Source organism: Rattus norvegicus, chromosome 14 (genome assembly GCF_021556685.1).
Source record: "Rattus norvegicus strain SHRSP/BbbUtx chromosome 14, alternate assembly SHRSP_T2T, whole genome shotgun sequence".
Taxonomy (NCBI): Eukaryota; Metazoa; Chordata; class Mammalia; order Rodentia; family Muridae; genus Rattus; species Rattus norvegicus.
The window spans coordinates 83,256,581-83,362,500 of NC_141547.1; the positions used below are offsets into that span (position 1 = coordinate 83,256,581).

Sequence of the window (105,920 nt, forward strand, 5' to 3'; positions counted from 1 at the left end):
TATGTAACCTATGAGGAGACCATAGTCCACAAACCCATCATAAACCAGAGAGAGCATCATCCCACAGCTCTGAGTCACAAACCAGGCTGGAAAGGAGCTGTAAGTGACGTAGCCCTAAGTCCCAACTTCTAGTTTTTGATTGACCTTGACTGTCTTCAGGTTAGTGGGTGGAGTTTTTTGGACAAATATAGGTTTGTTTTAGATTTCTATTTTGAGACAGTTTTGCTGTTGTTTATGTTTTGTTTGGGGTAGTTGCTTTTGTTTTTTGTTGTTTTGGGTTTTTCAGGCAGGGGTCTTTCTGTGTAGCCCTGGATGTCCTGGAATCTCTTTTGTAAATCAAGTTGGACTTAAACTCACAGATCTCCCTGCCTCTGCCTCCCAAGCACTGGGATTAAAGTCGAATGCCACCACCACCACCCCCACTTAAGACAAAGGTAGATAATCCAGGTTGGCCTCAGAATTTCTTTTCAGAAAAGGGTAACCCCAAACTTCTGATGTTTCTGTCTCTATCTCCCAAGCACTGGGATTTCAGGGGTGTGCCACCAAGCCTGACTTTATGTGGTGCTAACCTCAGGGCTTTGTGCACGCTAGGCAGGCACTGTGAGTGACAATGCAGCTACATCCCTAACCCATCGAATGGTGTCTAGTTTCTGTTTCCTGCAGTTCTGGGGACAGAACCGAAGGCTTTGCGAATGCCCGGTATGTGTTCTGCTCCTCAGTCCCCAGCCAATATCTCTTCCTCCATCAAGACCAGAAACCATATCTGTGTCATGCCTCCTGCCTGACATCCCCTCCTACAGTGTCACTGCCCAGCTTGAGACCTTGGGGGAGTCCCTGGTTTCCCCATCTTTACAGTGAGAGATGAAAAATGCTCACAACCCACAGGCCGCTTCACACAATATTTAGAAAGATTCGTCAACTCTGTTTATGCCGGTTCACCATGCGATACACTAAAGAGAGCAATCAAAGTCCTGCCGGAGGTCTCTTCTGTCTCTGCTCCCCCTCCTCCCAGGCAGTAAACATGAGGCACCAGGACACTGCAGCCACATAAGGTAAATCAAGGCTTTAATTGTGTTGGAAGACCCTGTTGAGGGCCAAAGGCTGCTTCACGACCAGCTTTGGGACCACCATCCTGAGAGAGAGCAGGGGTAGGGTGTGTGGGTCAGAACCACAGCACTTGGGCCATGGAGGTCCTTCTTGTAGGACCCCAGTCCCAGAGCAATGGTACTCACAACACCCATGGCCAACAGACTCCTTTATGTAGAGGGAGTTGAGGGCATCCTGTTCCTCAGACTTATGGGGCAATCTTCATGAAAGACCTGTGGAGTCAGGCAGGGCCACACTCAAGCTAGCAGCCTCCCTAAGGGAGGAGGTGTTTTCCTTCCTGCTCTAAGGTGGACAGTGGCTTAGGTCCTCTTTGGGAAGTTAGCTGAGGTGATCTGGGGGACATTGTTCCAAGCGCACTTGAGGTGGCAGCAGGGTCCGAAGACATCAGGAGGGAGCCTAGGGCTACCATCTAACTAGCCGCAATTCGATGGTTTCCCCGTTCTTGGGTTTGTAGTCAGCAATGCCTGCAGAAAACAATGAAGCAAAGGGGGTTAGCAAGGAGTGTCCCGCTCTGGCCACATCATGTAACTACCGCCCCAAAGCTACATCTGTAAGACCCACTCGGGGTTTGGTGGTGGGAAGCTGGGAGCTGTCCAGAGCCAGCCAGAGACTCAGAACCAGCCTTGGTAGGATCCCTCTGGCCACGGGCTCACCCAGCACAGAGGGCATCCCCAGTGGGTAGCCATGGGACTAACAGCGGGAGAACAGCGACGGAAACCAGGGCAGTATCTATCTGCCCAGCAGGGTCAACATCGTTAAAATGGAGTTGTCAGGGAAAGGGACTGGCTCCGTGTGGTCCACAGGGTGTCACGAATGAGTGTGCCAGAAGCAGTCCAGGAAAGTACCTGGCTTCAAGTCCCACACTCTAATTGGAGAAAGGGGGATGATACTAAAACCAGCATCCAAGTTGGGCATCGTCAGTGGAAGATCCACTGCCTGGCAGGCCTAGGACCCTAGTTCATTCTAAGCCCCACAGAATTAACAGTTTGGAAGTAATAAACAGCAACAATTTGGAGGGATTAGAGAGGTCCCTTAAGAAGCCAGGTGTCCAGGGACAGTTCCATTTGGTGGGCTAAGACAGGGTCTGGCTACGTAGACCAGGCCAGCAACAAACCCACAGCGATCCTCCTCCCGCAGTCTCCTGAAGTATGTACCACCAAGGTAGGCCCCCCTTAAACACGCATGCTCTGGTATGAATGTCTGTGTCCCCCAAACCCATGTGCTCAAATCTAACCCAACAGTGACAGCTACAAGGTGACTGGGAGGTGATTAAGTTAGGAAGTGGAGCCTTCAAAACCAGGATGGTGGGGACACACCGGAAATCCCAGGAGGCTGAGACATGGGGATCATGAGTTCAAGGCCAACCTAGGCTACATGCCCCAAAAAATTAACTTAATTAAAAAAAAGCAAAGAAATAAAGGCATTTAAATATGCCATTAGAGATTCTACATTGGGATTTTACATCCTGGAATGATACAGTTTGAGATACAGTGGGCTAAATAAGATATATCAAAGAATGTTAGTTTCACCAACGAGGAAACATTTACATATCTACCTGACGTTTTATATGTGTTGGATAGTGTTGACAGAATACTATTCTGTTTTTAAATGAAAACAAGCATTGTACATATTTCCTGTAGTTATAAGAAAATGTATCAAAAGTGAAAAAGACTTGAGCTGGAGAGACGGCTCTGTGGTTAAGAGCACTGGCTGCTCTTCCAGAGGACCTGGGTTTAGTTTAGAACACACATGGCAGCTCACAGCCATGAGGATCCAACCTTCTTCTGGCTTCCTCGAGTACTTCATTCATGTGTGCGCATACACACACACACACACACACACACACACACACACACACACACTCACTCACTCACTTACACAGGCACACATATACACATAGTTAAAAACAATGTTTTAGAAAAAAAATCTCTTCTAAAATTTCGAACATAATTTCTGGGCAGTGAAATGTAAGCTTCCGTTCTTTCCTGTGTCGTGGACTCTCCACAACTTCCATAAAAACTCTGAGAATTCAGTTAAATGTTTTGGATCCAACCTTGAGCATGAGTGGCTTCCTGAGGCTGTGGTCCAGGAAGGCTCAAGGGAAAGGCTGGGCTGGCTTAACGCAGCCTTGCTGCTGGGCCAGGCCTCCGGTAGCAGGCAGCAGACATATCTAGGCAGCAGGCTGCAGACTCACCTTGTAGCAGAGGGGTATCAGGGACTCGGAGAAGCTGCCAGTATTCTCGATCCCCAGCTTCTTTCCCTAGTACGGATGTCAGGTAGGGACCTGACAAGGAGGCCTGGGTCCCATACCTAGAAAATAGAAAAGTGACTGCTGATCCTGCCTCTCTCTCAGGGCCAGCGCTCTCCTAGTAGCGCTTCTGTGCTGGTTAGTTTGGAACAACTTGAAACAAACTGTTGACATCTGGGAAGAGAGACTGTTGCCATCAGATTGGTCAGTGGGCATGCTCTTGGGGCAGCGTCTTGATTGATGATTGATTGTGGGCAGCAACCACCCCCTCTGCCAGCCTCTCCCACTGGAGCTTACTCAGTCCTTGGTTTGATCCACCATATAAACTGACTATGGTAGCACGCACCCCTAATCTCAGGACTAGATGGCTGAGATAACCCTGGCTAACAGCACAGTAAAAAAGAGGGGGGTCGGGGGTGGCTTAGTGGCAGACAGTTGCCGCCATGTGTATTCAACCTCCAGAACCAAGGGACACAAATATCAGGAAGCTACTTTGGTGATTTAGACAAAGAGAAAGTACAAACATCTCTCCATGTCTTCAGAAGATTGGTTCAAGACCCCAGACAAACACTAAAGTCCAGGAATGTTCAAGTCTGTCATATAAACTGGTGGGGTATTCACACAAGCTCCTGTGAGCCTCTTCCCGCATGCTTTATGTCGCCACTAAAGTCATTTATAATATCGAATACAATGAAACACTATGGCAATGGTGACAAGCAAAAGTCTGTGTGTTCAGCACAGATTAATACAATTTAGTTAAATTTATGAACTGTAAAAGGTGCAGATTTGGTAGAAATGGATGATTTAGGGGATGTCACAGAACAGCCATTTTTGTTTTTTAACATTTGTGTGTGTATGCATGCACGAGTGCGTGTGCGTGTGTGTGTGTGTGTGTGTGTGTATACGTGTGTGTGTATATGTGTGTGTGTGTGTGTGTGTGTGTGTGTGTGTGTGTGTGTGTGTGTAGGTCAGAAGAGGGCCTTGAATCCCCAGGATCTGGAGTTACAGGCGGTTCTGAGCTCTGCTATGTGGATGCTGGGAACTGGACTTGGGTTCTGTAAGAACAGCACAGCTCTTAACTGCCCAGCAGTCCTACCTCATGAGCAGTCCTTTTCTTCTTTTTTCGTTTAGATTTTTGAGGCAGGGTTTGTCTGTGTAGCCCTGGCTTTCCTGAAACTTTCTCTGTAGATCAGGCTGGGCTTGAACTCAGAGATCTGCCTGTCTCTCCCTCCTGAGTATTGGGATTAAAGGCGTCTTGTGTCACCACTGCACTGCCATGAACAACCCTTTCCAATGCTCATCCCTTAACACTGAGGTCCTCCATGGCTGTTCTGGGCCATGTCTCTCCACATCTGTCTGTCTGCTGTGAAACCCAGGGCCTCCCATGTAGTCTCCCTGTCTGGCCCTGAGCTCATCTCAGACAGCCCTCCACTCGAACAGAGGAGCTTCTCAGATTGACATCCATAGTGGCCTCTCAGAGGACCTCAAAGACCTGACTAGAAAGCCTGAAATTCTATCTTTTCTGCATTCTGATTCAGTATACAAACACAAATACTGGGAAGGGGAGGGAGAGGGGAGGGAGAAGAGGACATTATAGAAGTGACTACTGTAGGACTGGGAGTTCAAGGCCAGCCCGAGAACAGAGAGAAACACGTGACGATCAATCTTCATTATCGGCTTACTGGGATTTAGAGTCACCATGGAAACAGATTTCTGGGTTAGTCTGGGGAGGGGGATTACTAGATTAGCTTAACTGAAGGAAGACCCACTCCAAATCCGGGTGATCCTACCACACACACTGGGTGACTCACTGAGAGGGAAGGGGAACAGACTGTGAACAGTTCATCACTCTCACTGTGCACATGACACTGTCCCACCTCAATGACCTGTCTCACCCAGAACTGCAAGCCCAGACCAGCTTCTCTCCACACTTTGCCTCTGCAAGGTCTTTTGTCACAGCAGTGAGGCAGGTGACTAATGCAGATAGCTCAATAGCAGAAATCTCATTTAGCCTATGAAAGGCTCTAGATTCAATCCTCTGTGGAGTGGTGGTGGTGGTGAGGTCACTTCCAGGTCACTTAACCTGGGAAGCCGGGCATTTTTGTTCCTTAAAGACAATGACCTTTGATCCCAGCACTCAGGAGGCAGATGTGGGCGGATCTCTGTGAGGTTGAGGCCAGCCTGGTCTACAGAGTGAGTTCCAGGACAGCCAGGACTACACAGAAAAACCATGTCTTGAAAAACAAACAAAAAAAAGGCAGTCATGTTTGCACACCTGTGTTCTAAGAGTTCCCAGCCTAAATGACCAACAGTACCCCAGTGGCTCTCCCTGGAACTCTTGTTGGGAACAGAAAGCAGGGATTTCTCAAGATGAGGCAAGAATCTAGGGGAGAGAGCAGGCTGGTAGGAAGGACTCTGCTGCTCTGGGCCAGAGCTAAGCCTGGGGAGGAACGTCCATCTCCATGCATGGCCAGGACCCAGCAAGGAGCTGCAACTAAGCTGTGCTCACTCTCAGGCTTGTCAAGTCTCAAGGGACAAGTGTCAACCTTCTCAGGGTTATTAATGGCAAGATTTTATCAAGGTTATTTGATGCAATTAGTCCTCCTGGAGCTCTCACCGCAGACCAAGCATTAAACCTACACAAAACATGCCCACCGATGTACCCTCATAGGCTCCTCTCACAGTGGCTCTATGAAGAGGAGGAATATCTCATGCCCTCACTTAATAACTGCCTAGCCTGTAGCTGTCGGGGAGTGGATGGGGAACAAGGAACTGGGCCAAACACCACAGGTCCAAAACACAGGCCAGAAAGGAGTGGAGAAAGTACACACAGAAATTAAACCAGAACTTCTCCCAAGAAACTCCTCTGTTCCTCATCCTTCCCATGATACCATTTCAAACATGGAGGCCTGAGGGGAGTGAGGGCTAGGATGAGGGATGGGGAGTCTCACGTGAATTCTCCAAGGTCTCGCGCCCTCTTCAGGACATCTTCCAAGGAGGCCCCAGCAAAGACGGAAACTGTTCGTTCATATGGTGGCAAGACACTGGAGACCTTCAGCGTGACGCTGACTTCTGACAAGTGGACAGGGTCCTCAGTGGCGGGCACCAACATGACTATGCCAGGGAGAAAGGAAGAAGCAGCCATCATGAGGATTGGGAGCAAGAATAGGGGTCCTCCTTTCTTCCTATGGACACCTTGCCCACATGACCCATGGCCTCCCCCAAAATAGCTCAGTCAATGGCATGAACACCTTCTGGGCTGAAACCTGGTTCTTATCCCAGCCTCCTTAGCCCTCAGTTTCCATATCCTGTGGCAGTCCAAGCCTGAGCACCTCAAAGGACCCTTTCTGCATTTGTTCAAGTCACGTCCTGGTCACCTCTAGCAGACACATCTTTCTCTGCATTTATCCTCTACTCCTGTCATTCTCCCAGACCCACTCTTTCCCATGATGCCTTGCGTTATTGGGCTTGGTGCCTCTGCTTTGGCCTTCTCTGCTCCTTTCGCCCTCTCCTCCCACTTCCTGGCAAGTGTTTGGGTATCAACATTAAGCAAATGTGTCTCTCCATCCATTGAGTTATTCACTCATCTCTGACGACCTTACTTTTTCAACCTGGCTGGATCAACTAAAATGCAAGTCTCTGGGTATTCATGAGATGGATTTTCTTGGTCGGATTCTTCAACACGGGGAAGACCCTCTGTAGGCAGCGCCTTCCAGTGGCAGATCACACAAAAGGATGTGGAAGAAGGATCCTGCTGTTTGACTGCTTGGCCTCATTCTCACTACATCTGCCCTGTTTACAGCACTCCTTTGCTGATATTAAAACTAACTTCTCCACACTTCCAATGTAGACAGAAGGCTAGCAGCTCTCCAGAATCCTTCAGGCCTCCTGCATCACACTGGGACTGGGGAGACATCCAGGGAGAGAGCCACTGTTGGACTATCTGTACCATATAGTGTATGCCAATCCAATAAATCGCCCATCAGTGCTGCTCCTTTAGAGGACCGACCGTGGCTAATACACCCCTCCATCCATTCGCACAAACATTTCCACAGTGGGTATCACAGAGTGGGTAACACCCAGAGCGCTTATTTGGTCTCTGTGTCCACATCGTGAGCATCAGAAGGCTGCGGCCTCGTTTTAGCTGCTGTGTCCTATGCACACCCACACACTCATGTTGGCTCAGTCAAGCCTAACTGTCTGATCACCCATCACTGGAACCCACAGAAAGTAGCTTATCACTCAGGAGACAGAAAGGGCTCAGCTACCCCTGGGTGCCTGGCAGTCTGGGGAGATAAGATTCAAGTAGGTCTTGTGGTTCAGGACGGGTAGCAGCTGGGAAATCATCATAGGATTCTGGAAGGCTCCATCCTGTAGGCTGAGCAGCAGGGATTTCCTTGCCTTGAGGCAAGCTGGGCCCAGCCCTACCCCAGGAGAGGTCATTAGCATCTGTGGGGAAGAGAAGGTCGTGGGTCAGCCACTGGGAAAGAACCAGCCTCTAACCAGCCCACCCTCTGCTGACTGGCTGAGCGGCCATGGTTCCAGAGTCTCTTTCCAACCTGTAGTGCCAGCGGAGTGCTATAGATATTTCCAAAGTAGCCCTCAGGGGCCTGGGCCTTCAGGATCTTCTCTCGCACTGTCTCGATGGCCGTGGTGATCCGTGGTCTCAGGTCAGAGTTGAAATTGAATCGTTCCAAACAGGTGAAGGCCAAGCCGGCCATGGCTTCTGTGTCTAGGGGGATAGGGCCTAGTATGAACTGGATAGCTTAGGGTTAGGGGAAGCTCAGGATCATGTACAGTGCCAGTCTAGATGGTTTGCCCAGGACTTCCCTGTCCTAACACTGTACACTCTAAGCCCCAGATAACCTCTCAGACAAACTGTTGGTCACTGAGTGGCTTGAGAGCAACAGGTCAGATGGACAGACTGAAGAACAGGGAGGGACCCAAGAGGATGGATTCTACAGTCCCTGCTCCTAAACCAGGACACACATTGAGACCACAGAGGGAGGTTTAATTTATTGATTAATTAGTTCATGTTGTTTTCGAAGTGTTGAGTATTGAATTTAGGACCTCAGGCATGCTAGTTACTTACCATTGGGCTACATCTCCAGCCTCCTTGGAGAGTTTGACACCAACAGCTAGCTTCCTGATCTACCCTCTGGCAGTCTGATTTAATTGATAAAGGGAGATGTCAGGGCCTGGGGATTTTTAAGATCTCCTCTTCCGGATAGGAAACATTAATGTGTCCTTTGTGTTTCTCTACAAGTCTCTGAGGCAAGTCTTTCATTGACAGAGGTCCTAGTGCTTTTTTTCTCTATGGACAATCTTCTACCAATAAACCCCCTTTCCTGCTTTATCCTGCCCACCCTCCATGAGGCCTTATTCACTCACAGAAGTCCAGGCCTAGCAGAGACCTTGAATCATGATGATTAAAAATCGGTATGGTGGCCCATATCAATTTGAGACTCAGATCAAAGTCTAGGTATCAGAATTCCAGGTTCTATGGTGCCAAGAGCACCCAGTGTGTGCTAAGACCTCTGTTTGTAAAGCACCTTTTATTGAGGTGCTGCTGGGAGGTCACTTTAAAGGAAAAGCCTGACTGATGGGGGAAGGGGCGTGATGACCTACAGTGCAATGTGATGGAGCTGGGGTCAGGATGCAAGTCCAATTTCAAAGCTGACTCACAGTCCCCGCCATTTCATTTCTAAGGGATCTGAAGAGGAGAAGTTCCAAGGAAAGGTGAGCATAGGGACAGGTCACGCAGCCCTTCCCCTGGGGCTGGGGAGGCTAGCTTTGTCCACTCACCCACAGAGAGGTGGCCCTGGTAGGTAAAGTAGTCATGTTCAACAGCATACAGGAGCTTGCCCACCACACTGTCATGGACCCGCTTCCGGTGGACGCACAGGGCCAGGATACTGAGGCCATACTGGTAATAGCTGGTGTGGGGGTGGCCTTCATGATGGTGCCCTGAGATTAGGAAGGCAAGGAGTAGAGAGACTTGAGTGTCAGGCTTGAGGGCTTCTCTTTCAGTCTCTTCCTAACAAGAAGCCCATAGCTCACAGAACCACAGGCTGCCCGGCTGAGGTCCCAGTGTATGCCAGGTTCTGTGTTTGCAGGTCAGGATAGAAGATGATAGCTCAATACACACTCATGGGACAGCCCAACTGTAACAGAAATATGGCCCGAGGTCCCCAGAGTCAACAACAGAAGTCTTTAAATAGCTGGGAAACAGAGACAGAATTCCTCATGGAAGTCACTCTGTGGGGCAAATACAAATATCTAGACTTGTTTGCAGAGGTCACTGTGCCTGGAGTACATAGAGAAGCAAGCAATGCCTAGAAAGCCTAAGAGACCAGTCAGGCTGGGCCTGGGGGTTATGAATGGAAGAGTGAAGGGGCCCTGAAAGGTATAGGCTGCAGGAAGAACAGGTTTGTATTGAAAAGCCCTGCTTCAGCTGTTGGGCATTGGGTCCAAGTCAGGCTGGAAAGTTGACAGAGGCTAAGGAGAGGGGGAGAGGAGGCAGTACCAGTGTCCCAGAGGTGGAAAACCACTCAGTCTTGGTGTCTGGGCATCCCAACAGCTCGTGCATAGGGTATAGAAGGTTGGGTAAAGTGTGGCAACTGAGTCAGCCTGAGCCTCTAGGTAGACCCAATGTGGACATTATTAGAAGAGGTCTGAAAAGAAACCCCAAAGTTCTGATTCCCACAGAGAACCTCATCTAACAAGAACAATTATGAGTCCGAAGACTGCCTCAAAACTACAAACAATGAGACCATTTGATGAGTCCTCCTAGATGTTCCTACCTACTCAGATGTTGTTCTTCTTACCAATGGCCTTCTTCTCATCCTCCAAGAACCACTTGAGCTGTGAGACCATCCTGTCACCCTTTCGGCTCCCCAGGAGCTCACAGTTGGCCCTGAGAGCAAGCAGGTAGAGGGCCAAGCTGCCCCCAGAAATCTTAGTCTGGCAACCACTGTTATCATCACTCGAGGTGGACCTAGGACAAGACAAGACAAGAGCACCTTTATGAGAAGGTGCTCCCTTGACAAGCTGGGCTTAGCCCTTACTAAGATCACAAAGTGGAATTAGCAGTCAGCTGTACTGGTATGAGGTACATGCCACAGATTCTTAAAAAGGTGAGATAAATCAAGGATAAAACATAAGGGTACCTACATCCAAATCACAGGGTTTTACCTCCAGTTTGGCCATGAACTCTCTCCTTTATTTTCTCTCCCTTCCCTGCAATCTTGAGAAGGAATGGAATTGGGAAGGTACTTTATGCCTTTGTGTGTGTGTGTGTGTGTGTGTGTGTGTGTGTGTGTGTGTGTGTGTGTGTGTGTGTGTGTTTTGGTTTTCGAGACAGGATTTATCCCTAGATGTCCTGGAACTCGATCTGCAGACCAGGTTGGTCTTGAACTCACAGAGAACTGCCTGTCTCTGCCTTCCAAGAGCAGGCATTAAAGGTGTGCATCACTATACCTAGTGATTGATGGCTTTTTCTTATTCTTCGCCTCTCACTCAAACCCCAGAGCAGGCCTCTCTTTAATGGCCACTTTTTGGAGAAGGAGCACTGAAATACGTTGCTTCTCCACTCTGCATGAAAGAACATAGTCGTGAACTAGCAGGGTCTGTCTGTAGTACAAGAGTAAGCTACAGAAAGTTAGATACTGCTTCTTCGTATCAGTATACAATCAGATGTTTGGTTATGGATTAGTGATGTCTGCCTGAGGTACGGGTTGGGGAACACAGAACGAGTTAGGTGCTGCTTTGGGGCTCATGGATTACTGATTTTTGCCTCAGACGCAAATGGGGCAACACAGGAAGACTCAGGTGCTGCTTCAGGCATCGGGGATGCCATTTGTCATGCTGACAAAGGGCATGAGTCAGCATCTCTGATCTAGTACCACTTATCCCTGCACTCTGCAGGTGGAGCAAGGCTCAGAGAAATAGCAAAATGTGCCTAGAGTTTGTCAAAAAGCCACAGAATACCCCAATTAAAATCCAGTCTCCTATCTCTTGTGCCATGGATCAACTCATGGGGAAAGACAAGAGAACAGTAATACCGCAGGAGGCACTGCTGGTAATGGAGTTTGAGGTTGTGAAGGTAGAGGTTCTCCTTGGTCCCAGCCTGCATGCTGGAAAGCCGCAGGCCGACGTAGATGCTGGGGTTCAACTGCTCTGAGGAAAGCCGATCCATCCAAGGTAAGAGACGCTGGCCCAGCTTCTCTACCAGCTGGCCGTCCATCTTTGGTATTACTGAGAAAAGAAAATGGTGTGAGAGAGGCCACACAGAGCTATGCCATTAGCAAGCAACTCTTCTGACCTCCTTACCGGACAAAACCTTCTCTAGGGAATAAGGGTGTCTATTCCCATCACCACAGCCCACAGAGAAGCAGAGATACCCGCTGTGGTGAAAGGCAGCGGTTAGAAAGGAAAGCGCGCATCTCCTAAGAGGAATTAGAGTGGGCCAAGGAGAGGGGATGCATCGGCTGGGATCAAAGGATGTGGTTGCCAGGCAACCACCCCACCTAGCAGGAGTGACGGTAGACCAAGCCCAGCAGTGGGTCAGGCACCCATCTCTTTTGACCCTCTCATCAGCCCTGTGGTGTCAATAGGTATTCTCGTTGTTTTGCACAGAAAAGGAAATAGAGGTTCAAAGTCAGGCTGGGTCTTATATGATGCGGTGGAGCCAAGACTGTGCCAAACTGCCACCCCTCCCCTTGCTCCTGGCACTCTCGTGCAAATGTACTCTACTCATTGTTGGAAGCTCCAGCCTTTACTCAGTGAATGTCCCACATCGAAGTTCACGTGCTATAGGCTGCCGACTGATTCTCCCAGCTGCCCAAGGAGATTCCAGTTTTTCTGCCATCCTTATTTAAGTTAGAAGGGTCTGGCCCTGGGAGACCAGCCACTAACATCCTGTCAGGACTTGGGAACGCCTGCGATATGTGAGCAACACACTGAGATGCCCCAGAAGCAGAAATCTCAGGGATATTCATCACATCCGGTGGATGGCTGACTTCCTTCCTTAGGAAGGGACCATGCTCAGAATGGCGGGGAGTATATTGTCTGGTAGGCACTGTGGACTTTCTGCCCCATTTACTGACTCCCAGTCACCACCCACTCTAGATGTCCGATGGTCCTATATCCCAGCATGCCAGAAAGTCCCTTCCTCCAGAGGAATAAGAAAACGGCCTGCCACAGGGCTCTTTGCCTACCTTGTTGGGCTTTCTAGCCTTAGACCCAGGGTCCCTTGATCATAGCCTCATCTCTCTAAACGTTTTCACAGAAGTTATAGGTATCTATGAATGTAAGGGGGGCATTCCCAAGTATGAACTCGAAATGACTGTTGGCCAGGCCAGGGCACCTTCTCATGACATGTCCATTCTGACAGTCAGACACAAGCGGACAGAGTGCCTGCAATCTCGGCACTTGAAGGGCTAAGGCCTGGAATACATCATAGTGAGACCCTGGTAGGAACAGGGAAGACTTAGTTTTGGGATACCTGTCTCTATTTTTCCAGAGTTCTGTCAGCATCTTCGACATCCTCTGTTGCGGCTCTCTAGCTTTCTGACTGCCCCTGGAGGGCACTTTATCACTGAACCGGGGTCTCATGCATTTCAGTGGCCTCAAACACAGTATGTCCTTGAGGATGACCTTAGAACTCCTGATCTTCCTGCCTCCGCTGCCCCTATGTTGGGCTTTCAGGTGTCTGCCACCACGCCCAGGTTACACAATGCTGGAGACTCAACCCAGGGCTTCTCCCAACTGAGCTCTGTCTCAGCTCAAGACCTCTGATCTTCTGCTCTTCCTTGAAATTAGTAAGGGAGCTGGGAGACCCCACCCCAGGCTCTGACCTCCATCCTGAGTCAGCTATTGAGATAAGTGATAAGATTAGGCACAGTCTATAACAGGAGGCTGATAAACCACCACTTACTGTCTCTAGAAGGAAGGAGCCGGGAGATTCACTCAAGCCAGTCAAAGTGGCTTTGGGCAAGGTTGCTACGATGGCTAATCCTGGTTGCCAACCAACTGACCCCTAAGCTGATGGGCACTTCTATGAGGATTTTTTTCTTAATGAGATTACAGTTCGAAAGAAGTCAGAAGACACACTCTAAATCTGGCCCAAACTTTTGGATGGCAGCCCAGGTAAGGGGAAGGAGGAAACTTTGCCTGCTTGCTCCTACTCTCACTGGCAAGTTCATCTACCCTATTGCTGTGGCTGGTATCGAGTCTGCCTTCTTCATGGTTCCAACATACACTGAAGACCATCAACTCCCCAGGAATCCTCCAGGCCCCTAGCAACCGGATCAAGGCTGCAGAGATAACCAGCCCCACAGACTGAACGACTGTGGGATTCTCAGCCTTTTTCCATCAAGAGACAGCCATTGCTGGACTGCCGGGACCACATCCTGTAAGCCAGTGCTTCAAAATAACACACACATCAATTCTGCGGTTCTCTACCTGCGGATCCTGCGGATCGTGACCCACTTCGGCAAACCTCTATCTCCAAAAAGTATTTACGTTACGATTCATAACAGCAGTAAAACCACACACTTGAGAAACGGAAGCAGAAATAATTTGGTTAGGAAGTCACCACAATGTGAGGAAATGTGGTAAAGGGTTGCAGCATTAGAAAGGTTGTGGACCACCGCACTACAGTGCCCTGACTAACACAGCCCCATCACACACACACACACACACACACACACACACACACACACACACACACACTTCTGCACTACATCATCCTGTTCACAGGGTTTCCAGCCCTCTTTCCCAAGGACGGATTGACTGGCATTCAGAAGCCCGGAGCCCTCTCTGTGTACTTTAGAAATCAGGCCTATCCACTTCATTGTATACGGAACCTTAGTCAATGATGCAAGTGTGGTGTCCTCACACCACGCCAAGGAGGAAGGAAGGAGGAACAAACAGCCTCAGTTCACTTCACCAAAGTCACAGAAATGGAGAAGGGACTGCACCCCAACCCCCCAAAGTTTTCATGATGGTGAAGGAAGGAGCTCTCATGTGGTCAGGAATGGGGGCTAACAGCTCAAGACTGAGGTGGGTTCCATGAAGGAATCCCTGAGGACTGTCTAGACAGCAACCAGGGGCCTGAGATGAGGAACTTTAATAGGACGTGGCCAGAGAGTCTAGGTGTCTAGGAATGATGCCGGCCTCGGGTCCCAAGAATTGAATCCAGAAGGTTCTGTTAAAGCTGGGGCACCTTGAGCAGCCCATTTGGTTTCTCTGATCTGTGGCTTCTTTATCTGTCACCTGTTTCTTAAGGTTTGGCCCACTTCACCTGAGACCCCGTATACAGGGTGCATAAGAGAAAGGGGAGTCCTGCCTGATCTCCCTGTGACTGTGCCTGAGCCTATAACCTAAAGGTCACACTCATGTTCTGAGAGGTCTGTAGAAACTATGAGGTCTCCTGGGGACTACAGCCCTGGGATGAAAATCTGGAGCAGTCAGGGGGAGCCTTCAAGCACCTGCTTCATTTCACCCGGAATGTTGCCCCCTGTCCCTTCCCTCTGGGACTTCCTCCCAAAGCCTTCTAGTCTTCAGACGTCCTTTCCCCATCCCTTTCCTTGATTGGATGGGCCCCTGTGTCTTTCTATTGTTGTCCCAGGGTGACTTGTTTTGCATCACTCATGGTAACCCAATTTGGCACCCTCTGCCTTTGCCAGCCCTGTTTCTTAGAGCATAAACTCTAGCAGAGCTGAGGCCAGACCTGTGTACTCTGACTCTTTCTCCCAACTAAACACAGGGCCTATCTCGGAGAGGCCTCACATGCACATGTACGCGCACCGAGTAAATGAACAGATTGCTGGATGAATTGGGGAGATCCTGTCTGGGGGGAAGGAGAGCAGGTGTCCACACAGCATGCCCAAGCACTAAGGTCCAGTTAAAAGCTGCTGTGGGACACCCGAGACACAGGTAAGTTTCTCCATCCCCTACTCCCAGTTTCCAATTCTCCAAGGGGATTGGACAAAGCAGTCATCCCTCTGTGAGACCCCAGAGGCAACGGGTCCAGACACTGGCTGGTTACTTACCACAGAATTCAGCAAGAGCCCCGAGGACTCCAGACAGGAGTAGCAGCGCCTTCAGGAGCTCCATGGCAGGCACAGGTGGGAGGTGAGAGACTCCTGGAACCCGCCTTGAGGGCTTGTCTGACAGCAACTTGTCACTTGCTTAGAAAGAGGCAACCTCACAGATTAATTGTCCCTTCAACACCCGGAAGCACGCTGCTAAATCAGCAGAGAGAAAGGGGGAAAGGTCTGTTATGGGGCAGGAGGCCAAAGAACAGAGGAAGGAAGGAAGGAAGGGCAGAGCGGCTTGTCCTCCAGATGGGAACAAAAGGGGACTCCGTGAGGCAACTTGAAGCCAACCTTATCTGTCCCCAAAGCTTTAAAGACCTCGGAAGCATCACAGAAAACCAGATGCCTATTCTGTCCCAAGTCTCTCTGTCAGTGCTGCCAGTCTGCCCTGCCGTTGTCTGCACACCCAAACCCCCATCCGCATATCCCAACCCCCTACCCACACCTTACCCCCAACCCTGCCTGTACAACCCCCCATTGTTGCCGCTCTGGCTGCAGACATTCAGAATTAGGGTACCTACCTGGTGCACTTCACGGGAGTCCCTGGAAAGTACTTACTCTGACTCTCGGGGACAAGAAACTGAGCAGGGAACAGTGGTGGTCACGTGACGGAGCTCTGTCGTCAGCTGTTCTTTGTGGGCCAGCCTGCCAAGGAGGCGGGGCAGCTGCTGGACCTGGCCCAGACAAACAAGTCTCCTCAATACATCAGACACCGCCGCGGGTTTCCTGGAGGCGACAGAACAAGTTGAAGAATGACAGAACAAGTTGAAGAATGAGGCTGAATTCAGCAACCTCCAAAACCTTTGGGAACAGGGCTGCAGGGCTACCTGCCCTGAACTGGCAGACAGAACGAAAGATTCCTTATCTGCCCAGCCCGGCTGGAGACTCAAAGTATCAATCTAGCAGTGCTGGGTGGCTACAGTGTTTAACCTCTCTGAGTTTCAAGTTATTCTCTCTATATAAAATGAGAGCGTTGTACAAGATTATCCTAACAGCAATTTGCCAGTTCCACTTGTAGGGATGGAACGCCTATAAAATGCCTCTAATCATCTTCAATGGAGATGTTTGTTGTGATTATTTTTACAGCAAACAGCCAAAGATCACACTTTCTTTCCTTTTTTTTTTAAGATTTATTTATTATACATGAGTACACTGTTGCTGTCTTCAGACACACCAGAAGAGGGCATCAGATCTCGTTACAGATGGTTGTGAGCCACCATGTGGTTGCTGGGATTTGAACTCAGGACCTCTGGAAGAGCAGCCAGCGCTCTTAACCGCTGAGCCATCTCTCCAGCTCAAGGTCACACTTTCAAGAGAACCTATTTTTGTGCCAGGGTAATTATCACAGGCTAAGACCCGACACGGATAAATAAGGATCTGTGTAGCAGTAATTAATTAGCAGTACTCATTAACGTAATGCATGTGTTGTTGCCGGCCTAGATCATGTCAGAGAAACTGAAAAAGACAGAGGACTTTATCATAATGCGGGAGTCACATGTGGGGTGCACACCTCTAGCCCCAGCCACTCAGGAGACTGAAGTAGGACAGATGGGCAGCCAGCTCCAGCAACCATGAAGACCCTATCTCTTTAGAAGGAGGAAGAGAAGCTGGAAGAGAAGGGGGTGGGGAGCCAAGTATGGGTCTGGGTGCACACCTATATCTAGAATATGGGAGTCTGAGGCAGGAGAATCATTCCAAGTTTCAAGCCAGACTGGGCTACTGAGTGAGACCTCATCTCAAAACTCAGGGAGATATGAGATGGGGAGAAAGAAGGAAGGAAGGAAGGAAGGAAGAAAGAAAGGAAAGAAGGAAGGAACAGCAATTAGCTTGGAGTTAGAAGGGAAGTCTGCATCCACATGCCTTTTGCTGGGAAGAGGCTACCATGTTGTGGAGTATTCACCAGAGAAGACTGTGCTATTGTGGGTTTGAATCATTAAAGTCTTTATTAGTCGGCGGTGACTACACTGGGTGTTTGGAATCCCAGTGTAGCCCCGAGTCTTTCTCAGGGGAGCTTTTAAGCACAAAAAGTATGTCCTGGGTTGACATACTTCAGTTAACGAGAACAGTTAGCCAGAGTGGAACTACAGAAGCCAAGAAGCAGTGTTAGTACACTGAGAGACTTTCCCAGAACTGTGGACTTTGACGGATTAGGTCTTTGATCTGGTTTTGGCAGGTGATGATGTCTGCTTGCTGAGTTTTACAACCTGAATGGCAATTCCATCATGGAGTCAGTTGTGCTAAGGTCTGGAGCCCTTATTAACAGGTTATAAAGTGTCACCAGGAAACTATTTCTGCCATGCATTCAAGTGTAAAGTGTCCCAATAACCAATAATCTTTGAGGGTCTACTGCTCTTTTAACGGGGAATTCTTTTCTTCCCCTAACATCATAGGCTCTCAAACTTTTGCTATTCAAAAACATATCCATAAGAACAAAACTCCCGGGCTGGAGAGATGGCTCAGTGGTTAAGAACACTGACTGCTCTTCCAGAGGTCCCGAGTTCAATTCCCAGCAACCACATGGTGGGTCACAACCATCTGTAATGGGATCCTGTGCCTTCTTCTGGTGTGTCTGAGGACAACTACAGTGTTTCATATACCTAAAATAAATAAATATTAAAAAAAAGAAACTATATTTAAGAACAAAACTCCCCATTCTAGTCTGGGCTGCTATATAACTTTGACCAAGACCAGGAGCTTCAAGGAAGGAATTTCTGTACTTCACATTCCACACCCACCTTAACTTTCCAATTTCTAAGAAAACAGACTCTCTGGAGTCACTGAGCTGTCCAGACCTGAAGCTGACCCTTGTGGTTTTGAATGTCCATCAAAATCTCCGTGGATGATCTTTGACTCAACTCCACCTTCCCTCTGGCCTTCAGTGACCTTTGCCTCTGAAGAAGAGTCCACAGGTCCTTTGTGGGGACCCTCCCCTACAAGCAATGTCAGCACCCCTGCTGATCTCGGGTGGATGGGCTAGAACGTAGCTCACTGTTAGAAATGTTATCCCAAGGAGAAAAAGCCAGACTGCATGAGACGGATGGGCGGAACAAATGTGGACCCCTGCAGGTACTCAGAGAACATTCATTGTGTAATAATAATAAAAAATACACGATGTTGCAATCTTATTCTCAGGGGCAGATGAAAAATGAGTGCATGACCGCTCCCAGGTATGGTGGAGGAGAAGGTTTTTAGTGTAGCTATGAGGGAGTGCACAGCCAAGGGCATCTGGAAGGTTTCAGACTGCATGAGGCCATGAGAAGAGATGAGGGGAGAGTAAAAGAAAGCGGGGCGGAGAGAGAAGCCAAGGACCAAGAGAGTGTGTAGCCAAAATGGCTGAGTTAAATAGGAGAAAAAAGAGGAGAAGAAGACAGGTGGAAGGGAAGGAAGGCACAGGGGCTGGAGAGGTTTAGGGTAGGGGGCGGGGTGTGCCAGCCAGGACCACTCTGTAGCAGGTATTTGCTAGTGGGGACTGAGAGAGCCTAGAGTTATGGAGGTATGCTGATAAGCACCACAGGAATAGGGCACTGGAGGAGCCACATGTGCCTTTCACCGCAGATCAGGAGAATGACTCCTTTTAGCAAGTAGGAACCATCATAAGTCTTGGAGGGAATGCTGCTGGCTTGTCTGAATGCCGGAGTTGGCAAAAAAGGAATTTCCTGGAACCTGATCTAGAAAGATCTGGAGGGGGCAAAGAATGATAAAATAAGGAAGGGGTTCTATGGGGTGGGACCCAGGAAGGAGTGGGGATAAGAGAATGATGGGAGAGGGGACAGAGGAGGACAGAGGACTGGCACACCATGTGCAAATGCCACACTCGTTACTCTGTATGGAAGCTTTATGTTAATAGGGGCTGGGGCTGGGGCTCAGTACATCAGGGGGTTGCCTAGCTTATGTAGTTTATGCCTCAGCACTGGGCATGGTAGCACATGAGTATTGTCCAGGCTCTCCAGAGGCTGAGGCAGAAGCATTGCTCAGAGTTTGAAGCCATCCTGTGCTAGGTAATGAGTTCTAGGTTAGCCTAGGCTATAGTTGTGAGATCTTACCAAAAAAAAAAAAAGTGTGTGTGTGTGTGTGTGTGTGTGTGTTGTGGTGGTGTGTGTGTGTGTTGTGTGTGTGTGTGTGTGTTCTTGTTGGTTTTTGTTTTGTTTGGCCATGGTTTGGGTTTTGAGGCAGGATCTCACTATGTAAGCTAGACTAGCCTCAAACTGTTCATCCTCCTGCCTTTACCTTGCAAGTACCAGGTCACATGCTGTGATGGTGTGTATATGTTTGGCTCAGGAAGTGGCACTATTAGGAGGTGTGTCTCTGTGGGCGTGGTCTTAAGACCCTCACCTCAGATGCTTAGAAGTCAGTCCTCCACTAGCAGCCTTCAGATGAAGATGTAGCTTTCAGTTCACCATGCCTGTCTGGATGCTGCCCTCCTCTTGCCTTGACAATAAAGGACTGAACCTCTGAACCTGTAAGGCAGCCCCAATGAAATGTCCTTTATAAGACTTGCCATGGTCATGGGGTTTGTTCATAGCAGTAAAACTCTTAGACACATGCACAATCAGAGCTAGCTTAGGAATCCCAGATAAAGTAACAACAAGAACAATTGATAACTAAAAGCAAACTAAGACTCCATGAAGGACTCAGACTCCAGATGTGTGCCATACCCACACAGACTAGCTGCAACCTCCCTAAGCCTGCTTCTTTGTTAACTGGGAGCGTAGCACTTTTCTGTGGATGTCTATGTGGTTTCCAGCTTTATTTAGATCTACTTGACAAAAACCTGTGCACATCTGAAAGGTATCCAACGGGAAGGTTTGTATTCGTGTACACTGTGAAGAACTTCTCGTTATAAAAACATTAACATGTTTTGAACCACTGTCCTCGGACTACAGCAGTCACCCCAGTCTGTATCAGAAGCAGTTCTCCTCAGATGGGGTCGGCTGACACTCTCTCACAGAAGGAAGGGGCGGGGAGGGCCAGTAGACCCTCACCAGAGACTGCAGCCTCTTCTACACCTCCCACCCAGCTATGTGTAATTCTGCCCTAATTGCAGGTTGCTTCTGGTCTCAGAGTGCCAGCAAGGGTATAAAGTAAAGTAAAGTGGGAACTCCATCTAGGCAGCTGTTAGGAAGTCATCATTCATGCTGAGTGAGACTTTTCTGGGCCACTCATGCTCGGTGAGTAAATCGAACAAACCCACGGGTTTTTACCGCAGTCTGTCACTGGGGCCCCATCTTTGCTCTCACCTCCCCAGGAAAAGTTCAAACAATATCTATCACCTTATTAGTCACAGCGTGTGTGTGTGTGTGTGTGTGTGCGTGTGCGTGTGTGTGTATGTGTGCGTGTCTGTGTGTGCATGCATATGTGTATGCGTGGGGGCTGGAGAGATGGCTCAGTGGTTAAGAGCACCGACTGCTCTTCCTGAGGTCCTGAGTTCAAATCCCAGCAACCACATGGTGGCTCACAACCATCTGTAATGAGATCTGATGCCCTCTTCTGGTGTGTCTGAAGGCAGCTACAGTGTACTCCTATACAATAAAATAAAATCTTAAAAAAAAATAAATTTATATGTGTATGCGTGTTTGTGTGTGTGGGTTTGTGTAAGTTCAGAATACATTTCTGTTTACTTAATAGATGACAGACAGAGCCAGTGACCGAAATGCAAACGAGACTTTGTGACTCAGTTCCAGCTGTAATGAGACTTCATGGCGAAGTTCCAGCTTTCAGCAGAGAGATGCCTGGCTCCTGGCTGTTTTTGGATAACATTATCTATACAACTGTTTCTGGTGTTCCTTCCCTAATTGCTTTTTGCCTTTGAAAGCACTGGTGTTGTGTCCTGGGATGGTCTGGAGGAGACAAATGGAACAGGAAGGAATTGCCTTAATGAAAAATAAGCTTAATAAAATCACCAAGCAGAATTCTTTACTTTGCCCCCTGAGGCTGGGACAGAGGCCAAGACTATGGACAAGCAGAAAACCCACAAAAAAAGTTGGGAACATTTCCTGCTAATTCTGTAGCCATAATATCAGTCTGGGTAAGTTTATAAAAAGAAATGAGATGCAAAAGAGTTTAGGAATTTAGGAATCAGAGAACCTAGGTTATTCCTTAGAAGCCCTGCTGCATTTTACTGGAGACTATTAAAACAATAAAGATGGTGTCTTAGTCAGGGTTTCTATTCCTGCACAAACATCATGACCAAGATACAAGATGGGGAGGAAAGGGTTTATTCAGCTTACACTTCTACATTGCTGTTTATCACCAAAGGAAAGTCAGGACTGAAACTCAGGCAGGTCAGGAAGCAGGAGCTGATGTAGAGGCCATGGAGGGATGTTACTTACTGGCTTGGTTCCCCTGGCTTGCTCAGCTTGTTCTCTTATAGAACCCAAGACCACCAGCCCAGGGACGGCACCACCCACAATGGGCAGGGTTCTCCTCCCTGGATCACTAACTGAGAAAATGCCTTACAGCTGGGTCTCATGACGGCATTTCCACAACTGAGGCTCCTTTCCCAGCTTGTGTCAAGTTGACACACAAAACCAGCCAGTACAGATGGTAACTTTGTAGAGACGAGAATTTGACGTTCCCCTCACACACAATGGTGAAATCAGTATGAAAAGCATATTGGGGAGGCATATATAAGAAATAGAAAAGGAAATAAGCAATGGAAAGGCCTGAAATGGGTTATAATTCAGCTTGCTAAGGTTTTGCTGGGCTTCTTAGATCGCATTTAAAAGACGAACTTTTTCAGACTTCAAACTATCAAGCACCAGTATCTGAAAGAAAGGCTTTGATAGGGAGACCAAGGCCTCTCCTCCCTGCCCTGCTTAGCTTAACTTTATCTAAGGTGGTGACTGACCCTTAGCACAGGGTCTGATACCTGCATGGTTCATTTGGTGTCAGCTCTTCCCAACAGCTAGGACAGTTCAGGAAAGAGTGTGAACCAACAGTTAGTGTCCACCTAGCAAGTCTCCAGGTCTGCGGCTGGATTGAGAAAGAGAAAACTTCAGTGCATGTGGCCCGAGACTCAGAACACTGTAAGGTGGTGGTGGAAGCAGCAGATGTGAGTGTGCTGGCTGCGACTGTGAATTGCCAGGTGACAGGCTTCATCACACCCCTGCACCACCTCTCCTCAGGTGGCTTTGCTGGCCAGAACTCCTTGAGGACTGAACCTCTGAACACACCAGGTTCCTGCTGACAAGTCCCAGGAGGACTTTCTGTACCTGGCCTTCACACTGGTTTGTGTCTCCCATGGATGCACTGTCAAGGTGTACACTAAACCTATTTTGCTTGCTTTGACCATGTCTCTGGGCCAAGAAGTGCTCCAGGCAGAGGGAAAGGTGCACCGGAAAGTCAGAGATGGCCAAGAAAAGGGAACTGGTAAAGACGCGTGAGACACGATGCCTCTGGCTCCTCCAGGGCTCTGGACTCTCGAACTTGGACAAGCTGCTTACTGCCGAGTAGACTTAAGTCTGTCACTTTTTCTCCCTGCTGTGGCTTCCTTTATCTCTAGGGGAAGCAGACCAGTACCCAGGGCTGTGATTTCAGCTCTAGATCGCCCCTCCTAGCTGTCATCTTGATTGTCATGGGACACCGGCTAATCTGGAACTTGCCAAGTCACTAAGATTATAGACGTGCTCCTGCACCTTGCCCTGTGAATATTTTTTAAAATTTGTTTTGCTGTTTATTTTGTGCACGCATGTCTATGTGTGTGTCCCTGCCACTTGCCTGCCTAACACGCAGGCTGTGGTTGGAGGTAGCATTGTGAATGCACGTGAAACCACTGTAGAGGGCTACACATAACACTTTTCAATGTTGCGATGGTTTGTTTTAATTGTCAGCTTGGTAAATCTAGAATCGTCTGGGAAGGGCATCCCAGTGAAGGAAGGATTGCCTAGGTTAGGTAGGCAGATCTAAGGGTAATTATCTTGATTATATAGAGCTGGAAGATCTACAGAAACTGAGACATGAAGATATGTGTGTATCTCCTCATTTTGTCTGTTGGGAGGATCTAAAAGGAAGGACTTGTCTGTGGTGGCTAGAACACTGGGTTCTCAGGTCTATGTTTATAATTTCATCCTCCAATAAGAAAGCAGGGGAGCCTGGAGAGATGGCCCAGTGGTTACGAGCACTGGGTGTGCTTCACAAGGACTTGATTTCAGTTCCCGTCACCCACATGACAGTACACAATTGTCTAAGCCTCCAGTTGCAGGGAGTCGCATGCCCTCTTCTGGCCTCCCAGGGCACCTGGCATGCAAGGGGTGCATAATAGACATACATGTAGACAAAACATTCATACACGTAATAAAATGAAATTTAAATCTAAATTTTTTTTAAAAAGAGAGAAATGTGGCCTACACATACGCACACATGCACATATGCACACATATACATGCACAGGCATATATGCACATGTGTATATACATGCATGTGTGTGCACATGTATCTACACACACACACACACACACACACACAAACACTCAAGCACCCACAAACAGAAGCCCCAGCCTCCTGGAGAAAGTGTGACTATGATAATAGTGAATGTTTGTTCTCACTTTCCCTGGAGCCATTTTATTTTTTCACATACCCTGGGGCTATCTATTGCCATTTTCCAGTTAATTGGTCTTAGGTAAAAGGTTAGCAAAGCTTATCTCCTTAAGAGGACTCAAGGGCTATTGCCCAGATGGACTCCAGGGCAAGCTCCCATGCTCACAGGCAGACTGAATGCTGTTCAGGCCTGTTAATCTGCTAAATAACGGAAGCTCTGACTTTGGAAGCATTTGTATTAACACAACAGCCAAGGTACTGGATGATGACTCCATAGTTGTGGTTTCCTCATGTTGTTTGCAGGGCATAGGCCACTCTGCCTGCTACCTGCTCAGATTCCCTTGGCGAGCCGCGCTCCCAGTGACCTGCCCAGAGAATCTACTTAGATCGGCAGATCAAAAATACAGACACACACACACACTAGTTAATCTTAAATTGCTAAGGGTCAACTGCTGGGCACTACAAATCTCCCGCAGATAGTATGCTGTCTCCAATACTCTTAGCTCAGCACCCCAAATTCTTCATTAACTTTAGTTGTTAAGTTACCTTTAGTCTCAGCTCAACAACCCATCCTCCCACCTAGAGAAGCAGCCTATGGCTGCCTCTCCCGAGGTCTCACTTGGCTGGTCACCTTTACTCCTGCAGAAGCATTACCCAAAATCTCTCTCTCCTCCTCTGCATCTGCTCTCTCAGGTCCTGCCTATTCCCCCCAGACCATTGGTCCTTAGCATCTTTATTGACAGATCAAGAACCAATTGGGGAAGAGGACTTCAGCGTCAGGAAAAACCCCTTACATCCTCATTGTCAGAGCTGGCAGTCGTGGACTGAAAATATCTGGGAAGAGGTTACACTGGTTGTGAGTAATAAGCAGTCTCAGCCCAGGGACAACCATACACGAGCTATCAAGCCTTCACTTTTTCTTTAAAATGCCTGTAATCTCAGAATTTGGGAGGCAGAGGTGTTAGAACCATAATGAAGGTCTTTCCCAGAAGCAAATGTCAACACTGAACATTGCTTGAGACTCATGACATACAGATGAGTTTCATTATGAAATTTCACACACCTATATTGAGCGCTTTGTTCATTTGAGTCCCCCATTCATTACAGTCTATTGAAGCCCACTCTCTACTAGTTCCCTTCTTCCCAAATAATTCCTATTCTATTGGCATGTCACATACAGAAAAATAGATACATAGATATGGGTTCTATACACGGGCATGCAATGCTTGTGTTTCTGAGTCTGGCTTATTTCATTTACCGTGATGGTCTCTGGTTCCATCTATCCCCATGGTGGTTTGAATAAGTATGACCCCCATAGATTCATGGGTTTGAATATTTGACCATAGGGAGTGGCACTATTAGGAGGTATGGCCTTGTTGGAGTAGGTATGATCTTTTTAGAGGAAGTGTGTCACTGTGTAGGGGGGCTTTGAGGTCTCCTATGCTAAGGCTCTGCCCAGTATGGACGAGAACTCCTTCTGGGTGCCTTTGAATCAAGGTATAGAAACTTTGGCTCCTCTAGCACTAAACCTCTGAAGGTATAAGCCAGCCTCAATGAAATGTTTCCTTTTATAAGAGTTGCCTTGGTCATGGTGTCTCTTCACAGCAATGAAACCCTAACTATGACAGAAGTTGGTACCAGGAACTGGGTTATTGCTGTGACAGGCCTGACTGTGCTTTTGTTTGGAGGAATGTGGCTTTTGGAACTTTGAACTAGGAAAGCAGTAGAATGCTTTAAGTGGGACTTAATGGGCCATCTTAGTAGAAGCACGGAAGGCAGTGTTGTTGAGGGCTTTTTGAATGATGATGTCTTGGCTCAAGAAGTTTCAGAGAAGAATTTCAGTATGTTACGTAGAGATTGTCGTGTAATATTTTGTTGAAGAATGTGGCTGCTTTTTTGCTCCTGTCTGACTTAGTTGAAATGATTTAGATGAGTTGCATTAACAAAAGGAATCTCAAAAAAAGCCTAGCATAGACTTTGTCCTGTGTTTCACTCTTATGAAGAGTGTTTTGATCAAACATAGCAAGCTTAGAAAGGAAAAATACGGGGTTAGGGATTTAGCTCGGTGGTAGAGCGCTTGCCTAGCAAACGCAAGGCCCTGGGTTCAGTCCCCAGCTCTGAAAAAAAGAAAAAAAAAAGAAAGGAAAAATACGGGGTTAGTGATTTAGCTCAGTGGTAGAGCACTTGCCTAGCAAGCGCAAGGCCCTGGGTTCAGTCCCCAGCTCCGAAAAAAAAAAAAAAAAAAAAAAAAAGGAAAAATACAAAAGGCATGGTTCAAGAATTAAAGGGCGGGGGGGAATGAACTAAAGGGAAGCCAGGAAGTAGAATAGAGCTAAATCCTGTGCTCGAGGAGATACACAGATGAAAGATAGTAAATGGAATTAAGGGAATAGTGACCTTGGGCAAGAGCCCATCAAGCTAAGCTTTCATTGTAAAAACAATGTCAAAAAGGGAGACTGCCAGCTATTCTAAATTTACAGTGCATTTATGGTTGTACAAGAGAGAGTCAATTCTTGTTAGGCATTATTATGACCTGGATCTTGTTTTTATTGGGACATAAGGAGATAAGCTTGTGTGTCAAATTGGCAAGGGCTGGATTGTGTTGACTATTCTCAGTTGTCAACTTGACTATATCTGGAACTGCAATCCAGAAATGCAGGGTGCTTATGTGAGCCATATCTTGATGCCGAAAGGCTTTAGAGCCAGCTTGAAGTGGAATGACACGTGCTTGTGATCCAGATCTTGAGGCATAGTGGCCAAGCTTACCAAGATCTTGTGAAAACTCTTGGGCATATACCCAAAGCTGTTCCACCATGCCACGGGGCATGTGTTCCACTATGTTCATAACAGCCTTATTTATGATAGCCAGAAGCTGGAAACAACCCAGATGTCCTACAACGGAAGAATGGATACATAAAATGTGATTCATTTACACAATGGAATACTACTCAGCTATTAAGAACGAGAACATCATGAGTTTTGCAGCCAAATGGATAGAACTAGAAAATATCAGCCTGAGTGAAGTTACTCAGATGCATGGTATGTACTCACTAATACGTGAATATTAGCCAAAAAGGTACAGAATTGCTAGGATACAGTCCACAGAACTCAAGAAAGCTAACAAGCCAAAGGGCCCAAGTGAGGATGCCTCAATCCCACTTGGGAGGAAGAAAGCAATCACAGGATGGGGGACCGAGAGGGAGGGACCTGGGTGGGAAAGGCAACAGGGAGGGGAAGAGGGGGACATGATCAGGTATTTGGGGGAAGAACAGGACTGAATCCCTGAGGGCCAGCAGAAAGAATCGAAACAGGCAACCTTGGGAGGTAGGAGGTGGGAAGACCCTCTAGAATGGACCTGGGAGGTGAGGACTCTCAGGACCTTAGATGAAGTGCCCTACAGTGGGGAGAGGGAACTTGTAGAGTCCACCTCCAGTAGAAAGACAGGGCATCAAGTGGAGGGATGGGGTTGCCACCCAACAGTCAAAACTCTGACCCAGAATTGTTCCTGTCTGAAAGAACTGCAGGAAAAAAAATGGAGAAGAGCCTGAGGAAAGGAGGTCCAGTGATAAGCCCAAAGTGGGATCCAGCTCAGGGGGAGGCCCCAAGGTCTGATTATTATTGATGCTATGGTGTACTTACAAGCAGGGGCCTATCATGACTGCCCTCCAAAGACCCAACAAGCAGCAAAGAGTCAAATGCAGATATTTACACCCAACCAATGGACTGAAGCTGCTGGCCCCTGTGATTGAATGAGGGAAGAGCTGGGAGAATCTGAGGAGGAGGGTGACCATATAGGAAGACCAGCAGTCTCAACTAATCTGGGTCCCCAGGATCTCTCAGACACTGAGCCACCAACCAGGCAGCATACACCAGCGGATATGAGGTCCCCAACAGATATACAGCAGCAGTCTCCTAGGTCTGGACTCAGTCAGAGAAGATGCACCTAACCCTCGATAGACTATGGGCCCCAGGGAGTAGGGAGGTCTGGTGGGGTGGCAGGGTGGGGTGGTGGTGGGGCATCCTCTTAGAGACAGGGGGTTGGGAGGAGGTGTGGGATGTGGAACAGTCAGTGGGTGGACTCGGAGGGGGATAAAGTCTGGACTGTAAAATAAATAAATAAATACAATTTTTAAAAAAAGATCTTGTGAAAAAGAATTAAAGAAAAGCTTAGGTCCAGGCATGGTGGTACATGTCTTTAATCTCAGGAGATAGAGGCAAGCAGATCTCTGAGTTCAAAGCCAGCTTGGTACAGAGCAAGTTCCAGGTAGAGAAAAACTTAGGTTCAGGCATGGTGGTACACGCCTTAAATCCAAGCACCCAGGAGACAGAGGTGTGCAGATCTCATGAGTTCAAACTCACTCTATACAGCAAGTTCCAGGACAGCCAAGATTAGACAGTAAAGGAAATTACTGAAAACAGAAAACTGGAAAAGATATAATAAAGCAAGGAGGCCATGTTCCAGCCCCAGCAAGCAACAGACCTTGGCAACTTTGGCCACGTGGTTCTGGCTTTAGAGTCAAGAAGAGGAGGAGTTGGTTACTGGGACAACTGATGCTGGTTAGCTGAAGCTAAGAAATTAATAGGGATTAAGAAGAGACCAGCATCACTGAGGTGAAATCTTCTGAGAAGAGTTTTCTGAGAGCACAAAAAAGCTGTGTTCCAGAGATAGACCTTGTGCTGGCAGCTGGATTTGATAATGTGTAAGAATCACCCAAGTGGTACTGGTTTTAAAGCATGCAGGTGTCATGGAGTGTACCTGAGAATTGGCACTGTGAGAGACCAGGAAAGGCCATTGGTGAAGGTACAGCTTCAGTGGCAGTTGAAGGTCCAGGACTGAAGAGATCATGCAAAGAAATCGAGGCTTAGTACTATGAAGAAAGCCTATGAGAAGCTATTGGTGAAAGTGTAGCCTAGTTGCAGTGGAAGACCCCAGCATATTTGAGATGCTAATACCATGGATGACCACCAAGAACAGTAGCAGTGGAGTGGAGTCAGCCAGAGCCTAGAGTGCTACAGAGGGTCGAGCTGGTGGAGTGACCCAAGCCCTTTGGAGGAGCCCAGAAGACATTGGAACAAGAATCTGTGAAGTAGAACAAGATGTTAGACATGCTAGAGCCATAGGATACCTGCTGAGGAGAGCTGCTAACAGGGAGTGGAACCAGACAAAGAGAAAGAATTACAAAGCTGAAAGAAGATGGATATCAGATGTGGAGAAGCAGAGTTTGTAGTTTGCCCAGTGGGTCTAACAATAACTTCACCCTCTTTCCTTTCTATCCTTTTTTTCCTATCTAGAGTTAAATGGGGTGGAGAAGGGTGAAAGAAAGAAGAACCCACAAAGTAGAAAAGTCCAGCTAAAAGTAGCATCCTCTGTGGGGTTAGGCAGAATGAAAAATTCGATTTCAAATACCAGAGAGAGTACTGGGATTAAAGACGTATGCCACCACTGCTCGACTAACTGGCATTTTTCATAGTTGCCACTCAACTTTTCTTCAACCTCTATTCTCAACCCTTCAAGTAGGTTCTCTCATCCCCTGCTGTGGTTCCCATAGACAGAACCTACTGAGCTGAGAGCAGTTGTCTAGGTGCAAAGCTCTGCAGTCTTGCTCTGCACAGCCCACCGCCACTTACCACCTCTTCCCTTGATAGAGCCAAACCCTGTTGCTGGAATTTGCAACCTCAATAAGTCCATAAAAACACGCAATCCAGTCATTATAATTATAAGCTAAGAGCCTAGATTGAGCAGGTCTAACAATTATACTAACTCCCCAGCTATGAGACCCCTTGCTACTTGCAGGTTTTCCTGGCCATGTGGTTCTGCTCCATCGTGGCTTCCTCCTCTTCTTCTGTCCCCTTTCTTCCTTTCTCTCCTCTCCTCTCTACCCGCCCTCACTCTCAAAGACTTCCTGTTTCATCTTTACCCTCCAGTGCCTGAGCCTTTATCGACCAATAAAAATGGGGAGAAGGTGGTTCATGTGAGATCACCTGAGTATGTGACTGACTACTTATAAGGGGGGGCAACCCCTCTTAAGAAGCATAATTAAAATCAGAATACAAACAGCATCAGGACAACCCACATCATTTCCCCCCTTTTGTCCAATTAAAAAGGCTCTTTCTCTCAGATATCAATTGAACACAACCATAACAATTATGCAAATTATTACCTACACTTAACATCCAATCTGTCATTTTTGTCAACCATCCATCCTAACTTGAAGAGTTTACAATTCTGTGCCTGAATTATGTTGATTTTTTGACTTGTTTTGCCATCTGAAATCCATCCTTTCACATTTGGAACATCTTCTTTAATGCTAAACAACTTAAGTTCAATTATGAGACTATAACTTGTCTTCAACCCCATCAGAGCTCTGAGAAGGAATTAAATATTTCCCGAATTATGGAGGAAATGGAAGAAACACAAAGACATAGCTTCCAGAACTATACAATTTGTAGAGACAGCTGACTGCCTTGATAGTCCCCTAACACCTTATAATGTTGGAGCATCTGTCTTCAGACTTCTGGCTCAGAATCATCTGATAGACCTTAAGTGAAGCAGAAATTATCAAGGACTAGTTTGCCCTGTTTTGGCAGAGCTTAGCAGTCGACTATCCCACATCTGTTTGTCTTTTTTTGGACATTATTTTTTTTGTCTGTGGATGAATTAGGGCAATTCTTGCCCAGTGACTACCTCGCCACAATCGAAGCAACTCCGCCTGGAGGTAATGATGCTCAATATCTCCCTTGAAGCAGAAAGGGGATGCTGTCAGGTGAAGTGGAAAGGGGATACTGTCAGAAGCACACTTGTCTCATAGTCAAATCTTTGATGATGAACTAATATCAAATGCCATATTCTGTGGATCTCTGATGCTTTTGAAGACTGAAAACTTCATAGCATAAATGAACTGTCAAACATTGGTTATTCTTAGCTATAGAATAATCTTGAAAATACTTGTTGTAATTAACTAAGCTAGGATCTAGTATGACCATGAGTTTCACTATCTGACTATTAACTTGCATTACTTAATTATCCTAAACGGTTTGTAATAAACGGGTCTTAACCTTTGTATTCTTAAATGAGTTGCATAGGTACAATGCCTATCTAAGAGTAACAATATTAATTTTAAATGTTATATTAATAATTACAAAATTTTATACCAATGAAAACCTTAAACCTGTATCAATACACATAAATTCTGTACCAATGTAAGAAATTATAACTGCAATTTTGCACCACATATAAAAATTTCTAACAATGAAAGATTATGGCTATTCAATGTTTTGTGTAAGAGTAAATTTGATAACCTTTCCCTTATTATGCAATTTCTCTAATTTCTATATTACTTTATCCCCCCTTTTCTCTTCCACCCCCCCTTTCCTCTACCTAAGAAAGAAGGATAGAAAAGAGGAAAGGAAAGGTGGAAACCCCTGAATCTGAACTCTCCAGTTCCCCCACCCCCGTCCAAAGCTACAACATTTGCAATCTCTCCCTTAAAATGACAACATGTCTGTAATTCACAGAATAACCAGAACCATCCACCCCAACCTAAGAGAGTGGAATGATGATCTTTTTTTGTCTTGCTCCTAGCTGAAGTGGGGCAAGGAATTCCCTTCTGGGGGTCCACAGGGAAATAGGAAAATTGGCTTTGTCAAAGCAGGGCTAGCTGGCATCATTTGCCTTTCAGTCTCTATGTGCTAAGAAAGTTCCTGGCTTAGCCGAAGTCCTGACTATGACAGTCTGAAAGGCTGAATGGGTGAACTAGCTGTTCTGGAAATGTCCTGGAAAAAGTCTTTAGAGGAAACAGCTTCAATGTAATTGAGATAGAATCAAGCAAGGAGCTGGAATGGAAGGTTCCTGGATCTCAGCATCCCAGAGTTTGAATCTTGTCAGGGCTGTCTTTCTTTTTTTTTTTTTTTTTTTTTTTTTTTTTTTTTTTTGGTTCTTTTTTTCGGAGCTGGGGACCGAACCCAGGGCCTTGCGCTTCCTAGATAAGCGCTCTACCACTGAGCTAAATCCCCAGCCCCAAGGGCTGTCTTTCTTGTCTTCCATTCTGCAATATACAAACCTTAAAGCAACGTATAGCTCTGTAAAGACATTCCTATGAAACGTGCAGAGTGCCCAGATCAGTTAAGGAAGATCAATAAAGAACGCACCTATGCCTCTCTTTAGAGGTTAATTTGATCACATAATCAAACCACAATATAAATCTCCACTCATGCCATCTTAAAGGACAGTATGTAGTAATAAGTGATGAGAATTTTGTACCCAATAAGTATTATCGGCTGTCTATAGACAATTACGTCTCAGCCGGTCCCGGAGCTGTCTCTGTTCAGATGTGGGGGATATGGGAAAAGCATGGCTGTGCCAGCGAGAAGGCTTTGGAAAGTTAACTGCTGTTTTTTCAGCTGCTGATCCTCAGCTGTGAAGGCTGCCTCACAGGCAGTCACTTCCCAGGGTCCTCGCTCCTTCTTTAGGCTCAGAGAACCCCAACTGTGTTGTGGCTGTGGCGCTAAGTCCCAGCTCAGGGCTGGGGTGCCACCTCTGGTTGCCATGGTTTGCTTGGGACTTGGGAAGGGAGCTTCTCAGTAGCTCTCTGTAGACCCCTTAGACCCACTCAGCATTTAATTTACACGTGTTAGAGCAGAGTCCTAGCTGTTCATATTGGGGGTGGAGGACACTTTTATCTCAGGTTAGTTGGGCTCTAAGCCCAATGTAGGTGTGGCAATTTGTTGCTGGAATTTCCAACCCCAATAAGCCCATATAAAAAAAATACACAATCCAGTTATTATAATTATAAGCTAAGAGCCAAGACTGTGCAGATCAAACACTATTCTAACTTGTTCCCCAGCTATGAGACCCCTTGTACGTGGGTTCCTCCTGGCCATGTGGTTCTGTTTCACTGTGGCTTCCTCCTCCTCTTCTGTCCTCTCTCCTTCCCTTCTCATCCTCTCCTCCCTACCTGCCCTCACTCTCAAAGACCTCCCATCCCACCTTTCCCCTCCACTGCCCAATCACAGGTTCTAGCCTTTATTGACCAGTTAAAATGGTGAGAAGGGCAGCCCCTCTTGAGGGAGAAGGGCTCATGGGGAAAGGGAAGCCCCTCTTGAGGAAGCAGAATTAACATCAGAAGACAAGCAGCATCACGACGACCCACAACAAAACCCTTCTTGACATTTTCCTGGAGTCATGCAACAGTCCTTCACAAGACAGAGAACAGATACCTAAGCGTGGTATCCACAGGTCTTGCCACTCCCTAGTAGGCAAAGCGTGAGTTCAGCAGTGGACTCGGTAAGGCTCTTACCAGCTGAGTGGTCCTGGGTAAGACCCTTCACTTCTCTAAGTTCCCCTAATTGCAAAATGTCCAACTTTGATGATTCTACTTGGGCTCCAGACCTGACTGTCCAATGGCTCTTCTGGATCCCACCCTCTGAGTCTTCCCCTGACTCCTCAGCGTTGAGGTAGAGACAACACAGTCTGTTTTCTTCTAATATGATTCTTCCTGTGCAGAGCCAGCTGCACAGGACTGGTGGGTTTCAGGATGGAAAGAAGATGGAGTGCCTCATCTTTAAAAATTGAGTTTCAGGGCGGTAGCATCGTTTGATCAAGTGGGAGGAGCCCTGCTCCCTGCTCCTTTCAGGAGCGGCCATTGCTGCAGTCTGCAGCCGGTTCTCTCTTACCAAGTCACACCCTCCATCTTCCTGGCATAATGTGTACCTTAATGTTCTCTGCCACCCCTTAGCCTCGGTGTCCTCCTCTCCTTGTCTGCTGGTCCTTTTCTTTCATTTGCATGGATTCCCCCCCGCCCCCGCCCCAGAGTTGGGGATAGAGAGCAGGGTCATGGCATGCTGGTCATCACCACCCCAGCGCTGCCTTCCACTTCTTTCCCAAACGCTCTCCTCTGTCTTATGCTGTGGATGTCCAAGCCTTGACTTTCCTCACAGCTATTCAAAAACTTCCCAGCGTTTTCCCACATCATTTCTTCTGCTCCCAGGTTTCATCTTGTGTTTTATGTTTGTAGGATTGTTGAAGTTTGTTTGTATTTTAGCTTTAGAATAAAAATTAGAATTCAAATTGCTTCAGCATTCAGTAGCGTTTAAGGGGTTAACTTCTTTGAACATGACCTTGGGTCAGGTAAAATTACATGGGCCGTGACTTTAAACTTAAAATAAGGAAACAAACAAACAAACAAAACAAAACAACTTCTTAGGGGCTTAGAGAGTTGACTTACCACTTGCTGATCTTGCAGTGGACCTGGGTTTGGTTCGAGCACATGCATAGTAGCTCACAACTGTAACTACAGTCCTAGGGAATCCAGTGCTCTCTACCAGCCTCTGTAAGGGCACCAGGCACAAATATGGTGCACATACATATATGCAGAAATCTTAAAAAAAAAGATTAGAACAAAGAACCTGTGATTGCCAGTGACTGGCTAGTAAACAAAATTGGGATCAGTTGACAGACTGCAGCCAAAGAAACTGACAGACTGTGAATTTATTGATTATTAAATAACTCTTACTACCTTGAAAAAACATAAAACATCTATACTTCTGCCATTGCACACACAAAACAGCCTAAAGTAAGCGTGAATATACATATCCTGTGATTGTTCCTTAAGGGAGACAACATGGAACTTGTCTTTTCATCTGACTGTGTATACTGTGTATGGGGAGTATACATGTGTGTGCACACTCCTGTGTGGGAGTGTAGGTGCACGAGAGTCATGGTATGAGTGTGGAGGTCAGAGGACAACTGTAGGTATTGGTCCCCCTGCTCTCCCACTGCTGGAGACAGTTTATGTTGAAGGAAACACGTATGCATCGGTGAGATGCATACTCTAGCTGTCCTATGAGCTCTCCAGTGTCCGGCTCCTATCTGTCATAGGAGTCACAGAATAACAGATTTAGCTCTGAGGATCTGAATGAGTCATGATTGCCCTCGGGTGCTTTATTTATGGAGCTACGTCCTCAATCCATGTGGAACTTGTGATCTTGTTTAGCTTTTAAGCTCAGATGTGTTAAATATATATTTAAGAGCATTCTAGAATTGCCTAATTCTGCTCAACCTTAGGTGCGTGTGTGAGGGAGCCCCTTGAGGTACAGAACAGCCAGACTACTCTAAAAGCCTATCAAGAGGCAGTTAGCCAAGCTCTGACCACAGAGATCAAAAGCCCAAAATGGGGTCACAAAACCACACCAATACCAGACCACCCTGGAAAACCCCACCCTCAAGAAACCCTATATAAATCCTGCCTCAGCTTAGTTCTTTAGTGTTTCTCTCCCAAGCAGAGGCAACCATTTTCTTGTGTCTTTCCCAGTGAATTTCTTGTGAAGTTTGTTGTCCAGTGTGACTTTGTGGTATTCCTTAGCTCCTGACTGATATCGTTCTCCTCAGAGCTGTTACAGTTCAGAGTTCATGTGGGTGTGAGCACCTATTGTTGTGCTAGGAAGCGCTCGTGAACCCCAAAAGACCACCAAGGAGCCGTTTCCAATGTAACAGCATTAGGGTCTTTTTTTTTTTTTCCCCCGGAGCTGGGGACCGAACCCAGGGCCTTGCGCTTCCTAGGCAAGTGCTCTACCACTGAGCTAAATCCCCAACCCCTTAGGGTCTTTTTATTACAAACTCAGGCTTGGGTTCTCCTCCAACCCAACCCTGACACAGCAGGGCTGGAAGGATGGGAAGGGGGGGCAGCCTCAAACCCTTAGCAGGACAAGTTTTTATAGAACAATAGGAGCAATCGAAGGGGTGAGGGAGGGGCCTTCAGCCTGGCAAGCATCTAATAGAATGACAATAAGCCAACAGGTGGGTGCTCTGAAGGAAGACTGTGAAAAGCTCTCAGGGAGAACTTTCCCTCGGGGTGGAGACCCTCTAACTCCAAAGACCAGACCGAGACACCACAGGATGCAATCAGCAAGAGGATTTGGTTTATTGTCGGGATACACAGGCACAGGCACCTGCGGGCGCTTCAGTCACTCGGGGGACTGGCGCGCCCCACGGAACCAAGGATGGGCTTTTATAGGATTTTGGGGAGCAGAAGCAAGCATACAGAAGCAGATGCATGGTTACAGGGATATAATTGGTGGATTCTAATATGGCAAGGGTTTAGCCCGGGGGCAAGTTTCCTAGCTACCTTCTAGAAACATAACGACTGACTCGGCCCCCCACCAGGGTGTGGGACCTCTCCTGGGGCTTTTTTTCATTGTCAGGTGCTCAACCGAAGTCGTCCTGTTGCCAGGCCTTCAACCAAACATATCTTGCTTGGCAGCCGCTGTGTACTCAGTGTTCTAACCTTTCCCTGAACCAGTCATCTTAAGTACAGCCTTGCAAAATGGCGTTACTGCTGCTAAGCTGGGGTCTTTCAACTGTATACAATCACAGATGTTTTGGAAGTACATCTGAAACAATCGGACTAATCTTTGATTAACTGTTGCTATGGAGTAGCGAGGGAGTGACTCTGGCCAAGGATAAGCTGTGAGGTCCTTCCTGGTACGTGGGTGCAGTTTGGGTTCTACTGCAGGTCATGTTCTCAGGTTGGTTTTTTCCTTCAAGATGAAGGCCTGTCCCAAGATGGAGTAGGTTTCACCTCTCACTTATGTTCATCCCTGTGTGAATAGTGTTGACTGGTTGTTTTGTTTTGGTGGTTTGTTGTTGTTTGTGACAGGATTTCTTTGCATGACCCTGGCTCCCCTGGAATTAGCTCTGTAGATTAGTCAGGCCTTGAACCCTGAGATCTGACTGCCTCTACCCAGAGTGCTGGTATTAAAGTTGCCTGGCTGATGTTTTCTCTGTCTCTGTCTCTGTCTCTCTCTGTCTCTCTGTCTCTGTCTCTGTCTCTCTCTCTCTCTCTCAAACAGAAATGCTAGCTTTTGTAATGCTAGGTTGACTGGCCAGTGAGTTTAAGGGACCCAATTATCCCATGCCCAATTAGTGATTTCCCTCTCCCTCCTACCAGGTCTGGGATTACAGGCCCCCACCGCAACTTTTGTTTTGCTTTCTCAAGACAGTTTCTTTTGTGGCCCTGGCTGTCCTGGAACTCAGAGATCCACCGGAAGGCCTCTGCCGTCTAAGCGCCTGCGCGCAACAACTGCCCGGCTGTCACTACAACTTTTATGTGTGTGTTGCAAATCTGAACTCACATCCTTATGCTTGCAGTGGAATTCTGTCCACTGGGTCGTCTCCTCAGCTCTGTTTTGTTTTCTCGGTTTCGCTGTTTTGAGACACTATCTCTAGCCCAGACTGGCCTGAAACTTGGGATCTCCCAGCTTCAGACTGCTGTGCGCTGTGATTACAGGCGCCACCAGGGTGTTATGCCTTCTGTTTTCTCTTTCTTTCTTTCTTTCTTTCTTTCTTTCTCTTTCTCTCTCTCTCTCTCTCTCTCTCTCTCTCTCTCTCTCTCTCTCTCTCTCTCTCTCTTTCTTTTGGGGTGGGGGGGGGGGGGAGACAATGTGGCACTTAATACCCTCGCTACCCTGGAACTCACAACATGCATCTGGTTAGCCTCAGACTCAGAGATCCGCTCCTGTGTCTCAACTCATTCCCCAAATTTAAGTGGTTCCTTAGGCCTTTCTATCCGTGTGAGGTAAAAGGTAGCCTTTTGCTCTGTTTTATTCTAACATGAGCAAACAAACTAGGTGCCCCTGAGCCTAAGGCCAACAAGACAAAAACCTGGCCAGCTGGGTTTACAACGCCTAGCAACCGTTGCCATGACAATTCAACCCTTAAATTCACTGGCCAGTCAGTCTAGCATTACAAAAGCTAGTAGCTTTAGATTTAGTGAACATTTCCGGGGGGGGGTGTTTGGTTTTGTTTTTAAAGAAAACATCAGCCAGGCGTGGTGATCTGCACCTTTAATTCCCGCACTCTGGAGGCAGAGGCAGTCGGATCTCTGAGTTCAGACCAGACTACAGAGCCCTCAGCATCCCAGAAGGCGTGGGGCTGTCTCCCAGCTTTCAGTCCTGCTGTATCCCGAAATGCACTGGGGCTCGCGTGGTCAAACAACTCTGTCTAGGGTGGTTATAAAACTGCCTAAGTTTCCATGTTGGTTTAAAGCTTGTCTATATAGATTTTGGCAACTAGGAAAAGGACTGAAAGAACTACCACAATTTCTGAGCTTTAGAGACTTTGGTCGTAAATAATGAGGTCACAAAAAGCACAACGTTCTCTGGACATGCACAGGCATATTTTCGGACAGCCCTGAGTTGGCGGCGTGGGGTCCTTCAGGGCCCTAAGCGGGGCACGTGCGGTAGGAAGTAGCTCTGCCTTTCCGCTCCGCTTTCAGGACTTTCTCAACGTGGAGCTATGGGAGGTCTGGAAAAGAAGAAGGTAAGTGGGTTACAGGGGTGGTGGGTGCTTGGACTTGTCACTTTCCCTAGCCTGTGGGAACCGAGAGGTCGTGAGACGGCCGCAGGAGTAAAGCTGCTGCACGCAAGCCCCTGGAAGCCGGAGAACTCTGACGGGCTTTCTGTGGAAGGAGTTGTGAAGACTGACTGAGCTGCCAAACAACAATTAGAGAGTGATCAACGGGACGTAGAATACATCATTACGTCTTAGAAATTTTCTCTGTTGAGCCAGGCCCAGTCCTAGGTACTGGGGATTGAGAAGTAAACAATCAGATGTGGCCCCGCTTTCCCGGTGTCAACCTTTCCCGTTGGACAAAAGTAACCAGATAAAGTGGCTAAAGATTCTTTTTTTCTTTTCTTTTCTTTTCTTTTTTTCGGAGCTGGGGACCGAACCCAGGGCCTTGCGCGTGGCTAAAGATTCTTAAGTGCGCTCTAGAGTAAGCTAGGAAGGAGCAGTAAAGTGAAGAGTAGCAACAGACAATTCGATTAGTGTTGTGTTGGAGGTCCTCTTCTGACGTAGCATTTTAGTGGAAATCTGAACAAGCAGAACCCTTTAGATGGGTCAGGGGCATGGAAGTGTTGGGGTATGGGCCTCAACCTTCCCCAAAGAGAATTCTCGGCACTCAGATAAAGGAGAGACTTATAACAGTGTGCAGCTGTAACTTAAAGAGGCCCAGGCTCCAACAGAAGTGTTTCGTGGTTTATATGGGGTTAGGCATTGTCACAATCGTATTTCTTAGTGTGGTCTTTTTCTCCTTACATGTTTTACAGAAGCTGAAATTTCCAGGTTTCTGGTTAAGATAGTTTTATCTTTAGCAATAGAATTTGCTATCTTATGGTATTGGTAGTGGTCACTTCTCAAGGGAGAAAAGCAGGTTTATACCTTTTTTTCCTACAGAAATGGGGAAAGGATGAGCCGGTTAACAAAAGTAGAAGTCAGTACCGTTTTAGCTCTGTTGTCTCAGATTAGAGAGTTTCATCTTCCTGTGCAACCTGGTGCTTACTAAATAAGCTTATTAATCATAATTAATGTGAAAGCTTGCTGGTTTTCTTTTCTCCTTCAGAAGTGCTTAGCAGAGAAAACTGCAGTGGAAACCAAGGCCAGTAGGTAGGAGAGGTTGGCAGTGTGCAGGGTTTTGAAAAAACACCAACATGGCTGTCTAGGTGAGGATGGGGGCTGTGCCATGTAAGGCTTGGAATTTATTCTGAGTGGAGAAGACAGCTAAAGAAAGGGTCTTGATCTGAGTTATTCTTGCTTCTGCAAGGAGACTGTAGGCTCGAAGGGACTTTGGGATAGGATGACTTACAAGTTTCTGATACCAATCTGTTTTGTTCTTTTTAGTTACTTTTTAAAATTGTTTTTAACTGTCTTTTATTTATCTTTATGTATGACTGCCGTATCTGTATGTGCACCTGTAGGCCAGAATAGGTCATCAAATCTTATTACAAATGGGTGTGAGCCACTGTGTGGTTGCTGGGAATTGAGCTCTCGACCTCTGGAAGTGCAACCAGTGCTCTTAGCCACTGAGCCATCTCCCCAGCCCCTTTAATTATTTTTTTTTTTGAGACTATAATTACATTATCCCCTTTTCCCTTTCTTTCCCTCCAAACCTTTCCATATACTTTGACTTGCTCTCTTTCAAATTCATGGCCTCTTTTAAAATGGTTCTTACATACTTATATGTATGTACATATATGTTCCTAAGTGCATAGATATACCTGCTGAGTCTATATACGTACGTGTGTGTGTGTGTGTGTGTGTGTGTGTGTGTGTGTGTGTGTTCAGGGCTGACCATTTGGTATTGGATAGCTTATTGGTATCCTTTTTCCTGGGGAAGACTATTTCTCCCACTCACAGCATTCCTTAGTTGCCTGCAGTTCTTTGTGTAGGGTTCACAGCTTTTGGGCTTGCTTCCATCCGCGTGAGCAAGTCTGTTGTTCTTGTTCAGCTCATGTTTAGGCAGCCATGTGGCTGAGACAGCTTCTGTCACTCCTAGGATACACATCTCAGCAAACTTTCATCTGGCATTTAAAGGTTTTCAGTTCCTTCTTCCACAGTGCCCCTGAGCCTGAGGTGTAGGAGTTGTTTTGTAGTTATATTCATTGGGATTGGGCTTCACAACTCTGTGTTTTGATTGGTTGTGGTTTTCTGTAATGGTCTCTATTGCAAAGAAGTTTCTTTGTCGAGAGGTAAGGACTACACATCTCTGGGGTCTAAGGACACATACTTAGAACGTAGTCAGGGATTATGCTGGTTTATGAAGTGATGGTTGTAGGTTCTCCTTCAGGACTGGGTAGCCCAGGGTAGTTGGCAAGGCATGGTTTTCCTGTGTTGAGAGGGTCTTAAGTCCGAGTAGAAAACTATTGGTGACAGCCATGGTATTCACACCGCTTTTGCACCCTTTACTTCATTGTGCTGTGCTGACTGCTGCTGTGCTTCCCAGACGTCACAGCTGGGTAGGTTGCTCCCTCCTCCTAGTACCATGAAAGCTGGGCCTCAGGGAGGCGGCTTGTGGGTCAGTTTCAGCTCAGTGGCCTCTGATTCCTGCATCTGAAATGCATGGTGTTATCTGTAGAGATTTAGCTCCTCCTCTGGGAGTCACAAGGGCAACAGCAGTAGCTTGTAGTGTCTTGGACTCTTGGAGGGAACACTGTCAGCCCAGATCAGAGAATTCCATTTAACTGATATGAGTGTATTCACACACAGGCTTAGTCTGTATTCTAGGTTTGTTTTGTTTGTAGATGACAATGGTATGGTCCCATAGGACGTTTTCAGACATCCTTACTGTTATTTCACCCTCCTCACTCCGGCATTTATCTTCATTCTCCTCGAGTTTCTCATTTACATCTGTCTAGTCATTTGTTCCCTGGTATTCCCCTCTCTGTCCATCCCCCCCACCCCATTACCACTCAGTGGTCCCTTTTTACTTTCCTGGTTTCTGCAGTTACTCCAGGATATGTACTCATCTCTGAAGTTGTAGGCCCAGCAGCCTCTAACGAGAGAGAACGTAAGATGTGTATCTTTCCAGGTCTCACTATGATGTTTTTAGTTCCATCCATTTACTAGGCTAGACCCTGAAAAAGAATCCCAATTTGTTTTTAACCTAACACACTCTTAATCATTCAGTAAATGCTAGCCATTGGGAGCTACAGACTATAAGAAGGGAAGCCTGACTCTGCAGGCAGAGGCAGGCAGATTATGAGTTTGAGGCTGACCTGTTCAATATTGCAAGTTCCAGGACAGCCAGGCCTACATTTTGAGACCTTGCCTCCAAATAAAAAGGGAAACCTGCCCTGGGGGTGCAGGTGGAGATCTGTCAGCAAGCTGTTCCACTATTCATTCTGGGTTTCACAACTATTTTGACATTTTAGGCCGAATTATTGTTGTGGGAAAGTCTTATGCATTGTAAGGTGTTTAGCAAAGTGTTGTGCTATTCAGTACACATCCCCCTGGTCCAAAAGGTTAAATCACCATGTAAACCAGGTTTAGTGTTTAAAATGGCAGTGCACAGTAACAAGAGATACGTGTGGCACAGGAAAGTAGAAAACATTTTGTTTTTCAGTTTTGGGGTTAGTGGTGAGATTAGGTCTCACTGTATATACCACAGGCTGGTCTGGAACTCATGGTCCTCCTGTTTCTATTTCCTAAGTATTAGAAAATACTATACTATACTAAGTATTAGTATAGGTGTTTACCACTGTGGCTGGCTGTGGGGAATACTTTTCTTTTTCACATTTGGTGTGTGCATGTTCATGAGTGTGTAACCCCCCAAGAACCACAGGGCACATGTGGAGGTCAGAGGACAGTTTGCAGGAGTCCATTCTCTCCTTCTATATGTGTTTTGGGATCAAACATAGGTCATCAGGACTGGTGGCAAGAGCTTACCTGCTAAGCCATCTCACTGCCTCAGTGGAAAACATTTGTCATGAAAACTGTTAAGCTCATCCTTGGATACCCTAAGGCATACATGGGCCTGTTCCCAGGAGACAGTAGATAACTACAGGGGGGTTGAGTAGTGTTTCATGGCTGTGAGGGTGGGGGCACTACATAGGTAGTTAAGGGGCTTTGACTCTTCAGAGTGGACCTGGGTATAGATGCTCCCACTAGCTCACTGCAGGGGAAGACCTTGTCTGGAGTGGGCATGGGTAGCCACTGTTTCGGGCTCTTTGGGACAGGATGCTCTTTTTCTGTCTAACTAAGGGCAAACATTTTAAATTAGAGTGGTGATAGTACCCCTGAGGGAAGGGGAAGTGGCCAGGAGATATCCTAGATTTTACAGTGCCTTGCAGTTTAATCTCAAAGGAACATACTCTACGCAGATGTTCAGTAAATCTGTAGTACTAACATTTCATGGGGCTGTGGGGAGGAAAGTGTGAATGGTTACTTGTGGGGTATAAAAAGTCTAGTGGTGATGAGGGAATTATAAAGGACCAATAAAATACAGGATTAGTTAGACACGCAGGCTTTGGACTCAGGCCTGGGTTTGGAGCCCAGCCCTAGCTTTTTTTTTTTTTTTTTAATGTGCGTTGGTGTTTTGCCATGTGTGTCTGTGCGAGTGTGTCAGATCTTGGAGTTAAAAACAATTGTGAGCTGCTATGTGGGTGCTGGGATTTGAACCCAGGTCCTCTGGAAGAGCAGTCTGTGCCTCCAACCCAGCTTTTAAGCTGTGTGACTTGAGTGAACTGTTGTACTGAGTTCATTCCTTGCTGTGAAATGGGTATTCGCACGTATCCCACAGCTTGTGGGGACCGAGTGAAATGAATCATGGGATCACTAGCTATACCAGACAGGATGTAGACTGGTGCTAAGCACTTCACACTGAAGCATGGTGTGGATACACTCCTCTATGCTGGCAGCTACAAGGACAGTGCCAAGCTCCTCGTCAGGTCATCTCACTCCCTACAGCAATCCCCATCCCGGAAATATCTCTGCCACCTACCCAGAACCTTAGCTGTCTCTAGAATTCACTTTTCCCACAGTCGGATGTTACTCACTGCAGTCATTTCTTTTCCTTTTTTTTTTTTTCTGAGCTGGGGACCGAACCCAGGGCCTTGGGCTTGCTAGGCAAGCGCTCTACCGCTGAGCTAAATCCCCAACCCGCTGCAGTCATTTCTAATGGAGAATTGGTTTTTTTTTTTCCTCCCTAAGTATGAACGAGGCTCTGCCACCAATTATATCACGAGAAACAAAGCTCGGAAGAAGCTGCAGCTGAGCCTGCCTGATTTCAGGTGAGGTTGGAGAGGGACAAAATAGGGTCCATTGGGAGCCTGGATAATGAATGTTCAGTGAAAGCCTAGCCGCCTCTGGGCCTCACTGAGCTCTAATATTCCTCCTCTTCCTCACTGCTCCTCTAGTGAGCTGTGCTTTGCCATGTGTGGTCTGAGGGGAAACCAGAGAACAGGGTGGGCTTTTAGCACCCTTTTGACAGAAGACCTGAATCCTGGACTCTGTCCTGTAGAGTCAATTCTAGATGTCTGCAGCCAGCTGAATCCTGACCTCTGCATCCTCCCTCTGGGCGTGTGCGCTTGTATGCGCACGTGTATGCGCGCTTGTATGCGTGCATGTTTTGGTTATAGATTTTTGTTGTATTGAAGAGAAATTTCTTGTTTGCATGGGGTTTTGTTTGTTTTTTGCAGAGTGGGCATTGAGTCAAGGGCCTCACATAATGCTCCTCAAACACTCTGCCACTGAGCTATATTCCCAAGCCTGTTGTGTTGTTGTTTGTTATGAAGAACAAACTCCCACAGTCCAGACAGGCCTTAAACTTAGAGCCCTCGGAGCGCCAGGAGAATAAGTCATGGCTGGCTGGCCTGTTTAAATGCTCTGTCCTTACCTTTCATATGTCTGAAATGTTGATTTCTCTTATGGCGTCTGCTGATTGCTTTGTTGATGTCCTGCCTGCTTGCACTCTGTTTAGGGACTTGTGATCATCAGACAGACCCACCTGAAAGATCTCTATGCACAGAATCCCATGCTTCTGGGTCGCTCTTGATTTCTAGGCCCAGCTGTGGCTTTGCCCCTTTGCTGATTTAATAGATGGCTTATCTTTCAGGCGGCTGTGCATCCTGAAAGGTATTTATCCTCATGAACCCAAGCATAAGAAGAAAGTTAACAAGGGTTCCACAGCAGCCCGAACATTTTACCTTATCAAAGATATTAAATTCCTCCTCCATGAACCCATCGTCAACAAGTTCCGAGAGTACAAGGTGAGGCCTGGGTTCTGGGTGTGCAGCTTTGTGAGTCACTGACCTTGGACAGGTTGCTGATCCACACTGAGGGTCAGTCCTACGGGGGGGGGGGGGGGCGGGTTGTCATTCTACCCTAGAGGGATGTTTCCAGGGTTCAGTAAGATTGCACAGGACCTATGTATAATTGTTAATTATCTCTGCCCCTTCAAAAAAAGATGATTACTATTGTTTTTTGCCCATAAGGCAAAAATGATACCATTTCAGGGGCTTTTGGTGCCTTCTGCGTTCCTCAGCCCCTTATTCTTGCTCTTTGTCAGATTGCTTCCAAGACACCTAGGCTTCAGTTCCATACATAAGTATAGACACTCAAATGCCACAGGGACAGCAGAAACCTGTTTCCACCACGTGTAGAGTGGCATGTAGACTAATGGAAATTAAATGCTGTTTCTGGTTCCTCTGACTGCAAATGGGGTTCTTCAAGGAGTAGAGCCACCTGGCGGCCATCAGGAGTCTGGGCAGCAGCTGTGGCTGGCTTTTCCAGCTACATCAAACAGTGCCGAAAGTGGGCAAGCAGTGGGAAATGTGTCCAGGACCTGCTATTTATTTATAATCCCACATACCGTTTGGGCTTCTGAGAACGCTGGGGCTCATTTGAACAATTCTTTTTTTTTTTGGTTCTTTTTTTCGGAGCTGGGGACCGAACCCAGGGCCTTGCGCTTCCTAGGTAAGCGCTCTACCACTGAGCTAAATCCCCAGCCCCTGAACAATTCTTGGGAGGGAAAAATCATCTGTTGGTTTGGAAGATGTGGCCTTATAGTTTAAGGTTTTTGTTTTTTTTTCCTGAGTAGCTTCTTGTCCATGGAGGTGAACAACTAGTTTTTGGGTGATGCCCATAGGAGTTTGCAATTAAAAACTAGCTCTTCTAGTCATGATCTGCCTCAGTGGAAACAGCTGATAAGCCTTCTTATCCCAGAAAAACTTGGTGTCAACACATCCATGCATCAAAAGACAGGACCTGGGCCACCTCTAGTCATTGTCATGGGTCTAGAGCTCCATGGAATTGGCTGTTTGGCAACTCTTGGGCTGAGGGCCCTGTTGGCACAGGCAAACAGCTATGACCAGTTTCAGAAAGCATTGAGAAGATCCCTGCCCCATGGGTCTCCATGCTGGAGCTGCTCAGAGGCCCTTGTCGTAGCCTCCTTGGTCCCTTCTTCCAGGTGTTTGTCCGGAAGCTCCGCAAAGCCTATGGGAAGAGCGAGTGGAATGCTGTAGAACGCCTCAAGGACAATAAACCCAGCTACAAACTGGACCACATTGTCAAGGAGCGGTGAGTCCTGCTCCTCAGAATGCTGCAGTTGCTTCTCGAGTGTTGCCCTGGTGCTGGGATGAAATGGGTTCAGAACCAACACTCGACTGACAGTGCATGTCCTCTTAGAGGAGTCAGACCAGAATCCAAGCTATAAATCAGTCATGATTATAAGTAGCATTGGGTACAGTAAGGGCTGTGAGGCAGCAAGGAGAGGACTTAGGTGTGTGGCACGGATTACATGGATTGCATACCTAGAGAGACATCTGGAAAATAACCTGTTAGGGGCAGCCAGGGACATACTGCATGAGCAGAGACAGCAGCACCTTCAAAGGACCCATGGTGGGAGAGCCAGAGCCATGAGTTCCCACACTACAGACTTAGAAATCATGGTAAGAGAGTTCTGGTCTTAACTGTTTCTTTCTCAGTCTTCCAAAGACCCTTCCCTGTCACTAGCTTATCAGTGACTTTTCCTGTTCTGGAGAAATGGGCAAATGCCTGAAGACCCTTGTAGTTCCTATAGTGTAGATGGAATGTGTTTGGTGTCTATAGAAGCCTGCATTGGGGCCAAGTATTCTTCAGTGTTCATAATAGTTCCCACAACACTTTGGCCTGGAACTAGTCAAGTATAGAACTCCTAGGCTGTTACCTCTGTTCTGTGAAGTGATGGCCTAGGCACACTTCAATTCCAGATGAAGGGGCATAGCTTCCTTTCTGGGGTATGGAGGGCCTTGGCCTGGGAGATAACAGTTGGTATCAGAAACTGAATGACCAGAGGACAGGAACTCCTAGTTTGGTAGCTCCTGTCCTGCCTATGACATGGCCTTGGAAGAGATAGGGGGTAGGGGAGCAAATACCTGGGTTCGTTCACAAAGCAAATAGTCTCTGGTCTCCTGGACCAGATCCAAAGTATAGGGGAAACCAGGTGTCCAGAAGAAGCGAGTGCTTGTCTTACAAAGGGCCTGGGGTGTTAGCTTTGTCTACAAAGTAGGGAGGTAGGAAACTTTGAGGCACCAAGGAGGCTGAGGGACGATGCTGCCTCTGCCTCAGGAACCTAGGAAGCTGACCTATCACCTGCCAGGTCCCTGCTAAGCCTCCCTTCATCTCCGCCTGGTTTTGAACATGGGGCAGCCCTCTCAGTTGTGCTTAGCAGTGCTGTCTGTGCCCTTCAGAGCCCTTTATCTTTGTTGTTTAAGACAGGGTTTCTCTATGTAGCTCTGGCTGTCCTGGAACTTGCTCTGTAGACCAGACTGGCCTCAAAAATCTGCCTGTCCCTTGCCTCCCAAATGCTGGGATTAAAAGTAGACCCTTTTCTTCAAGCGAAGCTTCTAGAATGTGTTTTAGATGCTAGCATCTTAGGGATGCCTAGTGTGAGGAGGGAAATAGGGACGGGGCCTGGGCCACCTCAGTATTCATCTTTACTCAGTGTGTGTTTAGAGCCACAAGAAGTGTGTGGATTGGTGGCTTGGTTTTTGAGAAAGTTCCCTCTGTAGCCTGAACTAAGCCTAGAACTCGGTACTCCTGCCTCAGTCTCCCAAGTGCCAGGACCACAGCTATGTACCACCATATCTGCTTAAAGACACCCTATCTTAAGTCAGCAGTTCTGTTCGCAGTGCCATTTTCTAGGTAAGGCTGGAGCTAGATGAGGCTTAGTGACAAGTTAGGCTCATGGCTCAGTGCAGGTACCATGACTTCTGTGTCCCACACTTCTGTCCCTTTTTTTGGAAACCATCAAAGCAGTGGTGCTTTGACCCTTTTTGATTTTTTTATTTTGTCTTTTTTTTTCCCTTGAGCTGAGGACCGAACCCAGGGCATTGCGCTTGCTAGGCAAAGCGCTCTACCACTGAGCTAAATCCCCAACCCTGACACTTTTTGCGACAGGTAAGACCCTGTCTCAAAAAATTGTTCAAACCTTTAATCCCAGCACTCTTGCCAGAGTGACACTTTTGTCTGCTTCTTCATTTACCATGGCGTTCCTGAGAATAAATGGACATGGTCCCAGTTAGAGCTGGTTCTGTCAGTTACCTGGGTCTGGGGGGTGAAAGACAGCAAAACAAGACCCACTCAAGTGACTAGCCAAGCCTGGGTGCAGGTGCTGCTGGGGCAGGAAGCCCACTTTTCCTGGCCTACGAGGCCAGCTTCCTATTTTTCTGTTTTTATTGTGAGCCTTTGAAGATTCTAGCTTCAGACAGAGTCAAAGAGCCACCGACTTGGTGTCCTCTCAGTCACAGAGGGTAACAAGTGGCTGAGGCTCCAGCACTGTGTCTGGGGTCATGTGAGTTCACTGGAACCTGCTAGGTTATCAGTAGCTACAGGATTGCTTGCAGGTGCGTGGCCAGCCGGGAGACTTGTTGCTGTCATCATGTCACCATGTCAGGAAGTAGCTATGGCAGTGCCTAGCTTGGGAGTCGGCCTCTGGGTTGAGGCAAAGTGGCCAGAGAGCCTTGGAACCCAACAGAAAGGGTTTATGAGCGCTGCCCTCACCACCCCGCAGGTACCCCACATTTATCGATGCGTTGCGTGACCTCGATGATGCCCTGTCCATGTGCTTCCTCTTCTCCACCTTCCCTCGGACGGGCAAGTGCCACGTGCAGACCATCCAGCTGTGCCGCCGCCTCACCGTGGAGTTCATGCACTACGTCATTGCTGCCCGAGCCCTGCGCAAGGTCTTCCTGTCCATCAAAGGCATCTACTATCAGGCTGAGGTGCTGGGTCAGCCCATCGTGTGGATTGCACCCTACGCTTTCTCCCATGATGTAAGTGTGCTGTTTCCTGAGAAGGTTTTTAGTGGGGTGCTTTCTGGAGTCCAGCCTTTGCTGGGTTCCTGCTTATTGGCTGCCGTGCGGGATGGGCGTGGGGTGAGGGCAGAGTAGGGAATGTGCTCCTCAGTCCAGTCAGGCAGTAGCCCTGGTCAGCCACAGTTCTAGTGTGATGTGAACACAGACCCACAGGCTAAACCTAATTAAGCTTGTCCCACCCCACACCTCTGCTAGAGCAGTGCTTCCCAGCCTTCCTCTGGCTGCGTCTCTTAATACAGTTCCTCATGTTGTGGTGACCCCCATCTATAAAATGATTTTTGTTGCCACTTCATAACTGTAAATTTACTGTTACAAATGTAAAATACCTGACATGAAGGTGGTCTTTGGTGACCCGCACGTTGAGAACTGCTGTGCTAGATGGTCTTGGATATGTTCCTTCCCCTTTCTGCCTCAGTTAATGTGCTACCATCTTCTCAACCTTGCCATGAGGACTTCAGGGAAAAGAAGTCTTGAAAGGTCCTGGCTCTGCATTGTAACCGCCTTTATGGTTGAATGGCAGAGAGGGCAGCTTGGGAGGCCACAGATGCCCAATGTTTTGTACAGTGACCATCTGGATCAAGAGGCAGGGCCCAGCCCTCCTCAGCCCCACTGGGTCCCTATTCCCGGTCTGCCATGACATGCCACAACAGAAGTGCTTTACTCCTGTCTCCTGCCCCATCCTCCCCTACAGCCTGGAGCACAGGGTGATTCCAGGGAAGGGAGCACAGGAGAGGCACTTACTTAGCACATGGCTTGCCTCTTAATAGCTTCGCTTTAAATCCTTGGGGCTCTTAGGGCTGTGCTAAGATTTCTGGTGTTTTCTTTCTGTAGAAGCCTTATTAGCTCCCAGTCCTCTTCCCTGAGGATTACTCTTAGCTAGGTCTGTCCCCAGAATTATCTGACTGAGAGGTACTTGGTGTCCTTTTCTGCTTGTTCATTTAGCAGGAACGGGTACCTTGTATGGAGAAAGTTGTTGCAGAGTAAACTGAGGTTCTGTGCTCCCAGGGTCCGGGGGGTATCTGGAGCTGGAACTTGCCCTGTCTCTGGTTCACTGGCAGTGGCACTTCTGTCAAGACAAGATGTGGCCTTGGAGCTCAGCGGTCCCTTTTTTTACTTTTCCCAAAGGCAGGCTTGGGGAACAAGGGTACATGAACCTTCTTCCCCTTTCCGTTCTCTGCTCCTCCTCCTTCCTGCCTAACTTCTTTGGCCCTTTCTCTTTCCTTCTCTCTGATGTTGATCCCCCATTATGCTCAGACTGGTCTTTGTGTGTCCTTGGAGTGGTGAATAGGCCCTGTGAGGGCCAGCCTGCACACAGCTGGCCCTGGGGGAAGGGTATGGGCTGCCCACGACTCCTTCCTCCCAGCTTGCTGCCAACTGCTTCCTCTCCAAAGGGTGGTTGTAACAAGGACCCTCCTGAGCCCCTCAGGGCAGCCAGTGCTGGGCATACATACACAGCGGGACTTGGTAATGCAGTGGGGAGGGCAGGGTGTACCTGCCCTGCTCAGTACTATGGGGAAGGATGTTTGTGTTCAAATTCCTGCCAGAAGACCCTGGGGGCATAGGCTGCTGCCCAGTAGCAAGATGGAAAACTAGCTCAAATTCTGGTGCCCCAGGCTGAGGGGACCTTGTGATCATGATCAGTTTTGACAGTTCTTAGAAATGTTTCCTAAGTATTGTGTGCCCCCCAGTGGTTAGCAAGGCTTGGTGAGGGCTCTTCGGTAGGCCTCTCTGACTTTAAAGGGTGAGACTATTCCAGAATTTAGACACTTTGGTCCAGTTTGTAGATGAGCTGTCTACCTCTGCTTCAGCCTAGTCTTAGGCTGGGTTAGAGATGGAAATGCTAAATTGTGAGCTTCATCACAGACTCTCCAGGGTATAGAGGGACTAAATCCTGCTACAACTAGTCATACCTGGCTTTCGATGGCACCTTAGTCAGTAGATGCCTGTCACCTCTTCTGGGCTGTGGACCATGTGCCACACACAGGCCTTGCTGGGGTCTGGGAAGGTTGCTCTCCTAGTGCTCAGAGCAGCCCTGAAGCAGGTCTTGAACATATTCTGGGATGGGTGGGGAGGAAGGCATATGCCCTATGTCCCACTGACAATTGAGAGAGAAGTGGGAGGACCAGGAGGAGGAAGGAGAGGCTGCAGGGGAGCACTGGAGACCAGATCCCCTTGCCTCTATCCTAGGCCCCTGTATCACATGGGGAACCTGGAACTGGCCTCCCATGTACCCATAGCCTTTGAGGCCTCTGTCCAGAGCCTTACTTGTGCTTAAGGTGTCTGTGGGTTTGTAGGCATAACACCTACCTGCCCCCTGTGCTAACAGTGCTGATATGCCTGTCTCATACCTCCAGCATCCAACAGATGTGGACTACAGAGTCATGGCCACCTTCACTGAGTTCTACACCACTCTCCTGGGCTTCGTCAACTTCCGCCTCTACCAGTCACTCAACCTTCACTACCCACCCAAGGTAGAGCCCAGCACCTTCTCACCTAGCTTGGATCTAGCCCTTTTGTCCCCACGCTGAAGCAAGGGGCTATAGGTGTCCGCTTCCCTCTCCCCAGATTGAAAGTCAAGCCCAAGCAGAGATGAAGGTCAGCGAGGACACATATGCATTGGACTCCGAGAGCTCTATGGAGGTAAGAGGGCCTTCAGGAGGCGTTGGCCTAAATCATCCACACAGTCTTTGTACCATAGAGAGTTAGGTGTTCTGCTAGGCGGTGGTCTTAAGACTTACCCTTAGAGCCCAGACCCAAATGTGACCTGGGGCTGGTTTTTTTCCCCACCCTACCCCACCCCCAGATGAGGTTCCCTGCCTGCAAGCAGGCCACCTTGCGATTCTGCTCTCTACCTACAGAAACTGGCTGCCCTCAGTGCCAGCCTGGCCCGAGTGGTGGTGCCTGCTGTAGAGGAGGCTGAGGCTGATGAGTTTCCCACTGACGGGGTGAGTGAGCACTGTGTTGCCCTCCAGGAGTGCACAGGGTGGGACCGGATGGGGGATGGGGCCAATCTGTCTTCTGGTGGTATGAGGCTTGGCCCCTTCTCTGCAGGAAGTGACAGCACAGGAGGAAGATCGAAGGAAAGAGCTGGAGGCTCAGGAAAAACACAAGAAGCTCTTTGAAGGCCTGAAGTTCTTCCTGAACCGAGAGGTGCCCCGTGAAGCGTTGGCCTTCATCATCAGGTGGGGAGGCCTCAGCCAGCCCAGTCTCCACCTTCTATGCTAGCCTGGAGGCCTTGGTAACATCATGAGGCTGTCTCCACTTGTCACTCAGCAGTTATGTACAGAGTGATGGCCAGACCTCAGGCAGGCACCTTCAGAGCACTCAGCTGAAGGGAGAACTGCTGCTCTGTCACTAGCCAAGGTCCGTCCTGAACCAGGAGTGTAGCTGTGATCCCAGACAGACAGCTCTGGGGCAGGCATAGGCACTTCCTAGAAGAGTGGGTTTGTAGGTAGTAGATCCAGAGAAAACAGTTTCCAAGGCAGGTATCTGGTGCCTAAAAGGCTTATGGTTTCCCCTGTGCCTGTAGGAGTTTTGGTGGGGATGTATCCTGGGACAAGTCTTTGTGCATTGGAGCCACCTATGACAGCACAGACTCTGGCATCACCCACCAGATTGTTGATCGGCCGGGGCAGCAAACCCCCATCATTGGCAGGTAGATATTTAAGGCCCTCATGTGACCTGTGGGAGGATGTGTGTCCTAGGCCTTGGTGATCCAGTGGTACCTCTGATTATTCCCTTGCAACATTTCTTTGGCTGTTCTGCACCAGGTACTACGTACAGCCCCAGTGGGTGTTTGACTGTGTGAATGCCCGACTCCTCCTCCCTGTGGCAGAGTACTTCCCTGGGGTGCAGCTGCCCCCACACCTTTCACCCTTCGTGTCTGAGAAGGAAGGAGATTACATTCCCCCTGAGAAGCTGAAGCTCCTGGCTTTGCAGCGGGGAGAAGACCCAGGTGAGCTGCCCAGGGATGGGCACTTGTATTGACAGGCTCCTCTGGGTGGCCATTTCCTTTGGCTTCAGAGTTGTCAGACCCCAAGACAGCTGGAGTAGAAAGCTCTCGGCCTTTCAAGCATTTGCAGTACTAGTTTGGTGTCAACACTTGGAGTCAACTGCAGGGAGCAGTTAGTAGAACAGTGTAGCATAGAGGTGTCAGTTTTGCACAGGTGTCAAGAGTGTTCAAGAAAGGGCTTCGGAGTTTTCCTTGGAGGCAGCTCAGCTGGGGCTTTGGGAGCTGTTGGGGCCGTGGGCGGGGCACCCTTGAGCTGCATTTGGAGTGCATTTAGGCAGCAGAGCAGGTTGGTGCTCGGGAAGAGCAAACGTGTAGGCCTTTCACAAGTCACCTGCTGTCTGCAGGAAACTTGGAAGAGGAAGAGGAAGACGAGGATGATGAAGACGATGACATCGAAGGTGACGGTGATGTTGCAGTGGAAAATGAGGAGGAAGTTGTGGAAGCTGAGTCAGAAGAGGAGGAGGAGGCGCACCTGTCAGCCTTGGAGCAGCAGAGGCTGGGAGGGAAGGTAGGAAAGCACTAGACAGAGCCATGCCTGGGAAGCAGCCTGGCTAGTCCAGGAGACCAAGTTCACATGCAGCTGCATTGTTCCCCAGAAGCCCCAGGTTATGGCCGGCACTGTGAAGCTGGAAGACAGGCAGCGGCTGGCCCAGGAGGAAGAAAGTGAGGCCAAGCGCCTGGCCATCATGATGATGAAGAAGCGAGAGAAGTACCTTTATCAAAAGATCATGTTTGGCAAGCGGCGCAAAATCCGAGAGGTAGGTTCCTACCCTGGGACGAGGCCTCCACCGAGCTGCCCAGGAGAGCTCTGGACTGCCGGCTGTCTTCTGGACAGACTCGGGCTCATCTGATCCGGGCCTCTTCCTTTAGATTTTTTGTTGATTGGTTTTTTGTAGCTGGGAGTAGAAACCAAGGCCTCACACTGGACAGTCCCCACCACTAAGCAGCACGGCTGTCTTGAGGATGCAGCTCTGGTGGAAAACCAAACAAAGCGGCTGTGCACTGAGGCCTCCAGAGGTGGCTGCAGCCTTACCTAAATAACATAACTGTGTCTCAGTCCTCCTGAGACACTGAGTGTGACCACCTTCTGGACCACCCAGAGCAGACCCGCCAACCTCTCACTGGTTCTTAGGAGCATTACTTGTAGCCCAGGAAGGAGTCTTGTTCCCTCTTGTGCCATCTTCCAATAAAGGCTCGGTGGAATTTGTCTTTCCCTCAGAGAAGCTGATGGAAGAGTAGGCCTAGAGTCTCCAGGCTGGAGATTTACGGACCATGAAATAACGAGCTGTCTAGGCAGTGGTAGGAGCTCTGTCCTTTTACCCTGAGGTTCAAGTTGAGGTCTTTGGTAGCTTTTCTAGAGTAGAGGCTCTGCTAGTAACGATAGCCCCAGAAAGGGAGGAGATCCCTGTCCGCTCGCCCACTTCCTCCCTCACCCCAGTCTGAGTTCCTCCTTCCTTCTCACAGGCCAACAAGCTTGCAGAGAAGAGGAAAGCCCATGACGACGCTGTGAGGTCTGAGAAAAAGGCCAAGAGGACAAGACCTGTGTGAGCTCCAGTCGTCCCTCACTGAAATTTGGACTTGGCAGAAGCAGCTAGTGAAACACAGACACATCAGCCAGCACTGTCATGCTTTTGGTGGTGTGTGGCCAGCCCCAGCCTCCTGTGTGGTTCATGCCATTGTCTGGCCAAAGGGGACTGTGCCCGACCCAGTCTTAACCCAGGAATCCATCTGACATCCTCATTTTCCTTAGCTTTCTACAGCCTCCTACATAGCTGTGCCCTTCCTGTGCTCAGGATGCTGTCGAGGAGTAAGGGTGGGAAGCTTTTGTTATTAAATGGTTGAATCTTTGCAGCCAATTGGATTCTGTGTTCAGAGCCTCCCTGGGGTTGGAGAGGTGTCACGTGGACAGATCCAGATGGGCTTGGGCACTCTAGAACTCTGAGTTTAGGAATGGTAGAAGGGCACAGGTTCCATTCACACTTGCCCTGGCCTGGTTCCTATTTTAGCTCAGGCTATACTTCGAACTGCTTCCTCAAGTTGGGTTTGAAGTTCTGGAACCTTCCCTCAAGCAGAATGCTGAGGGTTCTCTTGTCCAGTCCAGTCCAGTCCAGTCATGGTCTATAAACAACTGGCTTCTTCGCTTCTTGCTGGAGTTCATGAGAAGGCGAAAGAAGGTATTTAGTTAAGGTTTCCTTTGCTGTGACGAAGCACCGTAACCAAAAGGTCTTTATGGCTTCCATGTCCATATTGCTGTCCACTGAAGGAAGTCAGGAGAGGAACTCAAACTGGGCGGGAACCTGGAGGAGGAGCTGATGCAGAGGGGTGCTGCTTACTGGCTTGCTTTACAAGGCTGGCTTAAATAGAACCCAGGACTACCAGCCTAGGGTGGCACTACCTACCGTGGCCCTCCCGAATTGATCACTAATTGAGAAAATGCCTTACAGCTGGGTCTCATGAGGCATTTCCTCAACCGAGGCTCCTTCCTCTCTGATGACTCTGGCTAATGCCAAGTTGACACACAAACCAGCCAGGACAACTGACCCCTTGTCAGCCTGACACATAAACGTCACTGTTAAACCACGACTTTCCTTTTTTTTTTTTTTTTTTTTTAAGATTTATTTGTTTATTATGTATAAGTACACCATCCGAAGCTGTCTTCAGACACACCAGAAGAGGGCATCGGATCCCATTACAGATGGTTATGAGCCACCATGTGGTTGCTGGGATTTGAACTCAGGACCTCTGGAAGAGCAGTCAGTGCTCTTAACCACTGAGCCATCTCTCCAGCCCCACGACTTTCCTTTCTTGCTCATCCCCAAGATCTCACATTAAAAACATAAAAGACTTTAAAAGTCCCATGTTTGGTCTTTACAAATTCAAACACATTAAAATTTCAGCCCCTTTAAAATAGCCAATCTATTAAAATTCAAACTCAACTGTGGGGTCTTGTAAACTACTTTCTTCAAGAGGAAAAATCAGGACATAGACAGTCACAATCAAAGCAAACCAAATTCTAACGGTCCAATGAGTGGGATCCACTCACCATCTTCTGGACCCCTCCAAAGGGGCACTTCTCTGCTCCACCTTCTGCAGCATACAGCCTGTCTCCTAGGGTCCACCTTGCTCTTTCTCTTTTGCTGCTGCTGTTCTCGGTAGCTATCCCAGTAGTACTGCTTCTCCAAAACGGTCCCTTGTGAAGCTGGGCTGCACTTTGACCAATAGCCTCTGTCCGGTGCCACACCACCAGCTTCCTTGCCTGAACCCTTCAGTCCTGGTCCTTCAACTGCCACTGAGGCTGCACCTTCACCAAAGGCCTTTTCCTGCCTCAGTGCAAAACATCAGCTGTTCTCCATGACCTTCAAAACCAGGAGCATCTGGGAGACTTCCACATTACCAAGTCCATGGCTGCCTCTGGAGCACATCTCTCTTCTCAAAAAACACTCCCAGAAGATTTCACCTCAGGGATGCTGATCTCTTTGTTTTGATTTCAAGACAGTTTCGCTGTGTAGCCCTGACTGTCCTAGAACTCTGTAGACCAGGCTGACCTCTGCCTCCAAGTGCTGGGATTAAAGGTGAGTGCCACCACCACCAGGCTCTGATTTAAATCATCACTAATTTCTTAGCTCCCGTTTACCCGCATCAACTGTCACAGTATTCACAGGTTTCTCTAAAGTGGTGCTGGTCTCTTGTTAATTGTGGCTGACATCAGCTTCAGCTGATGAGCACAACAGAATTTCAACTCAAAATAGCAGATGACCCTGATAGAATCTAAATTTCCCTCTAATCTAAATTTCCCTCTAATCTAAATTTCCCTCTAAAACGTCACAAGCCAGGCCTCTATTGTCTGTACTGCTCTTAATCTAATCTTAATTAATAATAATCTTTTAAGTTCCCCAGGAATTTCCCACTGAGCTCTCAACATGAAATGGCTTTTCTAGCCCAAAGTTGCAAAGTCCTTCCACAATCCTCCCACAAACACAGCAGTACCCCATTCCTAGTACCAGCTTGACTTAGGAAAGCGTTTCCTTGTCTTACACTTCCTGTCGCTGTCCATTGTTGAAGGAAGCCAGGGAAGGAACTCAAACAGGGCTGGATCCTCAGGGCAGAGCTGACGTAAAGGCCACTTGGGTTTCTGCTTAGTAGCTTGCCTTACTCAGCCTCCTTTCTTAGCCCAGGACCACCAGCCTAGAGAGGATACCACCCACTGTGGGCTGGGTCCTCCCCATTGATCACTAATTGGGAAAATGCCTTAAAGCTGGATCTCATAAAGGCATTTCCTCAGCTGATGACTAGCTCGCATCGAGGGAAAACCAGGTGAAAGATGAGGGGTGAGGCCTAAGAGCAAGTATAAAGCCACTCCCCAGAGGCTGTGATGCCCTAAGTAGGGTAGGCTGGGCTTTGCCCTCCCTGACCTAAGGGCCTGATGACCTGACAGGCCTGCTTTATATTGGCCCTGTATGTGGAGATGTGCTGCAGTGGCTGCACCTCACCTGAAGAGGAAGGCAAGAGTTTTGACAGGCTTTGGCTTGTAGACCCCAAGGTCCACCAATTTGGTGGTTTTACTGGAGTGAGAGTACTCTAATGCCATGTTCTGGCATGGCGGTTGGGAGGTTGGAAGAGGCAGGAACAAAGGGTAAGGACTTTCAGAGTCATAGCCTATAGCCTAGGAGGTGACTCAGGCCTGCATGGGTTTATGTGACTCTAGGGCCCACATGGACAAAGAAAGGCAAGCCCATCAGATAGGGACGAATGCCTGGCAGCCAGGCTCATGTGGAATTTTCCCCATTCCAGAGTTGCCTAGAAATGTCGGGGGCAGTGGGACTCTGACGTGGCCTGTGCTCCACCGGATGGCCAGCTGGTTCTGCACTGCCCACAGCTGGGGCTAATTCCAGACGAGTTCCCATCCTTGGTTTTCCTTTAGGATGAAGGCCAGCCTGAACCCAGGCAGGCACCTGCTTCCTACCCACCCAGACTTCTTGAGGTATCCTCAAGAGGAAAGGTAGCTGAACTGTGTAAGTGTCCCTGAGTCGGCCCAGGGATACGAGCTCTTCTTCACCTGTTTCCATTGGATTATACAAATGTGTTCCTGACTCATCAGAGGGAGCTAGGAAGAAGACCTATGTTCCACTGGATCCTGAGGAGCTCCAGTGCTGTCCATAAAAGGCCGCCCCCTTTCTCCGGAGCCCAGGCTCCCCTCCCCAACACTACCACCAAGCCCCAGGCACCCTCTATTCCCTTCTGGGCTGGCAGCAGGACAATGGATCCCTTGGCCCATCGGAGACAAACAGGCCTTGTTGGGCCGGAGGCGGGGGCGCGATATTGCGCCCCAGGGAGCTGAATACAGCTTCTGTGCCTCTTGGGCAGGCGCGCAGTGGACAGGACGGGGGAGGGGGCCGTGGCGCCCATTGGCCCTGGCGTCAGGGGCCGGGCCAGGCTGCTGGCCTCACCTGGCCGAGAGTATTGAGAACGGGTGCGGCAGCCGCTGCGGCGGCGGGGCGGGGGCATGGACCAGGCCTGCCAGCGCGCCGGGTCCCGGCGAGTGCGCCCCGCCGCCCAGTGAGCGCCACGGCGGCGGGGGCCGGGACCGACCCCTGCCACCCGGAGCCCAAGGAGAACAGGGCCAAGGTATGTCGGGGAGGTTTTGCACTCACCCTGGCTATGCCCTGCCTCAGCCTACTTCCTGAACATCCTGCCTACACTACCCCTGTAGTCAAACTGGGATCGATGATCGTGCTTGCCCAGCGAGGGATACAGAAATGCTGCAGAGCTGCTTCACCGACACTGTGTCCTGCAGCCTCTGGCTAGTTGCTTGCTCTGCTCTGGGTGCCCCTCCTCCCCGGACCCCGGAGTCCCTGAAAATGGGGTGGGTGGGGCTTGAGAAGGCTGGCTGTTGCACTCTGCTGAAACTGTGAGTTTGTTAATAATTAATCCTCTTGGACACTGTGGCCTCGGCCCTAGTGGAGAAGGAGGCAGGAATCTCCCCGCTCCTTACCTGCTTTCCCAGAAGGGGCTGTCACAGCAGAAACTGGTGGTCTTGGGCAATGACAGACTTGTGTTTGGGGGTATGCTCTAGGATGTGAGCCCCTGAGGAGATGAGGCCACGAAGGAGAGACTTCTCTAGTTAGGACAGGAAAGATCCTATATCCAACTGCACATTTCCGGAGCTGTGGGCCAGTGTTCCATAAAGGGATCTCAGGTTGGTCTACTCCCTTGGTGAGAGGCCAGCACAGAGCGAAAGCCTTCTTTTCTCTGTGGAGCCACCCTCCTTCCTGAGCTGTCTGTGCTGACAGGCACACATCTGGCTGCAGGAACCGACACCTGACACCCAAGGTTACCGGGGTAATAGTGAGGATGCCATGGAAATCTTCAGGAGGAAAGAGGTGTGGAGGGAGAGCCAATCAGAAGAGCTCAGTCTCTTCCTCTTTGGAGGGGGTGACCTGAGGTCCAGAGGGGTGCATAGGCACTCCTAAGCTGATCTGCACTGGGCTATAGGCGTCGGTGCTATTGATCCAGAGGGAGGATACTGAGGCTCAAGGAGTCAGTCAGTGCCTTGCTGAAAGGTCATACCATTCAGAAGCGGCTGTGTTCGCTGCAAATCAGAGTTTGGGTTTTTGTTTTTGTTTTTTGTTTTGTCTTGTTTTTTGGTCCCCATCTCGGGACCCCAGCGCCCCCCCCAACCCCCCCCTTCCGGAACTCCTCCTGCCCAAACTGGAGAAGAAATGGCTTCCTTGATATCTCTTTTGTTTCCTGGGTTCTGTGCCGAATTCTCATTCGAGATAAATCTGTCACTCACAGTACCTCTCTCTGAGCTCTAAGGAAGAGTAAACAAACCTGTGTGGGAGAGCAGTGATTCACTCAGAATGGCCCACAAATAGTGGGACTCTAGGCCCTATCTGTGGCTTGTGACAAGCTTCTTGCTTTGGTTCTACTCCATGAGAGATGATAGAGAGGGCATGGCAGAATGGAGCAGAAGCTCCCCCAAAGGTTACCAGATTGGAGACCTCTGGAATCATCAGGTGAGAGCTCTCTCCAGGGCAGAGGTTAGGCCCACAGTTAGAGCCTTTCTGTGATACTCCCTGTCTGCCTCAGTTTTACTGGGTGTGGAATATGAGTGTCAAGGCAAACTGGGTATAAAACATGGGAAACATTGATCACTGAAAGGGTGAGGTGGCATATATATTGATCTAAAGGGACCCAAGTTGTCCATTAGCATAACCAGATCACTGCCTCGAGTTAGGCACTGAGCTAAGGACTCTGCACGACTCTCACTTTTGTCGTCCCAGAGAGACAGAGAGAGATAGCCTCACCTTTACGTGTTAGGACAGAAACAGTTTCTTGCCAGAGATCACACGGTTTCAGAACTCAGAAGCAGGATTGTATTAAGGGCATCCTGAGTCTGGAAATGGACAGTGGGTGTGTGGTGTCTTCAATACCTCCATAAACTTTTCTACCATGCTATGTGTTCACACAATCAAGTACATCTTTAGACTGTGACTGGTATAAAGTATTGATATTTACCCTCCACGTTAAGTCCTGGAGATGTGTGTGTATGTGTGTGTGTGTGTGTGTGTGTGTGTGTGTGTGTGTGTGTGTGTGTGTAATGGAGTGGTTTGGTTTCTTGTTGACATCTGTGATGTGCCACTTCCCACTAGAGCTGCTTTGGGTACTCGGATCTGCTACCAGGAAGGCTAGGAGTTTTGCATGAGCAGGGTAGTGTCTCAGAGAGAGCTGTGAATGTGCTTCAAGGTCTAGCTTTGCCACAGTGGCTGGGCCCATTTCTCCACCTGTTACTTAGAGCTACCATGCAATACTGAGAGATTCTGTTGGGTGCCGAGTGCTCCTGTGTGGGTATGTGTGTGTGTGGGTGGGTGTGGGTGTGTGGGTGTGGGTGTGTGTGCTGCAATTTTGTGATTGCCCTTTGAAACATTAGATTGCTAGGCACTGTGGCACATGCTCATATTTCTAGCATTTGGGAAACTGAGCAGGAAGATCACCAGTTTGAAGTCAGTCAGGAGCACAGTGAACTAACTGGTTTACACAAGGAGCATGAGCACACACGCACACACACACGAAGAACGGAAAAGAAGGAGGAAGGACACCTGAGAGAATAGAAGAGAGGAGACATTGTAACATTAAAAACTGCCTTCTAATGGGGTTGGGGATTTAGCTCAGTGGTAGAGCGCTTGCCTAGCAAGTGCAAGGCCCTGGGTTTGGTCCCCAGCTCCGAAAAAAAAGAAAAAAAAAAAAAAGAACTGCCTTCTAAATCATGAGAGCCAAGCCTAGAACCATTGGCATCACAGCTCCAGTCATAGGAGTGGAAGGGTGACAAGATGTCAGGACTGTGAGCTTGGAGATGTCCTGTGAGCCAACTAGTTAGGGTCCAGATAAAATGCCCTGCTAGATGACACTCCCCATCTCTGCTCTAGGACCCTACTCCAGAGAGCCTCAAAGTGAAAAAGTGTCTGGACCCTTGTGAGTCACTCCCAGAGGGAGGTCCACGGTGTGCCCCTCACTTCCCAGCTCTGTTCTGCCATTGGCTATACCTTTCCATTTCAGACACTAAGGTTTGGAAAGAGCAGTGTGCTGGACTCAGAAACATGAGGTGTGCCCCGAGTGTGTTTGCGCATGCGCGCCTGCTGGTCAGAAGGCAGCTTCCACGATTGGCTTTCTTTCCACCATGTGGGTTCTGAAAATCAAACTTGAGTTATCAAGTTTGGTGCAAACACCTTTACCTGCTGAGATGTCTTGCTGGCCCATTATTTATAAAGTTTTACTATTTCCCAAAGTAATACAGAATATATATATATATATATATATATATATATATATATATATATTCACATTGTATGTAAGGAATCAAATTGTGTCATTGATGGTAAGTGACCCCATTCTCTGGGGTACACTTTCCATTTGGTGCCATCTCAGGCCCTTTAATCTAAGTACAGAGGTACAGTTTTGCTCTTATGAATACATTCATTCTTTACAGTGTGTAACAAGGCAGCTCTTTTAACATCTGGTCCTCAGTTTCCTTGTCTGTGAAATGAACATAAAAGGTCTATTCTAGTTCGCTTTCTGCCTAGGGAAGGTGCTGCCCGCAGTGGACTGAGCCCTCTTCCATGGTAAAAACCCTCACAGATATTTGGTTATCAGTTCGAGATGCAGCATTGGCTTCCCTGCACCACAGCCTCTGTGTGTTGACCCTGAGGAATTTGCCTCAAAGATACTGGTCTCTTCTTAATCACACCAGATTCCTCAGCCCTGGTTAACAAGCATCAATTGTCTCAGTAATGCAAAGCTTTCACAGATTCTTTTTTTTTTTAACCTTTAAAAAAAAGATTTATTTATTTTATGTATGTGAGTCACTGTAGCTGTCTTCAGACACACCAGAAGAGAGCATCAGATCTCATTACAGATGGTTGTGAGCACATTACATGTGGTTGCTGGGAATTGAACTCAGGACCTCTGGAAGAGCAGTCAGTGCTTTTAACCACTGAGACATCTCTCCAGCCCCTTTCCAAGGATTCTTAATCTAAAATATCACACAGACAGCCCTGAGGGAACCTCCTTGACCAGATCTCCACTGTCTGTACTTCTCTCAGCATTTATCTTATGTTCTAACTTCCCACAGGTCAGCTGGACCATCAACTCTGAGCATTCAAAGTTCCAAATACACACTTCTCAAAAACAAAACACAAACACAAAAACAAAACATCAAAGAAACCAACAAGGCCTGCAGTCAGGTCTGTCATGCCCATACCCCTGCTTTCTGGTACCCATTTCTGTTCTAGTTAGGTCTCTGTTGCTTGTGATAAACACCATGGCCAAAAAAAGCATCATGTGAGAAAGAGAACTTATTTTAGCTTACAAGGTTACAGTTCCTCATTGGGAATGCCAGGACAGGGAATGCTCAAGGCAGGGGTTTAAAGCAGAAAATACTGTTTAGTGACTTACTCCCTGGATCCGTGCTAAGCGACCTTTCCAGGCCTGCTCACCCGGAGATGGTGTTCCCCTTGCCACCCAGACACTCCTACATCAATTGGCAATCAAGAAAATGCCCTCCTAGACATGGCCATAGATCAATCAGGTGGAGGCATAGGTCACATTCTTGCTGTCTGATTCACACCTTAAAGCTGCCTTCAAACTAGGCCAGCCCAGAAGGCAGAAAAGCCGCCATACACATTAGAAAAAAGTAAAATGGCCTCCCAGTCAGGGTGGTCCTCAAAAAGAGCCGACATACCTGTATGTACTCTTTAGGGATTGCTTATTGGGAGAAAGAGCTTCAAAACTGGGCCTTCGAGTGGGAGAGCATTGGAGGAACAGAATAACATACCACCAACAGCAAACAGACCCTTAAAGGGAAAGAGGACGTGGGGAGGAACTTTATTACGATGCACAGCTTAGTAAGGGTAGGACTGAGAGGGACAGCCTCTGTAGGCAGACCGGTGGTGGTGGGTGAGCTTGACCGTCCGGGATTTTACACTATTATTAAATGTAATTTCCTGTGTCTTTAGAGCCTTCTGCTTGAGCCATTATGAGAGTGTGGGCATCTAAGGAAGAATGGACTCAACAAAGTCTCTCTGATAAGGGACAAAGTTAACAGGAAACTGCGCTAAACCTAAGATTGCTGTGCTGGCTAAGCTTGAGCTTCAGGAGACTAGGTACTTTCTCCCTCCAAGGCCCCAGGACAGCATCTCTAGCCAGCCGGAAACCTGAAAAATGGGTCCACGCTGTGCATGTGACCCTGTTATTTGCTCAGGCAGGCTGCCCAGCATGGCATGAACTCTTTGATGAAAGACTTCATATTCAGAGACGCCATGCTTCCTCTGCACGCCTGGGTCTGATAGCTGTTACCCTGGAGGTCCTATATTGGCCAATTAACATCTCTGTCTGGCAGGTCTTAGTATCTTTAGGTCTGAGCTACAGGCAGGTGTGTGTTTGACCTGTAACTTTGTTGCTCCACACTCTGCCTCTGTGGACCTTAGTTTCTTTTTTATGATGGGCCTGAGAGGGGTAGTTGACCCACAGAGCAGCCAGAAAGTTTGAATAGGCTGCCCACACAGGAGTATCAGTTCACCTCTTTCCAGTTTCCCTCTTTGCCTTCAAGCTTGCAGTGCCTGTGCCCTTGGCCCAAGGACACCTAGAACTTTGCTGAGCCCTTGGGTAAATGAACGACCCAGCTGTTAGGGTCTAAAGAAGGGTGGGGATCGCCCAGGGCTGTCCAGCCAGAGGACAGCAAGAAGACCATGGCACCTGGGCATTCCATTCATTATCCCCAGGGAGGGTGCTCATAAATATTCATATGCACGGGGTGTGGGGGTGCGGAAGGAGCCAGCTAGCTGCCTGCTGGGTATCATTGGAGCATTCTTGTCACTGACTGCAGAGGCAGCCCGGTTGTTGGGAGAGGAAAGGGGCAGCCAGTCACAGCCCAAGGTGAGTGTGTCCCCTGTCTCCTGCAGGGAGAGCAGAGGATCTATGCAGTGCTAACACTCTCAGTCAGCTTTTCCAACCTGGGCAAGTTTCACAGCATGTAGGTTGTAATGGATGAGTCCTGTTTCTCCTTTGGTCCTGCAGGGTCCTAGCTGACCTGGAGGATGTTGGGTTTGGCTTGCTACCAGTTACCAGGATGATGTGGCTGGCTAACCCACGAAACTGGGGATTAATGAGGGAAATGACAAGGGAGCCATCTATCCTAGTGCCCGCCTTGGTCACCATCACGAGCAGGAGGAGGCACAGAACCTATTTTTCTAGTCATGTCTTCTACTTCCCCTGTGCTGTGTGACCTTGAGGACATTGTTGCCTTCTCTGAGGTTTGGCCTCCCTGCTTCTCTGGAAACCTACTTCTCAATGCCATTCATTTTCTATCAGACCGTTTTAGGCTAGTGTGTGCACAATGGGATGGGGACAGTCTGGGACCCTGGCAGGGGCATAGTAATGATCAATCCAGCAAATGTCTGCCCTGTGCAAGCCCTGTGCCTGTGTGTTCCGTCTACACATCGAGAATCCTATGATGACAGAACATTGGCATTATTTTAGAGGCGAAATTACAACCCACGGAAGGAAACAGCCTTGCTTAGGACATAGAGCAAGCTGGAGTGTTTGCGTGTGTATGTGTGTGTTGGCACTTAAAATTATATTTAATTAGTTATTGTGGGAAAGAGGTGAGAGAGTGGAGGTCAGAGGACAAATTCTGGGACCTGGGGTTCAAAATTAGGTTATGTTTTGGTAGCCAGTACCTTTCATTTACCAGCTGAGCTGTCTCACCTTCATATTTAGTTTCCCCAAACAGGGTCTCTCTCTCTCTCTCTCTCTCTCTCTCTCTCTCTCTCTCTCTCTCTCTCTCTCTCTCTCGCCTAATCTGTCCTCAAACTCACCCTCCTCTTGCCTCTGCATTGGGATTACAGGTGTGCACCACCATACCTGGCTTCAGAGCTGGGCTTTTAAGACCAGAACCCAGGCTGGGAGCCGACTCTTTCTAGGTCTCTTGTGTGTTCCTCACATGCATGTCTTTGTACATGAATTATTCTCACCACCACATGCATATTCTTGCGTATGAGTGATTATCCTATGTTTGGCTCACGCACGGTAGGGCTCGGGAAGTTTATTTGTTTGTCTCCTTAAGACAAGATCTTGATCTGCGGCCCACTCTCTCTGACCTCTAAGACCTCAGCTTCCTGAGTGCTTGGGTCATAGGCATGCACCCTCACACCCAGTGAGGGGTAGCGAATACATGATAGTCCTCGTCATCTCTATCACCATCACCACCACCATCATCACAATCATCACCACCACCACCATCATCACCATCACCATCATCACCACCACCATCATCATCACCATCACCATCACCTCCACCATCATCATCACCATCACCATCATCACCACCACCATCACCATCACCATCACCTCCACCATCATCATCATCACCATCACCATCATCATCATCATCATCATCATCATCATCATCATCATCATCATCACCATCATCATCCTCAGTGCTGAGGACAGAACCTAGGGGTTGCTGCACACAAAACGAACTTTACCACAGTTACATGCTAAACCTTCTTGGGGCCTTTGACATGACCCTCACAGTACGACTGTCACCCAGGTGGTAGCTGTCTGGCTAAAGGTCGTATCTACACTCTTCCCCAAGATGCCCAGGCCATGGGGTGTCATTTACCAAACATTCACCAAGTGCCAGGCTCAAGGATCTCTGGGGTGAATCACCTGCAGCTGGTCAAAAGTGTATGTGGGGTGTACCTCTCCTGTGAGGCAGGACTGGGCCCCTGGTCAACAATGATGACAATGGCTAATTGTCACTGCTATTAATAATTGATACTCTGATCACCTGTCATTGGAACCACAGAGCTTTGAGGTTGATCTCCCTCAAGCTAGGCTCCTGGGTACTAGTCAGTCCGGTTTCTAGCTTTAGTTTGCTCAGAGTGACTTCGTTACTTTGTGTCCTGCATCTACTGGAGGAGACCCAAATGCAACAGAGGAGGGGTTTCGTTACCAAATTCGCAGAGGTCACACAGCAAGGGGGTGAGGAGCCTTGGATACCTCAAGAAGCTGACCCAGACGAACCAGTCACCAAGGTCCCTTCTATTTCTCATCCCTTCATATTACCTGTCAGCTCTGCCCACTACGGTCAGACAGTTCTATGTTCCTAGGACAGAGCCCAGACTATGCCTTGACCTGTCACTCCTGCCCCTCCCTTCCCCCACTCCCCGGCTTCAGATACCCTACACATGAGCTGCTATCTACAAAGTAAGGAGCTATGTATGGGAGATCCACAAACACCGGCTCAAAATCCTGCCCTGCCCTTATTTGCTGAGTGACTCGGAGCAAACCATGTCACCTATTGGAGCCCCATTCTCTGCATCTACAAAACGGGGTGATGGTTCGACACAGTTGCATCCTCTGAGTGGAATTACGTAGTTGCTGTGGGAAAAGCTCCTGTCCTAGGTCTGGCTTCTAACAGAGACTCAAGTAGCCCCGTGGGGGTCTCAGTACACACAGGGACCTAGTGAGGTTTCAAAAAACCCAAATGGTAGAATGAGCGAATCCGTGATGTTTCGCGGGTTGGGGAGCACGCTGTCCTGGGTGAGGTCAGGAAGCCCCTGATTGGCAGTTTAGGATGCTGGTCTGCCCCCTACTGCCAGTCCTCCACCGTAGACCACCATCACTGAAGCTACTCGGAGTTCCGGAAAGTACTCTGGTGAGTGGGGCGCGACAGGGTGGGCCCTCAGGCTTGGCAAAGAGCCAGCTATGAGAATCTTCATCCCTCTAACCCTAGACAAACTAAGACCTTATGCCTACGGTCTGTTCCCGGCCTGTTCCATGAGCTGACTTTCTGCTAGCCCGGACTCCCTACCCTCAGCACAAGGTTGGCGGCTGACTGGAACTCACCAGGCAGATTAGTGGGCAGCTCCTCCCAGTCCCCTATCACGGCTCCTTGCCCAGAACTCAGGAGGGTTGGAGCCAACACCGAAATGATAACTGCGCTAACTGCTCAGGAGGCTCCCCAGGGTCCTAGGGGATCCCTGTCTTGTCTGAAGTCAATGTCAAAGGCCAGCCCTGAGGGATCCAGCTGTGCTTGGTGGCACACGCCTTTAATCCCAGTACTGGGGAAACAGGGGCAGCAGGTGGATCTCAATGAGTTGAGGCAGCTTGGTCTACAGAGTGAGTTCTAGGACTGCCAGGAGTACATAGTGAGGGCCTGTCTTGCAAGCAAGCTAGCAATAAACCAGATACTGAGGTCCATATCTTCCCTCCTGGTCCCTGTCCTGACTAGGTTTTTATGGGTTGTGTTGTTGTTGTTGTTGTTAGTTTGGTTTGGTTTTTGTGACACTGTCTTATGATGTAGCCCAGGCTGGCCTGAACACTTGACCCCCAAGCGTCCCCTAGGATTACAGTCACGTATACAGTCATGTGTCACTTTAAACTGTGAAGGTGGCACAGCCCAGTGGTAGAATTCTTGCCTGGAATGTTGGAGGCCCTAGGCGAATCCTGGCAATGCTTAGGGAAAAAAAAGGGGGGAGGGGTGCAAAAACCCAGAACCTGATCAAGAGGCAACTTATTGTCCCCTTTCCTATTAAATAGTATATATGAAATGCGACTGTTGCGAAACTGATTAATTTAGAAAAATATTTCTCTCTGTACCCCTCCCCAGATATGCTCAGAGGATTGGCCTCTGGAGATGTAGAACACTGGTTGAGATCCTTAAATCCAAAGTCTGAAATTAAAGACCTAAAATCTGAAAACTTTTTGAATATCCACAAGTGGAAAATTCCACAGCTGGCCTCATGCAATAAGTCACAGTCAAAGCGTTGGTATGACACAAATATTGCATGAAATTCATTCTGGCTGTGCATTTTAGATATGTAATAAATGCATTTCATGTTTAGATTTTGTCTGTTATCAAGAGCTTTTATGTGTTTTATGTGTTTACACATGTTCATATGAATATGAATGTGTGTGTGTACATGCATGTAGAATCCAAGATCAATATGAAGTGTCTTTTTTTTAAAGATTTATTTATTTTATGTATATGAGTACACTGTAGCTATCTTCAGACACACCAGAAGAGGGCATCAGATCCTATTACAAATGGTTGTGAGCCACCATGTGGTTGCTGGGATTTGAACTCAGGACCTCTGGAAGAGCAGTCAGTGCTCTTAATCTCTGTGCCACCTCTCCAGCCCCTTTGATTGCCTTCTACCTTTGTTAGTTTGGTTTTTAAGACAGGGTTTCTCTACCTAGCCCTGGCTGTCCTGGAACTCACTCTGGAGACCAGGCTACCCTAGGAATGAGAGATCACCTGCCTCTGCCTCCTGAGTCCTGGGATCAAAGGTGTGGGCCACCATGCCTAGCTTCACCCACCTTACTTTTTGAGGCAGGGTCTCGCATTAAACCCAAAGCTTGCTTGACTCACTCAGCCGGCTGGGCAATGAACTCCTCCAGAGGCTAGTCTGGTAGCCTCTGCCTACCCAGAACTAGAATTACAACTGTGCCCTGCAGCTAGCTTTTGTTTTTAATGTGGTGTTAGGAAACTTGAAGCCATCTCTATGCTTGAGTAGCAAAGATTTTTGCCAGCCGTACATCTCTCCAGACCCAGTAAGATAGTTCTTTTTTTTTAAAAAAGATTTATTCATTTATTATATATAAGTACACTGTAGCTGTCTTCAGACACACCAGAAGAGGGCATCGGATCTCATTACAGATGGTTGTAAGCCACCATGTGGTTGCTGGGATTTGAACTCGGGACCTCTGGAAGAGCAGTCGGGGCTCTTAACTGCTGAGCCATCTCTCCAGCCCAAGATAGCTCTTTACACGTAGGAACATAACTCAAAATAGAAAGTACAAAATCAGAACGGTCTCTGGTGCTACGTATTTCTGGTAAAGCACACTTCCCTGTCCTTCAGCAGATGCTTGCGTCTGCCCAGGCTGTCGTGTAGGTTTACCTAGGCACATGTATGGATTGGGAGCAGTGGGGCATATCGTTCCAGAATTTTCTGGGTGTTTTTGGGTTATTTTTAGAATTGTTATGTTTGGGTTGTTTTTGTTTTTGTTTTTGTTTTTGAGACAGGGTCTCTCCTGGTTATACTGGAACTAGCTCTGTAAACCACGCTGGTGACAAACTCTCAGAGATATTCCTGACTCTGCCTCCCAAGTGCTGGGATTAAAGGTGTGCATCATCTTGCCTGGTTAAGATTTATTTATTCTAAAGTGTGTGTGTGTGTGTGTGTGTGTGTGTGTGTGTGTGTGTGTGTGTATGTGGTGTGTCTGTCTGTCTGTCTCTGTCTCTGTGTGTGCATGCGTGTGTCTGTCTCTGTCTCTCTGTCTCTCTGTCTCTCTGTCTCTCTCTTTTTCTGTGTGTGTGCATGCGTGTGTCTGTCTCTGTCTCTCTGTCTCTCTGTCTCTCTGTCTCTCTCTTTTTCTGTGTGTGTGCATGCGTGTGTCTGTCTCTGTCTCTCTGTCTCTGTGTGTGTGTGTGTGGTGTGTCTGTCTCTGTCTGTCTCTGTCTCTGTCTCTCTCTGTGTGTGCATGCATGTGTCTGTCTCTCTCTCTTTCTCTGTGTGTGTGTGTGTCTGCCTCTGTCTCTCTTTCTCTCTCTCTGTTCGTGTGTGTGTGTGTGTGTGTGTGTGTGTGTGTGTGTGTGTGTGTGTGTGTGTAAGACCACAGTGTCTAGAAGAGACCATCATACCCACTGGAAGCTAGAGTTGCAGGCAGTTGTGAGCTACCCCACATGGGTGCTGGGAACAGAACTCCATTGTGTCTTCATGGCTGGCTGACTTTTCTTTCTTTCTTCCCTTTTCTTTTTTTCATCGATAGATGACTTCTGGGAATGGGCTTGGTGTATATGATGTCCCTTTTGTCCCTTGCTGCTGCTACTGAAATTTTCTCCCACCTTCCATTTTCTAATCAAGTTGCCATGAGTACCTTTGACACACATGACTTTATACACTGATGTATCCATGTGTTTCCCCTGACCAGTGGCATGTCAAGGAACCTCATTTAACGTCACTGGCCCTCTGGGAACACTCTCCCCAGCCCTTGCCCAGCCTTACACTGAGAGCAACAAGTCAGCAACAAGTCGTTGTCACAGGGGAGGAAACCTCCCCTCCAGTATGGCTTCTTCCTCTGTCGATTTCCTATGTTCTTTGCTTTGGGAGGAACTTCTTATGTGACACTTTTCTGGGGGTGGGCCTCTCAGCAAGCACTCATGAGGTCACTTTCCCAGAGAAGTTCCCTGTCAGTGCTCCCTCCACATGGGCTTGGTGACATACCACAAGTATGGTCACAGGGAGGTGTGTGTGACCTCCCGAAGCCTCAGGGGCTTGGAAACAGCAGCTAGGGGAGAAATGGAAAGTTTCAGCCTTTCTGTACACCTATGGGGATGTAGGAAAGTTCCCTTACCCCAGCAGCTTGGACCTCATGCATTACTGTTGACGGCTCAAGTCTCCCGTGGGTAGGACCATTGTATCCACATTTGTTTGGCACCCCAAACAAATAATAACAAAAGTTCACCCAGACACCCTGTTAAAGCGAGTCACTAGTTTTGTGTGTTTGCTTGTTTTCAAGACAGTGTTTCTCTGTGTAGCTCTGGCTGTCCTGGAACTTGCTCTGTAGACCAGGTTGGCCCTCAAACTCACAGAGATCTGCCTGCCTCTGCCTCCAAAGGGCTAGGACTAAAGGCGTGTGCCACTACTGCCCAGCTGACTCAACAGTTTTTAATGTGTACATTTTATGCAGTATTTGGAACATAACTATACAATTAAATATCTTTTTTTTTTCATTCTAGCAGAGAAGGTAATACAGGAGACAGGGAAGGCCGTCCCTGAGCTCTGAGGTAGAAAAGATTCTAGCCTTCTGTGAACTGAGGCTAGAGCTGAGACAGATTTTCTCTTCCTTTTGTCCCTCAAAATGCATTCATTATACACCTAAAAGGTCTACAAAGATGACTGTCATCACCCGTGTTCTTACTAGTTGGCTAAAAGAACCACACTCTGAAGAACTCCCTCTCTGCCCAGTTGGAGACTCCCTGGGACCAAGGTTTTGACCCTTCTGTTCTGTTTGTGCTGTCCCCAGCGGTTTCCTGAGATGACTCTACTGCCGAAGAAGCCCTGCAAGTCCAAGGCCAAGGGGCTAGTGCTGGGGGCTCTCTTAACCAGTTTCCTATTGCTGCTGTACTCCTATGTGGTACCTCCACTGTATCCCAACTTGGCCTTCACGTGAGTGACGTCAAGGTGGACGTGGGGCGGGGCTTCGGTACGGTCTACAATAGAAGCTTCCCATTGGACTACTACCCAGCACCACCTGCACCATGATGTATAGGGCAGACATTCTGGTAGAACTCTTGGTGCAACCCAGGCCTCAGTGTGTGCCTGAAGCGGCAAGAAGGGTAGAGCATAGCCCATAGAGCAGAAAGTCACAGTGTGTCCCGGGCTTGAATTATCATCTGAGGCTCCAATAGGGCCACAGTATGGCCCAGGATAGAGACGGGCTGTGGTTTGTCCCAGAATACTACCTGGCACAAGGGCCTGGATTCGAACTTTTCAAACTTGGGCCTATGGAACTGTGTCCCTCTTCCTAAGCAGCCAGGCTCTCCTGTCTCCTCATGAGGCTGCCCATGGCACTGCCTGCTCCTCAGTTAGCGGTACTAGGGTAATCTGAAAAATTATTACCAATAACTGATCTCAGCTGTTAAGATTCTTCCAGGGGTCCCCGGTTCAATTCCTGGCACCCACGTGGCAGATCACAACTGTCTGGAATTTTGGTTCCAGGGGATCTGATACTCTCACACGGACATAAGTGCAGGCAGAGCACCAATGTCTATAAAATAAAAATAAATAAATTATTTAAAGACAAAACAAAAAACAAATCCCCAACAATCTCGAGCAGGAGAAATTGCGGCTGGGTTGGTAGAGTGCTTTTCTAGTACCCATAAAGCAATGGTGTTAAACCTTCAGGGATGCATTGAGTGGATTGTGGCTGCCTACTGGTCCAGCTCAGGCCCCTCCCAGCTCCCCGATGGTACTGTCACTCGCAACCTCCTGACTTCTCCATCCCTGTCTCCCCCCCAGGACCTCAGAGGCTGCAGCGCCCTGCTCCCCTGTCCCCAATGAGCCAGTGGCAGCCACTCCCGCCAACGGCTCTGCCGGAGGGTGCCAACCTCGGCGGGATATTGTGTTCATGAAGACGCACAAGACCGCCAGCAGCACGCTGCTCAACATCCTCTTCCGCTTCGGCCAGAAGCATGAGCTCAAGTTCGCCTTCCCCAATGGCCGCAACGACTTCCACTACCCATCGTACTTCGCACGAAGCCTGGTGCAGGACTACCGGCCAGGGGCATGCTTCAATATCATCTGCAACCACATGCGCTTCCACTACGAGGAGGTGCGCGGGCTGGTGCGGCCGGGTGCTACCTTCATCACGGTCATCCGCGACCCCGCTCGTCTCTTCGAGTCCTCCTTCCACTACTTTGGGTCCGTGGTGCCGCTCACCTGGAAGCTGTCGAGTCGCGACAAGCTGGCTGAGTTCCTGCAGGATCCCGATCGCTACTACGACCCAAGCAGCTACAACGCGCACTACCTCCGTAACCTGCTCTTCTTCGACCTGGGCTACGACAGCAGCCTGGATCCGGGCAGCCCGCGCGTGCAGGAGCACATCCTGGAGGTGGAGCGCCGCTTCCACCTGGTGCTGCTGCAGGAGTACTTCGACGAATCCCTGGTGCTGCTCCGGGAGCTGCTGTGCTGGGACCTGGAGGACGTGCTGTACTTCAAGCTCAACGCGAGGCGCGACTCGCCGGAGCCGCGGCTCTCAGGCGAGCTGTACCGCCGAGCCACCGCCTGGAACCTGCTGGATGTGCGTCTCTACCGCCACTTCAACGCCAGCTTCTGGCGAAAGGTGGAGGCCTTCGGGCGCGAGCGCATGGCGAGCGAGGTAGCCAAGCTGCGCCGAGCTAACGAGCACATGCGCAGCATCTGCATAGATGGCGGCCAAGCGGTTGATGCGGAGGCCATCCAGGACTCCGCCATGCAGCCCTGGCAGCCCCTGGGCATCAAGTCCATCCTGGGTTACAACCTCAAGAAGAGCATCGGGCCACAACACGAGCAGCTCTGCCGGCGCATGCTCACGCCCGAGATCCAGTACCTGTCTGACCTTGGTGCCAATCTCTGGATCACCAAGCTCTGGAAGTTCTTTAGGGACTTTCTAAGATGGTGATGTACTCGGCCCACCTCCTGTTTGGCTTCCTACTGCAGAAAGGCCGGGCAGGGAAACTTTGGCACCTAGCCCTCCCCAGCCACGCCTAGTGCCATCTGGGGTCCCTAGGGTCATAGCTATCCGAGACTGGTCTCTCTGCACGAGAGGGCCTAACTGAGAGGTATTTAACTAATTATGGCATTTTAAAAAAATTTAAATCCCCTTTATCTCCAGCCTCTACTTACAAGGGGAGACTCAGAAGTAAAGAAATTTTATGCGTTTTTTTGTTAATCGGCCTCACTGTGGTGACTGGAGGGGCTCTGGGATGGAACCTTTAGAAGGGTATCTATAGACTGGAGTGCATCGGAGGGCAGGGACCGAGTGCGTTTGTTACTTGCTGAAGTCAGGCGTGTTCCAGAGCTGCCAAAACATGGAGAATCAAGCGTGTGACTGAGCACAGGCTCTGTCCCTCCTCCTAGTGGATGAGTGCTTTGAGGGCATTATTTTAGCATAAACGTTTAGTGGCCTGGGGATTTTAATTATCTCATGTGACCAAATCAGGAAGGAGGCAACTTTACCGCTCAGGTTATAAAGTACTTACAGAGCTGTTTGGCAGCAGTGGGGACCAGATTAGAACAGAGATTAAAAACAAACGTGTGTATGAAGTGTGCACACGTGCACGTGACAGGGAGGCGGGGGGGGGGGCATTCTGTGGGGCATGGGGCAAGCCAGCCCTGAATCGCACCAGTTTTCGCAGTGGCTACAGTAACTCTTTGAGGCAGACACAATTGGCGTCCCTTTAGGATGTGGTATCTGATATCCTAAGAGGGGAGGGATTTGCTGGGGGAGGGTCGCATCTAATTCAGGACCCTGTGCCAAGGATCCCCACCCCCCAACACTTTTCCGTATTCAGTACCCATTTCACACTGTACCCAATGGCCCCTTTCTGGTGTCCAGCCCAGCAGCTTCTGTCTCCACTGCTCCTTTCACTCGCTGCCATCCAGACTGCTTCACACAGCTGCTCTTTAATCTCAAAGACATCCGGCATCCACCCAATAGCCCAAGTTTGTCTGAATCCTCTTGTGGATTGTACTCAGAGATAAAGATGGCCGCCAAGGCAGTCGAGCACGGTGAGCCGTCGCCTGGGGAAAGAGTTAGCTGTGACTCCCTGCACCTGGCGTCCCCAGGTAACAGGACCCTTTCAGGAACACAGGAGTCTCAGACTTCCAGCTAGGAGCAAAGCCAGCCTAGTCACAGCTGAGTAACAATTGGGGACTCCCTCAAGTTCAATCTAAGTGTTGATATACCGAACCTAAATGTCTAACAACTTCCTGGCTTTATAAAGCAAAGTTGAGAAGGCAAACCTAGTTTACCCTCAGTCACAGAGTGGGAAAGTGCCAAGGCCAGAACTCTGCTGCCAGCCTGAGAGCTGTCAGATCCGAAACACTCCCTGGGTTTGGATTAATTCTGTCTCTCGGCATTAAGCTCCAGCCCCAAGTCATGTGAGGAGAAGCTAGGGAGGCCAGCTGTTCAGTGGTTATTGATACTGTCCTGGCTAAATGTGTTTGTTTTAAGTCAAGGTCTCATGGTGAAGCCCTGGTTGGCCTTGAACTCACAGAGATCTACCTACCTCTACCTTCCTAGGGTTGGGGGCTAAAGGTGTCCTCCGTTGTGTGCTGTGAGATTGCTCTTGTTTTTCCCTATCCCAGATCTCTTCACCCTTCCACACAAAGCCTGGACTCCCCAGCCCACTGGAGCCAGCAACTACACTTTCCTGGCTTTGTAAAGTTTTACCATTCTCTGCCATCCCCACCTATGCAGCCAGGGTTTAAACTGTAGAGGGAAAACAAGTAAAATATGCCCGGGGCTGGGGGCTAGAGAGGTGGTCAAGAACACTTACTGCTCTCCCAGAACCCACATCAGGCTGTTCCCCACAACCTCTTATAACTCACTTCAGGGGATCCCGTACCCTCTCCTGACCTCTGTAGGCATCCACACGTGCGTGCATACACAAACTTTTTTTAAAAATTGCTGAAGAGATATTATGGTATAAGTATGATAGTACCCTTGGAATAGGAAACCTCATAATTACATATCTTGGGACTTCAAAGAGCCTAGAAATGCCAATTAATTATTAGTAGATGTTACCGTATTATTAACTATTATTGTGGTTGACATTATCTGGACCATCGAAGACCCAAGGAGAACAACTTTGGGAGAGAGCAGAAATATGATTCACTCCCTCAGCCCTTACTGTCTGCGGATCCCCAGAGCCTAGCCACCATTCATACATTTATTAACGTAATTAATATTTGAATGACTGGTTGTTGGGCCACCAGCAGTGTCAGAACATGAGTGATCCTGGCTGCTTCCCCAAGGCAGTGATGGAGACTCAGAGAGGCTGAGAAACTATTTTAGGGTCACAGAGCAAGGCCGGCAGAGAGGAAAGAGCTTGGAAACCTAGATCTGATGCTAGGGCAGGGAAGTCCACAGCCTGGGTACTGACTGCTCTGCACAGCGGGAGAGGTCCAAGCCCCTGAGCATTTGTAAAATGGCTCTGTGGGCTCCAGTGTGCTTTCCGCTCCTGGACAGCAGAGGGTGCAAGGTACTGAGTTCGGTTTCCTCCATCTGTAGCATCCCTAGCTGTGCAAGCCAGCGCACACTTGTAACAACCAGGCAAATTGATCTGATGTGTGACCCCCAAACAGGGTCACAGCTGCCTGTTTCAGAAAAGCCCCCCAAACCACCTCTCTGTATCCTGCCCAAGAACATGTTGCGGTCCCTCCTGACCACGATCTTATAGATCAAGTTGGAATGAGGTAATTCTAATATCTAACATCTATATAGTCTAATATCTCTTTTCTTATAAAAAAAAAAGGTTAAGAATGGAGACAGACATGGCAGTGTGTTCCTGTAATCCCAAAACTTAGGAGTCTGAGGCAGGGGATGGAGAAATGGATCAGCAGTTAACAGTACTGGTTGTTCTTCCAGAGGGCTCAGATTTAGTTCCAACACTTACGTGGTGGTTCATAGCCACCTCTCACTCCAACTCAAGGGATCCAACATCCTCTTCTGGATTCCATATGGAATACATATATGCAGGCAAAGTATTCATACACAAAAAATAAAAAGAATATCTAAGATAACAAAATATAAGCACACGAAACAGGATGGGGTGTAGCTTAGCTGGCACAGTGCTTGCCTGGCATGCAGGAAACTCTGGGTTCAATTGCTAGTGCCACACTAACAAGTCATGGCGGTACACACACTCCTGTGCACACACTCCTATGCACACACTCCTGTGCACATCATAGTAAGTGGCATGTGAAGGAGGGAGGATTGTGACTTTGAGTCTAGCCTGGGATTCATAAGGAGTTTGAGACCAATCTAGGCTACATGAGACTGCCTCTCAAAAACAGGGAGCTAGAAAAGAGGAAATGCCACGTGACTCAGGTAGGGACCAGACAGATGCTGAATGACCAGTGATGTGGAGGAGCAAGGGAAGCAGTGGCAGACAGGAAGAGGCAAGGAAGTTCTCCCTAGAGTCTCAGAAGGGATGTGCCTCAGAGCCTGATTTCAGACTTCCGGCATCCGTAACAGGAAGACTCTCCTTCGCTATAGCCTAACACTGCCTGTGTGAGACCCTCACCCACCACTCTCCCTCCCCAGCACACATCCACTCATGGCTGCAGACGGTGCTTGGGAAAGAGCCACACAGCCTCTTATGGCATTGAACACGTTCCCTCTTCCCTCTGTGGGCTGCTTTAGGCTGTTTTCTGTTACCATGGCACTGAGCTTGGGAAATTTACATGTGTGTACTTTGCACCTGCGAGGGCCTCGAGGGCCTCGGCAGAAGGCAGCTGATGCCTCCTCACAGTCTACTCTTGCAGGAGCTGACCCTGTCTCATGAAAACCGCACTGATCCCAGCAAGGGCAAGCTCCCACAGTAGCATCACTCACACAGATCCCTCCACCTCTCGGAATGCTTACACTGGGAACCAGATTCCAACATGAACTATAGAACGGGGAAGGCACAATGAGACAGTCTCAGCCCCAGGACTGCCATGTCTCCAGAACTATCTCTGTTTCCTTCAAGTTTGCAGCATCTAGCCTGCAGCCTCAGCCTCCCAGGGCTCCCTTGGTCAAGCTCTGCTCTCGCAGAGTGTGACTGTTGATGCTCCCCTGTCTGGGATGTCCTGTCTGTGGGCTCCTCAAGGACAGGGACCCAGTCTTATGGGCAGAGTTGATTTCTATTCCTAGACACGTGCCTGGCACACAGTAGAGTTGTTTTGCCTTGCTTTGTTCGAGACAGGGTGTTATTTTGTAGCCCAGGCTGGTCTTAAACACATGGCTAATGCTCCTACCTCAGCCTCCCAAGTGCTAGGATTGCAGATATGTGCACACGCTCCTGTGCACATCATAGTAAGTGGCATTTGAATAGGTGCTACCATATTCAACTAGGTTATTTTTTAAAAAGATTTATTTATTTTATGTATGAGTACACTGTAGCTGTCTTCAGACACACCAGAAGAGGGCACCAGAACCCATTACAGGTGGTTGTGAGCCACCATGTGGTTGCTGGGATTTGAACTCAGGACCTCTGGAAAACTAGTCAGTGCTCTTAACCGCTGAGCCATCCCTCCAGCCCCAGCTAGGTTATTTTTAAAGATTTATTTGTTTGTTTGTTTGTTTGGGGGTTGGGTTTATTATTTATTTTCATTTATTTGTTTGTTTATGTATTTATTATATGCATGTGAGTACACTGTTGCTGTCCTCAGACACACCAGAAGAGGGCATCAGATCCCATTACAGTTGGTTGTGAGCCACCATGTGGTTGCTGGGAATTGAACTCAGGTCCTCTGGAAGAGCGGTCAGTGTTCTTAACTGCTGAGCCATCTCTCCAGCCTGGGTTTATTATTTATTTATTTATTTATTTATTTATTTATTTATTTATTTATTGGTTCTTTTTTTCGGAGCTGGGGACCGAACCCAGGGCCTTGCGCTTCCTAGGTAAGCGCTCTACCACTGAACTAAATCCCCAGCCCCGGGTTTATTATTTATAATTTTTATTTATATGTGTGCTTGTGTGTGAACGTGTGCATATGAGATGTTAGATCCCTTGAAGCTGCCCCTTGTGGTTGCTGGGAACCAAATTAGGTTTCTCTACAAGAGTTTTAACCTTTGAGCTATTCCTCCAGCTCTCCTCACTTTTGTTCTGTTTGAGGGTTTGTGTTTTGCTTTGTTTTTTGGTGTGGTGTTTTGCCAACATGTCTGTCTGTGCACCCGTTCATACATGCAGTACCTGCGGAGGCCAAAAGGGGACGCCAAAGTCCCCGGAACTAGAGTGAGATTGCGAGGCAAACTGCCCGTGGGTTTAGAAATTGAACCCACGTCCTCTGGAGCAGTTAAGCTCTTAACTGCTGAGCCATCTCTCCAGCCACAGGTTTTTAACAATTGATGAAAGATAGAAAGAAAGGAAATGTGAAAGGAGGAGAAGGAAGAGGAGGAAGAGGAGGAGGAGGAGGAGCACGAGGAGGAGGAGCACGAGGAGGAGGGGCACGAGGAGGAGGAGGAGGGGCACGAGGAGGAGGGGCACGAGGAGGAGGGGCACGAGGAGGAGGAGGAGGGGCACGAGGAGGAGGAGGAGGGGCACGAGGAGGAGGAGGAGGAGGAGGAGGAGGAGGAGGAGGAGGAGGAGGAGCACGTGAAAGCTACACCTTTTCCAGGGACAGCAAGTTTTCACAGCAGGCTCTCGAGAAGGTGGGGCAGCTCTAGAAGCCAGCTTCAAGATGGGCCACCATGAAGCTCTTAAAATGATGGAGTTGGTAGGTACCCAGGCTAGAGAACGGGGTGGTCCAGGAAGAGTGCTGGGGTTTCCTGTTGAGCTTTAAAATGCAACATTCCCTGTATAGCAGACCAACAGCCTCTGGGGCGACACTTGCCCCAAATGTGCCCGTGTTGGGGCATCAACACAGCAGCTGTGTTCTCTGAATCAGACCCTGCAGTTTGCCGTGCCACTGACCTGATGTGGAAGCCAGAGAACTGTTACCTGCTATCTCAGCCCAGAGGGAAGAGATGAGGGGTCCTCCCCACCTCCAGCCCTCCTTTATGCTTCTCCAAGGCTGGTTCATTACTGTCCCATTTCCAGAAGGAGAAAGGAAGTCAGCAGAGCTGGCTGGCAACAGCCCTGGTTCTCCATCTTCACTCAGTCCCTTCTCCAGGGAGAGAAGAATCTGCAGGCCTGAGAAGCCCAGACAATCCCTGATGGCATCAGTGGCACTTACAGAACCCCTCTCGCCCCTGCTTGTCCCCACCTTGACCTCAGTTCTGCCTCCACTGCCCACCCAATTCTAGTGACTTTTTTCTACTGTGCTTGGTCTAAGGCAAGGCTAGGGGTGAGCTGGGATGGGGTCAGAAGCAAAGGAGACAAGTGCATTAGCTAGCTGCTGCCTTCTAACTAACTCAGAAGACTGTTCGGTGGGTAAAGACGTTCAATGAATTGAGTTAGACACCCCCACATCCATTTAGGAGGGACTCCACAAAGCTCTCCTCTGGCTTCTTTGTGCATGGCTGTGATACGAACATGACTGAACATACAACACACTGTTGTTGAATGAATGACTGTTCTCTGAGCCAAGCAGCTGCCATCTTGGGGCCTTCAACTTTCTGAAGCCCTATTAAAAGACTATCTCAGCTGGACTTGTTCTGGTTTGTAACCCCCACCTAGTATCCATCTGTGTGTGTGTGTGTGTGTGTGTGTGTGTGTGTGTGTGTGTGTGTGTGTGTGTGAGAGAGAGAGAGAGAGAGAGAGAGAGAGAGAGAGAGAGAGAATTAGAGTAGAAGTTCTATCCATGCAGCTATGGGAAATACTGTTATTTCAGCTGTATAAGACTTTCCAGGTGTGCAAAACCCACACCCCTGTTCGTAACCCTCACTTCTTTCTTTTAAGTGTACTTATTGTATGCATGTGAGCACACTGTCAGACACACCAGAAGAGGGAATTGAATCCCATTACTGATGGTCGTGAGCCACCATGTGTTGCTGGGAATTGAACTCGGGACCTCTGAAGAGCAGTCAGTGCTCTTAACCTCTGAGCCATCTCTCCAGCCCCAGTAACCCTCATTTCTATTCTATAAGGAAGCTCTATACAGCCATTGGCTCCCCAGAATGAACTTCAGGGATTGTGCCTAGAAGGTTGTTGTTGGGACCCTAGAAGAAGGTCATTGCTTATTCTTCCCCTGGGAATGAATTTTAGCAACACACACAGCATCACCACCACCACCAATTAATAACAAATAACAAAAATATCTATATTTTGGTATTCCTAATGGATTGGTTTTAAGACATGCCCCAGTAAATATCAAAATCCGTGGGTGCTCAAGGGTCTCGTATTCTGATGTAGCCTACACACACCCTCTTTGCACATTTGACATTATCTGTGGGTTGTTCCTAACACAATAAAAACGCTCTGTAAATAATTGTTACCCTACTGTTTTCAGAATAAGAAGAAAACCTGTGCATGTCCCACAGAGTCAGTCTTTTTATCATTGCTGTTGTATGTGTATGGTGCTTTGCTTAAACGTATGTACGCACACTGTGTGCATGCTTGGTGCCTGAGAGGTCAGAAGATATTATCAGATCCCCTGGGTCTGAAGTCACAGTCATGAGCCCCATGTGCGGTCTGGGAGTTGAACCCAGACCCTCTGTGGTTGTCATCAGGCATTTTGTCACAGCTACAAGGAAAAGTAACCAAGACATTTACCAAGAACTCCCCTAGGCCCTACCTCTAAGGACTCCATGGCCTCCACCCCCTGCCAATCTAAGGGCTTTGGAAATCCCTCCAGACCCAACTTCCTTCTCTGTTTGTGGGGAAAGAAGCTACTTTCTGCTCTGATGGTTAATTCTGATTGTAAGTTTAACAGGATCTGGAAGGATCTAGATTAGTAAAATGTGTGTGTGTGTGTGTGTGTGTGTGTGTGTGTGTGTGTGTTTCCAGAGAAGCCAACTAAGGAGGGAGAGACCTGCTCTATCCCATAGACCGGGGGGTGTGAATAAAGCATGAGAGAAAGGAAGCCAGTCATAACAGGCATTCTTTCTCTGCCTCTGGACCTCCATAATATGAGGTCACTGCTTCAAACATGCACACACACCACCACCACCACCACCACCACCTACCACCACCACCTACCACCATCATCACCACCACCACCACCTACCACCACCACCAACAACAACAACTACCACCAACTACCACCACCACCACCACCAACAACAACAACAACTACCACCAACTACCACCAACACCACCAACACCACCACTACCACCAATAACAACAACTACCACCACCACCACCACCACCACCTACCACCACCACCATCACCACCACCAACTACCACCACCACCACCACCACCACCAACTACCACCACCACCACCACCACCACCACCAACTACCACCACCATCACCACCACCAACTACCACCACCACCACCACCACCAACTACCACCACCACCACCTACCACCTACCACCACCTACCACCACCACCTACCACCACCATCACCACCACCACCACCTACCACCACCATCACCACCACCACCACCAACTACCACCACCACCTACCACCACCACCACCACCACCACCAACTACCACCAACTACCACCATCACCACCAACTACCACCATCACCACCAACAACAACAACAACTACCACCAACTACCACCACCACCACCACCACCACCACCACCATCACCACCACCTCCACCACCTACCACCACCACCAACAACAACAACTACCACCACCAACTACCACCACCACCACCACCACCACCACCACCACCACCACCACCAGCACCACCACCACCACCTACCAGCACCACCACCACCACCTACCACCACCACCACCACACCACCAACAACAACAACAACTACCACCATGGGCAGAAAGTCCCCAAACCATAAATTAAAACAAATCCTCTCTTTTTTTGTTACGTGTATTTGTTTGTTTGGATTGGGGAGCACAGACGCCACAGCGCCTGTGTGGAGGGCAGAGCACAGTTTGTGAGAGTTGGTTCTCTCCTTCCGTCATGTGGGTCTTGGGGACCGAACTCAGGTGGTCAGGCCTGGTGGTAGGTATGTTTGCCTGTCAGGTCATCTCAAGGCAGGGAAGGCATAGCATCTTGGGCTCCGTCCATAGCAGCAGAAGCTAGCTGCGTGTCTTGAGAGATGTCACCTGATCAGGACATAGACAGACAGGACCTAGAGGCAGACAGCGCATTTAAGGAAATCCCAACGCCACCACCTGGGTACCAAGTGTTCAGACGCAAGTGTGTGGGAGTACTTCACATTCAAACTCTAACACCAGCGTTGGTGGAACCTTGGCCTTTTCTCTCTTTCCTGTTGTTTGTGGGGAAAAGGGTTGGCTCAGCGCCTGCTCTGCTGTGGTGGGCTGCTTGCTCCCCAATGATTAAAAGCAACAGGTCCACCTGGATCGTGAACTGTCATGTACATATGTGTGTTTGCATGTATGGAGGCCAGAGGTGACAGGGGGTGTCTTCCTCAATGGCTACACCTTGTTTTCAAGGCAGTGTCTCTCACTATTTTGGCTACATGGGCTGGCCAGTGAGCCCTCAGAATCTTCTTGTGTCTGTGGTCCCAGCACTGGAGTTACAGATTGGGAGTTAAGAGTTCAAAGTCAGGTCCTTGTGCAGTAGGCACTTCACAGGCCAAGCTATTTCCCCAGCTCCAGAATCCTTTTCCTTTTATAAAACGGAAACTCTGCCTCAAAACACTATTCCCATCTCTCTTCTCCTGGCTACACTCTTCACTTTACATCTACTCACTACCCCCTCCCGGTCACCCCTCCCACAGTCCTTCTCCCAAACCCCATCCCCTTCCTCTCTGACCAGGTGAGGGCCTCCCTGGTCCTCTCCCACTGAGGCCGGACAAGGCAGCCCAGCTAGAAGAACTTACCCCACACAGGCAACAGCTTTTGGGATAGCCTCCCCCCACCCCTGTTCCAGTTATTCAGGACCCATAAGAAGGTCAAGGTACACACCTGCTACATATGGGAGGCCTAGGCCCAGCCCATATATGCTCTTTGGTTGGAAGTTCAGAGCCTGAGAGCCCCAAGGGTTCAGGTTAGTTGACTCTGTTGGTCTTCCTGTAGAGTTCCTAGTCCCTTTGGGGCCCACAATCCTTCCCCCTATTCTTCCGTCAGAGATTTCCCTGCTTTCTAAAACCACGAGTTTGACGATTCTGAGAGGTTCCTGTGAGTGGGATCATGTGACAAATGACTGGTCCATGTAGTCTTCATACAGTATGTGTCTGTGTGTGTGTCCATTGCACCGTGTGTGAAGTTCTGCCACACCGATGCTTGTGACTGTAGGAGAGCCAGTGAAGTCCTGAGTGGATGTGTGTTGCTGACACGAGCTGGCCATGTCAAAGATCAAAGCCTCACACGCAGGAAATGGCAAAGCCTTCCCCAGGCCAGGCTCAGGGAAATGGTAAACTGTGTCCTCCCTTCTCAACTCGGGTGTGCCTACTTTTCAGTTGCTATGATAAAATGCTACAGCCGAGGCAACTTCTAAAAGAAAGCATTTAATCTGGGGGCTTACGATTTCAGAGGGTTTGAGTCCATAACCTTCATGGTCAGGAGCGTGGTAGGAAGCATGGTGGCAGGCGTGGGACTGGAGCAGTAGCCGAGAGCTTACGTCTTGATCTACGATCACTAGCCACCAAGGGCAAGATCTAACAGAGAATAGCATAGGCCTTTAAAACCTCAAAGCCCACCATCAGTAACACACCTCCTCCAACCAGGTCAAACCTCTTAGTCCTTCCCAAACGATTCCACCAATTGGGAAACAAGCATTTAAATATGGGGCCGTTCTCATTCAAACCACCACAATCCACTTCTTAACCCCCATAAGCCATATCATAGTGCAAAACACAATTAGTCCAACTTCGAAAGTTCCCATAGTCTATCACAGTCTAAAAACTATTTAAGTCCGAAGTCCAAAGCCTCTTCTGAGATTCGAGACGCTTTATTAACTGTAACCCCCTCCCTTTAAATCAGAAATAAAGTGACACACTTCCAACATACAGCAGCACAGACTATACATTACCAATCCAAAATGGAAGAAAGTGAGGAAATACTGAAAGGCCGAAACCCAGCAGGACATGCCTGCAATTCACCTCTCTCTCTCTCTCTTTCTTCTTCTTCTTCTTCTTCTTCTTCTTCTTCTTCTTCTTCTTCTTCTTCTTCTTCTTCTTCTTCTTCTTCTTCCTCCTCCTCCTCCTCCTCCTCCTCCTCCTCCTCCTCCTCCTCTTCCTCCTCCTCCTTCCTCTCTCTCTCTGTCTCTCTCTCTCTCTCTCTCTGTCTCTCTGTCTGTCTCTCTGTCTGTCTCTCTCTGTGTCTTTGTCTCTCTCTCTCTCTCTCTCTCTCTCTCTCTCTCTCTCTCTCTGGCTGGTCCCACACTCTCTCTGCAGCTCTCCTGGGCAGACATCTCCTGACCTTCGAATCTTTGGGGTCTCCAGAGAAAGCCAGGCTTCACTTTCAGTTTCTCTCAGGTCCTCCATGAAGAGACTCCTCTGCCACAGGTCTGGCCTCAGTGACTTTCCTTAGCTGTAGAGGAAGATTCCCCTCACTACTCTAAAGCCAGAACTAGATGCTGCCAACTTTACGGTCTACCTGTTTGGGATGGAGAGGGGGCCATCCTTGGGTCGCATTTGCATGAGTTTTGTTTTGTTGTTGCTTTTTGGGAACAAGAAATCCCATAGGCCTTCTCTTTTTGTACGTGGAAGCTCGTTTGGCGGGGTCTCGCCCCGAGGACCACTTCCCTTTACTTCAGGTCTCTCCTTAATCGCTTTCCTTGTATCAGCACAAGCCTTGACTCTGACACTAAACTTCCCAGTGCCCTGAACTCCTCAGACTGAGCACTTTGTACTTCTTTTTGCCTTCCTTGCTCTTTTTGAAATTGTAGATCTGCAATAAGAATGACTGCTAATAATCACCTAACAGAGTCAACACTAGGCTGCCTTGAAATCTCCTCTATCAAGGAAATTAATCCATTATCTTTCAGTTTAGCCTCTGGCAGATTCTCAGGACAAGGACAGAAAAAGCAGGCACAGTCTTTGCCAAAATAGCACAAGAATGGTCCCCAGTCCAGTAGCTAGCAGTGTTCCCTCTGAAACCTCTTAAGCTGGGCCTTCATGGTCACATATCTCTCAGCACGACTATCTCCCAAGCTCCTACTGGCATGACCCATCAAGTCCCATTTATAGCATTCCATTACTTTCCTAGACCAAAGTCTTCTCCATTCAGCTAAAATATTGCATGGCCAGTCCTGTCACAGCAATGCTCCATCCTCTCATGTCAACGTCTGTCTTAGCTGCTTTTCCATTGCTGTTACCAAGGCAATGAATAAAAGAAAGTGTTTAATGGGGACTCACATTCCTTGAAGCCTACAGTCTATGCCATTGTGGCAAGGGCCATTGCAGCCGGGAGAAAACTGTGGTACCAGAGCAGTAGCTAAGAGCTTATGTCTGATCTACAGGCATAAGGCAGAGAGAGGGAGAAGGAAAGGGGAAGGAGGAGGAAGGGAGAAAGAGATGGAAGGAGGGAGGAAGGGAGGGAGGGAGGGAGGGAGGAGAGAGAGAGAGAGAGGAGAATGCTAGAAGCATTTTGAATTATTAACATCCAACCCAGGGACACACCTCCTCCAATAAGAGCACACCTCCCAATCCTTCCCAGACAGTTCGAAAACCAGGCTCTATGGATTCAAATATGAGCCCATGGTGTGTGTGTGGGGCATTCTCCTTCAACCACCACAGCAAATGCTGGCAGTGTGTGCAGAAAATGTCTATTCTGTCTTTCTTCCCTAGAAGTTTCCTGCATGAAGACTGCTCCCCCACAGAGCCTGCTATCATAGAGGTCAGCTACACCCGCTTCCTTGTTCCGCTGTAAATGATAACCTCGCCTCTAATACGCACACTGAGTTCTGGGGTGCTGCGGCTTAATCATCAGAGAGGACCTCAGCTTCTCTGTATGTCTGTCTGTTGCTTCTTCAGAGCCTGCTATTTCTTCGTTCCCTTGCAGCTCCAGTCAGGTTAATCCCCAAGCCATGCAGAACACAGCATGAGACAGGATATCATTCTTTACTGGGAGGGGTAAACATATCAGTGATGTCAGCACTTAGAAAACAGAGGCAGGGGGATTGCTGGGAGTTCAGCATCATCTATATAGCCAAATGTCAGGCTGGTCAGGACTACATAGTAAACCTTATCTCAAAAATATAGAAACAATAATAATCTTTTTCAGGTTGAATAAGACCCTATTGTGTGAATCTGTCCTGGGTTGTATAACCGTTCACCTGAAGATAGACACGTGGGCAGCTTCTGCACATACTTGTGAACTGAGCACACAGGTATTGTTTCCAGACTCACCTTGCAGACTTTTAGGGGGACACAAGTGAGGAGTAAAACAAGAGCCTTCCCAAGTAGCCCAGGCTAGCCTTGAACTATCAACCTTCCCGTCTCAGCTTCCTGAGTCCTGGGATTACAGGTATGTGCTATCAAACCTGGCTACCTTGTCAACTCTTTCAAAGTGCTTTCATGCACATACAATGAAACACATATAAGTGAGAGGCCAAATCTTAAGTTCAGACTCCATTTTAGGGAACCTGACCTAAGTTTGAATTCAGGTAAACTAACAGGCTGGTACCTAGCATTAGTTTCCAAGTTGCCCCCCAACAAACATGAGCCTAGCTCCAGTCTCTTGGCTAATCCCCAACAAGACCAGCATTTCCATGTTTTCCCCCCAACAAACCTGCACCCCAAGGTTACAAGCCCACCCCCTGCCTAAAGACCACCAATGCAGAGGAGAACGGAAATTTAGTTTATGATATGACTCCCAGCATCAGCCAATTATGCTAAAGACCACAGTGGCTTTCCAATCAGAGGCTTGCACACCTACTCCCTGCTTGCTACTTACTATAAAGCCTCGCCCCATATAGTAATTCGGGGCTCCCCACTCACCAAAACCGTCCAACGTGATGGTGGTGCATTGGGGTGGGGGCTAGCTCAAATAGAATAAAGACCCCGCTGTGAGTTGCATCAGATCGGCTCCTGTCTGTTTTTTGGGGGGGATCTCTAACATTTCCATGGGACAACACAAGCATATGTAATATGTGCAAATACACTACCATATGTAAATATACTTCATATTGTATAACATATACTTACATTAAAAGTCTTATAAAACACAAGGGCCAACATCACATTGTTCAGTGTCTTCCTGTGCGATTCCGCAACTATTCTGGTCATCTCCTATTGGGTGCGGCTCGGAGAGCGCTCTTTTCCAGCTGGTTCTGCCCTGCCCTTTAGAATGGTTGCGTGGTATTTCACAGTATAGACAGTCTCCTCACTCCTTGAACCAGTCACCTCAGGAAATGTTTTTCTCAGGTGGATCTTAAAAGGCAACGCTACTACACAGTCTTAATTGAGAGCTGAGGGGGCTGTGCCCCGAGACCCCAAAAGAAAAGAGACTGGCCCCACATCACAAGTCAGTGACAGTTTTGCTGGTGTCCCTTTAAAGTCCCTGAAAATATAAACTGTAGCAGATCCACACGATAGAATACTATTCAACTTGAAAATCATTATTACTATTTATTTTTATTTTTTGAGATAGGGTTTCACAATGTAGTCCTAACTGGTCTGACATTTGGCTATATAGATGAGGTTGAACTCCCAGTCATCCTCCTGCTTCTGTTTTTCAAGTGCCCAAGGTTACTGATATGTTTATCACTCCTAGTAAAATATCAAAACACATGGTCTTTGTTTTGCTTTGTTTTAATGTGTGTGTGTGTGTGTGTGTGTGTGTGTGTGTACACAAGTGTACTGTGCATTTGTGGAGGTCAGAGGACAGTTTGTGAGAGGAGGTTCTCTCCTTTCACCATGTGGGTTCTGAAGATTAAACCCATGTCTTCAGGCTTGGTGAACAAGCACCGTCACCAGAGCCATTTAACTTGCCTGCATTTTGGTCTTTGAAACAGGATCTCATGTAGACCAGGCTGGCCTCAGACTCATTATGTAGTCTAGATCTTCAACTGCCTCAGGTTACCAAGTGCTGAGATTTCAGGTGGGCAACACACACAGTGGGAAATGACCTTTTGATTTATCCTCCTTGTGGATTTAGAGTGAAGACCCATGCTCTCAGGACTGGGGAGATGGCTCAGTAGGTAAAGTGTGTGGCATCAGGACCTGTGTTCAAATCTCTAGCACACACTTAAAAGCCACACATGATGGCTTACTTCTGTGAACCTGACAGAGACAGGAGGATCCTAGAGGCTTGCTGGTCAGATAATCAGGCAGAATTGGAGGGCTCCAATTCAGCGAGAGACCCTGTCTCAAAAAATTAAGGTGAAGTGATTGAGGAAGATAATACCAACCTCTGGGCTTCACACACGGGCACACAATACACTTGAACACACATGCACACACACACACACACACACACACACACACACCATACACACTGGAAACCTCTTCACAGACACACCAGAGGTGTGTCTGCTCAGTGATTCTTAATCCAGTCCAATTGAGAATGAGGGTGTGAGATTTCTGATGACAAGATAGACTCACCCTGAGAAATGTGTCCTCCGGTGACTCCCTTAAGTGGCTGCACAGAGTGTACTTAAGTGACAATATGATGTCACTGTGATATTACATATGTTACTGTCCTTGTATATTTAATAAATTATGATTTTTTTCTATTCTTTTTTTTCGGAGCTGGGGACCGAACCCAGGGCCTTGCGCTTGCTAGGCAAGCGCTCTACCACTGAGCCAAATCCCCAACCCCTAAATTATGATTTTTTTAAAGACAAAGTCTCCCTATGTAGCATAGGCTAGCCCTAAGTCTTACAATTCTCCTGTTTTGAGTTATTAATATACACTATGTATCTGACATTGTGTTGAACAGTTTTGTGCCAAGTTGACACAATTTGAAGTCATCTGAGAGAAGGGATTCTCAATTGAGAAAATGACTCTATAAGATCAGGTTGTAGGCAAACCTGTAAGGCTTCAGTTCCTGGTCTGACTTCCTTTGATGCTGAATGGTGCTGTGGAAGTGTAAGCCAAATAAACTCTTTCTTCCCCATCTTTCAGAAGCCTAAAGGCAGGAACTAATTAATACAGAGAGGCTGTGGACAGGGTACTGGTTACTGGCTTGTTCCCCATGGCTTGCTCAGCCTGCTTTCTTATAGAACTCAAGACCACCAGCCCAGTAACAGACACCACTAAGGTGTGGGCCCTCCCACATCAATTGCTAATTAAGAAAATGCCCTATAGGCTTGCTTACAGGCTGACCTAATAGAGAAATCTTCTCAGTTGAGGTTCCCTCCTCTCCAGTAACACTAGCTTGGGTCATAGTTGACATAAAACTAGTCAGCACAGAAAAGATGGCCCAGTCTCATGGCCTGTTCCTTGATGACCTGACCTCAATCTCTTTGAGCCCCGTGACCTCATGGTTCCTTTCCGTCCTCACCTCTGTGGCTTTCTTTTGGTGATTTCCTTCACCTAGAATGTTCTCTTACCACTTCTAAGAAGCTCAGCTCGACCCTGTCTCCTCTGAGAACCAGTCTGGTACACCCTGTCAAGAGATCTCGATTAGATCTCACCTAGGAGAGTTTGTCTTTCAACAGCCAGAGTAGGTGGGCATCCAGGGTGTGGGACTTAAGTTACAGACATGGCTAGGTTTCAAACCTTGACTTATCTCTCCTAGCTTCTGAAGCTCGGGTCTTGCTTGTATAACACGGGGACATTAGTTCAATGAAGATGCCCATGTTTCCCAAGCCTGACCATTAAGAGACAGAAAAGGTCAAATCAAGAAATATCCAATGGGGACTGTGGGGCTGGAGAAGCCATGGATCCGTGGGGAGCAGGCTTGGAGCAAGAGTCGGGTGGAGGAAGGTCCAAACCCCAGAAATCTCATCCTGTTCCTCTCTCCCTGCCCTGGGCCTGCATATCTTAGTGCACAGACCCATGACCCATGACCCCACCTTTACCCCACCAGAGGAGTCCATATAGCCTGGTAAGCAATAGTCCTGTCCAGCAACACCTGGATTTCCTCTTTATGCAAATGAGGTATCCCCCCAGCACACTGGCCCCAGGCCTATGAAGTGCGGTCACCCCATAGGCCCTACTCACTCCCCAAAGTCTAAATAACCTTTGCTCTGCCCCCTCCCCCAATTAAAGGAGATTTTTACTTCCTTGCTCAGCTGAGGTCTCTATAGGTGTCTGTAGGGCATCACCCCCGGCAGTTCCTGCCTCAGATCACCTCTCTGGCTAGGTGATCATGGTGCTAAGGGGGGTGGGGATGGTGGAGTGGGAATAATGGGCAGGAAACAAAGTCTGAAAAGAACACAGCAGCCTGGGGAGTCACTCCCTTGGCTGTGTAGGGAAGAGGTGAGAGGAGAGGTCCGGTGAGACAAGCGCATAAGCAAAGACCCTGTGCTGGGTGGAAGAAGTCCTCACCCAGGACCATGCTTCTTGGGAAGGGTTGGAAACCTCTTAGCTGGATGAAGAAAAAAGGCAAAAGTCCAAGGGTGGTCTCATGGCCCCAGGCCCCTAACCCACATCTTTACTGCTCTTGGATCTCAAGAGCAGTTAGTCAGGTACCCCCTGCTGACCTTTCTTCATCCCCCATCCCCACCACCCACCACCTCTACGCTCATCTCCCTTCCTGGAGAGTGGGATGTGAAGGGTGAATCAGGCCCCACTTTTGTTTTTAAGATCATTCTTGAATGGCTATGTGTTGAGCCCTAACAGCCTAGGAGCCAACATTTCTTTCTCCCAGGCAGGCCTATGTATGAGGCCACTTGCTAGGTTCTGTGCCGAGCAGATACACTGTCCAAGCCACTCTTCCAGCATCACCAAAACCAAGACCTACATAGCTGGAGGGAAATCCAGGGGCAGCTGTCTAGCTAAGAAGATATCTGAAGGTTGAGAGTGAGAAAGATCTCGTGGTGTCCCTTGTCCATCACGATGCGGGGCCCTGTGTGCCAAGGCATTCTCTTCTGTTGGCAGGTCACCCGCTCGACTGAAGCTGCCAGTACAGCACCTGCGAGGCAAGAAAGAGGCAGAAACTTCAAGAACACCTGTGAGCCAGTCACGGGTGTAGAATGTGGGTCATATCGTGACAACACCAGTATCAACCTTCTCAGCCCCTGGGGCAGGCAGAACTTGGGGCACAAGGCAGGGAGGGGCAAGGGTGTATCAGAGGAGGAAATTCCTTAGTCAGGTTTTTAGTGCTGCCATAGACAATGACCAAAACAACTTGGGAGGAAAGGTTTATTTCAGCTTAAAACTCTCAGGGGCTGGAGAGATGTCTCAGTGGTTAAGAGCACTGACTGCTCTTCCAGAGGTCCTGAGTTCAATTCCCAGCAACCACATGGTGGCTCACAACCATCTGTAATGAGATCTGATGTCCTCTTCTGACCTGCAGACGTACATGCAGGCAGAATGCTGTATACATTAATAAATGAATAAATCTTAAAAAAAAAGAAAAAAACCTCTCAGGCCACACTCCATCACAGAGGGGAGTCGGGGCAGGAAGCAAGGCAGGAACATGGACGCCAGAACTGGAGCAGAGGCCATGGAGGGGTGCTGCTTACTGCCTTGTTCCCCATGGCTTGCTCAGCCTGCTTTTCTATACCAGCCAGAAACACCAGTCCAGGGCTGGCACTGTCACAGTAACTTAGGCCTTTCCATGCCAACTATCAATTAAGAAAATGCCCCCCACCCCCTTTTGACACTTTGGGTCTGAGCGAAGCTGAGGTGAAAGGAAAGAAGGAAGGAAGGAGGGAAGGAAGGAAGGACGGATGGAAGGAAGGAAGGAGGGAGGGAAGGAAGGAAGGGAGGAAGGGAGGAGGGAAGGAGGGAAAGAAAAGGCTCCACAGACTTCCCCACAGCTAATCTGTTGGACACATTTTCTCAGCCGGCCTTCCTTCTTTCTTGATCTATTTAGGTTTGTGTCGAGTTGATAAAAACCCAAGTGGGCCAGGGAGTCACCTGTTCTCCAAACCACTGGCCCAGATGATAAAATGTCCCCCGTGCCAACAGCAGCTAAAGTTTGACCTGCAGGTTCAGGGAGAACTTGAGAGCAACCCGGGACATGGGACTCGGGCAGGCCGAAAGCACAGCAGCGAAGAGGCCTGGTCCCTGCTTCACACGCCTGGGTCCCAGTCCTGGTTTTGCTGCTGGGTGACCCTGAGAACTGTGAGAACCTGAACTCATTTCTTGATTCCTAAGTGGGGGAGGTTAAAAGCAACCTTCAAGATCCAACATGGCTGCCATCTCTGCAGTGGTAATGGATGTGTACCGCTGCACCAAGGCGGTGGGACAAAGCTCCCAAACTGAGCGGCTTGAACGGCACGAGGTTACTCTTGAGGTTCTAGGGGCTGGAGGTCAGAGATCAGGGAGTTAGTTCCTTGAAGCACTAGGAGGGACGCCTTTCCGTAGCTGCTGACTGTAATCTTAATGTGCAGAGGCCTTCATGGGGTGGTGGCTCCCTCTGTGTCCAAATTGTCCCCTTTCTGCAGCACTGGGTATGAAACCCAGGGCTTTGTGTATGCAAACACTCCCACAGAGCTCCGTTGCTGGACAACATGCTCTTTTATAAGTTTGTTCTGGATTAGGGGTCCGCTCTATACACTCAACTCCTAATAGGTACCCCTAATGGGCTCCCACTGCGCTTAACCCCATTAGAGCCCTGACGACTCTGTCTTCAACTATGTTCACTTTGGAGCTGCTTGGTATTGGCATTTGGATGGAGAAGGGCAGAGTTTAACTGTAATACCAGTCTGGGCTTACTGGACCCTCAGAAGGAATCTGGGGGCCTTGAATTGCTCAGTGTTAAATACACATTGGATTTGAGAGATTTAGTGCCTTCTCCCAAAACACAGGACAGCTCAATATTAACTTGAATATTAATGTGATAGTTTACCTCATTTCTTAATCACATTGCTCACATGTCCAAGTGGTAATATTGTAGATTTATACTTTGTAGTTTTTTGTTTGCTTGCTTGTTTGTGTTTGTGTGTGTTTCTTCCAGACAGGGTTTTTCTGTAAAACAGTCTTGACTGTCTTGGACTGGTTTTATAGAGCAGGCTGGCCTTGAACTCACAGAGATCTGTCTGCCTCTGCCTCTTGAGTGGTGGGATTAAAAGTATGTGCCACCCCACCAGGCTCTTTCTACTCTATTTATTTTTTTTCTTTTTTCTTTTTTCTATTTTTTGGAGCTGGGGACCGAACCCAGGGCCTTGTGCTTGCTAGGCAAGTGCTCTACCACTGAGCTAAATCCCCAACCCCTCTTTATTTATTTTATGTATCTGAGTGCACTGTCGCTGTCTTCATACACACCAGAAGAGGGCATCAGATCCCCTTTCAGATTGCTGTGAGCCACTATGTGGTTGCTGGGAATTGAGCTCAGGACCTCTGGAAGAGCAGTCAGTGCTCTTAACCGCTGAGCCATCTCTCCAGCTCTTTCTGCTCTCTTAAGAAAGCTCTTTTTGGTTCAGTGTCTGTGGTCCCAAGTTCCACTTTGCCACTAGGGTATAGGAACGCCGCTTGTGCAGGAGAAATAGAAGACACTAGACTACATTTTACCTTACGCTACCATTGGGTGCTGAGCTTGTGGAAGGCACCAATACACTTCTCAGAGGATGGGAGAATGCAACTTTGGGTGGGGGCCTCAGCCAGAGTGAGAAATGACATAGGCTGAGGCCAAAGCTTGGGTTCCCTGACTCCTGGGCATCCAGGTCTTGCTGGGAACTGTGTAGAATCAGGAACAGTGAGGACCCATGGACCTGTGAGGAGGAGCCCGGGGTTAGGGGTTCCTGAACTCCTGGAAATCCAGACGCCACTGGAAGTCGCAGGGAGTTGGAAACAGAGGGAGCCCACGATCTGAGGATGGATGGACAAGCCCAGGGCTGGGGGTGGGAGGTGGGGGTGGGGAGGGCGCTCAGGTCTAGCTCAGCGTGGGGCAAGTCTGGGAGCTCAGAGAGGCCTTCTGTGGAAGACTTAAATGGCTCATCTCTGTAGACAAAGGCTTCCTCCATGCTCCCCACCGTGGTTCATTATTGTTTATTGACTGTTCGTCATGGAAAATGGGTGCATACCACTTCCCCAGGGTGGACCAGAGATTAAATATCTTTTGCAGGAAGGGGTGTCTGGGAAGGGAAGCTTATTGGCTAAACCCTCAGAGCCCATCTGGATACCTCGTTAGCAAGGAGAACTCTGTTCTGATCTATGTGACCATTGGTCACCTTCCTAGATGGGGAGTGTGGTCACGTGTTCCAGGCCCGGAATCGGTAGGGAGCAGGGAGCCGCCTACTGTCCTCATTTGGGTGCCTGGGTGCGGGGTCTCTGAACCCACTCAACCTTACCAAGTTTCCTGGCATGGTCCTGGATGATGCGGTGTGTTTTGCCTTTAGCAGGTAATTTCTCCCAACAGTCATCACGGACTCCTGGCTGGCACTTGCACTGGGAATGCAATGCACTTGTAAATGAATTTCCCCACCTCTAGTGGCTTGAGAACTTCAGGTCACAGCAGCATGACTCATTATTTTTCTGTTAGTCAGTGCTGAGCTAATATTGACAAGCCCTTAGAGCAGACCTGGCGAGCAGAGCTGGCTAAACGCAGGCCTGTCTTTGCTGGAGAGTCCCCGAGAACGTTTTCCTTTCCTCGGAGATGGGAAAGTTAAGTGCGTTTCTTCCCACATTCAATCCTTCATTGAGTGGATTTGCCTTACCTCCCAGGAGTGTGAGGCACACACCATCTGGTCCCATCTTGCTTCAGGTTGATTCATGGTTATTTTTTCCCTCTGTATTTTAAATCCTTCATCAACTACATCAAGGACCATAGCTTATTTAAACTTTTTTCAAATTTCTGTTGAAAATGAATGAATATATATATATATATATATATACATTCTGTGTGTTAATTTTCCCCCCACTGGAGTGTGTCTGTGTGTGAGTGTGTGTGTCTATGTGAGTGTCTGTGTGTGAGTGTGTGTGTCTGTGTGAGTGTCTGTGTGTGAGGGTGTGTGTCTGTGTGTGAGTGTGTGTGTCTGGTGAGTGTCTGTGTATCTGTGTGTGTCTGTGTGTGAGTGTGTGTGTCTGTGTGAGTGTGTGTGTCTGTGTGTGAGTGTGTGTGTGTCTGGTGAGTGTCTGTGTATCTGTGTGTGTCTGTGTGTGAGTATGTGTGTATCTGTGTGTGTCTGTGTGTGTCTGTGTGTGAGTGTGTGTGTCTGTGTGTGTGTATCTGTGTGTGTCTCTGTGTGTGTCTGTGTGTGAGTGTGTGTCTGTGTGAGTGTCTGTGTGTGTCTGTGTGTGAGTGTGTGTGTCTGTGTGTGTGTATCTGTGTGTGTCTCTGTGTGTGTCTGTGTGTGAGTGTGTGTCTGTGTGAGTGTCTGTGTGTGAGTGTGTCTGTGTGTGTGTCTGTGTGTGAGTGTGTGTGTACCTGTGTGTGAGTGTGTGTGTGTCTGTGTGTGTGTGTGTCTGTGTGTGAGTGTGTGTATCTGTGTGTGTCTGTATGTGAGTGTCTGTGTATCTGTGTGTGTCTGTGTGTGTCTGTGTGTGTGTATCTGTGTGTGTCTGTGTGTGTCTGTGTGTGTGTATCTGTGTGTGTGTTTCTCTGTGTGTATGTCTGTGTTTGTGTGTCTCTGTGTGTGTATCTGTGTGTGAGTGTGTGTTTCTGTGTGTATGTTTGTGTGTGTGTCTGTGTGTGTGTATCTGTGTGTGAGTGTGTGTTTCTGTGTGTATGTCTGTGTGTGTGTATCTGTGTGTGTATCTGTGTGTGAGTGTGTGTTTCTCTGTGTGTATGTCTGTGTGTGTGTCTCTGTGTTTTTCTGTGTGTGTCTGTGTGTGAGTGTGTGTGTCTGTGTGTGTGTATCTGTGTGTGAGTGTGTGTTTCTCTGTGTATATGTCTGTGTCTGTGTGTGTCTCTGTATGTGTCTGTGTGTGAGTGCATGTGTCCCACGATGTGTGTGTGGAGGTCTGAGGAGACCTCTCTGGAGTTTGCACTTTTCTTCTAGTTTGTAGGTCCCGGGGATGGAACTGAGTCATCAGGCTTGGTGGACAGCATCATTGCTTGTGGAGCCACCTCTCCAGACCTATAGATATCAACATAATCGTAAACCTGAACTATTTTCCATCAGGATAATCACTGAGCAAAGTGATAAAACGTTTGAGGAGTCCGTGAAGTGTCATCAAGTCATTTCTATAAAAATAGTGCTATTCTTGCCACTAATATATGAGCTTTAGAGCTGGACAGGTGGTTAAGAGCACTGGCTATTCTTCCAGAGGACCAGAGTTTGATTCCCAGCTCCCACATGGCGGCTCACAACCATCCATAACCATTTCCGGGGGATCTGACACCCTCTTTTAGGTACTGCATGCAGGCAAAACACACATACACATGAAATTAAATATATAAATTATATTTATGTATACACATATATAAAGGTCTTCATTTCACCAACTCCTAGCTAACACCATCGTCATTTTTCACTAAGTGCGGGTGTTGCTTTTTTCCTTTCTGAGTCTCAGGGATGGAAGCTTCTCACTACTGCTGTGAACATCAAGACCTGGGGCAGAAGCAGTGAGTCCCCTGAAGGACCTGCCTGTGCGTTTGCTTCTCTGAGAATCGGAGGTCGGGATCCTCTTTCTCTCAGTGCCTTATTTTTCTTATAAACTTTCATTCGTTCTTTATGGAGAGACCGATTTTTGTACATTTGCTTCCTGCAAATCCACACCAGGAGACACCAACGGTACCTTAAACAGTTTCTTTTAAACAGGGTCTCATGAAGCCCAGGTTGGCCTCCACTGGCTAAGTAGCCAAAGACAACCTTGAACTCCTTGCCTCCACCTCTCAGATTCTAATGTTACAGGCGAGAGCCTAGGCAATGTTTGCTTACGTAACAAGTTCTCAGACTGAGGGCACAGCTCAGTGGCAAAGCCAGCACCTAACATGCACAAGGCTCTAGGGTCTATTTCTTTTTTTATTTACTGCATGGGTGCTTTGTCTACATGTATGACTACGTGCTACATGTGTGCCTGGTGCCTGAAGAAGTCAAAGTTGGCATCAGATCTCCACGGAACTGGAGTGACAGAGGGCCACACATCACCATGTGGGTGCTGGAAACTGAACCCACGTCCTCTGGAAGAGCAACCATGTTCTTCATTGCTGAGCCATCATCCCTAGGCTCTGATTTATTTATTTTTATTTTATGTGTCTGGATGTTCTGTCTGCACGTGTGTATGGTACTGCCAGGCTGGAAGCCCTGCTCATCCCTTGCACAAGCTGGGAAACCCCATCTGCCCTCCTTCCCCCCAACCCCACTCTCACAGAGAACATTACACTCCACCCCCACCAGCTTGGAGAAACTCTGGGCTAACATGTCATTGCTCCTTGACTCTGAGTTTCCTACAACCCACCCAAGAGTGTCTGCCCAGGGCTCAGTTTTTGACCAAGTAGGGACACAGTCAGTCCCAGCTCCTAGCTCCTAGCTGACACATAGATACATCTTTTTTTTTTAATGATCCCTTAGCGTGGAGTCCAGGAACTCTCAATTCTCCCACTTCAGTCTCCCAATTGTACTGGAATCACAGTAGTGTGGCACCACACACGGCTTAATAGCCACATTGCTTGTTTGAGGATATGTGTGTGCCATGTGATGCAATGCCCCAGAAGGCCAGAAGAGGGCGTCAGATCCCCGGGAACTGGAGTTACAGAGGGTTGTGGGCTTCCTGATACAGATACTGCCGAACAAATTTGGGTTTTCTGTGAGAGCAACCAGGGCTCTGAACCACTGCGCCACCTCTCCAGGCCCAGGCGCCTGGATTCTCAAAAGGGAGAAAGAATAAGGAGAACATGGAGGGTTTGTAGGACAGTGAAAATATTTCCTCTGAAACCACAGCTGGGGACTTGCCATTTGACAGTTCTTAACCTTCACGGACACCTGAAACTGCATTTTGTGCTGGTCCACCCTGAGCCCTTTCATCTGAGGATAGCTCAGTTTACAGAGGCCTGGTCCTGTGTTCCAGCTCCAGAGCCATACAAACCAGGTGTCCTAGTTAGGGCAACTATTGCTTAGACAAAACACCATGACCAAAGCAGCCTGGGGAAGAAGGGGTTTATTCAGCTCACACTTCCACATCACAGGTCATCATCAAAGGAAGTCAGGACAGGAACTCAAGCAGGGCAGGAACCTGGAGACAGGAGCTGATGCAGAGGCCATGGAGGGTGCTGCTTACTGGATTGCTCCCCAAGGCTCGCTCAGCCTGCTTTCTTAGAGAATCCAGGGCCATCAGCCCAGGATCGCACCACCCATACTGGGCTGGGCCATCCCCCCATTGATCACTGACTAAGAAAATGTCCTATAGACTTGCCAATAGCCCAATCTGAGGGAGGCACATTCTCAGTTGATGCTACCTCCTTTCTGATAACTTTAGCTTGTGTCAAGTTAATATAAAATTATCCAGTATACCAGATGTGATGGCACCTGCCTGTAATTCCTTCATCGGGGAGGTGGAAGCAGGAAGATCAAGAGTTCAAGATTCTCCTTGATTACCTTGTGAGTCTAAAACCATCTTGGTCTACATAAAAATCCTGTCTTTTTTAAAAGTGTATTTTGTATATTTCAGAATATCTGAAGTTATGATATGAACATTATATAGAATATATAAATATAATATATAAATATATATATCAGTAGGAAAAATGACTAAAATATTTACTGTTTCTGGTGCTAAGTTATTGAAATCTGATTTGCTGTCTCTAGCTAGCACAGACCATGCTTGCTGGTGACCAATCACATATCCAATGGGCAACACTCTCACCTGAGCCCATGCTTGGTCATCTCCTATCTAGAACTTGATTTGACCCCTGGGAGGACAGAGGGTGGCCTGTTTCACTATCTCCTCCCTGCTCCCTGCTTTTCAGAAAATTCATGCCAAGGCAGCCTGTGTTTTCTGGCTCCTGAGTTCAGCCTACTCAGTGCTGGCCACCTCCCACCCACGCCCTGGTCCTCTAGGGGTGGGTCCTTCGCAGGGGCTCAGCCCTTGGGCCATCCTGCAGTTCCTGCGTATGCTGATGGCCTTAGTTTTGAAACTGTGTCCCTAACAATGAGTTTGCCATGCCAGGCATTCTGCTAACACAGCAGATGCGTCTTACCTAATCCTTCCTAACATCTAGAGGGCAGGAGCCATTTGGCGAATAAGGGCTCTTCTGGCCAGCAAACATTCCTTAAGCACAGCCTGTGTTCCAGGTCAGGGGGAGGGGGCTGGGATCTCCTGAGGCAAAAGAACTCAGAAGTGGTGACATCCTCAACTCCTACTTGGCCGGGAAGGGTGTGCTCCATCTTTCTTAACACCCACTCCACACACACCTACAATCCCACCACCTTGAGCGGCAGAGCCCTGAGCATGTGAAGATCTGGAAGAGAGAGCCACTTGTTACCTCAGACTCTCAGGACACCTCTTGAGTTCCGGTCACCTCTCTACCCCATTAAGGTAGACTTGATGACCTGGGGCAGACAAAACAAAACAAAAACCAAAACCAGGGAGCACTGGGTAGGGCGGGGCCGGGACAGGGACTCTTCCTTGGGGCGGGGCCAGCAGCAGACCTGCTAAGTAAAACCCAGTGAAGGTGGCAGCCGCTGAGGCCCAGCAGAGAGCACCATGAGCGGACAAGTCGGGGACCTGAGCCCACAGCAGCAGGAGGCTCTGACCAGGGTGAGGCAGAAGGGAAGGAACGGGAGCCAAGCGGAACCCAAGCGGCCCACATTGGCTACAGACCAATGAAGGGACTGGATGGCGAAGCCAGCACCTCCGGCCCCTTGTTCTGAGCCTGCTGAATGCAGCAGCTCCTGGGCCAGGACCCCCCTTCTCTCTCTCTCTTCTCTCTCTCTTTGCCTCTGAGCAACTGCTGGTGTGTGTGTGTGTGTGTGTGTGTGTGTGTGTGTGTGTGTGTGTGTGTGTGTGTGCAAATTTAGCCTTCCAGCACAGCCCACCCCACCACCCATTCCTGGCCTCTGTCCCCAGCCGGGGACTACTGCCAGGCAGATTTGGAGATTTCTGCCAGATTGCGACAGTGTTTGGTTTGGTTTCTGTTGCCTGGGTTCCCAATCCTCTCCCTATCAGACTTACTTGTTTATTTTTAATTATTACAGAGACATAGAGGGTTAGAGGGTCTGATTTTGAGAGCTGGCTGTACCTGGAGAAGGGAAGGGCTATCAGGAAGGGGAGGCCCAGGTCTTAAGGGAGTCCCGCCCAGGTTCACATACAACCCTGTTTGAAGGGGAAGCTTAAGAACTGTGACAGAAAGACAGGTACTGAAGGTGTAAGTCTGGAATCTCAAGTCTTGTGAGATGAAGACCAGACGATTGTGGGTTCAAGGCCAGCCTGAACGTAGTGACACTGTCTTAAACAACAAGAGATGAATGGCTTGTTTTGTAGCATATCCCATGCAGAAGAACCTTACAGGGAGAAATGAGACTCCTGGGTGAAGGAGGGGACCTGTGGATCCAGTCAGGGTCTCCAAGTGAAAGCGGGGTCCTTAGTGGAACACGAGGATCCTCTGATGATCCTCCCAGTGCTGATGGCCTCAGGTGACACCAGACACAAGATTCTTCTGGAACTGGAAACCTGGTCTCTGGGAGTGGATTATGACAGAGAACCCCACGAGCTATTCTACTTTCTCCACGAATTAAAACTAACAAATGCTTGCTATTTTAAAATGTATAGGAAAGAAAGGAGGAAGGAGGGAAAGACTACGGATGGCCCAGAGCTCTGCACTACGGTGCCCTGGGTCACTTCCTTCTAGACTTCTCCTGGGCTTAGCATGGACCACTGCGGTCACACTTGCAGACGCACAGTCCTCAGTGTGACACTGTAAGGCGGCTTCTCTCTGGGCTGAGTGAGCAGTTACCTAGAGGGGATGACAAGTGCACGGTTATTGTTTTATGAGGGGCCCTGGCCCCTTTTACCCTAAACCCCAACAAAATGTCCTCTGGCCCCTGAGGCTGCAGCTGCTTTCTGGTGTGAATCCTCCCTTTGCGTGCTGGGAGTCATGCGTTAGTCCTACTATGTGTGTGCACCAGAGACCATCACACTGAATGATAGTGAGACTCTAGTTACATGAGGGGTGGTGGTGATGGTGCAGTGGTGGTGGTGGTGGCTATGAATTTACCAAAAAGGAAAAAGGCCAAAGAGGAGACGTTGTTAACCGCGCAGCTGCACAGTGACAATCCCAGAGTAGAGGCCATGCCAACTCTGGTGGTGGGGGCCGGTCTGTCAAGCAGCTAACTGGAAGTTTAGTCATCTCATAGGCTACTTATGCAGGGCCATTAGCTGCGCCCGAGGCTGGCTTTAGTAAGCTGCAGGGCACCCATTATTTCCAGACTGGCCTCTCGGTGTTAGGCTGTAATGTTAGCATGTGGCATGGTGCTGCCCCAAGTGCTCATGGTATGGTTGTTACGGTGTAGGAATTTCTATCTTTATGTTTGGCCATTTTTTTCACACACATTCCTCTTTAATTCTGTAAGCAAAGCCAAATGAAGTCTCTTTCATTCTCCTTTTGGATTATTACTGTTAGCTGGGCACTGTAGCACACACCTTTAATCCCAACCCTTGGAAGGCAGAGGCAGGGCGATCTCTGCAAGTTCCAGGCCAGTGTGGTCTACATAGTAAGACCTTGTCTCAAAATAACAATAATTATTGCTACTTTCAAGAAATTTGGGGTACTTAGCCCTGGCTGACTTCAAACCTACAAGACCCACCTATCTCTGCTTCTTGGGTACGAGGCCCAGGCTTACAGAGGTGTGTGTGTGTGTGTGTGTGTGTGTGTGTGTGTGTGTGTATGTACCAGTGTATGTATCTGTGTGTGAGTCTGTGTGTGTATGCCAGTGTGTGTATGTGTGCCAGTGTGTGTCTGCCAGTGTATGAATCTGTGTGTGTGTCAGTGTATTTGTGTGCCAGTGTGTGTGTGTTTGTGTGTCCGTGTACGCCAGTGTGTATATCAGTGTGTGAGTCTGTGTGTGTGCCAGTGTGTGTGTATGTGTGCCAGTGTGTGTCTGCCAGTGTATGAGTCTGTGTGTGAGTCTGTGTATGTGTGCCAGTGTGTGCCAGTATGTGTGTGTGCCAGTGTATGTATGTATGTGCCAGTGTATGTCTCTGTGTGTGTGTCTGTGTGTGTGCATGTCTGTGTGTATCTGTGTGTGTCTGCGTGTGTTTGTGTGTGTCTGTGTGTGCCTCCATATGGGTGCTGGGCATCAAGCATGGGTCCTCTAGAACAAGACCAGTTAACATAACTGATGAGCTATCCTCAGCCCCGTAGGTTTTCTTTTTTCTCTTTTTGAGCTATGCTTTCCATAGTCACAAACTCATGATCCTCCTGCCTTAGTTTCCCGAGTGCTAGGGCTACAGACTCCTACCACCAAACCTGGTTTATGTGTTTGTCTTAAACTCGTTCGAGCCTTTGATTGGACACATTTGGCATTCCATTCATTTCACAAGTAAAGGAAGAGGAACTCAGAGAGAGTAACTCCTCTCTAATCCCAGCCTCAGGATGCAACTTCTGGAGCAATGTCTCTAGAACGTATGTACCAGAACCAGGGGGAGGCTCTGGTACTAGCCAGAAAGGGAACTTGTCTTCCAAGAAGAGATTCACACAACCCTGATAACTCTTGACCACCTTGTAGGACAGACTGGAGCCCAAACAATGACACGTCAGTGATGGGCAGACCCACCCCTTGTCAGGACTGCTGAATTATATATACAGCTTTTACCCTTTGTTTAAACTCAAGCCTTGTTCCTGGACCACAAAGAACCACTTGTGGTGGGGTCACTGGACCTCTTGTTTCTCTTTCCAATCACGGCCACACTGACTAGATCTCCTGCCTCAGCTTTTCACTGTAGCTTGCCTGCTGAGGACAGGTAGCCATGCCTACCTCTTTTGAGCTGCCAGGACCCAGACTCTGACCCAGATGACCAGGAACACTCTGATTACCGCATCCATCCTTTTCCTCCTAGTTCCGGGAGATCCTCCAGGATGTGCTGCCCACCCTGCCCAAGGCTGACGACTTCTTCCTTCTGCGTTGGCTCCGAGGTGAGATCATAGGGGTCAGGGAGACAGAGAGCAAGGAAAAGGAGAGAACAGAGCAAGAAAATGAGGTGGGACACCTCAGAACCACCTCGCTGTGGCACAGGCTTCCCGTTGGCCTGTTCTAGGCTAGAAATCTAAGCTTCGCTACCATCAAAAGCACAGCACTGACTCTTCTGAACCTTTCGTCTCTCTCTCCAGAGAGGACATGAGACGTATGAATGAAAAAGAAATGAGGACATGAGTGTTCACAGGGATGGGTGGATGAGGGTTATTGTAGGTGTGTGGGGGAGCATGACTGGAGACACCCGGACCGGTCCAGACTGACCTGGACCTTGGCGGTGGAGGTCAAAGAGGAAGCGGGTGGGGCAAAGAGAGTACCTAGGAACCTAGAGACCCGGTAGGGAAGATGGCTGAGGTTATCTAGAGATCGGAGGCTGGGGAAAGGAAAGCCTAGAGTTTGGGGGCGGGGAGGAGCATGCCAGCCAGGTTGACTCTGTAATAAGTACTGAGAGCTGCAGGGGGTGGGAGGAACCTGGGGCCAGAGTCCACTTGGATATGTTAAACAGACACCTCGTTTAGCCGTTTGTCCAGAGTTTGAGACCTGACCTCACTAAGTGTGCAGTTTTATTTGTAGGCTTATAAGGGCCAAAGACGACTGCACTGTGCGAGCTGCGTATGGTATATACGCATGTGTGTTGTGTGTCAGTGCACGTGAATGCCAGAGATTGCTGCTGGGTGCTTTCCCTGCTATTTTATTCACTGAGCAGGGTCTCCTGCTGAACCTCGAGCTGGCTGATTTACTCGGCTAACTAGACAGCTTGCCCCAGGAGATCCTGTCTTCGCCTCCCAAGTTTTGGGATTACACATGGGCTATTATGGAGGTGCTAGGATATGAACCAGTCTTCGTGCTTATATGGCAACACTTCACCAAGCCATCTCCCTCAGTGACTGACACACTTCCTCAACCTGTCAGTCAGAACCTGAGAACCTGGAGCCTGGCCCCAGTGACTCGTGGTTTCTTTCCAAACTTCAAATGACCTATGTGTCCCTTCCTAATGGTCAGTCTCAAGAAAAAGAAAACCTGTGCTGTAAAATCTGCTACGGTGTGAGTAGCCTGCACATCTGTCCAGATATGGAGCCTGACAGAACAACTAAGTAACTCCCCTTACCTCTAACGAAAACACTAACTCCCATTTTCTCTCAGGGGGCAACTGCCCCTCTCTCAGAGCCGTTTGCCTTCTGTTTCTACTGAGCATGTATTTTCCTTAATGAATCTGTTCTATGACTGTCCAAGTCTCCTAATACTTTTACCTCAGTGCCTTTGGCTTCAGCAAAGCCCAGGGCCTCCGGAGCTTGACCTTGAAAACTATCTTTAGAACCTAGGTCCTAGAACCTTCAGTCCCCTGGGGCGTTGAACAAACACAAAAAAGTGGACCGAAAGGTGGAGAAGAGGTTTTGCCTAGAAGTCAACAGCAGTCTGGAAAAGTAATGCCAGAAATAACACAGGGCTTGGGGGCTTGTGGGGCCATGATTTTAACTCACTACGTCACACAGGATGGAGTTTGCATTTTAGGTAAATCATCCCAGAAGATGGGCTCAAGGCACATGGTTTAAATAGTTGTCAACAAGACAGGCTTGGAGGTGAGACCCAGCTCCACATGTGCTAGCAGAGCCCTGGTGAGGAGCTGGCCTCTCGGTCTTACTTCTTCTGTGCTGTGGGCAGGGCACTGATCCCTATCTTTGAGATACTGAGTCAAATATGAGGTCACCAGGCCTACTCCAAGGAAGCCCCATCCCGGAGGCTGTTCCTCCCCTTTCTGTTTTGTTTTGTTTTTGTTTTTAACTATTTATAGAAACTTTATTTTAAAAACAGTTTTAGGTTTTCCGAAAGAAAAAAAATGCCCAGGGGATCAACAAAAACGTGTAGTATTCCTATATGAAGTAATATCCAATTATTAAATATGGTGAGAACTCAGGTACAACTGAAACCAGCTGCTAAACCTATAAAACTCCTAGAATTTTAACTTATAGCAGAAAAGAGATACACACACTAAACAAACAAAACCTTTAAATGATAATATATCTAGAGTTGCTGAAAGACCCTCAGACAGAGGAGACTTGCTCCTGTCCTGAGGACACTCACCACCCCACGAACACACGGGACTCAGTCTTGATGTAAAAACAAGAGGTTTACTTTGGGATACCAATGCATTGGGGCTCGACACAGTCCTCACATAGGAGGGATGTAAAGAGCCTCGAACAACAGAAATGTACAGCTTAAATAGTCATTTAAGATTACACCGTTTCAGGGGTTGGGGATTTAGCTCAGTGGTAGAGCACTTGCCTAGCAAGCACAAGGCCCTGGGTTCGGTCCCCAGCTCCGAAAAAAAAGAAAAAAAAAAAGATTACACAGTTTCATTAGCTCAGCTA

The 105,920-nt window shown here is 48.4% G+C and overlaps 4 protein-coding genes across 10 annotated transcripts in view; 3 read left to right on the forward strand and 1 right to left on the reverse strand.

Moving 5' to 3' along the window:
* Positions 1-901: 901 nt before the first annotated feature.
* On the reverse strand, positions 902-16,038 carry Tcn2 (transcobalamin 2). Of its 5 annotated transcripts, none has more exons than XM_087584270.1 (10): positions 15,978-16,038; positions 15,412-15,545; positions 11,419-11,611; positions 10,183-10,352; positions 9,161-9,322; positions 7,915-8,087; positions 7,624-7,804; positions 6,307-6,469; positions 3,302-3,417; positions 1,049-1,571 (listed from the first exon to the last, which is right to left on the reverse strand). In XM_087584270.1, the coding sequence occupies exons 2-10, from the start codon at positions 15,473-15,475 to the stop codon at positions 1,510-1,512; spliced, it is 1,284 nt and encodes a 427-aa protein (XP_087440396.1). In that variant the 5' UTR covers positions 15,476-15,545; positions 15,978-16,038; the 3' UTR covers positions 1,049-1,509. The 5 variants fall into 5 exon arrangements, with proteins under 5 accessions (NP_071979.2, XP_087440396.1, XP_087440394.1 ...); XM_087584268.1 differs by having other exon boundaries at positions 15,412-15,549; XM_087584269.1 differs by having other exon boundaries at positions 15,412-15,603.
* Positions 16,039-38,267: 22,229 nt separating this feature from the next.
* Pes1 (pescadillo ribosomal biogenesis factor 1) lies at positions 38,268-54,483 on the forward strand. The gene is given in 14 exon segments (NM_001044228.1): positions 38,268-38,305; positions 43,472-43,551; positions 44,376-44,529; positions 45,729-45,838; positions 48,312-48,573; positions 50,970-51,086; positions 51,181-51,255; positions 51,474-51,560; positions 51,667-51,797; positions 52,145-52,270; positions 52,386-52,570; positions 52,972-53,135; positions 53,224-53,385; positions 54,092-54,483. Coding segments are annotated over 14 exon segments (1,761 nt in total). The 5' UTR covers positions 38,268-38,281; the 3' UTR covers positions 54,176-54,483.
* A 3,580-nt stretch (positions 54,484-58,063) lies between these two features.
* On the forward strand, positions 58,064-73,621 carry Gal3st1 (galactose-3-O-sulfotransferase 1). Of its 3 annotated transcripts, NM_001109447.2 has the most exon segments (4): positions 58,064-58,252; positions 59,423-59,643; positions 71,216-71,358; positions 72,211-73,621. In NM_001109447.2, coding segments are annotated over 2 exon segments (1,272 nt in total). In that variant the 5' UTR covers positions 58,064-58,252; positions 59,423-59,643; positions 71,216-71,227; the 3' UTR covers positions 73,352-73,621.
* A 26,425-nt stretch (positions 73,622-100,046) lies between these two features.
* Positions 100,047-105,920, forward strand: part of Sec14l4 (SEC14-like lipid binding 4) — a 17,780-nt gene continuing 11,906 nt past the window's right edge. The window contains 2 exon segments of the mRNA NM_001109090.2: positions 100,047-100,120; positions 103,418-103,493. Coding sequence (NP_001102560.1) covers positions 100,067-100,120; positions 103,418-103,493 — 130 coding nt within the window. The 5' untranslated portion in view covers positions 100,047-100,066.

Excerpts from the sequence above, each read along its gene's own strand:
- Gal3st1 (XM_087584345.1), top strand. The coding sequence starts at position 71,228 with ATGACTCTACTGCCGAAGAAGCCCTGCAAGTCCAAGGCCAAGGGGCTA. Across the intron at positions 71,359-72,210 it reads TATCCCAACTTGGCCTTCAC|GACCTCAGAGGCTGCAGCGC; the intron begins GTGAGTGACGTC and ends TCTCCCCCCCAG.
- Tcn2 (NM_022534.2), bottom strand. The coding sequence starts at position 15,475 with ATGGAGCTCCTGAAGGCGCTGCTACTCCTGTCTGGAGTCCTCGGGGCT. Across the intron at positions 11,612-15,411 it reads GGCTCTTGCTGAATTCTGTG|TAATACCAAAGATGGACGGC; the intron begins GTAAGTAACCAG and ends TTCTTTTCTCAG. Across the intron at positions 10,353-11,418 it reads TACCAGCAGTGCCTCCTGCG|GTCCACCTCGAGTGATGATA; the intron begins GTATTACTGTTC and ends GTCTTGTCCTAG.